Genomic DNA, 144,179 nt, shown 5'->3' on the forward strand with positions numbered 1-144,179 from the left:
TCTGTATATAGCCAACTCCATTATTAGATCATCTTTTATATTATATAAAGCAACGTCATTAAAATTTTGATTATTTCCTAAATTGCTATATATTTTTGATACAAATTGTTAGAAATATTATAGGAACATTGATTATAATTTATATGCTTTTATTTTAGATCTCATGAATAGAAAATGGTTTGAGTTTTATTTGTAACTCACCGGAGACCTCGCAAAAAATCTGTCGGGTATTGTTTGGCTTGATGTGCTGACTCGATGAAAATAGATTTATAAATAAATAAATACAACGTATTTGAGGTTTTTTTTTGTATTTTTCTATTTGAACTGTCAAATCTTAAAATCATTAAACGAAATTTCTACTGTAAGTAGTATATTAATTTATTTTAACATATATAAGTAGGTAGGTATTGTATGTATTTATAGTGTATGTATTTATGTAATATTTTATTATATATTTTAATATTTTATTTAACTATATATTTGTTTATATATTAATAGTTGTAGCACTTCAGCTGCCTGCTAACGAAATGCTTTCTTACTGTACTGGGTTGACTGGAAGAGATCTCTGTCAAAGATAAGTCCACCCTTGCTCACAACATTTATAAATAGATTATTTTATATGTAACTTACAAGTGCAATAAAGAATATATATTAAATAACATTTATTAAAAGTACGAGAGAAAGTGGGGAATGTACAAAAACCGTCTGCATGGATATGTGGTTTTCTGCTGTAAAGTAGTTTAAAGTGTGAGATATGGTAGTGAAATTACTGGGTATAAAGGCGTGATATCATAGTCCTCAGGAACAGCAACGCACGAGAGGTATCGTGATCATAACAGTGCTTTTGTGATGCCCGTGGTATTGTTTAGTCTTTATGCGACACTTTCTATCAAGTGGTCAGCTTGTTTGCCATTCTGTTATAAAAAAGTATAAATACGGTGACATTGTTGTCAACTTGTTGAAGTGTGTTTTTATTACAATACAGTATGCATGTTTCCGACCAATTCCATAAAGGAAGTAAAAGACAGATGACAGATCCATAAATAAAAAGAAAAAAAAAATGTCGTATTTATTTACATAATTATGTTACGTATTTACACACACACACACACACACACACACATATATAACTGATTTACTTATAATGTTCAGTAGTAGTTATAAATAATCAAGAATATATATAATCTAATAACAGTATATAAATTATTTTATTAGTGTTTTTTCTTTTTACAACACGGGGCAAACGAGCATGCGGCTCACCTGATGGTAAGTGACTACCGCTGCCCATGGTCACCCACAACATCAACGACATTGCAGGTGTGCTGCCGGACTTTTTAAAGGGAATATGTTCTTTTCTTGAAGGTTATGTTGTTGTATCGGTTCAGAAATACTGCTGCTGGAAGTTGATTCCAAAGAGTAGTTGTGTGTGGAAGAAAGTGCCTTGAAAAACGCCCGGTGGAGGACCGCTATTCGTCCAGATGGTTGGGATGAAATTTTAGTTTATGGCGGGTTGTATGATGGTGAAAATCAGCAGCAGGTATCAATCCGAACAATTCTTCAGAGCACTCTCCATGATAAATTCGGTAGAAGATGCACAGAGATGCAACATCTCTACGCAGTTTCAGTGGGTCGAGTCGGACAGGAGTTGCCGGAGTAAGGCAATTTATTAATGTTCTGAAATTATATTAGTTTTTAGATATGCAAAAGAATAAAATATAAATAAATTCATATATATTAATCGGCACTTTACATGGATAAAAAGAATATATATACATATACAGATATAAATGAAATATTAAATTAATGCAAAAGTTAGACTCACGCTGAAGGGTTTCCAAGACATTGACTGCGTAACTCGTTGAATGGATAAACTAATGCATCGAGTAAGCAACATGTCAACTGTTAGATCCCAAAACACCAGAATGTTTGAAAGTAAATTAAAATGAAATGTGCTCATAACCATAACCCCTAATGCTAGACAGACGTATTTGTCGACAGTTACTACTGCGGTGAATGTAACACTCAACATGCCCACATTTCGTCCAGCATATTTATTAATTGAAAGTTAATTATCTTACTAATAATTTGATATTTATTTTATTTTTTATTGCCAGTTGGAACGGAAAATAAGTTGATGGTCCACATAATGGATTATAGTAACCAACGCCTATGGACACGAATAACAATATTGACAACACAGAATGCATTATGGTCCATATGCATTAATATTTTTGAAAACTAAGATATTATGCCTCCATTACCATATAATTTAAAAATAATTTTACTGCTATATTTTACAACAACTTCTTAACGATAGAAACACAAGTAGGACAAATATATGCAGACGAGTTTTGAACAAAGTTACTTTATTTTATTTTACGATTTATTTTATATTTAGAATTAAGTTCGCCTTTGTAACATAAGATATAAAAAAATAAAATATATCTAGTAGTAAATATAATTAATGCTAATATTAACATTAAATGCTACCTGATTTTATAAGCCTAAAATTACTTAATCCATTGGTAGATGTTGTGCTTTTGTGCTTAACATTGTACCTATATAAATTTAGCAAATAGGTCATAATATTGCAAAACAAAAGAAATACTGGTGGAGACATTAACATTCTACTACTTACAACAAATCCGAACCCTTTAAAGCGGAGCCCAGAACGAAAACAATTAATATGATTTATGACAGAAATAAAAACCCTTGAAACCATTTAGCAGCATTTTTGCGTAAGCAATAGTCGACTTTCGTAATAAAATGTGATTTATAATACATTAAATTTAGGGGGGAAGAGGGTGAATTTTATTAACAAAACCATTGTTAGACTAAACGATAACTGTATCTCTTTGAAATGCATTTTTTAAATTTATGTTTCGTTTTCTAATACTTTTCACGTCAACTAAATGGGTGATATCTTAATGAAAGGCCAAGTTAGAAATATTCGAAACCAGCTCCGAAATAAAGTAAGATTAGCTGTCTATCCCAAAGGGGAAAATGTATAAAATAATAATACCTAGGTACTAATTAATTCTTCAGGTTTAAAGGCAGCAATTTATTAAGATATGGTTCGTTGAGCAGCAAAATAATAAAGTAAGTTGAAAAATAAAATTTAAAACTCAATTTCAATTGCACGTCATACAAATGTCAAATGTATTTTCTTTTTTTTATGTGTGCTCTACATAATAAAATTTTTACATACATATACAACTTATATATAACAACTTTGTATTAGGTTCTCTGTGAGATTGTTCATACGGTTTATTATCTTTTGTAACATATTTTCTGATATAATTTTGCTCGTAAGTACTATAACTTTCTTTGGACGATTAAAAGTTTTACTATTGTTATTTTCTTTAAGTCTTCATTCTTTCTTCAGTAATTGCCTTTCTCTCATATCTAAATAGTTTTCAGTTCAAGTTTTGCCGTAATATAAAATTACTGTACATAAAATATAAAATTTTATATTCTCCATGTCTATATAACGTCACTATGTCACAAACTCTCTTGTTTTTTGTGTTTATATATATACAAGAAAAATATATTCTTGTTTATTTTTATTAATATATACAGCTTTCAATAGAACCGGCGTTTCAATATTCCTAGCAATTCACAATACACTACACATAAAGAGTTTTTAGATATTACTTATATACATACAACGAGAGCATTGTCACTAATTACAGTCACCTAAATATTTTTTTTCTATAAAACTCAGAATGGCAAGCAACCCGACGGCCCACCTGATGGAAAGCCGTAACTGTAACTGTCGTTTACAGACATGAGTGATACCATGGAAAATACATAATATATTATGACCTCTATAGTATCGCTCTTGCCTTGCCATTCCTAAGGATTATCGGTGGGAAAGGAATTGTTGGTAATGGGGACGTTAAGCCCCATTGTTGGCAATATACACTGTCAAGTGACTTCAATGCGGTTCCCTCTTAAAATAGTCGTGCTTAATTCTTATTGAAAGATAAATATACTTGTGTCTCAGTGATTATATAAATCTTTATAATATCCTCCATGAGTTATCTTAATAGATCTTAGGAGTATGGTGTAGTCTCTGTATTATTATGTTCTGGTGCATTCAGCATTCAACAAGTACATATGGGCTATATTACTTCAATAAACAAAATAGTTCAGTGATTACTATTTTTTTTTGTTGCATATTAGTACAAATAAAAGGATAAACTTTATAAATGTGACTACTTGTTTTTTATTAAACATGAGTAAGGATTTTGAATATAACTTGAATTCTTGCGCTCCACAGGGCCGGCGTTAATCCAAGGGATATCTCTGGGCAAAATTTTTAATGGTGCCTTAATGGCGAGAAAAAAGGTCGTCGACTGGATTGAAAAATTCATTTAAGTAAATATTAGAGTGACGGTCTCCTTGTACATTTGATAGATATTTTGATATAAACCAATATTGACATCTGGGTCCTAGTACCTCTTAGATCACGGCGTCCTTGAATCTTGCCTGAATGCGTCCCCTCCCTAAAACAGATACTGGTGTCTCATTTTTCTTTGTTTGATAATTATAATATAACAACTTAAATACTATTAAATTTAATGCTAGATGTTTGGGAGCGTTCGTAACGTTAGCTTACCGAAGTGTACTGATGGTAAGTAACTACCGCCACCCATGAGCACCCACAACACCAGAGGCATTGCAGATGTGCTGCCGCCTTTTACAAAAAGGAATATGCTCTCTTCTTGAAGGTTACGATGTCATATCGGTTTTAATTTTAACTTTCAATCCTTTTGACTGATTATTTAAAAAGTTCTCTGTTAGCGAAAAACGTAAATCATGCAATATTATTCTTATAAAGCTATCATTGAAAATTTGGATTTTGAAGACAAAAATGTATTTGAAAAATTCAGATGCTAAATAGGTGCGTTTAATGCAATATTTATATGTAACGTATTCTATAATTAACGTATTAAGTTCGCTGTCAGATGACTTTTTTAAAAATGAAATTGACATATAATTGCAGCGTTGCTATACCTACTGCATTTTAAATACTCTTAATGGATTCCAACATCCGATAAACTTCTGTGCAAACTTTAAAGTTTGTAGATGGACTTTTTGGTTCGTCATTAATTAGTGATAAGTGGTATTATGTTCCTTTTTATGTTCGTAAGTTTTCTTCAATGGATGAAAATTAAATAGTAATTCCGTTTGCATGTATCGGTATACACTGACGAGGTACCAGTGAGAGGTTATAGATGAGGATAAAAAGGCAGGTCAGTTAACCCATCGTGACGAATTCAACGATAAATTAGTCACGATAGTTACCAGAGGGAACCGTGTGCAGCTCGACCTGCTTGAGTATATTGATAGTAATAGGGACTAACCCCCATTACTAACAATCCTTTCCCCCTTATATTTGTCAGTTAACATATATGGTACCTACGACAGCTTTTATCCTTATACAACGTTTATTAAATAGTAATATATTTTTCTCGGAGAAAATATTCCGTCTTTACATTCGAAGTCGTAACTAGCAAGATACATACAGTAAATCAAAGTAACGTCATAATTCCGGGAGCACCTCACTCACCTATTCCGGGGAACACCTGAGCCAGTATCGGATGCAAGCTCTCCCGAAAGTACGAAAATATAAATAATAATAGATAAGTTTTGGTTTCATATTTTACTTGACTTAAAGATTTCTTAATGGGTAATATCAGGGGCGCCGACTTCTAGAAAACTTCGTGGGTGCTCATGCTCTTTTGAGGGCTAAGTACATTCTCATTATATCAGCTGAAAAACGTACCTGAACATGCAAGCACAACCTAAACAACAAATAATAAGATGAGGATTATTTTAATTATATTATGATATCAAGCGTCATGGATGCTCCGTACCCACTGTTTGTCTCTCGTGGGCGCTGAAGGTCTCGAGCACCTATGGAGCCGGCGCCCCTGCATAATATAATATAATGGTAATACTGTCTGTGCTATGTCTGTCTTAACAGTATACGCAATACTGTATACTATGTACTATATAGTACCAATGAAGAATGATACGTAAGGATGAGAAGGCAGATCAGTTGGCCCACTAATGAATTCATCTAGAATTACCACTAAGTCACAACGCTTTCTTTCAATTACAGAGCTTGGACCGTTAAATAATTAAATTCGTATAAAATTTTATTTTTGTATATACATCCATATCATTTCCCAGTTTTCATTTATTAGAATAATTTTTAGGAAACATATTTTACTAATATGATCAAATTGTAACTAAACGATGTCTGTACGTGGGAAATAAAAGAAATTGATGCGAGGAGTTTCTATAGGAGTAATAGAAGTCAAAACAATGATTTTAAGTATTTTTGCCTGTCTATCTGTCTGTCTATCTGCATGTACGAGTATGTTTGTTTCGACATCACGCAAAAACCTCTGCACCAAATTGAATGTAGTTTTCAGATTCCTGAAGGTTCAACTTAAAATTTTCATAGGTGTTCCTACTTTTGGAATACATGCGTTAAAAAAACGGGCGAATAGCTAAGTACGTAATAAGAAATACGTCATTATTCCTTTTAATCTACACGATGTAGTAATTAGCAATGAAACAAAAGCACCAACGTATCAAAACAAAGTATCTGTACAAGAAAATTAAAACTCTGAGTGGGTTTTATTTCGCATGTACTAAACAAACTGATTAGTGGGATTAGCAAGCTAATATCCTTATCGTCTTAGGAGAGACCTGGGAGCTTATTATGAGCGCTTAAGCTTGACAGTTTTACAGATTAAATTGAGCTGCCCTGTAAACTGGTACTAAAATCACAAACCAGTTTGTATGCATGTGATCTAAATTTGTAATATTTTTAGGATTGATAAAATCTCACCTACTGATGCAGTTACATTTTTATAGAGATATTTTTTGGATTAATATTTTTGACATTATATTGTTTACCTACCGTCATAATAACGACATTATGACGTTCTTTCTGTGTTTTCTACTTTACAAAACACTCCTATCCTTTCTATCAGAATCCATTCCCTCCTTTTCACCCACAATACTAATAGTAGGATCTCAATAAGTTGTTAAGATTATGATAAAGTATAATATAAATACACTGTGAGTTTTACAATATTGAGTATTCGAAAATAGATGTATTTCCTTAAAAGTGATATCTGTTGTATAAACATTTTTTACAAAAAACCTTTGTAAAATAAACAAAGACAAAATTAAATTAGAGTAACAAATGTTTACGACCACAGTAATTCAATGCTCCGGGTTAAAATGTATACCTACGAATAATTATATTATTTATTACAAAATTTTCTGGCAACAAAGAGGTCGCAACATAAAGTTGTTCTAAGTAAAGAGGCGTAATTAATTTTACTTCATTAGCATGATTAATAAAATTATTTTAAATTTTCAGTACACAATTCAAACACAATTTTATTAATTGGCCATAATAATGTTGTCTATGCTGTTTAATTTGGATTATATTTCAGCAAAAGGTACATAAAGAGAATGGCGTTTGCTTTTGAATCAAAGAAGAAACATGAGCTATCGAACAAAAGAAATTGACGTTTAGAAAATTTTACTTTTATATTTTTCTTTATATTTATTATATGTGTTTTTAAAGAGATTAATTTACGACAGATTGCAAACACACTGATATTATAAAAAGAAAAGGTATGATTGTTTGTTTATAATGAATAAACGAAAAAAATATTCAACCGATTTTTAAATTCTTTCAACTACAGAAAACTATATTACTAGCTAGTAACATAGACTATATATTATTTTCGAAAATTCTATGTACTCGTGCGAAGTGGGACCAGATTACTAGTATTAGATATTTAGGTTTCCGCATTCTTTAGTATCAACTATACTTAGTGTTCATTCTAATTTAGAATCATCTGCCCACCACGAAGTCAACAAACAATTTTTATTCTGTGTTTTTTGGGGATTCTGCTTTTTAGCGGTCGTATACCAAACACAACCTAATTTATCTGTCTGGGGGGAAGGGATTATAAATAATGAGGATTTCCAGTCCCATTACTAGGAATATAATCTATTAGGTTGATCTACTAAGGTATATTGGAAACAATAGTGGTGAAGTTCAAGTATGTTCATCACGATGAACTAATTGATCTGCCTTTTCATCCTCACTTCTCGTCTCTAACTGGTGTCCCGCCAGCGTATGCCATTAGCACAGGCGGGGTTACCATTCCATTATCATCCATTAAAAATTTATTTACTTATTCTATTTTTGTCTAAGACCACAATTTATTTATTAAGTTTCCTTATATGAACCTTAACTTAATTCTTTAGTATAACAACAAGACACGCGAAGTCTGAAACAATTACAAGGTATATGTGAATATTATAGATAAAAAATAGAATAGTTTTTTTACTAGTACAGTTTTTAAGAAATTAATTAATAATCTTCAATAACAAAATAGGCAATGCGGTTCATTATTTAACCACAAATAATTGTAATATTTGACCCATAAGGGCTAAAATAGGAGATTACCAATTGCGATTAAGTTAATCTTTCTGCCATTATTCCAATTATTTGAGGTCAGCGTATTAAATTATTATATGATTAAATTACGAATTGCAATATGAATAGTAATAACTATAAGGTATCTATTTCGTATAAGATACAAAATAAGGGTTATTTTATGTTACATCTATCTACAAAAAGTCAGTGTGTGAGTTGTATACGCATCGGAATGTTTATTTTTAATTTTACAAATTTTCTTGTTTAGATATAAACAGACGTTGAACACCTTTTTATGGTAAACCGTTAAGACGTTTTAACGTCATATATTAAACACTTGTCTATCGCAGGTTTAACTTAAAAAATAATCCTGTGGTAAAACCGTTCATTTTCTAGCGTTAATCATTTATAATGTTAACCCTTAAAGGGTTACCTCATTAGTCACAATTTTTAAATTCTTTTGCTCAAACAAGCAATAGATATCGATTTACAATTATATAAAATTTACACATGCTAAAAACACAAATTCTAATAGAAGCTGTGAACTTAGTTTCTAATAGTACTAAGTTAACTTCTTACAAGTTTTCTGCTTTTCTTGTCGCTGTACAAATTTTCATTACGTTTCTTGGCTTACTTTTAAAACAAATTTATATTTCTTGAGATTCTTTTAGTTTCACTTTAATTTTTTACTAGATTATTATTACTTATTATTCCTTTTTAAAAAGTCGGCAGCTGCAATGCCTCTGGCGTTGCGGGTGCTTATGGGCTGCGGCAGTCATTTTCTATCAGGTGAGCCGTATGCTCGTTTGCCCCCTGTGGTATTAAAAAAAGATAAATATTTAAACTAGAGAAGTAACCGGCAAAAACAAATATAAAATATTTGACTAGTCTTTACTATCCAGTTCATATTTGAATACTAAGAACTATCTTCTAGTTCTTAGTATTCAATTTTTGACAAGTGTTCTTAAAAAAAAAAATCTTTATTAAATATTCCAAAAAACTTGATGGTTTGATTACATTAGAACCTATCTTTTAGTTTTTTTTTTTAGTTCAATAGGTAGTTTTTATTGTATTAGTATATCAAGTCAATTAGTCAAATATGTAACTACACAGCTAATGTCATTTAATTAAAATCATAATTCTCTAATAGTATGTTTTATCCGTAAGTTTTTCTGCACGTACGGGATATGTTCGTTCACTGACCAGAATAAAATAAGCCTATTTCCCTCTTCATCACATATGCACCAAATTTCATACTGTTTGGTTAAGCTGTTAAGGAGTTAAAACGAAATAAATTACTAAATAAAAAAAGTATTTAAAATATACTCTAACTAAATTTACGGTGCACTTATTTTTTAAACAATAAATCTTTCATTCATGTAGGTCATATTCTTACATTTTTGAACTATATAAAGACGATAGCGAGATAGGTGACCTCTTTTATCTTGCGTCTTAAAACGTTACGCGCCCCATAAATTACATTGGTTACCTACCACCACCGCGTATTAGTTACACGTACGTAATAAAGATTTTAAACATATATTAAACTTTGTTGTGTACGCCGTTAAGTCGATTTTAGAATGCACACAACTCATATTCATATTATGTGTACGTGAACTTATTCGAAATTAAGCTTCTAAATAAATTATAACGCTACTAAACTACGTTTTGTGGTATTGCTTAATGCAAAGTTACTAAAGTTAGGAAAATGTACTATTTAAAGGATAACATACTATTATATGTCGTGTGTATCCCGGCATAGAATGGGCCGCCCTTACCTTTCCCGTGGGTGTCGTAAGGGGCGACTAAGAGAGGGCGAGGGATGGGCAATAGCGTCTCTCTTAAAACATATCTAAAAGCCTAACTGCGGTTGTCAACCCGCCAGCGAAGCGTAGCAACTATTGGTAATACTCCCCTACTGGGGAAAGCTTATGTTCAGCAGTGGACGGTTAATGGCTGAAATGATGATACTATTGTATATAAAAGATAAAATATAAAAAGCCCTTATTCGGTGCTATATTACAATGAAATTACTATATTTCTTTATTATAATATATCGCATAACATATAGCAAAGGCCTTCTCCAACTCTTTCTGAGGATGACTACTCATATTGTGTACAGAAAAAAAGAAACTACCTATTATCTTCTATCCTAATTTGTGATGTATGCGAGAATAAATACGTTAAAAACTATACTGTATTGTAGTAATTGTATCCAGTTTTGTGTAGTAGTTTTAGCGTGATACTGGAACAAACAGACAGAAAATATCAAACAATCATTATTTTAGCCTCTGTTGTTCTTGTTAAGATCCTTCATATTAATTTTTCTATTTTATTATATTAGTAAGATTACCTTGTTACATGATCTAAGTTCTATTTTGAATGGGAGAACAATAATTACCTGTCAGTTCTTTACGCAATATTCGGTTGGATTCTTTACGCGATATTCATTGTATTTATATGTTTTATTGGATTAATATATGTATATACCTACTTTTATCTTCATAATCGTATTCGTGTAATGAGAATATAACTAAAATTTCTAATAGGAATATATAAGAAAACATGTGAATTAATACGTATAAAGAAAAGAAACTAGAAAAAAATAATAATGTTATTATAAACATTCATAAAATTAAATGAAAAAGAAATATACAATAATAATAATATCTAAACGCAGTGAAGTCAGTCACCATGTATTTGTATTATTTAAAGGAGAATAAGCCGTACAAAGATCTATAACCGTAGTCTGCATTAATATCCATTGTTAGCACTATTCCAAGAAACAGTAAATTCTTGTATAGTTGCCATATCATGGTCGATTGATTATTATCAACACTGCGAAAGTCTTTTGTTGGAACTATCTGAAGGCACCTAAAATAAACTTCTGTATTCTAAATTCTTATAATCCTATTGGTCTAAATAATGTTGCCAATATTATAAACGTGAAAGGATTTGAATGAAGGCTACCATAGACCTCTTAGTGTATTCTGTTATGTCCATAATACTGTTCATGTCTATAGGCGACGGTTACAACTTTCCATTAGGTGAATATACAGGGTACAGAGGCATAACAGTTTAGTCCTTAGGAATGGCAACCTATGGGGGGAGGGGAGAATCATGAGCGAAACAGTAAACTCTGTTATGTCCATGGTATTGCTCATGTCTATAGGCAACGGTTACCACTTTCCATCAGTTGGGCCGTCAGCTTGTTTGCCATTCTAAGTTGCATAAAAATAAATTATACATAAATCATACATAATTCAAATTCAAATCGTTCAGAACAGTTCGGTTCGGAAAGTGTTAAGAAAAACTTGCAAGAAACTCAATAGTTACTCTTTTAAATCTCTGTTAAAATTGTGTTATTTATTTAAATGTACTGTGTCTAAAATTAATAATTAAGACTAGATAATAAAGAAGACTTGATTAGGTTTAAAGAAATGTCTTTGACATTGTAAAAAGCCAGTTTTTTCAACATTGTACTATGATCTAAACAATTGAAGGCCTTAGATAGGTCACAAAAAACGCCAATACATTCATTTTATAATATTTTCCCAGGCAGCAAAAATGTGCCTGCATCCGTAGTTATACGCCCTTTAGAGAATTTAAGTTGACTATTATGAATCAGCTCATATTAATTAAAATAAGTAATTAACTGATTCAACATATTTTTTCAAAGAATTTAATTAGTGCGGGAAGAATGGAAATGGGCCTATAATTATGTAGGCTCATTTCTATTATAGATATCATATTGGAGATATGCTATGATGTTTAAAACGTTGGAATGAAAATAAAATTGATTAAAAAAATATATTCGTATCAGCATCAACTGTCCACTGCTGAATATAGATTTCCTCCATAAAGGGGGGTGTGCTAGCAGTTGTTGGCAACCGCAGTAAGGTTTTGGTGATGTTTCAAGAGGGACGCTGCTGCTCGTTCCACAACCGATAAGTTTTTTTTTGCATCTTATAACATCTACGGGAAAAGAATAACACTATATAGAGTTTTTTTAATGGCTTTAAATGACGTGGTTACCCCGCCTGCGCTATCGGTATATACTGGCGGGGCACCAATGAGAGGTTATAGGTAAGGCTTAAAAGGCAAGTTAGACTATCATGACGGAATCAACGATAAATTTGTTATGATAGTTTTCAGGGGAAACGTCGTGTTCAACCTGATAGAGTACATTGATAGCAACGGAGACTAACCTCCCTATTACTAACAATCCCTTCCCTCCTATTATATAGAGTTGAAAAGAAAAATATGGATATCTAACCTCAACATCAGGGGGGAAGGGATCGTTAGTAATGCGGGCTACCAGTCCCATTGCTAGCAATATACCCTGTCATGTCGACCTCCACGCTGTTCCCCCTGGAAACTATCGTGCTGAGTTCCAAGTGTATTCATCACGATGGGCTGACTGACCTGCTTTTTTTATTATTCACCTATCATCCCTCACTGGTGTCCCGCCAGCGTATACGGTTAACGCAGGCGGGGTTACTATTTCATTAATCATGCATTACAAAAAAACCTCAACATCAACAGATTGCACTATATAAACATAGAATAATAAATAGTTACTTTGTTGATTCACCGAGAAAAGTTCCTTCCGAATACGCCATGGAAGATTTCATTAATTCATTAGAAGTAATCAGCTTTTGCCAACTCGGATGTGTGTTTTAAAGTAGGACGGTCGTAAACCAGCCTGAGCTGGCAAGACGCAAGAGCTCGCGATCGTATGTGCCTACTAGACTAATTATATCTAGATAGTCTCCTTATACATTAAATCTTTGGCGAAAATAGTTTTACTTTTTTTTTAGAATTTGATATCAATAATCTTTTTAGGGTACTGTACCAAAAAAAGTACGAAGGAAGGGTTCCTATGGTGCAATTTTGTCTATCTTTTACAGCGCTATATTTCAGCAACTATTAATGCTATGGATTTTAAATACTTTTATATATATTTTTTTTATATCTATCATTATCTATTTTATTTATTTTTATACTGCATGTGCTGGTATAATGATGATGGACGAGGATTTTCGTTTGATATGATTTTCGTTCACGTGCTTACAATTAACGTGTGTGCCAATAAATATTAATTCTATGTATTTAAAAACATTCAAAAGGTATAAAATTATATTAATCTTGTAATTAGTCACTTTTATCACATAATTCATAATTTATTTATATCCATATGTCTATCCTTTTTTTAAAACTTTTCTTGTGTATAAAAAACAATAAATTAATGATTCACCGTTTTTTAACACTTGACGCTCCATCTATATGTATATAATCTATAGTATATAATCTTTCTACCTGAATAATCGTACCAAGCATACATGATTCATATGTACACCTGTTGCTGAGATAAATACCTATTTTGTTCCATCTCTAGTGATGAGAATATTATAAACTAACGAATTTAAATAATCACGACATATTGCATATGATCTTAAAACTTATTATTAATATTTTGTTTTAAATGACCCAATGAATTTTAATAAAATATATATATATAATTAGAACTATTTTGGAAGTAAACCTAAAGTTTCAAACGACAAATAATGGAATCCATCTGGAAATTTCAGAAATAAAATGCTCTTTTAATAAATAAATACCTGTGGACTTATTGCATAGCCACCACCTAGCTTCTACCACGCTTAGCCTTGCACCAAACTAAGCATCTGATTGAAATAAATACTTTTTAAAAATATATTATTATATATAGAAAACACCTATTTCTTGCATGTTGAAGAAGGGTTAGATTGAATAAACTGTGTATGTCTATTACATACGATTGGTAGTTTATAAAAAAATATTTTGGCAAAGTTAAATAACGAGGTGAAAAGAGCCATCAATTCCGTAATAGGTTTAAAACGTGCATTATCATGAGTTGAGGGTATTATGTAAAGGAGTGTTCGGGACCATTTGGACGATCGCCAAACCTAGACTCGCTAACATGCCAATCGTTCAACAGGTTCAGGCCACTGTTATAAAACAATGTTATTATATTACAGAATAATATTTAGTATAACATATATTTTACGCAATATTTAATTTTGAAGTAAGTCCAACTTGGACTTAGAAAATAAGAAATCTTTTATATATGAATAAATATTATATATATAATATCAATACACAAATTATCTGTCGTTAATAATATTATATTATATATTGTTAGTTTTGTAATAAGCACAAATAACATTTTTACTCTTTTTTTTTATTTCACTTGAAGCGCTGTTTCTAAAGCTATATATATATATATATATATATATATATATATATACATACTATTAGCAAAAAGTATTTCTTAATTATTTTGTGGTAGGATCAGCAGATCAGCAGATGCGCGTACGCACGCGCACCCACGCACATGCACACGCTCGACATACATTTAGATACACATCCTCAATCAATCAAATCTAGAGACACTAGAGTCAATTCTGAAAAGTATATTACTAGGTAAGTAGGTATCGATTAGGTATCAAGCCCAGGACCTCATTTATGCAAAGCAACATATCCACCACTGTGCCTCGGAGGGCATCATCATTTTTAGACATTGTAATTACGAAACGAATGAAATAATGAAGCAATTATTTTGACATTTACGCATACAGATAGTTTCATATACAGACCAACCCATTTATATACACTCTCACAGAATTCCAAATCGATATCGCTCGGACACCGCCTCATCCGGCTGTCACTCTGTTTTTGTAATTACGTGTCCGCTACCATAATGTGAATGATACTAATTTGTCTGTCATTGGATAATAGATACTCACAATAATAGACCTAGCTATTGAACTAAGTGGCAACTTGTAACGTAACATAATCTACGTACGTCTTTACTTTTTTGGAATGGTTCATTTCTATTGTTTTATTTCGTTTGCTTGGCAGGGTACCACGAAATTTACTTTCACGATTTATAAGCTACAGCTTTTACACGCAATTTCGCTCAAAAAATCGGAATATATTTACTGACCGGGATCAAATGTCGCCTATATCTTTCTCCATTCCATATAGTGTTTATCAAATTCATACTTTATTATATTGGTTAAGCCGTTAAAACGTTATAAATTAACAACCAGGTTTACCAGAGGGAGACTTTCTCCAAAAGTCGTTTGCTTGGGCACCTTTGTCCCTTTCGTGTTTCCACCGTGAAGCAGTTGTATGCGAACACATGTTTCGGTTTTGTTAGGGTGGGGTATGGCAGTGAATTTACAGGGTACAGAGGACTAACATCTGACTGTTTAGAAATGGCAACATACTCGTATACTAGGTGAAACAGTTGACTTTATTATGTCTATGGTACTACTCATGTCTATAAGCGATGGTTACCACTTTCCGGGTGGGACGTCAGCTTCTTTGCCATTCTAAATTACATAAAAAAGCTCACTTTCCTACGGGGGGAAAGGAGTATTAGTAATGCGGAATACCAACCCTATTGCTAGCAATATTCCCTGTCAGGTCGACCTTCACGTGGTTCCTCTTGGAAACAATCGCGCTAAATTCCAGGTGTATTCATTACGATGGGCTAACTGAATTGCCTTTTCATTCTCACCTATCATTCCTCATTGGTGCCCCGCCAGCATATACCATTAGCGAAGACAGAATTACCATTACCGTACCATCCATTAAACTCACTTTTATATTTATAATATCAGTACGGATTTTTATAAAATCTTATGTCGCCAATTTTGAACAGTTTTTGATAATTCTGTTTACAATTGATAGAGCTTATTCATGTACTGATAAACACAATTTTGTTACAATCGAAGTTAACATTTATGAAGCAAACTCTACACAATCATATGTTCTAAATTAAAATAATATAATTAGGTACCTCTGTCTGCCGTGAAGCAGTTGTATTTGCATGGAGATGCTTCGGTTTGAAAGGTTGGATATGGCAATGAAATTGAACAATAAACAGTCATTAAGGGAACAATATAATAACACCTTAATCCTCAGTAATGGCAAGGCATAACGGCAATCATGGGCGACATATTATATCCATGGCACTGTGTATTATTCTAAGTTTCATAAAAAAATACATGTTTGTTTTTTAATTTTGAGTTTTTTTTTCCTGAAAGAAAAAAGAATAATATTAATTTACTCACGATTGAAATAGTTGCTTTTTGTATTGTAAATTTCACTTGTGTATTTCAGTAATACCTTTACACGGCACACACACAAAAGGAGTAAAGTTGTCAAGCTATGTCAAGTTTTGCTACCGTTTATTGACGCTCTTTATAGCAACGCGACATTCAATTTCCGTATGCCAAGCCATTGCAAGGGCAAACTGCACTTACATGTTTGATAGCAAATTTCCTCTACGTGCATGTTATGAATAAAAAACAGTTTAATTTTTATTTTTTAAATTTATTATCATCAGTTATGTGTCTAAATCAAGATTCACAATGTAACTTAACGATTAACTTTAATTTATAATGACAATCTTGGTGGTGACAAGTGGCTTAATATATATTTTATCCATAATACAAGCTCAACTTACTTTTAAAATATATGGTGCTGTATATTATGTTTAGTAACAATTTTTTTTTAAAAACATCCAGTTCACATGAAACGGTTTGCTGGAAGAAATCTCTTATTAGAGATAAGCTCGCCTTTGAACATTATGTTTATAATGAATTACGCTTAACGTTATGTTTGTATACAATAAAGAATTAAGAATATTTTTTTATTATTGTTATTTATAATAATTTTGAATTTTGATTCACAAAAAAATATATTAATCTGGATAAAATTATGAGAATCTACATATGAGTAGACCTTATTCCTTGTTAAAAGAATTATTGGATTCTATGCAGAATTAATCAAAATATTGCATAACATACGGCCAAAACTATATTATATTCGAATTGACAACCATTTCATTTTTAAATCGGTTGCAAAATAAGTAATGTATGTATCTGAATGGTCCAATATTAGTCTGTTTACGCTATTCAAAAACCTTATGCCGGGTACAGATTGATTGTGCCTTCCAGTACATGTTCGCTACAAGCGTGGCTGCGAATCGCGCTCGAACCGCGCATTCACTACAAACCTACCTGCACTTATTTCTGTCAGTCTACCGCGAACACCACCCGCTGTCATCTCTCTCTTTAGTCTATTTGTCATCAGCTTGTTTTTCGTTACGTGTGCAAGCGCGTCTCTGAAACCGCCGCCTACATTATTATCCCGCGCACTTTGCGCGCCTCTTTGTTGTCATCTAAAAAACCGCAAAAAAAAACGAATCGCTCCGCATGCACATTCTAACATTTGTTGCGTGCACATATATATGCAGTTTGCAAGTTCGAGGCGCCCAAATTATGAAAATTTATTACAAAGTGATACATTGCAGCAATGTGGACGATAATTTTTTCAGTGCATGTTATATTGCATGTCACGTTTCATCAGTCTGTACCCAGCATTAGATGTACGCGTTGAGCAGGATTCATTCCTTTGCACACTAATCCACTTTTTAAGTACTTCAGTCGGATTTATCCAACAAATTGTCATAGTCGTATAATACTGACGGATCTGACAAATATTACATATATAGATCCGTCAGTATTCTACGACTATGACGAAATATTGTCGAGGACGATACGACTTTGTCCGCTTTAATTAATTTTCAATCTGTCTTTGTATATTTCTTTTTTTTAAAGTAATAAACACAAAAAGTAAATAAAAATTAATATAAAACAAAAGTTTACAATAATGTAAAATTATTACTTGTGCTCATTATTAATATTATTTATTTTTGGAATTGTTAAAAAAGTGTCAATTAGGTATAAAACGATATTGGTGATTTTAGTCTAGTGTAAGTAGAATAATAACTTACAAAGGCAAACGGTTCCAGTTGCTTAAAACAGACTTATAATAAGGTTTTGAAAATAGAATATCTAAAGAATACACGAAGAACTGACCTGGAAGCCTAAACAGGCTATTTCTATAAAAAAATTTCAATGTCACGACTCACTAGATAACCTTTCAGGGTTTAAATAAAACAAAGGTCGGAGAGGGTAAAGGCGATGATGAGGTCATCAGGGGGCGTAATTAAATTAGACCGAATAAAGCTTCCCTGTGATGGGGATTTAGGTACGAATAGGGTTCGTTCACAAGACCATCACATAGTTCTTGAGTATATTTGCTATCAATGTGGATGTACCAGTATGAAAAAATGAGACCGCTTTATTTTTAAGCGATTTATTAAAAAAAGGTGGTTCTTGATTTTGTTGATTTTTTTTCCATTTTTTTATAATCAATATTGTTAATTCTGCATATACAAATACATAGTACTAGTTCTTGTAAGTTAGAAGGAACTGACTTAGAAGACACAAGTTATCCTAATTTGTAAGTCAGGGCAAAAAATATGTAACAGTGCAACCCTGTATTTGTTAATAAAGGTTTTACTTACCTATATTATTTATACTAGACTTATTTTGATAATTTTAAACCTGTCGTTTACTTTCGTATTAGTTTGTTTTTAATTTTGTCAAGATTATAGTTTTTTTGCTGCACAAATAATACTTCTCAAGTATTTCTTACTTAACACGCAATTTTTCGAGTTTACTAATCAAAATTAATTGTGTCACAATTAGATTTACTATTATTTTGCATAGTGAAATGTACTTATATAGAATTTGAAGAGGCAAACAAGCTGATAGCCCACTTAGTAAAAAGTTATAATCATCGTGACAGTAAAAAGAATGTCAGAGAAAACAGGGCCATTATTATCTAATTATTTCAGAAACTTGGGGTTGGTAAAACCCACTGATTTATTGAGGAAATGTAGCGAACATCTACAAAACAAGTTATAATGTAACTTGATAACCGTCACATACATAGCCTGAACAATGTTTGGGCAATACATCAATGTCAATTTCCTAACTATAGTTGTACCTACTGGGCGATCATAAATAATATAACATAATAATCTAATATTTATATAACTTGTAGTTACAACAAACTCTTGAGTACGATAATAATAATCACTGCATCTGTCTGTCTGTATATATGTTCACGATAATCTCAAAAACAATTTGATTTAAATCAGTCAGGGCTTGCAAGCAATAGACACAGTAGTGAAAGTGTGCAATTTACTAGCATGTGAGTCATAAAATTATTTGTAAATTATATTATCGAACAAATTTGAGTTAATTTTTTTTTCTATACGAAGGACTGAAGAGAAGAAAATTATACAGAGTTTGAATTCTACAAATAATTATAGGAATTTTTTATATAACTTTAAATCCAAATATCTAAAATGTTAATACTATTTGGTTACATGGCACTCATAGTAAGATTTTTTAAAATTATCTTTCAAAACAATTTTTATGAGTGGTGACTTAACTGGATTTTAGAAATGGGTATTGCTTTTTGATGGCGTATCAAGAGAAAAGATAAACCAGATATTAAGTTGGATACATAGATATCTATTTATTGTTGCCTTCAAAAGATTACAATAGTAAATTTATTATAGATACAACAGTTACAAGAAATGACCACAGTGAGAAAAAAATTAAGAAGGAGTTTCACAAAATTATTGTTTTGTTTTTAATGCTCTTATTAAGATCCCTCAAATTTTTGTTTAATATCTCCTTTGCACATATACCGTCCAGTTATACTAGTTAGTTAAGTTGGTAAGTAATGTTTACAGTATTTAACAGTATTACTGATATCAAATAATAACCGAAAGTTGTTAATTCAATTGAAACATTTTTAAAATGGCCGATTTAAAAAATACATTTTTTTTAAACAAAACGTTGGCAAAGTTGACCATGCTTTATGCAGAACAATACGAACTTGCTAGTACTCCACAATACTAAGGTATAAATTACCAAATTAGAGTTTATTGTTGGAAATACGTAAAATCCAAATGTATCTGATCTAAGACTGTTCGATATGAACATCCCCTTGGGTTTTAACCCCAATATCCGCCCCTGTATATTACCAAAAGTACTAAAGCCGAATGTTGTGTATCCGCAGATCCTAGTTAGGTCCTCATTATATGAATCGATACAGAACTCTGTATATAAGTTTTCTATATATAATATATATGAAGGTATTTATAAAAAAAATGTATCCATGTATGTTTAATATTATTAGTAAAGATCTTCTTCAACCCTATAAAGCAATACTTAGGAGAAAACTTCTCCAATTTATATGAATATATAGTTGTATAATCGGTAATAGTATCAACTTGAAAAAAATACTGTTAATTATAAACAGGAAGATAATATCGAAGGTAATATTTTTTATTTTTTTTATAGCACAGGGGGCAAACGAGCATGCGGCTCACCTGATAATAAGTACCAACCGAAACAACTACCACCGTTCATGAGCACTCGCAACGCCAGAGGCTTTGCAGGTGTGTTGTCAGCCTTTTAAAAAGAAATATGCTCTTTTTTATGTTTATGATGTCGTATCGTTTCGGAAATACTGTTTCTGGATGTTCATTCCAAAGCGTGGTTGTGTGTGGAAGGAAATGCCTTGAAAAAACACACAGTGGATGTATGGAAATGTGAAATGTATGGAATGGAACTTTAGTTTGTGGTGAATTATACTATCGTGAAAATTAGCATCAGGTATCAATTAGAACAATTTCTCAGAAATTATTAGTAATTAAAATATATAAGAGTTATATAATTTAATTGATGCTATGGATCGATAGTATAACTAGTCTGGTCATAAATACTGTTATATAAAACCTTTGCCTTTTTCAACTTTTTAATTACGTTGAATTTGAACACGTTTATTATTTTAAAAACTTCTTTCAATTTCGCGTCATTTTTCATATTTTTTCCGTTTTGATTGAAGCCGTCGGTTATATTCCAGGCACTTCAGAAGCTTATCTAAGCTCTGTATATAAGAACCTACTCGTATGTTCGTCTATCGTACTATCAAACAGATAAAACAATACTTAATAACATTATATAGTATAAATTTTAATAATATTACAATACTTCATAAAAAAAGGCATTTTAATTTGTAACAGAACTTATGGCTGGACTAAGTATATTCAGATATCGTAATCGATTATCAGATGACTTTCAATTCAATTACGTAAACTGTTGTTTAGATGTCGGTAGACCTATTTTGGTCAATTTAATCTATAGTATTAATATTATTGATTAAATCGATAATATCGAAATGATAGTTTACGAAATTTGATTGATAATTTTATGATATTATAAGTGAACAAGAATACTATCAACTAATTGAATCAATTAGGCAGTACTGGGGGGAAGGGATTGTTAGTAATAGAGACTGAGAATCCCATTGCTAGCAATATACCCAACCAGGTCGACCTTCTCGCGGTTCCCCCTGGAAACTATCATGGTTAATTTCTGATGAATTCATCATGATGGGCTAACTGGCCTGTTTTCATTCTCATCTATCACCCTTCACTGGTGCTCCGCCAGCGTATCCCGTTAGCGCAGGCGGGGTTACCATACTATTTTCACCCATCAAAAAAAAAATTAGGCAGTACTGACCGGTATTTATCACAAATCCATATTACCATAGTATAAGTAAATAGTATGCTGCTACGTAAACAAATGTCAATTACTGAAACAAGTATTGTTTTTGTTATACCTGAAAGTTTACAACAATAAATCAAGAAATTATTTATTACTCGTATCATGATCAAAACAAATTCTCAATAATCGTACGATTGGTGACTTTGAATAAACATAATGGAGGTAAACAAAGCAATTTGAAGTCAAAGGAGGTTTTTATTTCAAAACAACTCAATAAACTTGATGTTTATTGTAACAGTCATAAAGGCAATGGCTTGAATTGAATTTTAATAATGTCGAATATTGTTGGTATTAATTACCATATTAGAATGACCTATATTACAAATGGGGGTAGAATTAAAATAGTGCAATACTCTACTTGGTCTGCAAAAATAATTATTTTAATTGCGTAATATGTTAAAAAAGGGGAATTCAAAACCTCTTCTAGATGTCATAAAAATACTGTAGTATTATTTTTATAGTCACACTTTGCAGCTGCATAAAACTTTCCAGTGAAAGCCTCCGGCGACGATCATTATGAGTTCGTCGAGCTTTCATTTAAAAAAGATTGAATGATAAACGACTCATTCATAAACGAGGAAAAGGCGAAAACATAACAGTTATGAAAAAAAGACGCAAAGAATTCAGCATTCTATCTTCATATGTAACTTTTTAATATTTATTTATTATGGGCATTGAACAATGAATGATGGGTATAAACATTTTAAACATAAAATATAAATATTTTATTCATGCATAATTTCTCTTTATATAAGCCATGTATACAATATGTGTACATTGTAACATGTAATTTTATGAGTGGATTAGCTTTACGCAGTGTCTTAGATGATATGGCCACGTAATGCAAAGAAACGAGGAAGAATTTGTTGTCACCTGCTCAAACATAAAGAAACAGAGGATGACCCCTTTTTACCTGGTGGACCAATATGACAAAGTTTATAAGAGAAAATAAATTACCCGACAGGACAGAAAATTGTACAGTCGCAAAATTAGAACAGCTAACCCCACATAAAGTGAGAATGAGTTAAGGACAAAGAAAACTAGATTTATGCAGTTTTTTGTTGAATTTATAAGCACAGAGCGATAAAATAATTTTAGAGATTATTTCCACAGATAAAATATACTTTGTTTTCATAGGCTAATGCCTAAACAGATATAAATACGTTTATATTTTTACGACAGCAACGATTTGACTGGAAAATATTAATTGATCGGGATAAATATATTATCCCAAATTTCATAACAATTGATTGAGCTACTCTAGTAGCCAAAGAGCAACAGATAAACTGATTTTCTAGTTTTAGTAGTAGTATTGGAAAAATTGTTTTTATTGAATAATTTTAGTATTGGAAGGATAATTATATAAAAACAAAAGTATCATTTGTAACAACCAAAATTATCTATTATCTGTTCTCTAACTCAACAGGGCAGAGTTAATGAATTCGTTATAAGCTAAAGTTAGCCGAGGGGTCCAAAGTTTGCGAGTGAAGGGTTGATTTATCGCAGTAATCTGGGAGGCAGACCAACAAGCATGATTCGCTGTAACCCTGTCTATTCCTATTTAATTCAATTTGAAACTATATGATAAGCCACTTCAGTAATTATTTTATTCTCATTGTTCATAGGCCAGGAGAACATTGTAAGTTTTATGGGATTCCTTAGTTATCACTAAAATTGTGGCATTTAATATGAGCAGTGATATTTATCGTAATAATCTGGGAGGTATACCAACTAGCACGATTCGCGGTAATCCTGTCTATTTGTGTTTAATTGAATTTGAATCTACATGATCAGTCACTTTTGTTCTAATTGCTCATAGGCCAGGAGATGATTATATGTTTTATGGGATTCCTTAGCTGTCATTAAAATTATCTTTGTGATATTAAACAGTTTTTTTTTAAAGTAATCTGGAATATACCAACTAGTATAATTCGCTATAATCCTGTTTATTCTTATTTAATACAATTTCAAACTATATGATTAATTACTTTAGTCATTGTTTTGCTGTCATTTCTCATAGACTAGGAGACGATTACATATTTTATGGGATTCGTTAGTTATTTCTGAAACTGTCTTTGATATGAATAGTGATTTATTGCAGGACTCCAGAACGCAGATCTACAAGATTTACCATAACCCTACCTGTTCCTACTTATATCAATTTGAAACTATTATGGTATAGTAAACTAATATTGTAATTATTGCGTTTTGTTATCGTTATTAATAAATCAGAAGATAGTTGTAAGTTTTATTTATGTACTTAGCTAATTCCATCATATCTCTCTCTTTTTACCTCTATTTAATTATTACTAATAAAAAATGTACCAAGGTATATAAAAATAATAGTAAATAATAGCAGGCCCCTGTTGCCAGGATTAACTCAAAAGCCCTGATTAAGGGGTTTTTAGAAAATTACTCTAAGAAGTTAATTCTTTTGAGTAAAAATAATATGTGTGTATTAACAATGACCCTTACTAGTCACTGCAAACTAAACACGTATATGGCGCAACTAAGCTTATTCCCAAAAAGTATTTTTAGATTTTGTCACATTGAGGAAGAAACGCCGCAGCACTTAATGTGTGGCTGTAACCCACTTATACATGAACGATATATTTCCTTTGGAAAACACATTCTATATTCTTAGGAGATAAAATACGTCGCTACATACATACATATATATATATCAATGATATACGCTATATATACATCAATGATATAAATTTTAAAAACATTTTAAAATTTATATCATATATAGGGATTAGCAGCGATCTTTAAAAAAAAAAAAGGGCGAGCACAAAAGATCATGGAAAGGTCACAGTGTCACAGGCTTGAAAAAGCCCGTTTTTCAATAATAATAATACAAAAATAACATATAATAAAAAAGTATCTCAATATATAAAGATTTTTCTAGCTTGCTTAATTCATTTCTATCTCTAAAGCTTGACAATCATCCGGGGATACGGTTAACTTCCTGTCCTAATTTAATTACAACACGTACCTCCCTTGTCTTTGTTCCACAGTCTATTCACATAAGTCAATGCGCAGACCATAAAGATGATTAAATTTCTTTTTTACTTTTATTGAACATCGGAATAATCGAGTGATATTATGGCATCTATAAATGAATTTCAATTTATTTAATTTTGAATTGTTTTCTTAAATTTCCCACTAGTTAAATTATTGGTTCTATTAACTACACCCCGCAGCTATCTCTACGTAAATTAGAATATAAAAGTGTGTATCGATTTACAATAATAGTTTCTAAAGTTTAAAATTCTTGAGTAGAGTAGGAAACTACTTAAGAGGCAAACTTGCATAGGTAAACATACTCTGGAGCGACTCCCTAGTGAATAAAGAGACACCCTCAAATATTTGCAGGGAGCCTGTGGATACAGGTGATTGACACTTCCTTGTGGCAGTATATAGTCTTATACTAAAATGTAAATATTTTTTTTTAAATTGCCATTGACTATCTCTGCACATCCTAAAGATTGACTGGTAAAGAATGCCTATAGCATTAAGTCCGCGTTTTGGACCACACTTTATTGGTCATTAAAGTTTAAACAAATAAATAGTCCCTAGATATTAGGCAGCGAATAATTAACAACTGAAATGATAATAAGAGTAATAAAAATTATAATATTTCTAAATATTATGTATACATACAAGATAAATGAAATAACCTATTAGACTGGCATTCGTGATAGATAATCTACACTTCTACACTAATATTATAAAGAGGAAAGATTTGTATTTTTGTGTGTATGTATGTTTGTAATGAATAAACTTAAAAACTACTTTGCCGATTTCAAAAATTCTTTCACCATTAGAAATCTACATTCACCCTGAGTAACATAGGCTATATTTATTGCAAGAAAAGATTAGGGATCCTTACTAAAACTTTAGTAACGTAACTCAAGGTGTAAAAAAATGCTATATCTTTCGTCGCATATGCTGCGGAAACTATTGGTGATAGAACAAAAGTATGTTCTACAATATTGAAGAAAATATCAATAACCACAAAAAACTTTGGGATACTATATGTACTATATGTCCAACTATTATCGTTATGTTACAATAACCATTTTTTAAAATGTTGTAAAAATATAAACCCGTGCGAAGCCACGTCGGGCCACTAGTTAAAATATAAATTGAGATGAACTCAAGTATCTTTAATAATAAGTCTTCGTGAATCTACTTGTAAAGGGTGAAAGTGTAGCAACATGTCCAGGGGTGAATAGCCTTTGTAGAATTATAGTTCAACAATATTATTGCTATTATTTACTATTTAACAGAGTAGTGAGATATAAAGGGAAAATTAAAAACTTCGAAGTCATATCCCTTAACAACAACACTTGAAGTACACTATGGCCATCATAGTAAATTCTGTGGTCGTTTTTCTATTACTTCCCATCCATGTGACGATTATTACTTCCTACCAGATGGATCAAGAAATTTTTACCATTCATAAAAAGGATCGTACATGCTGAGCTCTTAACCATTAAGATGTTAAGTAACACCTTTCTCTTTCAAAAGAACTTTGAGAGAAGAGTCAAAGAGCTGAGCTAACCTAACTTCATAATAAGCTCGATATCATCGGCTTTCAATAGCAAGTACTAATGAATGTAAAACTGTACCACTTTTTTAAAAGACTAATTCTTTGGTATCGATAGCTATTGGAAACCGGATACCCAGTTTTTTTAGAAATCTACTCAATGTGTGTACATAAATAATAATAATAATATGAGGGTTCTTACAAAGACCAATATATGCCAAACCAATAATTTTTAGAAATTTGTCTATAGGAAAGGTCTGATTAAAATCTGGTGTATATTTTACTTTGATACGTCAACTAGAAGTAGTCTAATTGATATACCACTTTCGAAATTGACACATACGGTAGCGAAGAACACCAGGTAGTAGCGGGCAAAAGCTAGTATTAGTTCTAATGAAATCTTCATTTAGGTACTCATGCTGAAATTGTAAGGAATATTACAATGTGTATAACGCTCCCGTGTAAATATAAGTTAAAATTAAGTTGTGAGATGGAAAAGTTAATAATGTACATATTAACGTAAATACATATGTACAAACGTAAACAAGGGCAATATAGGACAACCTCAGAGTATTGCAGGGAGTCGCTGAATGCAAATAGCGTAGGATCGTACTTTGTGGCATACAATAACGAAGACCTAAGAACACCAGTGGACAATCAGCAATGGATAAATTGTAATGTTAAATAATCAAAAGTTCGATCGGAAGAAAAAAAACAGCAGAGTGGCTATCTTATAAAATCGGTTTTTTATTTCCTTTTTCAGAAACAGTTTTTTTTTTTAAAAGAGAAAAATCATTTCCATGCTTGACTAGGTACCGATAAAGTTTGAATAGCCTGTGATATTATTATTCAAGTTGAATTCTTCAAGCATGAGTTAACCTTCAGCCACTCTATAAACACTCACGAACGCGTACAACTATCGGTGAAGCTGTAAAGGGCAGGAGCGGCCAATAACATTAAAAGGAAGAGGGTTTTGCTTTATAGGCGTATAGTGGTTTGGACACGTCCACAGCGCTTAAAAAAAACTTTAGTATTTGGAGTAAGGTTTTCCTCTCCTATATAAAATAAAAAGAAATTATTGATTATAATTTTTACAAAATAAGAATGTGACGTAAATTAAACAGAATATTCCAGTTATTGTAGGCATTTTATATATATTTAAGAGTATATGAAAAATAATCATGCTAATTACCATATTGTGAAAAAAAAAAAATGATTGATATTGAAAACATTCTTTACTTCTAGTCATCTAAATAAATTCATTATTAAAATTATTTTCTTTGTATCTTACTGCTAATCTAATTCAGATATTGTAGTTAAAGTTTAGATACCACTTACGCTAATATACGTCTAAGCATTATTAAAGAATAATTTCACAAATATATCATCCATTTTTCAGCACCTAAATAGTATATTTATTTCTTTTCAAAAAATATAGGGTTATACTATGTTTTTTACTGCTATATCCCATATTTCAAACGGAAACAAAGACATGTAAGCGCAGATGTTTTACGGTAGATATACGAATGACTTTTATATAAATTCTCTTTCTTTAACGGTATTTTACCTTTTCATAAATATCTATCTATTTTAAATATACAAAAAAGTAATAATACGTCTACATTATTGATACATGTTTCCATTTCAAAATGTTGTCTCCTTTTCTATCTATTATATTATACTAGACATGGGTGTGACAGTGTTTTCTACTCGGATCCACATTCAATTGCAACTTATTTTCTAGCGAATTCCGAAAGGAGGAGATGCTCAATTCAACTGTATTTTTTATCTGTGTGTTACTCAATATCTTTGTCAATTCTGAACCGATTCTGAGAATTATTTTTGCAACCGTCAGACTTTACTTCCGCATCGGTGCCATATTTATTTTGTTGGGATCGAAGTTGTGTTTTGTAGAATATGCCATTATATTTATTTTCTCTTATAAAATTTCAGGTGAAAATAAAAGTATTAAGTTTTGAACAGGGCTCAAAGAATTTCTAATTGAACGATAGATTCAAGAATTTTCTTATATTATTATATAGGAGGTTTCTTTTAGGTTAATTTAACCCATTGTTAATTTTCGTTCCGTTGTTGAGAGCGTGGACTGTTTTAGTAGTTATTATACATAATTGGTGTATTTGTACATGTAAGTATATTTGTTATTTATATATATTTATTCGTTTATATATGTAATTTTAGTATGTATGTATATCAATAATTAGTTTAACTTTCTGTATTCAGCGAAAAGCAATACTAGGACTCTTAATCTGACTCCGATTCATTCTGGTCAAACGTATTCTGACTCTTTTGTTGACTGGCTGCAATTAGATTATGCACGAAATTAGAAATAGCCCAAGCATTAAGTCTGAAGAATTATTACCTCTCACAACTGATTGTACTTATTATAATATTATATATATATAACATATATCTATTTATATATTTACTTATATATATTTTTTTATTTATACCTATCGGTCTTTTCAATTGTAAGATATTTTATTTATTTATTTTTAACTATAACATTTAAGTCGATTGGTACACATGTATGACTGAAACAAAACACTTTTCTCCATTTGTTCATCCATCCATCTATCCATTGTTACAAACTGTTTTTTTTGTTTTATTATATCAATAATTTTGTTTTAATAAAGAAATAATATGTACAAAATTTTATTTAAATGAGTAGTTTTTGCGTGAAACAAAACATCCATCCATTCATCCATCCATCCATCCATCGTTACAAACTTTTTTTTTTTTGCATTTATTATATCAACTAATTATTGGCTTTTATATATAATTTCCATTTACCAAAGGTTGTTTCTAAAAGTTTGCGCTAGCAATAAGACAGCCTTTTAGGAAGTACAAAGATTTATATAATAAATAATAATAGTTTTTACGAGTATAATGACATATTTCTGTAATATCTAATTAACCTGTTAGAGAAACATCAGTAGATTTTTAATTAAATCGCGTAATTTGTTCCGCCACAAGTTAAGTAACTGTACATTAATCATTTTAGCTCGAGCCATTCAGTCGGGACTTGTACAAAGTGATTCTAATTTGATTATGCTATTAGGAAATACTCGTATTCTACTAATATTATAAATGTGTATGTTTGTCAAGATGTTTTCTTTTGCTTTTTATTTGTACTTTTTGCTTCAGTCGTAGGTACCTATTTTTCTACTTTATTTTCATTTATCTGTGCTGTTATCATTTATCGTCATTAGAACTATAATTGTATATTACATGTATGTATTTTTTGTTATTTTTTTGTTTGCCTCGTGGTTGACTGGTAGAGAACGCAGTAGTCCGACATATGGACACTTACTTATGTAATTGTGCATAAAAGTTTAAATAAATAAATAAAAATAAATGTGTGAATATTTAGACGTTTGTTATCACGTTACAATCAAAACAAAAAAGAAAAGAGGAATGAATCCAGACATGATAGTTGACATGGATTTGTGGAAAAAGAAGACATTGTGCCAACACCAAATAAGTGGGAAAAGGCAAGGCAATGATGTCATTATCATGTTACAATTATTAAACGTCTTGAATCAAAATTCCATTAAAAAAAAGGTACACAGATTTCTCATAGGTACCAAATTTTTTGCTTCTACTAAAATAAAACAGTATAAATTTTATTAGTGCAGAGGACTAAAAATATATTGAAATTAAGCTTATGATGTGTCCTCAATTTCTTGTTGTTTATTCATATGTCTAAATATTATACTTTAAAACTAAAAAAATAACTAAAAAATTTCAACCCTCGCATAAAATCTTTGTACAATAAACTCAACAAGTCCATTATCCCTTGTATACATGAAGTTATTAATATTACTTTAAACACGGTGTTTCGCATTTAAAATCCAATTATAAGCGGGAATGATCAAACGGGAGGCGACATGAGGCCATAATAACTCGAGCTTCTATATCATCCCCCGAGGCTCAACTAAACAGCACCACATTTGTATTCGTTCGTTTGCATAGGACAGACTCTCTCAACGCCTCTACTATTGAAAATCGCGAGGCGAAAAATGTAATAAAACTAATATTTCTGTGTGACGATGTGAATTTTATTACCTACAGTTTATTAGTTTAAAAAAAAGAAAATACAATGATAAATAGATTAGCTATATTAAATTAAGATTTATTGGTTATTTTATGTTTTTTTTCTATGCTAAATACTACATATATTTCAATATTAATAAAAATTAGTAATAACCTGAGTTTCACATTATATTAAAAAGGATTACATTAAATAGTTGAGAGATATCGAGTGCTTTCATAAAAAAAAACATACAAAAATACATATACAGTAATATATTTATATTTATTTACTAACTGTATCACACAATTTTGCGCGCGTAAATCAATACATAAATCGTATCATATATACTAATTTGGGATGTAATCTACCCATGTACCAAATTTCATTTATTGTAAATCCGTTCACTAGCTTTTGTATGGAAGTGTCACAAACATCTGTCCATCGAGCCATCATTACAAGCTTTCGCTTTTATACTTGTATTTATTTAATAGGATTAATAGGATTTATTTACATGTATATGTTGTATGTAACTTACAATCAATATCTAGATTTTATAAATTGTACATTGTATAAAATGGTTGGCAGCATGATAACAAAAAAACCGAAAATATGTTTAAGCACTTTACACCACAATTTGTATATTTGATAAAAATACGTTATTGGGTTGGTACTATTGTATTTGAAAATTTTATTTCATCACGGTTAAAACCATATAGCATAGCACCTTACGAGTACGCTCAATGAATCTAAGAAACAAACGCCTGAGCTGGTGACCTTTAAACAGTGACGGACTTAAGGTAAGCTCAATATATTTAATATAATATTCATTTCTTCGGAGTAACATCGTACATGTCTATCATGGCGCTTTTACCTTTTAGCTCTAATTTACAAAACTTAAATATTGTTTGCTTGACATATTAAATAGATAATTAACCTTTTAAGTGTTAAAGTTAAATTTATTAACATTACTTGACATTATTTATTTAAAATTACTTGACATAATAAAAAATATTACGAAAACATAATCATTATATCAGCCGTTAACTGTCTACTGCTGAATATAAGTATCCCATAAAATTTGCCAGCATTTGCCATGCTAGACGGGCGGGTTGGCAACTGCAGTTAGGTTTGGTGATATTTAAGAATGGCGCAGCTCCCCATCTCTCAGTTATTAAGTTCCCTTAGTCATTTCTTACCACACCCACAGGAAAGGAAGGGATGGTCTATTCTGTATGTCCCGGTAAGAAAAATAAGCACAAACAAAATAAGTTCTACTAAAAATCTGAAGAAAACCTAATAACAAGACAAACAACTTCATTACTGTTCAGAAATAAGTTAAATAGTATTTGTATATTTGAAATTGAGATCACGTTTCCATTGTACTAAATATATATTTACGTTACTGCTATATATTTACCAGGAGACTTAGTACAAAAGTCGTTTGCTTGGGCACCTCTGCCCTATTCGTGTTTGAAACATAAAACAGTTATGTATGCATGGCTGTGTTTTGGTTTGAAAAGTGGAATCATGGGCGAAACAGTATACTCTGTTATGTCCATGGTACTTGCGCTTATAGGCGACGGTTACCACTTTCCATCAGGTGTGCTGTCAGCTTGTTTTCTATTCTAAGTTGTATAAAAAACATGTTGACAATTCCGAGGCTAATACTACTCAATCTGAGTAACTAATAAATAATTCGGATTGTTTTGCCATGTCAAATTGAGATTTATCCTGTAAGGATATGGAAACAAGGAAATAAATATAATAATTTTGCGATTTGTGTTACGATATTCCTGATTATATATATATATATATATATATATATATATATATATATATATATATATATATATATATATATATATATATATATATATATATATATATATATATATATATATATATTATCAATTTCTGGAATTTTGGTCTCATATTAATTTTGTAACAATAAAAACTGCTTACTGGAAAAAAATTACTTATAGAATTTCTCTAATCTCTCATCCTAAATTCAAATATAGTGTACTCGTAAGGTAAAATAATATCTTCTCGTTATCAGTGTGTATATATATATATATATATATTTGAAATATAAATATAAAGGTATATATGTAAATATATAATATATATTTGAAATCGCTTTATTGCGTAGCAAAAAGCGATTTGTTTGTAGAATAATAACTGTTTGACTATTTTAAATTTCTAAACAGAAAGATTAAAATAGTTCAACAGAACTAAAAGGTAAAAAGCTTAATGATCGATAAATGGGCTGCAACGTCTCTTTTTAAACATCACCGAACCCTAACTGTGATTGCCAACCCGCCTACCAATTATTGCAACTACTGGCAAAACATCCCTTATGGGGAAGGCTTATGTTTAACAGTGGATAGTTAACGGCTAAAATTATGATGATTCATATAGTCGAGTTAATAGGCATTGTATTATAAGTCAAGCTTCGTAGTAGGTGTCAGTGACGTCACTATGTACAAGTCGGTCGAGTGTAGAAAGCGCCGTGCCTTCGCATAACAATTTCAGTTTGTGCAGTCTAGATATTGGATAGTCTTGTACTCCTCTTGATTTATAGATCTGTGTTAGTATAATTTTGTTTGATATATAGAGGAAAAGTATAGCGATCAGGAACATTAACATACTTGTCGAATCAAATTTGAAAATTGAACGATGGAGAAGGATATGGACTACTTTTTATACCAGTTAATCAACATATCCCGATTAGGCAGACGAAGTCGCGGGTGATTATTAGTAACCAAAAGTTATAAGGCTAAAGTGGGCAAAGTAAATGTAATAATATAATAAACAAAAATCATCTTAATATAAAAACTGTAATTTTTATCTTGTTAAAACCTTAGTATACATAATTCACTTAAGTTATCGGCGCTAGCATAAGAATGAACTTGAAAACTAATTTGTTTGCCCAACGACTAGGCGAAGTTTTTAAATGAAATTTGTATTTGCGCTAAAATAATGTTTGAGTGTATTCAAACTATTATTTAGAAAGGCAAAAGAAATCATTTAGAAATTTACATTTAAAAAGTATATATTTACTTACTAAGGTTATGTTCTTAAAGCAACCAGCTAAGAAAATAGATGAAATGTTCCAGTTAGCTTTAAACATCCGTTAGTTCCTTTTTTGAAGAAGACAGTTATCTTTAGTAGTCTATTTTTGCTTACTTTAAGTGTCATTTGAACGTACGAGTGCTAGGTTCTAAGTTCTATTATGCTGGTCAGGCAGGCTAGTTTAGGATTTAGTTAGAAAACTCTTTTAGAAAGTATTCTTCTTATAATCTTAGTATTACCACAGTACAAAGACGCCTTACAATATGCTAATTGTCATCATCATCATCATTTCAGCCATTATCCGTCCACTGCTAGATATGAGCCTTTCCCATAAACTGCAATAAGGAACGGTCCCGAGCCAATGAATTTGAGGTCGTCACTACACCTAGTGGGAAGTTGTTCTACCCCGTGGTTGCCTGTATGGGGTTACCACTTAAAACCTTTTTTCCCCATCGGTTGTCGATTCTTCGAGCCATGTGACCAACCCATTATCACTTCAGCTTGCTTATCCTTGGGGCTATGCCAGTCACTTTAGTTCTTCTGCGGATACCCTCATTTTGGATTATATCACGCAAAGAAAGTAATAATAGCACTCTCCATGGTTTACTGAGCTACTTCTGCATACGTTCAACCATTTAAGACTGTTTTTCGCTATAGACTATACACATGCTATTACTATAGCTTGCTATAGTCTAATAGTATGTATAACAAAATATGGTTTACATATGTAGTCTGTACATTTGCTCTCTTAGTCGCTTCTTACGGCAGGCGGAAAAGGATTGTAAGCAATGATGTGTAACGGCGTACATAGCATTCTAGCATATTGATATACTCTATCAGATCGACCTCCTTATGGTCCTCTATGGCAACCGATATAAGTTACTTGCAGGTGAATTTGCGTAAAATTCTACTGACCGCACTTCATTCATTCTTATCATTACTTCACTAGCGTAAATCAATAGCGCAAGCAGAGTTACTATGTTTATATTTAAAAAGATATTTTAGTGCATAATTAATAAATATACTAATATATATCTTTTGAATATTATCATAAAATCTAATAATATGATATAGTGTAGAAATAGAAAGGAATATTTCAAACTGTAAGTGAAGTTTCATACATACATATGTCAAGCGCTCAGGCTGTCCCTGGAGACTACAACACAAGCGAAAGATGAATGACAAATGAAAATGCGTCGGGATGTCCGTTTGAATTTTGTTTTAGAATTACGTTCAATGAGAAAACAACGTTAGTGGTTTATTGAACTGCTCGATATATTTTATAGATTTAGATACAAACTTAAAGGAAAATTTCTGTGGCTACTTATTTATATTGTATCTAAATAATATTAGGCAAAACTACCTAAAATTATACCAGTATACTATATATATGGACAATCTCAGCATGGTAACTCGGTATGCAAAATTTCTGGTCCTTTTTAAATTTCATTCAAGTCCGTTCAGTACTTTATTTATTTTATTAATTTAATTATTCATTAGTATATATATATATGTGTACGTGGCGGACTTAATGCTAAAAGCATTCTCTCCTAGTCAACCATAGGGAAATGACAGAATACTCGAATGCGGTACTAGTAATTATTGATATACATATATACTAAAATTACATATATAAATGAATAAATATATATAAATAACAAATATATACTACATATATAATATACTATATTATACACGAACTTGAGAATAATATAAAGTATTTAGCACTTAATGTGTGAAAGAGTAATAAACATCCATTCATCCAACGTTACAGACTTTTGCCTTTATTATATTATTATGATGATCATTCTATTTTATTTTATACCATCGAGGTGGCAAACAAGCATACGGCTCACCTGATGGTAAGCAGTTACCATAACCTATGAACGTCTGCAATACCAGGGGCATTACGTGCGCGTTGCTAATTCTGAAAAAACCTCTTTACCGCTTTTTTTTAAGAACCCCATCATTTAGTCTCTTCGAAAAACCTAGACAGGGAGCTTATTCCACAACCTGATTCTAATTAGAAATTAGTCTGTTGTCACGAGAATATTTAGATAATTATGACTTATACATGCTGTGTATTCGTTATTTATAATGAAACCTTCACGTTTCTTAAATCATTAAAAAAAGAAAATTTTGCTTATTTGAAAAAGCCTAAAAAGTAAAACTTGACTTCGATCTTCTCTCATTAGACATAGAACTATTTTCGTCGAAATGTATGCATCGCCGTATATAAGTAAATACTATAAATTTAATCATTCATTCATTCTTGACAACATCATTTGACAAATATCTCCGACTATTCCATTAAGGATAATCATGAGCCTATTGTTTTTTTTTTTTTGAGATATGAGATATTGAATAAAGATATACGTTTTATTTATCCGCATTCCAAATAATTCACTTTGTTACGTTGTTGTTCCGCTCTGATATAATTGTGTTACGATGAACCAGATTTCCGCGGTTTTTTTTTTCATATATTTTGTTTACTTTCGGCCCACCCACAATATGACATAGACTTATTTTTTTTCACTGCAATATTCGTTATATGATTGACTTAATTATGAGACGACAGGGAAAATGACGAACACAGAATTCTCGAAAATTGCCACGTTGATATAAAATTCACATTTTAAATGTAAAAATGATAACTGAATGATCAAGTTTTAGATTTTTATTGTTACAAAAATGAAAAGTAAAAGCCTATGTTAGTAAATAAAATAACAATAAAAAACATACAATGAAAGATAGATATTTTATGAAAATGAGCCTACATGAACAAATTACATTTGGAACGTTTTGGCTCTTTTTTTTATTAAACATTATTTTTGGCATATTTGTACTTCAGTAACATAATAAATTTCAGGGTTTATTTTTATTCAGATCATTGGGTTCTCTATATTTCTTCTTTTAATAGTTAATAAATACACATATATGACATCTACTAGACATCTAGGTGTTTTATTAACTTAGGTAAAAATGTCTATGTAATAAAATAAGAGTCTTGATAGATAGAGAAATAAGTAGTAGTCATTTAAAAAATATGATGTTGAACGACAATCATATAATCATAAGTTATATTTTTTTATTTGTGTAGTTATATTTATTTATTTACACCCAATCTTATCCCTTGGGTGTCGTAAGAACCAACTGAGGGAGGACGAGAGATAAGTAGCAGCGTCCCTTGTAAAACATCTCTAAAGTCTGACTGCAGTTGCCAATCCGCCTGCCAAGCGTGGCAACTACTGGCAACCCCCCACCCCCTCAGGAGGAGGCTTATGCAGCAGTGAACAGTTAAATGTTGATATGATGATGATGATGATAACTGTGTAGATCTAATGATAACAAAGCGCTCTATATAAAATATTGTACAACATTATATTTATGTTCTTATCTACTTTAATTTAAACTAATTATTGATTAGTATTTTTCTTTCTCCTTTCCAATCACCACCACCAAAAAACCACAATCATAGTAACCATTTGTACTATTTCTATAGTAAAGCCGCTTCTTTATTGTGTAAGTACTTGTATGCAGATATGATATTCATACTTTCAATCTCCAAGAATCTTGGATTGGAAACAGAATATCTGGAACTTGCACCTCACATGCAATGTTCAAGTTGTCCGCTGACATGACTGCTGGCACTTTTGGCAAGTTGCAACTTACGTAGACACTTGCATGCAACCAATAAATACATATACAAGTTAGACACTACCGGCATTCGACTTGCAGCTTGCATGCACGTGTCCACTAATCAAGTTAAATGCAAATTACACGTTATATACGAGTTACTTATGTAATGGAAACACAGCTTTAGTGTAATTATTTTTGAAGACAAAATATTGAACAAACATTTTGAACACAAACATCAATCTTATTAAATTTCACAAGTATCCTTCAGTCTGCTAATGATTAACGATGCTGTGACAATCCCCTTTCTGCGGGTGTCGAGAAAATTGATTTTCTATTGACAAGGTGCAGTATCTGTAGTTAGTCACATGTATGTGTGTTGCTTTAAAAAAGACGAAATAGAAATATGTGAACTAAAAAATATTAAGTTAAAATTTTAGAATTTTATAGTAGATTCTAAAAGGAGATTCTTGATCAATTGTAAACGTTTTTAAACGATGTTCTATCAGGTGAATCGTCAGCTTGTTTGCTGTTCCATTTGCCATAAAAAATGACTTAAGCTTTATTCAAAAGCAAGTTATAAAAAAAGCAAACATATCATTTGATTTTTTTAAAATCTATGTTACGCGATATATTTTCGATAACTTTGAATCAGTTTTGGGATTTCTTTTTAGCATCGCATCGATTAGAAACGAATATTAATTTTATCACGCTTGAAAATATATTTTTTGCAGAATGAAAAATAACAGAATATTTTTCGTTTTGTTTTTATACAATTTTATAGTGTCTAAATTGAAAACATTTTTATTTGTAAAAAAAAACTTACGTATTATATAAAAATTTGACTATAAGACACTTAGATAAAGAATTAGATAATAAATATTTTTTTTTATCTAAGGTTATAAATGAGTTATGGACATAAAAGTTTATAAAAAATTAAAAATATTTTTAATAAGTATTTTATATTATGTATGTAGTAGTATGACTTTTTGATAAAGTCGAAACAACAAACACAGTAAATGTATAAAATTCCCATTATACATATACATATAAAAATTGACATCATTAAAAATTGAACGTAAGTTTTAAAAAATGCTTAATATCCTACTCAACTCAAAAATACAATCATTTATACATTTTCACGTACAGTTTGATATTGAATGCGTTTTACAGCATCATTGGGCCCCTATCTCGTCGACATTAGGTCGTCAGTCGTTAGGACGCTATTACTCGTACACTCTCGAGTATACCGCGTTGGATTCATCTTGCTTTTATGTGTCACTGAAAAAGGGTTCATTTCGTCGCTAAGATCTGTAATTTAAAGTGGAACGACACCTTAGTTGCTTGTTAACTGATCTCAAGTTTGTTATCAGGATATCGCGTGAGCGAATTTAATTTACTGTTTCTAATGATGCTTATTACGTCTCTGAAAGCTTTTTACTACATTGTTAGAGAGAATATGTTTACATATACATATTTATCTTTTTTATATTTTTTTTTTTTTTTATACCACTGAGGTGGCAAACAAGCATACGGCCCACCTGATGGTAATGATGATTTATATTATTAAAAATATGTAAATGTTGTAAATGTTATTGCTAATATTTATAATAAGTTTACTATTGTAATCTTTTGGAGGAAAGAATAAAGAGTATCCATCCACAAGTATAATCCATCTATCTATCTAAATATTATATATATGTAAAACATCAACACAAATAAACGCTATGTATTGATAAACATAAGGCATTGTATTAAACCAATATATTACTGTGATCATTCTGTCAGCTAGTATGATCAGAATGTTGAGCCCTAAAGACTGTAGATAAAAAAAGAAAAACAATGATTAAAATATATAATTTATATAAATAAATAATTTATGATTGTGTCCCACAAATTACAACTGATTTCTATTGTGGCAAAGCCAGCTATTTTGATTTAAAAACAAAATTGCTAAATCGATTTTAATAATTTTTTTATGGGGCTAATCCTTAAAGTACATATATCTTTTTAGATATAAAAATTATTTTCCAAATCGGCTTATAACTTACAGACAAAGTAACAAAAATAAAAAATAAAAAATACCGAAATGAGTATACTTCCTTTTTTTGAAGTTGGTTAAAAATTGATCATTGATCATTCATTGATCATCAGATCATTTACTATTCCACCTTGCAGAAAAAACTACATATTTTTTTATGATACGTTCCGAGGCGTGCAACTTTGTTGATCGTTGATCATATTTTATTCAAATCAAAGTGTTGGGTTATCCCAGGACGGTTTATTTTTCTCAATATACAGTTTTTCAATTGTTAGAGACCGCCGTCTGCTCATTTGGCTCTCTAACAATCATCTTGTGGGAAGCGACTACCATCGCCCATGCACACTTGCAATACGAGGGGAGTTGCTTGTGCGTTAATCCACAGATTTAAGATTCTAATGCCAAAATTAGAATTTTATGAATTTGTCTACAAGTGACATGGAGTGTCTCAGTGTAGGAATGTATAGGAATGGCGTGAGTATTTTTATTATTTATGTATCGCAGTTTTCTATATTTATTTTATTTATTAGTAAGTTTTTCGGAATCCTTTACACAATATTATATATTATTAATTTTTATTAATCAAGTTATAAATATTAAACTAAACAACTGTTTTTATACAATTATATGGACAATGTTATGTTATTATTTTTTCGATGGGCGTCAGTCGTTAATTGATCGACAAGGTAATTAGTTATATAAATTATATAATTAGATTATTAAACCAGGTACATAAATAAGGCGAGGATTTAAATAAGTGTAATAAATGATATGACGGTTTCATAAAAGAGTTTAACATATATGATGAATAACAGAGGACTATGATTTTTAATAACACATTTTTTGATGAGGGATATAACGTGGTCCCAGACAAAATTACGTTTTTATAGAACAGATATATTGACTTTATACCTTTTGCCTAATAAATAAGTATAGAAAAAGCAAAATAATATCCCATAGGTGCTAAATACTTATTACTTTGGGACATAAGATTAAAATAATTGAAAATTTAAAAAATAGTATTAAAACTTAAGTTTTGTGACGAAATTGTAGTTCTAATTACATATAGTTTTGTAATAAAAAAAAAAGTAGTTTTAATAATTGTTTTTTATACAAATAATAATAGTTCTTTTAATATGTAGGAATAACTGGTACCCTAGACAGTGTACGGTTACAAGGTTTAAAATGAATTTGTCAGCAAATTTCAAACTTCTCGACTTTTCGCAATTTATATTAATTGCGCTTTTAAGTTTCACGTATTACTCCCAATAGATATTCATTTTTAAATGTGTGAAACTTTGCAGACGAGAGCGCAATCAACCATAACTTAATTATAACTTTGTTGTTAATCAAACTTGTTACTCAACAAGTGAGCTAAGATTGCAAAATTACATCTTAAAAGTACACCTATCTATCTTTAAAGTAATAAGTACCTAACCTGAACTACAATGCCGTGTCGTTCCGGCATAGAATGAGCCACTCCTTCCTTTACTGTGGGTGTCAAAATATATAACTAAGGAAAATTAATAGTCGAGAGATAGGCGGCAACATCCCACTTAATACATTACCAAATGCTAACTGGTTTTGCCAACCCACCTGTCAAGCATGGCGACTACTGAGAAAACCCCTCTTTATAGGAGAAACCTATTTTTAGCAGTAAGCAGTTAATGCCTGATATATGTAATGAATTACATTAATAATGTATATTATATAAACAACAATATATGGTGTGATAGTTCAAATATTAATAAGATACAGGGTGAAATCGAGATTGTAAACGGTATGTTTCGGTTCGAAGGGTGGGATATGGCGTGAATTGACTGGGTACAGAGGAATCCTCAGGAATGGCAACGCATGGGGGTATCATGGGCAAAACCGTATACTCTGTTATGTCCATGGCACTGCTCATGTTTATAGGCGACAGTTACCACTTTCCATCAGGTGGACCGTTAGCTTGTTTGCCATTCTAAGTTGTATAAAAAAAATGTAAAACAAAATCTACCTAGGCTATAGAACATTATTAGGACAGAATTAACATAAATCAAAAATTAAAAAAGGACAATGAATTTTGAGTCTCTCATATAATAAATAATTTTATATCAACTAAACTTATTTTTGCTAACTAAGCATTTTTGAATCGTCCATTTTTTTACGAATCTATCGTCTAGTTCGGAATTTTTTGAATTTTTAAGAAATAATCCTATTGAATTTGCGCCACTATGAATATTCTCATGTTATAGTTTTTATAGAGTAGAATATCTATAAATTGAGGTACCTATATTTATTTAAATTTATATGAATAAATAGCTGTATCCTAGTTTTACTCAGTGCCTTAAGATAAGAAACATTATCTTGTATTTAAGCATATCAAAAGTACTTAATTTGCTTAAATACGAAATAATGATTCGTCTGTTTACCTTTCATGCAAATACGTCCAACCGTTTAAGTGTAATCTTTATAAAAAAATACAATTTATATTTGTAATATTAATACGGATTTATAATATTAATAGGCAATTTATAAGTGACAGTTTTCTGAAAATATCTGACGTGACGGAAAACTTTTTCGTTTTCTCATTCAGCTTTGGGACACTCGAAAATCAGTAAATAGACGTTTTTTGACAAAGGCATTTCATTCTCGACATCAAAGGTAACATAAAATTCTATGATGATAGTGAAGGATTTCAAATTTTTTTTCTTTTTAAACAAAATGTGGCCTTATTTACTTACTGTTAATGTAACTTTCAGAATGTGAAAGAATTTTTAAAATCGCTTAAGTATTTTTTTACTTCATCTATTACAGACAAAAAAATAAAATATTTCCTTTTTATATTAGTTTAGATGAAAGCATCTTAGTCCCACAAAAATGCAACCATATATTGGGATACCACGGGCTTCACAGGTTAGATATTTCATAATGGATATGGTATTGTTCATATTTAGAAGTGACGGTTACTATCCATTATGTAGGTGGAAAAAAAGATTGGCCAGCTAATTTGCCACTCCCAAAAAATACAAATAGTTACATTTTTGCATACAATTTAGGTCTGCTAAAAGCACGTTAAAGTAATCCTAAAAAGATTGCTTCAACTCACCTGTCACAAGTGATATGCACGCGACCTTCGCCACACGCGACGTTGTTTTTGCCTTATATTGTTAAAAAAATAAATATTAATACACATAAACGAGTTTTTTGAGAAAAAATTATAATAAAAATAAAATAAAATAAAATTATAATAAGAATATGAAAAAATCTTAGGATTTTAATCAATTACACTGTTCGTCTAATTTTTTGGCTAGATTGCGCGATCGAGTACTTTTTTAATCGCTCTGCTATACGCGTGTCTCAGTTATCTTAAGTTATATGTCAGACTAATTAGTCCAGTAGAGCGTAACTTAGAAATTTCTAAGTTTTTAAGCACTATTATATACCTGTAAATTTACTTTTCAATTGATTTCAAAAGAAGGAGGTTCTTAATTCGAAATTAACTTCAAAACTTTATTACTGTGTTTGTGTATGTGTTCAAAACTCTAAACGAACATTTTTAACGTAGGTGAAATGTGCATGATACAGCAGCATTACAATTGTAAAGCAACATCTTGCTGGTTACGAAGCAAAATCTACTTACAGACAGATAAACGTTTTAATTCTAATTTCAAATATTTTTAATCTATATTAATCCGTGTAACTGTGTCATAATTAATGTTCCCTATATTTCTGGAATAAAATTTACCTGTTTATACATAAATTTTGTTGCATCATTTCTTCTAAAAATATTGCAACATAGAATGAAGTAAAAAAATGTTGGCAACGCGAGCAGCAGGGAATTGGATATTTTCCCCTTCTCCAATAATAAAATTTATGGATATACGAATGAGGCGAAATATTATTATTGGTAGGCCGCACATCGAATTATGAGCGATAACAAGTCAGTGAGAAGAGTTTGAATTATTCATCGGTTTTGTCGATCAATACCTACTGTCTTTACAGTATCCATGGTCCTCCTGTTTTACGAACTTAGTGGGAAATAAATAGTTATGACCCATATGAGTTTTGTTGTATTCATTCACACATAATCTAAAAGGAAAAAGAGGAAAACTGGCTCACTCATATGAATGGACTGTTTTTATTTTGCTATACCCTGAACATTCTATATAAAAACACTGGACCCATGACTGTCATTATTAAATGTCAATAACAGACAAAAATTTATCTCAATAGGCTCTGTTTTAAAGCGAATTCAAAAAATTATTCCCACGTATTTTATAATAGTTAAAGCAATATCTGAAATTACAAAGCACCAGTTATTTGATATTTCTGTTATTTAAGACAGAGTAATTTGTTCTCAATTCTATATTTTTCTTGGCTATGTAACACCATTTAATTACTTATTTTGCATCGATTTTGTAATTATTTTTAAAACTGACAGGACTTAATTTAATGTTGATTGCATATTACTTTTGAAATTATTGTAGCTGGCACTTTACTAAATAAAAAACTGCCATTGAAGATGACAGTTTAAAACTTTTTAAAGTGAAAAGATCTTCATACAATTTATGGTAGCAGTAAAGGGGCAGGCATAATTTTAGTTAATAATAAACAATCTTATTTAAGCTTTTTATTTCATCATTCACATCATACGACCATGTTCATAATTATGTAGTTTAAAATGGCCAGAAGATTACAGTTTTACCAAAAGTCGCCTGTAATAATTTTATACAATCGGTTACGCAATAACTACAGGAAGATTTAACGGATTACAGACAGTAGGAACTAGGACTTTGTCATTTTCATATCTCATTTTGGTAACTCCGATTCTTAAATTATATAGATAGAGCATCGAGTTTCAAATACGGGTCAAGTTTTTGTCAGCTAATTGTCAAAGTCAGTGACTCGTTTCTTATTAATGTTCTATATACTTACGCACACAATGTATCTTGACGTATCTATATTTTATTATTTAATTAATAAAATGCCTTTTTTACACTTTAAAAAGGTGCAGAAATTATAAATCAAAATAAATATAGAAGTTATAAAGGAATCACTCATAACTATTTATCATCCAAAATTATATGAAAAAGTTGACCCGTTTTCTCGAAGTATTTGTATGCAGACACTCTATCTAAATAATCTAAGCTCCGTTTATATTAACTCTGTATTTTCTATTTTAATATTTGACTGCTTAAAATAATTCAATTTAATAAATAGGACATCTTTATATTTTACATAAATACGCCCTGAAATTAAGTACTTATGTAGGTAAATAGTTTTATTATACATGCATTATTGGGTAAAGAAATTTTAAAATTATTATCAATCATTAACATCTATTGACGATAATTATCCACTATTGATACAGATGATTAACTAATTAATAGTCTGTATATAGTAGTCAATAGTTGACCTGCTGCTTTTACAATAATCCATTAAATTACATTAAAACATATATTACAAATATAAAATCAAACATTTACACATGATACAAAATGACACAATACATTTAAAATATACCTATTTGTCATTTACCTTCAATACAAAAACAATTCAGATAATCAATGAGTAAGTACTTATATTAATTATAGTTATTACAATTTTTGCAGATGTTTCTCAATATATTGGAGTAAATTTTTTTTTAAAAGGTACTTCCCTCAAAATTTGTTACCCTAACATTTTTATTTATGATAACGTATCGTGACATATAATATGGCATTTCAGTGCGTTTTATTTTTATTTTTTTATTATTACAAGTCCATCTTGTAATAAAAAATAATTTTGCCCCTTATTTTTCTTCATCTGATTATTAGCGATATCTAGATAGTATATTACACACATTATTCCATTCACATTACCTTTCATAAGGAAGTTTTTCTCTTCTATCGATCTAATCATCGAGAGCCACATCCATTTCTTTTTGACATTTTAGTACAACACATGAATTGACAAAGTTCCGGCACTTCTGACAGTAATCTAGTTTTTGATAGTATAGAATAAACACAGATTATACCAACATTAATAACAGTAAATATATAAACAGTAGCAGCATATTTTTCATGAAAATACAACAGTTACTTATCATTTAAATTTGAATTAGAAATCATAGCGACTGTTGGCATTATTTTTAATCTCAGATTTGACCTACGCTAAATTTTACCTATTATAATAATATATAATTTCGTCTATACAAGTAGCACATAAATTAATCTATTTTAAAATATATTTCGCTTCAATATACATATTATAACTTATCACATCCTTTAGCCTAACAAATAAACTTTCTACAATAGTCAGTGTATAGAGCTGCGGGAAGACTTTCAACACCAAGTAGCAGGATTGATATAATTTTTAATTTTAAAGGAGAACAAGTCATTAAACAAATCAACAATGTACACTTTTAATACATATTTGATTAAAATATGAACAGTTTATTGATCCATTAACGGAGAATATTTCTATTTTCAGAATTTTATAGTCAGCTTTCTAAATGTTCCAAAAAGTTTATTAAAAATAAAATAAAATTAGGTTAATATTTACCAGCTTGACCAGACAGTTTATGCTCGCCTGCAAGTATTATGAAATTTTGTTCTGCTATATTTTTTATGAGAGTCGAATTGTTTTTATCGGTAACTGACGTTAGTGTATTAGTTTTAAATGCAATACATAAACTGTTCTCCTTCATTCAATCCTCCTCTTAGTAATTACGATTAAATATAATACCTCTGCTTTTACATCATAACACTAATCATATCGAAAATATTCTGCTGAAATACACAGATAATAATGAATTCCCAAAATATGTTTTCACTTTGAAATCGTCTACCAACATGAAATATTCAGATTAACTAGATTTAAATAGTTTATTGTGAAAACAAATCTACAATAATCTGCTCAGCTACTGAATACAAGATTCTTATTATTTCAATCTTAATTAGTATTAAATAGTTTTACATAAAAATCTCCATATAATATTTCAGATCCTTTCTTTATTTAAAATTCTCAATATATAACTAATGGTACATCAATTTCCAAATATTTCATGATGATTTAAAACCATTAATTATTACGTAACACAACATTTAAAGCATTAGTAAAAGAATTTGGTGAATATATTATAATTATTGTTTATCCCACAACACTATTCGATTTAAAATCTATTGGGAATTGTATCGATTAATGTTGATAACTACAGCGAAATGAAAAGGTTTCCTAATATTAGTAAACCAATTAATCAGTAATCGTCCAAATTAGATATAATTTTCTTCAAAACTTTGATCAGTCATAAAATATGTATGCTTGCATATTTGAACATTAGGTAATAGGTACATAAATCGTTATTTATTAATAATATCGAATCGAATCTCTATGAACTTATCGTAAATTATAATATCGCATCGAATATCAGAAATACATATCAGTAGTAAATGCTATAAGCCGCCATTAAACTGAATCGACCATAACTTGGAGTGGAAAATCTGCTCGTCTGCATTTTGACCTCATATTTTTTTCTCTTTACAGCCAGTACTATAGAGGATGTAGGTACGAATCCAATCACACTCCAACATAGCTATGTATAGCTTTAAGCTCGTATTATCAATAGAGTAAAAACATTTTAAAATTATTGTTATACATTCTACTAATGCTTATAGTTAAATATAGGTTTGTGAAAAATGTTTGCAAATATGTGCTATATCAAAATAAATATGTAGAAGATTAAGGTATAGTATCTATAGGTAAGACAATTTGATTGCTAAACCCTGTCAAAAAATTATATTGGATATTGCCAGCCACATTTATTGTTAATTGTGAAAATATTAAATCTGTTGTATTACACAGTGATAATTAGACACTTTATAAGAAATAAATTAAGTATCCAACCGTTATATGTGTTTAATAATTGACATATTGAAGCTCAAGAGAAAACCAGCCATGTATAAGCGTTTACGAAATTTTAAAATTATAGAATATAATAATGTAAATCCTATTTATTTTTTTACTTTAAATTATGAACACAGTAAAATTTTACTAATTCATCTAATTGGTAAAAGTTCTAGATAGTACTATAAGTGGAGCTCATATAATTCATTAATTGTTGAATAACTAAACTGAAATTTAATGCAATACATAAGTACTTATTGGATAATATAACATATAATATAAATTCTCTAGCAAACAAAACATTAAAAGGGACAACCTTTTACCTTGAAAGTGAGACGAGAAGCCTAAATATTGGGTCAAAATGATCTGTTTATTTATTGTATATGTTCTCTAAAGAGTATATAGTTTTCTATTTCTTGAAGCGCTATATAATATCTTTCGGTGCTGGAGGAAGGCAAAGAGTCCTGTTTTCAATTTATCCGATTTAATTGAAGCGAGATCTCTCGAATCAGAAACCCGCAGCTCAAAAGCCAAACTGGGTGGTAATTTTGCAGACAGGTCGATGTTCCATTTGCCTGACTCGTTTCTGAATGAGGCTTCTTTGGACTTAGCTCGTTCACCGCCACTGCGAGAAATATTAGCAATTCAGTTATATTTACTTTTAAACTCTAAAGTTTCTGAATTCAACTTCTGTCGTCACATTAATTTAAATAAAAGTGATTTGCTTATTACTTGAATTAACTTTTCAATTTTAATAATTCAACATTAAGCAAAAGTTTATGAGACTATTTTGAGATATCTTTGTAATTTATTAAGATAAATTTTATCATTGTTTTGCCACACAATTTAAATCTAGTGGTGATCATTATCATAACAGCCATTATTTTCGCACTGTTGGACGTGGATCCCTTCTCATAAGAGGAGAAAATAGCCTATTTGTACCACGTTGGCCAAGCGATATAGAATATTGTTTCAACTTTTTCTTCTCTTGACCTAATGTATTTTTCTTTGATCTCTTAGTAGTTTCTTTCAACATCCTAAAGACGAAAAGATGCCACAATATATGGTATCTTACTATTCTACAGTTCTGGATGACATTAATAATAAACTACGTTTTAAAATAATTCCAAAAATTCGAAATTACATTACCTGTGACAGTCTGTTTCTTGAGATCCGCGAATCTTTCCCCAGGACCGACCTCATCAGGTATACTGGCTGTACATGTTAGCTGAAGTTTTCCATGTGCTGGTGCACGCAATTCAGCTATAGATACCCAGAGGGATATAGGAGCTGCCGACAGAGCTCGTGGTCTCTCCTGCATCTGAGCAAAAAGTTGGATTTTGGAGACAAGTTGACTGCACACCTGATGGAAAGTATAGCCTGTCAATTTTGCAAGGAGTAACAAACGTACGTAGGAGAAAGAGCAGGAGGAGGCTTTATATGCAGTGCGTGAGATTACACGTTTTCTTTCCTTCCTGTTACCTTTCCGCGCTATATCAAAAACATCATAGACACCTACCTCGCCGTCTACACAACAGTAAACTCGCTAAGAAGTGCCACGTGCGAACTATGCAGAATCCAGTAACCGACGAGTATACATATACAACTACATAATGTAAATTCTTGTAATGAAGTATATTTTTATCTGTCACTTATGGTATAATTTTTGCTTTCGATTCTCTTTTCGGGCTCCTTTCTTATTTTAGTCTATAGACGGGGGTATTATTATATTACATGAAGAAAATGTGTATCTACGCGTTTAAGGGAAACAAAAATCATATATATATATATATAAAACTCTTTTTTTTTGAGAGATATATATATATATATTAAAAATTCTTTTGATAATATAACTGTTGCTACAATTTATTTATTGCAACATTCTAACATAAAGAAGTCAAATTATTTTTCTTTATACTAAAATAACCCAGAAAAAGATTGCTCTCAGGAATAAACTCGGCCATTCTTTTATTTGCGTTATTATAATTTATTAAACATTAAAGCCATAGCTTTTGGTTCCGTTCGTATTCCTTTAATTCTTAATAACAAAAGCAAAAAATAACAACTTGCTTTATCTTCTACTAACAAGCAAAAGAAAGCATCGTGCATCGTTTCGGATTTTGTATAATCTTTTCAATACAGTCGGAAAGAGAAGGAGATAGGTACTTCTTTAATCTGGAAATACTGACTCTGAAATGGTTTTAATTTTCTTTGATTGTTTTATATGTTATCATATAAAATATTCAAAGAAGGAAGAAGGAAGAGATTAGGAATTTACAGAAGAAGGACGATTTATGGCAGCTTTTATTATAAAATAACTGTACATATTTAGTAGGTATTTTGAAATTTAAATAGATGGATACACTTTATTATTTCCTCCAAAAGATTCAAGTAGTAAACTTATTATTCGTATAAATACAAATTATTACAAGTAATGAGAAAATAACGGGTGGCCTTATCTCTAGAAATGTTCTCTTCCAGGTAACCTTTGGATAGAGAGGAGTAATTATAAACAGTTTGATCGGGAGTACTGTAAAATAATATAAATAACCACACCACTTTAGATCAAAAGTTTTGGTAAATTTGAATCTCATATTTACGTATATCTTAATACTGAATTTCAAAGGAATAGTAATAAATAAGGAATGTCATCAATACAGGGATATATATATTAGAAATTGTTTAATTTATTTTTTACCTTAGACATCTCATCGCTTTGAGCTTCCTTGAAAGTGCACTTATTGTGTTTGCTGTTATTCACTGTAGGTGGCGTGGTTGTCTCGCTTACAAGAGCCCAGTATTTGGCGGTATAATTGAATTCCGGAGCTATGTATCGGTGTTGGTGCTTGCGATGCCTGTATCCACCGCCTCCTTTGGTCCGAGTCGAACTTGATACTCGATACGAAAAGTATCTTACAGATTCTTCATTCACCTGTTAATAGAGGTAATTGACATTACTATCTATACCTTGGATCCTTTAAACTAACGTGAAAAAGTACTTAGTGAGCTGCCATAATGTATCCCATTGTTGAGAGAACATTCTATTTTCGGATGATTGTATTCATGGACCACGTTTTCTCTGTGTTTACTGATAGAATAATATGGTCACATGCATTATTATAATAAAATAAAACTAGAGAGACTTTGTACAAAAGTCACCTGTTTGGATACCTCAACTACGTCTCTACTTTATATATATATTTTAGTCACCCAATAGTTACTGTATTTGCACAGCTGTGCTGTGTGTGTTGGTGTTTGAAGAATGGAGACAATGATATTGCTGGTTACAAATGGAAGCATAACAACTTAATTCTTAGGAATAATAACCAATAAGGATTGTCATGGATGTCAGAACGTATTTTGTGATGTTATATATTGTTCATGTTATTTTTTTTTTCAATTAAAAGTTGTATAAAAAATACCTACTTATTTGTGTTGTTAGAGATATACAAAATCTAAATAAAGCATTAAATGATACCCAATTAAGCTGCTTAATTAACTAAGAAGAGAAATAACTATGGTTCGCTACGTTACAGTATCTAAAAAATAGAAGAACCAAAAAGGCTGAAATAGCCAGAAGGTTAGAAAAAAGATTGGAAAAATAAAAATTACGACAAAAAAATTTTAATTCAAAAATAAAATAATGAATATTTTACTTTTGACGCTATGAGACATAATAAAAAAGATGTTTTCAGTATTCATCTCAGTATTCTTGTTCTTATCACGAAGCGTTAACAAAAGAACTTTTTATAAAGATATTCTTTCATTTTTCAAGAAGCCAATAAACATTTTATCGCTATCAGTCGACGTCAGATACGTAGTAATAAGTTCTGAAAGTATATATTTTATAGGAGACAGATAATGCTGCTTCTTGAGGTACCTAAATATCATTTTGTAGGGAACGAAATAATGATAAGATTTTTTTTAAATATACCAACACAAAGAAAATGACTACCGTCAAGCAGACGGTCTATATAAAACCAAATTTACATTATACTGTAAAACTAGCTTTGACGTTTGTTTTATAAAATTTACTATATTTAATTTACTAGTTAATTTCAAAACTAATCATTTTCTTGAAACTATTTGTCCATTGTGTATTGACGAACCTAGTGATATATATATATATATATATATAGTAACTGTAATAGAAAATCAGTGTTTTTACTGTTTTACATCACTCTCCAAAACGAAACAATATTCGCAACCAAACTACAAGGTGGCAGAAATAGGTGAGATAATAATACTTTACAGCTGAATTTGAAGGAAAATTTACCGTTAGTATGTTTATGTACATATAGTTAGAAAGCACCTAAATGAAATGTAGGATTAAAGGCGTACAACTGAGATTTTAATAATGAAAAACCCACATTTCGCGGTCCATATTTAAAAGCAATGTGGCAGGAGGCAAGTTTACCGCCGTCTTCCGGATTAATTAATTTCTTAAAGGCGTTTCATCATCCACTACCATAACAATTATTATTGCTAGGTACACGTCCCCCCCTTAAAGAGTAGAATAATCTTTGATGAAAATACCATCATCATCATCATCACATCAACCATTATCCGTCCACTGTTGAATATTTTAGTTACAACGAATTAGATTCGTCGGTTGACCTCTCAGTCGAAGTTGGACTTACCGAGTCGGACAAGTTGTCTCAGGTATTCATACTCGTCAACAACTTTGAGCATAGTGTTCTCAATCCTAACGGGTATAGACATAGTTAGACATGATTTCAATCTAGTCGATGTTCATCTGATGACCTACCTGTCGAGAAGTACTATTGAATATCCCATACACCTTACTATTGCCATCATCACGTAAGTCACACACGGTTGAACGACGTATTGTTCTGTTAGTCGCTTCTTGAAAATAAAAAAAGATCTGCGATATATGGATTTGGAAAACGAAGTCGTTATGCGTTAACAATCTATTCAATCCTAAAATATTTCATTTATACTTTTTGATTTATTCTGACAATTTTCATACCTTTTCATTGTCGATGTACCAGGTGAGACGCGGTGCTGGAGCCGCCGGTGCGCTGGTACAGTTGGCACGTAGTAACCCTCCCACCACCACATTTGGTTTGCCAAATGTTATAATTGGTGGATGCTTCTGTGAATCTGTGAAATTACGGGATACAGAGACATAACATCATAATTCTCAAAAATGACGATGCTGAATACCACAGTATCGTGATGCTCTTCATGTCTATGAGCGACGGTTACTACTTTCCATCAAGTGGGCTATCAGCTTATTAGCTATATTCAAATACTATAAAAAAATCTAAGAAAAAATAATCATATTACGTTCTAACGTAGAATTGATATCAACTCAAGTGTAGAACGGGAAATCACTGCGCATATTTTTTGATGTCGCTGAATAAAGCTGTATCTCTAACATTCTTATGTATGAAATTCGACAAGTTGAAGCGCAAGTGGATTTTCTACTTACATACGATGCTAACATAGTTCTTACATGATTTTTCCATTGTTATACTCAACGACGCATTTGAAAGATTAAGAGTAAATTGAAATAGGAACTATTGATTTTTTTTAATATATTTTGAAAGCTTTTCGAAGATCTAGAAAATAAAAAAATCTTCATTTTTTGTACATCACTCTGCATTACATGACTATATACCTATACTATACATGACTATACACGAGTATCTAAACATAACAATCACAAATAGGTTGACTTATAGAGAATGCTACTAGTATTAATTCCGCCTTTTGTAACATATTTTCAATAAAGTTTTTTAAAGAAATGTGGGAAGTGGGAAGATAAGGAACGATGACACATTTTAAAGCGTTACTTTAGTACGAGTAATTACATTCGTCTACCAATCTTACTCGTATCGTACCATGGTCGTAGCTGGGGGGGATATAAAGAGGCAATGCTGTACCTTAAAATTAAAGGCCCCAAGACAATTAGATACATTCGCTTTTTTGAAGTCACTTAATTATGGCTTCTGTCCTACCGTAAACTTTGGTCTAGCTACGATCCTGTATCGTGCATATCTTTCACTCATTGCCTTTATTCTCATTTCTATTCCTTTTACTTATCTTCTAGAAATATTAACTCTCATATATATAAATAAATTATAACCTCTTAATAAACCTAACAAAACACGATGTCAATCGAAAAACAAACAAGATTGTACTCCATAAGAAAACCGGATACAGTTATAGCAAAACCAGTTATTTTGTTTTAAAAACTAAACTACTAATTTTAATAACGTTTCTGTGGAATCAGCCTATATATCCTTTTAGATAAAAATCTATCAAATATACCCTTTCAGATAAAAAAATAATTTTCCAAATCGGCTTATAACTATCGGCTTACAACCGGTATGTGTAAAAAGCGGCCAGCTTTCTAGCATACTGATATCTAAATAACTGCATTGTAAATTAATAATAAATAAATAAATACAATAAATAAAAATACTGACCGACCGAATTGATAACCTCCTTCTCTTTGAAATCGGTTGAAAATATTCGAGGAAGATTGGTACTACACACAAACATACGCTATTTCAAAATGTCAACCATATTTGTGCATTACATTCTGTGATAGCTAGTATCTCAATAATAGGCATCTGTTTGTATGCAGTACAGTGTTGTGGATTTATTACATCAACTCCGCCGTACCATTTCAGCCGCATGTTCGGCATACGGAACCCTATAATTGGTTGATGTTTCATTCCCGACAGTGAATAATCGATAAATCAGTTGCTGATAGTATCTGTTAGCTACGAGCTCGCTATGGTGTCTCAAATTTAATATTGCAATAGGATTTTTAGTGAATTGATAACGATTATATTTTAGGTAATTTTGATAGAAGTTTCAGATTTTTATAGATTACTGGCTACTACTACCCATGATCGTCTGCCTGACCAGGATATGTTTACTAATATGGATAAACAGGAGATTTACCATGAAATAAACGAACGAAATAGTTATTATTACGAATTTTCGGACTAAATTTCGTGTTTATATTCATACCGAAATCGGTCCAATGAATGGAGCTTAACCAGTGGTTCATCATAAATCCTACCATAATAGTCCAAAGAAATGATATCTTAACATTTTTAGTATTTTTAAATATTATGTATCATGTAACTTTAACATTAAAATGCGTTTCGTTTAATCCTTTGTAGCCTTTATCTTTCTTCGTCACATACAATATATGTATACCAGATTTCATAGTGATTAGTTTAGCCGTTAAGACGCTATAAGGTAACAAACAAATTCACTTTTACGTTTATAATATTAGTAAGGATTATTATAGATAAAAATATATGAATATTTTAAATTTATTAAGTTTATTTTATAATTTTGTATTAGGTACGTTATTAAAAATCATGAGCCAAATATTTTTTTATCGAAGGAAACATAAAAAAATACAACACACTAAAATATAAACGACTTGTTTACATTTTCCTGTTTCACATTGTCTGCACAAAAATGTATAAAGCATAAAAAAGACTTTTTAGCTTTACGGGCTTTAAACAAAACAGAGAAGTTAATCTAGAGATCGGGAGGGTAAATGTGTAGCAAAAAAATAATATGAAATCGAATCCCATGCTGTTTATTTCGACTTGCATTCACTTTCTCCTTTTTAATATCAAAAAGCAATATCTGCGACCCAATATTATCCTGATTTACTTAGAAACAAAGTCAGTACAATTGTGTTTCCTTTATTTGTTATGACGGTCGTCTATGGAAGCCATTTTCTTGCGTGAAATGAGTTATTCATTCTAATGGAAACATTTTGTATTCTGCGTGTGTGTTCTATAATAATCATATTTCACTCACATAATATTTGTTACCAGTTATATTGATATATATCGGATATCCTAATTTGTGTTTTAAAACAGTCCTTCACTGAGTGATTTCAAGTTTGCACTTAACATATAGTATATTCGATATGAAAATTTACTTATCATTATCATAACTATTAATTGTTCACTGCTAAACATACACCTCCCCCTATTAGAGGATTTTACAAGTAGTTGCCATGTTTGACAGGCGGATTAGTAACCGCAACTAGGCTTTGGTGATATATTAAGAGGACTGCTGCTGCTCATCCCTTGACCATTAAGTTAAATTTAAATTTATTTATAAATGTCACCGATCATCTTTCAAACTTATTATAAGAGAAAGTTCTTAAGAGCATGTTAATCCTTTTAGTAAATACAATGTTCATATTATTTATATAATTACTATTGCTTCCTTTACTATCAAATACATATATATTAAACAAATGTATTATATTGTTTATGAATTTTAGAATAGCAAACAAGCTGACGGTCCACCTGTCGGAAGGTAACCGTCAAATATAGACATGAATAGCAGCACCTTGGACGTCACTCTAATAACCCATAGTGCCCTTCATGCGTTAACATTTCTGAGTAATATATTGTTAAACCATTTGGTCCCGGCATAGAATGGGCCACCTTCTTCCTTTTCTATATGTATCGCAAGAGGCGACTATGGAAATTTATTTGTCGAAAAATGGCCAGCAGCTTCTTAAAACATTACCAAAAGCCTAATTGCAGTTGCTAAGCCACCCATCAAGCGACACAACTACAGGCATTATTCCCTTTATAATAGAGGCCTATGGTCAGCAGTGGATGGTTGATGGCTGATATGATGATAATTTTAAAACCTTATTTCTTTTATATTCTTCACTTAATCGAAACTTTGTAACTTATATTTAAAATGTTTAATACAGTTATAAAAGCGTATATTAATATATTTTTTATTGCTATTATTATTCTGTCCTGGAATGTTTCACATAATATCTGGGCACACTACTTACAAACGACAGTCAGCTGGTGAGGTGGGGAGGCGGCTGTGAAGATGGGCGTCTCCAAGGACACCTCGCACCAGTACAACCCAGAAGCGGAGGGGTCTAAATTATCTATGGTTATCGAATTCTCGGTTACCAGAGACATCTGCAACAAGAAATAATAATTAAAATTGTTATTGTTTATGATAGCATTAGGATTGTGATAAAAAATATACATAAGTATATTTTAATAATTATTACCTAATTAACTAATGTTCTGGGCCGAAGAGGGAGGTAAAAAGTTAGTAGGAGAGTGGAATATATTTTGTAATGTGATTGTAAAAAAATATATCATAATGTGCAATGCAACTGTATTAATAAATAAATAGTTATGTATAATAATCAGTCTGTTTAATTTAACATCATCAAATCAGCCGTTATCTGTCCACTGCTGAAAACAGGTTTTCCCCAATAGATTGCAATAAGCAACGGTTTCGAGCTACCTGCCTTGCAGTGCATTTGAGGCAGTGAATGGAGCATTCATTGGGAAAATCGTCCTTATAGCATTTGCATATTCGGAGTGCTACTCGAAAACATTTTTTTTTTCCATCAATTATCGATTCTTCGTGTTATGTGATGGACCCATTACAACTTCCGCTCGCTTATCCTTTTAATTATATCAGTCGGTTTCGTTATAGATATTATATTATTATATATATATATATATATATATATATATAGATTATTATTATTTATTAACTTACATTAAGTTTTCCTCCAGTGAAAGTATAATTTGTGAACGGCGGTACCCTCTCTCTGACGTACTGCAGCAGTTTGGCCCCAGATCTTAGGAACTCCACCTTGTACAGCAACTGAGGTGGCACTTGGTGGAGACATCGAAGAGTTGCTGATCCTCCGCGCGCCACCCAGCTAGGTGCCGTCAGCCGTACATCGACGTCGGTAGCTTGACCATTTCCTATGACATTATAAACAAATATAGATTAATAAAACATCTTGTAAAATTACTAGTATATCACGTTGACGTGTTACGCGGTAAAGTACTAAAGACCATGTAGTTTTGATAATACGGCCTACTTTTGCTTCATATTAAAACTTTATAATAATAATTTGTATTTATTATAAATAAAATTTATTCGATTATATTCTGACATTTATGTGCGTGTAATCTATAGTCATTGTTTGCTATAGGTACGTATGTCAGCATTTTACACAAAAAATTGTTATTTAATTAATGTATGATAGATACTGTTAGTTGTATTTCAAATAAATAAAATATAAAAGAAAAACATTGTGCATGATATTTCCTCGGCATGTCCTGAACAAGCAAATCTAACTTAACAAAATAATAATTTTAATCTATTTCAATAGAACTTAACAAAAATGTAAAGAAACTAATAAAATTGGCCAGACAGTCTGTCGATGTCCAATAGCAGTACAAATAAAAATCTATTAATTGAATAAACGTTTCGATTTGATACTAATTTCGTTTGGAGAGTGTTACTGTGATAATTTCGACAAAACTTAGTTACCTTTTCATTAAGTTTTATTGAAATAAATGAGTAAGCGATTGACTATAATCCCTTTATGGGGATGAGGAAAATAAAATTTTATGTCATTGTATAAAGATGAATTTTATAAAAAAAATATTCTCGTTTTTGTCTAGCTTTAAAATATTCGTGATGATGTGGTGATAGTGTAACCACAACCTAACGACCTCTTATACACTGTGGTGATTATGATGAATGGAGAATGAAAGTGCCCGCCTTGTGTATAATATGACCTCTGAATTTCTGTCATTCCGTGAAAGAGCTGTACATATTCATGGGTTTTAGATATAAAAACCATGACTGGCTATCACAGTATTTGTTCTTAGTCAATGACATGCAAATTTCTAAAAAATTGCATGGCATTGACTACACTCATCATCATATCAGCTTTTAACTATCCACTGCCGAATGTAGGCCTTTCCCATAAGGGGGGTTTTACCAGTAGTTACCTCACTTGATGGGTTAGCAATCACCGTTAGGGTTTGGATATTATATGTATAATATAGATATTATCTATATTATACAATAGTATTAGACATATATAGGTGTATAGTATACACCTATATACTCGTATGTATAATACCTCGTTGTTGATAGCACGATATTAATTTTCTGTCGATCTTACCGATATTTTTAAAATTTATTAAAATATCGATATTTATTGCTATATTTGAATGTCTATATCACATAAAAATGTCTGAAGGGTCCTAATTTTAAATGTTTTATGGTCAAATAAAATCACAAAACTTTCCATAAACATATTTTAAAAATTTATTTCAATACAAATATTGCTATTTATTTTTAAAGATTTCTACAATTATTATAAATTTATAATAATACCCCGTTCATTAAAATAAATAAAATTCTACTACATATTGCACCGAAGATCCGAATGTACAAAGAGAAATGTATACATCTGAAAACACGACCCTCTTTTCTTTGGTAGTCGGGCAAAAAGCAATAGACAAATTGCGAAATTCCAGTAACGGTTACATTTTATCTTGCGCGTATGTCATTCTAGAGTTAATGGGGTCACATTCCAATTTAAGTTTCAAAATGTTGGTGGACATTATTTGCCGTGCGAGTCACATTACTGTCGCAAATGTTTTATTAAAACAGTAGGTATTTTTCAGAAATTTAAGGATTATACGAGTGTTAAAGGTTGACGAATAATACAATACGTTAATTACAAACATACTTAAGCGGTTAAACAGATTTTAATGGATTTTAGTAGATTGACCATTATTCTAGGTAGTATACTAAACATGGGCCTTTTTCTATTTGGGGAGCTTTGCTAGCAATTGCCATGCTTAACAGGCTAATTGGCAACCGCAGTTAAGCTTTGATGATGTTTTAGAGCGATGCTGCGGCCCATCCCTTGACCATTAAATTCTCTTAGTCGTCTTTTACGACACCCACGGGAAAGAAAGGCGTGGCACATTCTAGGTCGGAATCACACCACAAACTGCTTAATAAGTAACTACTTATGTATTACTAATCTATTTAATCTCAAGATATCGTAACGACTAAAAAATAATTACAAGAGTCAAATATCTGAAATTAGGTATCCAATCTTATAAGGAAATCTAAGTTAAGATGAATCAATTTTTGTTTAATTGCCAATTGAATTAAAATAGTTAATTTAATAAGAAATTAAACAGTTAGAGAACCTTTACCCATTTGCTTACGAAACCCTAAAACGGGAAACTCTGACATACATACAAATGGCTTCACAACATTCTAACTTCTTATTTGACTACGAAGGAAACCCTGAAAAAGTAAAAAGTGTAGTGTTTACTAGGAGCGAGGTCGGGACATTGTTTACACATTTATTACAAATCCACCGCGGGCTCCTTGTTCCATGTAGATTTAGGTACAGATTCAATTCTAAGTGAGAATGCAACGTGTATATAACGAGAACCTCTTTAACGTACGACTGGAACGTGTCTGAAGTTGTTTGCCAACTTTAATTTGAGTAAAGCAGAGACAATTCAGCGTGTACGTAGCTGTTCACATCTTTGTTATATTCAGCAGAATTACATGCTTTCGAACGTTGTTTCGTATTAAGGTAACGTCAAATAAACGTACCTATATATTTTTTTAATAAATTAAATGTATATGTGCTTGAGCACACGCTTACACATGCACATACATCTGTGCATATATATGTGTGTGTGTAATAACTAATATAATTAGAATTGAAAATTATTCCTAATCTCATTACCATATAGTAATATATGTATTGCCCCATCCTAAATACAAATTTCATCATGATCGGTTTAAAGGATAAAATACTAAGAAGTGACAAACTTAGTAATATATATATATATATATATATATATATATATATATATATATATATATATATATATATATATATATATATATATATATATATATATATATATATATATATATATATATATATATATATATATATATATATATATATATATATATATATATATATATATATATATATAATATTTCATATTCATAAGCATAATAAGATTTTATATGCACAATTTAATTTCTAACATTCTTTTATTAAACGACATTTATCACGAACAATAGCAAAATATTTAAATCAAATATCGCCAAGCACTGCATCAAACGTGCTGAATTGTGCTGTTCTGAAAGGGACGAAATTTATCGCTTTTCAAAACTGGCAATTTACTGCACGCCATCTTGATTTTCAATTTTAAACTGTAATAAAATTTTTGGTACCTACGAATCCATTTTGATTTACATTTGTATATATACTGAAACTTTACAAACATTTAAATCCTAAAGTTACTAAACATATTTGGATGTTTAATCGCTTGTTACACAATAACACTTAAACAGCTGGACTTTTCTACACAAAATACAAATATACTTTTTTTTTATACAACATAGAATGGCAAACAAGCTGATGGTCCACTGATGGAAAGTGGTAATCGTCGCCTATAGACATGAGCAGTACCATGGACATAACAGAGTATACTGTTTCGCCCATGATACCCCCTATGCGTTGCCATTCCTAAAGACTCAGGTGTTATTCCTCTGTATCCAGTAAATTCATGTCATATCCCACCCTTCAAACCGAAACACAGTCATGCAAACACAACTGCTTCACGGTTGAAACACGAATGGGACAGAGGTATCCAAGCAATCGACTTTTGTTTAAAGTCTCCCTCTGGTAAAAGACTATATTGTAGCATAAGAAATAATATATTGTATCCTAATTTAAATACGCATAACCGTGAATATCGCTTATTTAATTGTCGCTTTATACAATAATAATGGAATATACCAAATTTTGTGTTTTTATTTTATTTATTTACTTTTTATTGCACCTATTAAGAATAATACAAATTTATAAGTATATTACACTTCAAGTACAAAAGGCGATTTTATTGTTAAAGCAATCTCTTTAAAACAAACTTAGTAAAAGAGAAAAGAAAAACACAGTAGCTGTTTGGCGCAAGATTTGTATGTAATAAAAAAACGCTCATGTTAATAAAATATGCGATAATTACATGCATACTATAAAAATTACTAGAGACTAATATCGGTTGTTGTTCTTTAAGATTTAAATTTTCACATGTTAGCCCCTTTCATATCATAAAAATATTCAAACAGCTAAATTTAAAAATTACGGAAGACCTTTGGGGCATGTCTGTAAAAGTAGTTAGTTCTTTCATAGATATTGTTGCTCCATATCTAGCCACTATTTTTAATAAATGTATTGATAATGGCGTTTTTCCACATTTAAAATTTAGCAAATTAATCCCACTATTTAAATCAGGAGATAAATTTGAGCCAGGGAACTATAGACCTATATCTATTTTGCCAGTTCTAAGTAAGGTGTTTGAAAAGATAATGTTAAATCAAATGTTACATCACTTCAGGGTTAACGGACTGCTTCACAGTCAGCAATATGGTTTCACCGCCGGCAAGTCTACCACTGACGCAGGTGTTGCGCTAATGACACATATTTTCGAATCTTGGGAGAGGTCACAGGATGCACTCGGAGTTTTTTGTGACCTATCAAAGGCATTTGATTGTGTGGATCATAAAACGCTTTTGTACAAGCTCGAACATTATGGTATAAGAGATAATGATCTAAAATTAATGAGAACTTATTTAGAGGATAGGGTTCAAACTGTAGATATTGACGGTGTAAAATCTAAGGGAGCTAATATTAAGATGGGCGTTCCACAAGGGTCAATCTTAGGCCCCTTTCTCTTTTTAATCTACATAAATGACCTTCCCTTTATGGTAGAGAAAATTGCAGATATAGTGCTGTTTGCGGATGATACTTCGTTAGTGTTTAAAATTGGACGTCAAAGTAATCAATTAGACGATGTAAATTGTGCTATGTCTGCAATATTAAATTGGTTTACATGTAATAACCTATTATTAAATTCCAGCAAAACAAAGTGTATAAAATTTACACTTCCTAATGTAAGACTAATAAATACACAGTTATTGCTTAATGACGAAATAGTAAATTTTGTTAATGATACAGTTTTTTTAGGTATAACAGTGGACTCGAAATTACAATGGGGGCCCCATATTTCAAAATTGGCCAGTAGACTCAGTTCTGCTGCATATGCAATTAGAAGAATTAGGCAATTAACAGACGTGGCGACGGCTAAACTTGTATATTTTAGTTATTTCCATAGCATAATGTCTTATGGCATACTGCTGTGGGGTAAAGCAGCCGATATAAATACTATATTTGTTTTACAAAAGAGAGCCATACGTTCTATTTATGGTATGGGTTCAAGAGAGTCATTACGTCAGTGCTTTAAAGACTCAAATATCCTCACAGTTACTTCACAATACATTTATGAAAATATTATGTATACACGGAAGAACTTAGCGAGTTTTAAAAAACTCAAAGACTGTACAAGTAGAAACTTACGCAATATAAATAAGCTTATTTTACCTAAATGCCGTCTGCACAAAATCAGTAATTCATTCTATGGTAATTGCATAAGATTTTATAATAAACTGCCGGAATCTGCATTAAATCTGACAGAGAGGCAATTCAAATCTTATATTAAACAATTTTTATGTAAGAAAGCCTATTACAGGATAGACGAATTCATAGATGACAACATATCAAGTAAATAATTAGTTTATTAGCATACAACGTTATAATTTTTTTTTCTCATTGCTTTCTTGATTTAATTGATTAATTTTAGAAATATGAAAGCGTAGCGGTTTTTTGTATTAATTGCCGCATGCATTCTTATGTAAAATGTGAATACTATAACTATCAGATGGCAATTGTGAGTAGCTTTGACGTGGTCTAGTGTTTTGAGTAGTCATGCTCACTAAAATGTCCAGACTTGTGGCGGCGTGGTGGGCCGGGTCATTGGGCTCCCTAAAATATGGTCGAGCGCAGTGATGGCTGGCTCATCCGTCATACTCGTGAACGGGTGCTGCTTGTAGGGACTGGTCTGCTCTAATCACTATGACTGATTTCCTCTTATTAATTGTTTAACCAGTTGGTTATGTATTCAATTTTTTTTTTCTTTTTGAGTATTTAATTGAATTAGTGCTAATTGGTGGTTTGTATTCACACAATTAAACTTAAAAATGTAAAATAATAATAAAATTATTTAAAAGAGCATCACGCAAGTTTCTTGCTCGTTCTTCTTGTGATGAGACAGCTTTCCGAACGAGCGGTAAATTAAAAAAAATGTAATGACTTTTCAAAAGTGCTTCAATGTAAGTTTATTTGAATAAATGATTTCTATTCTATTCTATTCTATTCTATTCATAACCATACATTTTTTTTATGCAACTTAGAATGGCAAACAAACTGATGGCCCACCTGATGGAAGGTGGTAACTATCGCCTCTAGGCATGAGCAGTACCAGTACAAAACAGAGTATACTTTTTTATGATGATGTATGATACCCCCATGCGTTGCCATTCCTGAGGTGTTATTCCTCTGTACGCTGTAAATTTACTGTCATATTCCACCCTTCAAACGAAAACACAGCTATGCAAACAACTACTTCATGGTAGAAACACTAATGGAACAAAGGAAGCAAACGACTTTTGTGCAGTCTCCTCTGGTTACATACATATAAACAGTACATGTTACATAAATTATTTCATACACAAAAACAATTTATAATGATAGGTAGTGGGATTTTATTAGATTTTTGAAGGTGGTTTATGACCGATCGCAGAGTGAGTTCCATAGTCGTACGGCGTGCACAGAAAAGGATTATGAGTGAAACTAAGAGCTATGAGAAGTTATAAGGCAGCAGATTTCAGCACTGCGCAAACGTATTTTTATATAATAAAATTCTTAATGACAATTTAAAAATTAGGTAAATAAAATATTAATGAGATACTGAATGAGAGTTGGTATTTTTAATCATAGAACAGAAAATTTTAAAATAATAATTAACTATCCTAAATTGTATAACCTATGAATTAGTTAGGTAATTATAATTAGAAATTCTAATTCTATTAAACACGCTATTTATTAGCCAAATGTTGTTAAATATTTGTATAAAGAATAAAATGGTAATAAAACAAGACCAAATACCAACTCTTCAGCTTAATTAATCAATTGTTAATTACTATATCCTTAGTGCTTGTTTGAAGTAAAACTAGACTGCATCGTCCGGCATTTTATTTTCTCATACGTAGGTACATTAACGTAAACATCGACAGAATAGTTTAAAAGCTGACAGAAATATAAATTTTTTGCCCTGATCAGACCTGAACGATATTTTCACTTACTTGCAAGAAAATTTAATATAAGTTGCCTATCTATAAATTACATTAATAAAATAACTGGGCATGCAGCGTTCGAGCACCGCTATTTAAATACCGTACCCTCCACGTAAATACAGCAATAACCTAAGAAGCGGTTGACACTCTTACAATATACGACCTCTTATACCCATTGAAGATTATGGAGCTTTTTCCCTGGCCTCCCATAAGTTGCTGGGGATATAAATCTACGTTAAGTCATTGTTATTTCTGGAATGTTTTTACTGGCAATATTTATAAGAGAAAAAATAATTTAAGATCCAATTTTATTATTTATAGCACACGCAGATTGATTCTAAAAAAATAGGTTAGTTTTTTCTTGCAGAATGATGTAATAAAATGAATACTTAGTTATAGATTAAAAATAGAATTTAGTAAATTCTAGTTTCAGTTATTTTGTGCCTGAAGGAAAATGGTAATTTCAGTCGTTACAACATTAATATAAGACTAACACTAGTTTAATCACTATTGTTAACAATAAGAAATATTGTTAACAATTGAATTGACATCAAACACATAAATTTAGAATTGGCACTAATCGTGAATATTTAGAATCTTCATTATTTTATACCTCACTGGTGGCCCATTGTACATCATTAGCATAATAGAGTGTATTATTAGAAAAATGATAATAGATCATCATCCATAAAAAACCCTGTTACTAAATTCTAATTCACGTGTAAAAGACCGTACTTACATGTACGCATTGCGTTAGGTTAACTTTCAAAATTTACATTTAATAAAATTTATGGTCCGTTACAAAGCGACAATGGAAACACTACTAGAGTTGTTAAAGCATTCATGGTAACTTGTCCCGGTATCTTTACATCTTTCATCCGAAACTTAGACAAACTTGCTACCAACAACCCTATTCGAGGGTGACATAAAAGACGCCCGGAAGATACGATCCCCTGTGCACGTCAGTTGCCCAGACAATGAATGTGCTATCGTTTAAAGTGATCTGTGATTAAAAGAAAACGTTCCAGCTAAACCTATAAGATTGTGCTTAAGATCTTGAGACCATTTTAACCAGGGATTGAATCAGTGAGTGAAAGATATTAGTTTTCTAATTTTGGCATTATGTTAATGATGCAGTTTACTCCAGTCTGGCAATGATTGTACATACCTGATCAAATTTCAAATAAAATTGAACAATTTTAAATATTGTTCTGTGTAAAAATTGATTTACAAATACCCCAATACATTAATCATAAGATAAATATGTTGAGAATTTATAATGGATTCATTATTATTAACTGCAAAGTTTCAGAGATAAATTATTGTTTAAAGGAATTATTGTTTAAATTACAATTCGGAAATGTTTGTAAATAATTCACTTGCATTTTATATAGCTATAATATTAAAACCTTAAACTGTCCACTGCTGAACATAAACCTCCCTCTTGGGAGTTTTGCCGATAGTTGCCATGCTTTACAGGCGAAAAAAGAAAGGGGTGGCTTATTCTATATCGGGACCACACGGCAAATTGATTATATTGGTCGCCTGTTAATGTTGTGATAATTAAGTCTATTGTTTTCCTTTGTTTTTTTATTACAGCACATGTGACCGCACCACACATAGACAACACGTTTCATAAATGCGACCAACTAAAAAGATTGATTGGTCATACTATGCCGGCTTACTGAGTTCTTTTTCACGTTAAATTCGAAGATTCCAAAGTTATGGGATGAAAGAAACCCGTCACGGTAAAGGCAATTTCACATTATTACGGTACATTTTAAATAAAAGTTGTAACATAAATATACTTTTTGCATATCAAGTAAATAAATTACCTTTGGAGTAATATGTAAATTTATTTATCAATGTTTAATCGTTTTATTTATTTATACCATCCTATTTTAGTTGGCGAATAACTTTCCCTTATTCGTGTATGAATATTTTAATATTCCCTATATGGTAGTCAATATTTATTCGTTATCAGTTGAAGCAGGTACCTTCTTAAGATCGGATTTACGAGCGTCTTTGTAAGTTTAGTGAGATTTCGGTCCATAAATAACAATTCCTTGGAGCGTGTGCCATTTGACCCGAATATTTTGTTCAATTTGTATAAAAGCAAAACCATGTCGCCGATTCATTGTAACCTTACAATAATTTAACGCCACGCTTCAGGTCTAATTGTGTCTGCAGTGGAATATGTGTTCTGGGTTACATTGACCTAATTATTATATGAGTGACCTATTTTTAAGGCGTAACATTTATTTTTAAGGTACTTAGTTTTAAAATTTGGAATGTTTTTTGTAGAGTCCTTTTAGCTAAATAAGTTTCTTGGGATAATAAGATCTAATTTTTTAGAGATTTTCTAATGGAGGAAGTATTCAGTTTATTGATATTACGTGTGATTTTTAACACTTTTTTATGCAGATAACAATATTTTCTATTGTATTAGTCTCGTTTTAAATTTATGACAAACTACCGTTCTTTTTCTATATAATATCTGTTGTTTAAAAATATTTTTTTTTATAGGCACACGATTTTGCGATTCAAGTTAAAATGTTTTTGATATAACTACGAAACATTTCGTCACTATTCGGTGATTTTCATCACGATTGATGTGTCTGTTTTTGTCTTTTTTCTTAAGTACCTATTAAAAAGGACTTAAAAATAGTTTATGGATACTCTACATTGAAGATGGGATGTTTCTTGTGCAAATAAACACACAATATCCTAGTTAATTGTAGAATAAATTTAATATTAATGTTATGATGTAATTTACCATATGTGGCGACAAGACTGAAGATCAATCTATCAATCTTTGCAACGTTTGAAGACAACATTTGAAGAACTTTGAATTAAGTTATTAAATAAGGTAGAAATAGAGTAATCGCTGCGACTATTATGTAACTTATGTGTTAATAACTCGTTCATACATGAACATTTATAATTATTATGATAATCTATTTAAGGCAAATATAATTTTATTTTATATAAATAGTGATACATAATTTTTTTTATCTTTTTTTATATATAATAAATTAAAACATCACACAATGATTACTACTATTTCATTTTACAATATTTAAAACAATCCACAATAACAAATATATACTTTTTGTATCTACTTTATCCGAGGACTTTCAAAATTATCCTTTTTAGAATACTTCTATGAATACCTTCCGTGATAGATAGTATCCTATCAATCCAATAATACTTTCCAAAAGGCACGGGTACATCCTTCTAAGAAGGGGATATTAACTTAAGATTAAATTGCGCTGGCCAGATGTCTTGAGGTTTTATTTCGAATTTTTCTTTTTCTGCACTGGTTTATATTGTATTTTGTTCCCTTAGCTTATTACGGTATTCTGAGAATAATAAGAAGTGATGACGCATTGTATTTTTATCTCTTCAGCGCATGAACAAGTAGGATAATAATGTACTAATAAAAAATAATGTAAGTAAGAATTGTCCTTTACATTGTTTTCTATCCGTGAAATGTTTTAGGCGACTTTCTAGCAAGGTTAAAAAAAAACTTAGTACTTTAGCTTAGTAAACACCGCTTCGAAAGTTTATTATTTCTCTTAAAGTTCCTGGACATTTACGGTACATTGTTTGTAATTTTATTAATAGGTATCACCTCATATTTACAAGATGAAACCTAGTTGCTTTAATTTTGAAATTTACATTTAAAGTACAAGTATTATTAGTAATGTAAAAAAAAATATGTCACTAGATAAATAAAAAATTAAGAAGAATACAATTTATTTTCAATTCATGGTAATTTCGTACCAAAAGATACTTATAAATATATTAAATATCGTGGTTTCAATATACAAGCTGATGGCGCACCTAAAGAAAATGGTACCCATCACCTATAGATATGTACAGAACAGTGGGAATCATAAAATATACTATGTTATATAATGTATTACCATTGCCTAATGTATTGCTCTTCCAGAGGACTATGGTATTATTATAGTATTGCCGTGTGATTCCGGCATAGAATAGACCATCCCTTCCTTTCTCATGGGGGTTGTAAGAAGCGAGTAAGGGAACTTAATGATCGAGGGATGCGCGGCAGTTCAAATTCAAAGGATTAAGGTTAAAGAATTCTGCAGTGATTATAGGCCATAAGGGGTTAACGGCTGATATGGTGATGGATTTTACCTTACAAATATTTTTCCCGCGGGTGTCGTAAGAGGCGACTAAGGGACTTAATAGTTGGAGGATGGGCAGCAGTGTCCCTCTTAAAACATTACCAAAAAGCCTAACTGCGGTTTCCAACCCGCCTGCCAAGCGTGGCAACTACTAGTAAAACCCCCCAATTAGGGTAATGAGTGATATGATGATGATGGATTTATACATCCTTATCCTGCAATTTCACTTAGATTCTATAATTCATCATTATTATATTTTGCCAAATAGGTTTTCAATTATGATCCAACAAAATTGTACCCGTATTAAATGATACGTAACATTCTATTTCTATGTCACAAACGTACGATTGGGGCCATGCGATATTGCCCGCGGTCAATGGTTGCGATGCATCTGACACGATGCTATAAATTGCCGACATTTTGTCCTATTCATAGTACGATATGTTACAATAGAAGGTCAGAGGGTTCTTGTTTATTATAGGCGGAACGATTTTCTTTTTAGAACATCCAGTTTAAAGACTATGCCTATAGATAGACGAGCTTATATTTATGAACGAACGACAAAGTAATATTAATAGTTTCCACTTTTAGCGTGAAACTTGTTGAGCTTAAAATATTAATATAGATCGTTTATATTAGTATCTTATTTTGTTTTTAGGGAACTTGTGTTATTTATGTCTATAATAAATAAGTATAGTAAAATTTTCTAGTGTGATCTTAATTATGTTTCTATATTTTGTTTATTTAGCAAAGAAACAATTTGTGATACTTAGAGTAGTTAATTTAGTTTATAAATAACGTTTATGAACGAACTGTCATTAGTGTTTTTAAATCTCAAGTATAAAACTTATTTAAATATGACAAACATAATAAATTTATAAAATTTCCGTTATTATTGTATATATAAGTGTCTTGAAGTATCTTGTTGAAAATTATTTCATTCGGAAATTTTAAACAAACATATCGCGCTAATCTTCAGTTGTAGAATTTCTACTGGCATGAATTCTTTATAATTATATCTAAATATCAACTAATCAAACTAACTAATCAAATCCTGCTCATTATTCTGAAATAATATATGGATAAAAAAACAAAACAAAACCATTATATGATAAATGACGATCGTTACCACTTTTCATCAGATGAGCCGTCTGCTTGTTTGCCATTCTATGTAAGTATCATAAAAAAATATTTCAAGTATATACCTCTATAGTCTTCATAGAATTTTTTGTCCTTAAGAATAAAAAAATAATAATATCTATCACTTACCTTGTTTTATAGCAGTGAAAAGGAATAGAATCCAATAACGCCATGACAATATCCGGTACTTCGGCATCGCCCACAGTCGCGTTTTATTGCACCATAACTTCTTTACACTCACTTTCTCTTAGTTATTAGCACTTGTTATCACAATATATTATGTTTAGACATTTTATTAATAAACCATTTAATATTCACGACTGCCTTTATTGTCACATCGCCATAGAATCTGAATATGAAGTCACAAGTTCCGAATAAATAGTCGATGTACGAAATAAAATAAAAATTAAACAATAATACTCATTCAGTATTAATTATAAATAAAACACACAAATTATGAAATTAAGAAGATTAAATTACCTTTGCTGTTTAGAAATATTTTTGGCACAAAAATATTATACAAAGATTAAAGTGTTTAAAAAATATTACCTACAAAGTGAATTTATTTTGTATAATTTAATTCTTACACTTGTCTTCGTCAAAGTTGCCTTAGGAACTAATTTAAAAATGGTATTAATTATGGATATTTTTGGTATTAACATATCGTTTTATCAATATACATATTTTTCCTGATAAAAGTTTTAAATAATATCATAATGTACAGTATGTGTACTCAATATATACTCAATACAAGCTGATGTTTAAAAAATAATGTTTCTAAGAGGTCCATGTTCCATTTTACGAAATAGAAAAAAAAGGAAGGCAGGTCCCATAATTAATTAGGACTTTTTTAATTGCGCAATAGCTACATACCTATGTACATGTACTTGAAAACGCTTAAGTTTTTATACTAATAGTGGCTTTCCCTTAAATTTGGCTCTTGGTAATAGAAAAACGATAAAACCCACAGCCTCAATCATCTATCTTTTAACCGAAATCCACTTTTTGGAGTACAAACAAAAACCAGATTATCATCTACATTATTATACAGGCAAAAACTGTACAAAAAGTCACCTAGCAAATGTCCTAGGTGCCCGCTTAATGCGGACGGTCCGTTCTCTTATCGGACGACATCAGTCCCAACATGATAATAAAGGGTTTGCTTCAACCCTTCCAACGATCGTACATTTTATTCAATGTACCTCCGATATATCTTCGAGTGACGTAACTTTTCGGACGCTGTCGTACCCTCGCTCGTTCTTGCTGCTAAGATATTTATTGTTCTTATGCCTTTTAAATCGTTTTGGAAGTTCTTTAACGAAAGTTTAGTCTTTTCATGTGGTTATCACGGGTCTATTAACTTATATTGTATATACCTATATAGCAAATCTTTACTTATAAATATAGTGTATATATTCCAGTCACGCGGACAAAGTTGCAGTTAAAAATATTAATTATTATTAATAAAAGTTTTTAGAAAGCCACCTGATGAAAAATCATCCTCGCCTACAGTAATGAATATATATATATATATATATATATATATAGAATAGCTACCTGACGGAGAAAACCCAAGTGACTCAGAGATATCCGTGCAGACGGTACTTTTACAATGTTTTACTCTGGCAAAATTTTACATAAGGGACATAAAAAATCAACAAAGCCGAAAAATAAACTGCATAAAAGTTGCAAAAATTGTTGAACTTTTTATGACCAAAGTGTTTCATACTAATAGAAAAAATATGCAAAGCATTGCTTTGCCATTGGAGGATATTGTCAGTAGTTGGCATGCTTGGCAGACGAGTTAGCAGCCACAGTTAGGCTTTGTGCTGTTTCAATAGGAACGCTGCTGCTTATCCCTCAACCATTAAGTTCCCTCAGTAGACTCTTACGAAATCCACAGAAAAGGAAGGGAGTAGATAATGTGTGTGCGCGGGCGTTATAAAATAAAATTTAAATTAATTACAAGTGCAATTTTTTTTGTGCAAAAACATTAAAAAAGATATTTTCTCGAAGTATAGTAATTTCATTCTTGCCTACGTGTGTAACATATACATAAAATATCGCCAATTTTTGATGTTTATCAAAAATAAAGTTAAATTAACAACCTCCAATTTTATGACGGTGTTTAAAAATATACTACATGAGCATCAAAAATTTTATAACGAACTAAATTTCGTTTTCGCAGTATCTATATAAACTCCAATAACCTATTTGTTGGCAGTATCAACAAAGTTCGAGAACATCAGATGCCGGCAAATCGAAATCGTAGCCAGCTACTTTATGTTTCGTATGGAATATAAGATTTTACGATAAGGCTAAGAGGAAAAAAGTCTAGACTGCTTGTTTGGGTGATACGTAGAATATATTTTGTTAGCAAAGATAAACAATCTGTCGCTATTTTAGACCTCTTACGAGATAAAGAGGAAAATGTCTTTTTGATTATTAATTCATTTTATTTAATAATGACTTATATTCTAGATTACATGGGCAAAGCGGCAGTAAACAGTTAGTACAGTGAGTATACTATTAGTAAAAATTTTAGAATCGTCCCACATATGGTCTAATAGATATATTCAATTGTACAAAAACAGCCTATAGAAAAGGGGTTATTCAAATTGTAAGCAAATGACATGCTTTTGATATATTATTGAGCTTTTCTGCATATTTTTTAAACGTAACGTTACGTCACATAAACTTAATATAACTTTTCTTTTTTGAGCTGATTTAACTTGTGGTTGCTATTTAGTGTGAGTATATGTGTGTGTTTGTGTATGTATGTACGTGTATACGTATATGTATGTATGTATGTGTATATGTATGTATGTGTTGTATATGTATGCGTATATTTGTGTATTGGTGCATATGTATATATTTATTATTGAATGTATATATCTGTTGCGTATGTGTAAAAATATTATTGTGACTTCAACGTTTGCCTACCTATTTGATTTGTTTATTTTTTCTGCATTTCCTTTAACAATTGTCAACTACATAACCTACGAAATTAATTTAGAAAAACCTGTTATTGGCCATACTATTTTGTTATAAAATGTTTGTTAATTTTATTTGTAAACAGCTGTTGGTTTTTTAAAATAAATAAATAAATATAAAAACACAAATTCTAACATTCATAATATGAATATTTTGCTAACTTATAAATATAACTAACATTGTGAGATTATCAAACCACTTTTGCGCAAAATTGAAAGAATAATACAGTCAATTCCATTGAAAAGTTTGTATAAACCACAAATATTTAAGTTCGCATTCGGGCTCTGAGTTTATGTCCCCGACGATTTACGCATATTCCAGTTTTGTGCTGGAAACGAATATTTATTTGTGTCAGAATTAAATTCCGTTGAATAAACGTTAAATGATTAAACGGTCGATTGAATATTTTAAGCTCCTAAAATATATATACACCGACATGTAGTAGCTATTTTCAATGGATTACAATAATATACAGTAAGAGTATCGTACCCACATTTCACAAGATACAAAAAATAATATACTAATTTCATATTTATTTAATTTTTCATAATCTATATTTTTAATATATATGAATGAATAAATACGTCTGACGATGATGTTTCGTGATCGATATTTATTCCACGAAATCACCACAAATCTTATGTTTCAAATGAAAAAATATTGAATTTCGGCATTATGACTGATAGCTATTACTGATGAGCTCTCTGTTCCTGACGGATGACAAAATTTTATATTACAACGTTGAAAAAAGAATTAAATTGTAAATATGAACACATTTTGCTCCGCATTTTGAAGGGAATAGTCGAGAAATAACGCGATTTCTATATTTAACTACCACTCAATTATGACTCAACATAGAACATAACATTTATCCCAAGAGGGTTTAATGAACTTGTTTAAATTAATTTTATTTGCTCACAACAAATGAATTTATCCAGGTATTATTTTGTAGTGTATTCATCATAACAGCTACAGTTGATGAATGTACACGCATTTATTGCCTGTTGCTGTTACCTGTATGAATGCTTATTGGGACAGTTATTATATACCTACATCGGATTTGGAGACTTTATTTCTCAGTAAATCTACCAAAGTTTTTCATATTAAATTGGTTGATTAAAATCTTTGCTTTAATCGGAGAGATAGACAAAATATTAAATTAAAATATAATGTTTTGGCTTCCGATAGCTCAAATGTGTGATTTTTTAGGTTTATAAATCAGCAAAGTATAACCACTAAAAGACGACGCTCTTATAAAAGTACATACGTGTCTGCTTATTTTAAAATTAGGTACAAATTAACGTCTCCATTTTAATTAAAATATATATGCAAACATTTAATTAAAAAGTTTACTTAAGTAAGAAAATGTTACTTGTAACCGGGTTTGAAATCCTTTGTCACTGTCAATACATCTCTAGAACTAAGTATCAATATAAATACCTTAAGCTCTCCGTCGCAGCTGCTACCCGAACTAATTAACTTCTGCTAAGCAAAATACTTGAGACTACCGCGTAATTATTTTCTAGCTAGACTGCTCTCTTCAGATATAACAAAGTAACATATTGTTAAGTATATTTACCCGCTTTATTAGAAAAAAAGATTTTTTTTACGACTTAGTAGAGAAAAAAACTTGAGAACAGATTATTACATTTTATATTACTCCTAGATGATTAAATATAGATTTTTTTGCCATTAAGGAGAAAGTTTGGCAAAAAGAAGCTTATGCCATACTTAAGTCATAATTTTTCCCTTACTTGCTTAGAGTAATTCTCTTTTTATTGTTTCTTTTCTTTTCATTTTTCCTAATGTATTTCTATGACATTATCATTAAATCTAAACGTTTCATAATATAATTGGAATGGTGTGTATAATATTAAATAATATTTTTATCATTACCACTCGTATAAGGGGATTGCCTTTAATGCCAATAGTTTTTAGGGCACTATCAAGCTTTTTTTCTTTAACTTCTTATAAAAAAAACCCCAAACTCATCATCATCACAAGACGTTAACTGTACATACTGAACATAGGCCTCCCCTTATTAAAGTGTTTTGCTAGTAGTTGCCACATTTGGCAGGCGGTTCGGCAACCGCGTTTATGCTTTTGAAAAATTACTGTACTTTTAAAACGGTACTGTAAAAGTTTACGTAGATAAGTGACAATATTCAAACTCTCAGCATAGATAAAATAAAGCCCACCGTAACGAAGTGACCAAGAACTAACCGCGAAGATTTCCAAAGGGATGTCGACCTGATTGCTTTTATTGCAAGGAACAGGATTGCTAATTCTCATTACTAAGAAATTATAATCTCCGCCTATGCCAATTAAGCATAATAGGTTTTTTAATGGCTAGAATTGGAATGGCGTATCAACATATAATAATAGTATACAATGACAAGGCGCCAATAGGGTCGTGCCAGAATAGAAAAAAAGATGCAGTCAGGCCAGTTAGTCCACCGCGAAGAATTCAAGAGTAAGTAACCACGATAGTTTAGACCTATAGACGTTTTCTCCCTTCGGGTTCTTAAGGTTGACTGAAAGAAGTTCTTTTAAGGGATAAATACCGCCTATGTAGATTTTTGCTATAACGTAATATCTAAACTATACGTGAATATATGTATATATAAAGCATATAAATAAATAATTTCTAAGAAGACCGCCTGAAGGTCAACCTGATAAGATATAATCCCTTCCCCTTAAAGGATTAATAAACATAAAACAGAGAATCTCGGTTCATTGCCAGCGTTAAACAAATGCAAATTTAAAATGTTTGATTATTCAATATAGGAAAGGAACTTCGTGTTCGGTTTCATAACAATTTTCCTCAAGGAGTCCATTCTCATTTAATGCTCTGATTACACGGTACAATGCAAAACACAAACGGAATCTCGTGATTATTTTCCCTCATTGCTTCCTCGTTCTTTCTGTTTTTAACCATGAAATTAAGATTCTTTTTCAAAAGAGCTATAAGAAAAAGTTATCCTTCAATTTAAATATTTTTGAAATAATAGAAATATTAAATTAAAATTAGTGTTAATTTTTTTAAATACAGTCAAATGAAACCAAATCGTATTATATCTTCGACGATATAATGACTGTTTTCTTAGAATGCGAAAGCCACTTCTTCTGTGACAGTGCTTCCTTCTCGTTTGAATTTAATTAAAACCATTTTTTTTTTTTGTATTTTCGCAATCAAAACCACTAGATACTGATTGTTCTAGAATAATATCAATGATATTGTGACTGAATGAAAATGTTTGTTTTTATGAGATAAAATTTACCAAAAAATTAAACAGTTACCTAACAACATTACTTTTAATTTAACAATACCAACAGAGAAAATGACATTATAAAAACAAAATGAGACCGCCCGACACTTTTATGTCTATTTATTATGTAATGATGATATCAGCCATTAATTGTTCACTGCTGAACAATTACTGCCTTCCTCTTGAGGGGTTTTGCAATTAGTTGCCATGCTCAGCAGGCAGGTTGGCGACCACAGGTTTAATGCTTTAAGAGGAATGCTGCTACCCATCTCTCGACTATTAAATTCCCTTAGTCGCCTCTTACGACACCCACGGGAAAGGAAAGGGTGGCCTATTCTACACCGGGACCACACGGTTTTTATGATTTTATTTTATATATCATATTTAATGTATATTTTTTATAATTCCATATTCAGATTACAAGAATAAAGAACAAGGGTTGAGCATCCGTACTGATATTTAGTCAATTGTCATAACTTAAAGATTTTATTTAGTTTTTTTTTCGTATCTAATATTACTCGTATGTTTTATAAAGTGATTTTATTTTTATTAGAGCAAAGCATACTTGACTTCCTTAAGTAGTTTGATTTATTACAGAGAAAAAATATACATGTTTATTATCCGGGCACTATTTTAATTGTTTTTAGTAATTTTATTAAAAATTAGTAATTCGACCCGACATCTCTTGGATAGATAAAATTTTGGAAAATAACATATAGGTCATTTCACACGCTGTAATGTAGATTTATATAAGTGAAAGAATGTTTAAAATTATTTGTGTAGTTTTTGAATTTATTCATTACAAACAACCAAACAAAAATGAAGTCTTTCCTCTTTGTAATATCAGTATAGACTATGGAATGTACTTTGGACAATTGGCAATATGTACAGTTATATATATAATATACAAATATAATAGCTAATAAAAATATTAACTATTATATTTATATAAAAATTAAAAAAAATAATTAATTTATATAAAAAATATTAAATAGGAAAATATTAATTATAAAAAAATATTGTTTAAGTATCAATTTTTACATACATAAACATATTAAAATATTATTAAATAAGCATTATTTTTATTGCATTCGTATAAAATATAGTTGCCTTCTTGAAAAGGACTCGTACCATTTCAATGAAATTCGGCATAAAGGGATTTTAGAGGATAATAAATCCTTTTGGATATGAGACAGGGAAAACTCAATTTCAGCAACAAAACTCAATTGTCCAAATATACTACCTACTCAGCAACAAAGAAAAACAACGCTTAAAATTAAAAAAATATATATATATAAAATATAAATTTACATAAAATATAAGGTATTCTGTAATAATGTATTTTTTAAATATACAATAAAGTATATACTAATAAAAGTCAATTACCGGATGTATATTAGAGTAGCCCTTTAAAACAGCGGTACCCATTTGGATAATTCTTTTTTATTTTGTTTGAACTTTGTCTTGGTAATTAGATTACCAAAACAAAGTTTATATAAAAGAAAATGTTTGATAAATCATAGATAAAAATGATAAATTTTGATTAAAAATCTCCATATAAAAAGGCAGTAAGTGAGACTGAAGACAGTAAGGAAATATTTAAATGTCATATTATTTCTTTATGTAATGTCTGTAAAAAAGGAAATTTGGTCTTATTTTCTTCATTAATACAGACGGAGCAAAGACGATACGATCAACTAGTTGATACTGTAAAAGATTTATTTTCCTACATTAAAAAATAACTACCTATAATATATACTCAAAGCAAAACCTTTATCAAGAATCATAGTACTGGTTTTTAGATGATTCTTGCTATAAGCCGCACCACCACCACTTAGAAACACCACTTATAATAACCCACCCGTTATAAGCAGGAAAGGAGAATATATGGTACAATATCTATATATTAGCCCAATATCATATATATTAAATATCGGTTATCCAATATATATCGAAATTAATATAGATATGGTATAAAAAATTATATCCGACTATTATGTGTAATATCAAAATAGGTGATGAACCTTTCCAATATATGCACGCAGATATCGAAGTAGTGTCACTATTATCCATGCCCAGTTTTGTTGACAAAGTTTTACCTAATTTGCATTTCAAATGTCAGTTCTAAATAATTTTCTATCTTTGGCTGAGCTTGTTGATACAGAATACGATTCACGGATATGGTTACAATGTATCATAAATTGTAATGTGTGTAAAGCACTTGCAGTATTATCACTGCATTCCGTAAATCATTAAATGCTGAAAATAAACATGTATTAATGTTATTACATTAATACATGTTTATATTCAGCATTTGATGATTTTATGCGTGTTATGCGATCATATTATGTATGTTATGCGATACCGCATTACTTATAAGAAAAAAATTTTGCAACAATTTTGAAGTCGTTAAAATTATGGGGACTCTACTACATTAGCTAATATGGAATCGAAACTCGATAATCTTTTTTCCCGATCTGTTACTAGTTACGCAAACATAGTATTATATAATCTACGCCTAAACTATGGGGCTGTTCTACTGATACTTCATTATACCGTTCCTTCGGATATTTGTTACTTTAATCTTCAGATTATACACACAACAAATTCTATAAGGTAGGAAAAATCCAAGCTTTGTTAATAATATATTATTATTATATAATAAACCACATTATTATGCCCTATTGAATAACATATTCCTGTGAAATCTGATAGAGATTTCTTTTGTTTATTCTAGGAGAAAACTAGGCTATTGAATGAACTAAGAAATTAATGGAAAAAACATCAAGAACGGTGAGCCCCTTCGTATTACCTATCTGAGAAGCTTGAGCTAATACCCAGCTTGTTCTTTTGCATTATTCATTTACCTCCTTTCTCAAAGACGAATCATTATTACCTTATTTACTGAATCTCTACCTTGTTGGTATATTATCTATGAGAGAATTTATTATTACAAGTATTACTTATTATAATTAAACAACTATAAATATTTAATTCAAAGCACTTTATGTGTTTAAACGGTTTTTTTTAAAATACTATTTTAAATAATGTAAACCAAGAAGATTCTCAGTTTGCTAATTCTGAATTGAATGTCATAATGCTTTTAACAATAGATGTGATTTAATCTCGTGTTGATTTTATAATAATTTCATTCGTTATTTGATTAGATTTATTTTGTTTAATTTCGCTACCATTAGTATGTATTTGTTTGGCATCACTCGAAGATTGACCACGACAATATATACTACCAGAAGTTCCACAACTTTCTATATTAGCCATTGACCTCCGACTGTCATTTTCTTCGCGCACGTTTTGCGACACGTGTTTCATCTTTAAACGAGATATCTTCAAGAAAATTATTAGGTCGCTGCTCGAAACCTACTGTTAACCGTTTCGTAGTTTGGACGCCAATGGTTAATACTAGACTCCGGACAGACATGTGGACTATGCAAAATAACACCGAGTTTAGTATCATATTAATTTTGTGATGACGAACTTAAAATTTTTTTACAGTGCAAAAAAACTGCTCGATATTGCTTTCTAGATTCATATTATTAACGTCCACAAAACATCTGATTGTACATCGATATATATGTATTTTCAGGATACAAGATTGAATTTAAGTTGATTTTTCAACTGACTTGAGTAAAGGAGGAGTTTCTTAATTCGGTTGTCTTTTATGTTTGTAGTAATTTGTAGTTTGTAGAATAAACTTACAGATTGATTTTCATTGGTTTAAAAATTTTATCATAATCGGTTTATAACTGGTTTTACCAAGAAGGAAGGCGGTGTTTTTATTATTTTATGGAACAAAATTTTGAATTTTTACTGAATAAAATATTTTATTAATTAACATAATATACTGAGAAATTTTATGACTACTAACTAGATATCGTAAAATTATGGATGCAACCCACTATCGTGAGATTGGGACGAAAGTTGTTTATTAAACATGAATGTTTCCCTATTTCTTAAAACATTCCTTTCGGCCCGGTTCCCACAGCCCATATTAAATTCATATATGTCATTCATATGGTATTTCTACATGAATATTTTAATGGGTCGTTGAACGGTTTTATATATATCGTCCATACAACAAATCATGCGAAGACTTACTTAATCTAGTTGACCCGACTGATATTGTCTTAGAAAATTCAGTTTTTTTTTTTATATTGTTAAATAAAAATTTATGCAGAATTGCTAATTTTAAATTTAAATATACAATATATCACGGTCTTGTGCGTTTTTCTTAATCCAGGGTCCTGAAGTCGAAGTCTGGCTTAAATCTATACTTATAATAAATCTGTAGAGAGGTCAATTCTGTATATGAAATATATTTTCAAAATAACTATCAGGGGGTGATTAGTGATCGATACTGATGCCAAAAATGCAATCAGTAAAATTTTTGTCTGTCTGTCTGTATGTTCATTATAGAAACAAAAACTACTCGACGGATTTTAATGAAACTTGATACAAATATTCTTCATACTCCTGGGTAGGTTATAGTATACTTTTTATCACGCTACGATTGATAGGAGCAGAGAGTGAAGAGAAATGTTAAAAATCTCCACCCGTGCAACGCCGAGACGGGCCGCTAGTCATATATAAATTTTTAAAATTCTTGTTTAGCTTGTTACATGCGCCGTACTTTGGATGTACGAATATATGTATCTACATACAACTATCGTCCTGTAAGCTTTGATGACAGCTGTAATTTTGGACATCAGAGGAAATATCGAAATTATCTATATAAACGAAAGCTCTTTTTCAGATGAAAAAAAATGTTTCATTGATTAATTAAGAAGTGTATGGTATAATTAAAATCCTTAATAAGAAACGAAAGTGTTTTCCAAACTTTTCTTAATTAAGTTATAAGTGCCCATTTTCTTTTCTAGATTTACATTGACCCTCTAGACACCCATTTGTCCAATTTACATGCAAATTCTTCTGGTTACCCGTTGTTACACAAATCGACTCATTTTTTAATTGCTTAATAATACCTTATTAATGTATTAATGATTAAAATAATGTACGAATACTAAAAAATAATTTAGGAAGATTCGAGATGTTTCGTTATTATCACTCACATTGAAAAATGTATATATAACATTAGTACGTTATCACTACGTTTCTATTGTTTTACTGTAGACTATTTATTTATTTGCTTATTCATTAGTACATATATGTGTATGTGGCGGACTTAATGCCAAAAGCATTCTTTCCCAGTCAAACATAAGGAAGTGTCAGAATACTCGAACCACACCACCACCAAGATAGACTACGGATTTTATTTTTCATTTAAATTTGTATCATTAAGTAAATCTCTTAACTGCTTTTCTGTCGAACAATAATTTCATAAATATAGAAAATTTACTACACAAATTTTCATTTAGTGGTTAAAATAAAGAATTTTACTAAAAAAATTACTATTCTTTCTGGTAAGGAAAATATTGCTATTGCTATTTTATCGCTCGATTAACATAAAAGATGGTGATAACGCCTCCTGTCAGGATCAATGCTGACAAGTCGAATGTAACCTTCATTATAATGGCAACAGCGCTTGGTATTACGTTCGTAAGTGTATGTCATTACATTAATATTGTATGTAGATATAGATTCATGTGTACATATTTCGAATATTATCAGTTAGAGGTAGCAGGTACTATGGGGTAATATGTTCTAATATCTATAAGACATTATAATATTCAATTCTGTTTGATACTGTAAATCGTTGGCACTGATGGAATTCTTACAAAAGTCTACAAAACCGTTTTCCACACAAACCTATGGAAATGGTAATGTATATTAAATTACTTAATATGTTTAGTTTACGTCATATCTTTAGATCCTGGTTCTTCATATAATTGGTGGTGGGGTTGTCTCTTCTTCTCTTTACTTTACTCTCCTTTTGCATTACATGAATAAAGCATGTCAGGTAAATATTACTAATCATCCTGAGATAAAACGTTCTAAAATGTCGTTGCATGCGACTGTGTGAACAAAGTAGAAGTCCTAAGTGCAGCGGTAATAAATCTTTAACTAAAGCTCTATATTGAACTGCCTGGATTATAGCAATCTATATCCAGCTTTTGTGAAGGTGGTCCCATACCCGATAGCGGAATGTTAAAGGGTTGTAAAAATATAGTATAATGTAATTTTAATCACATTGTCAATGTACACATTTAGCGGTTTATTCAGGATAATTTCTCTAGACTAACTCAACGTATAAGTACATATATGTTAGGAAACAGAATCGTCGACAGTCCTGATTTTGCATAGCTTAGCACACGCTTCCGTGCATGAGAGCTGGTTAAACTATTCTCTTCCATTGCCTTTGACCTAAATCGGCGCATCGGAAAATAATCAATTTGGGTATTTTTGCCAGTCTGAATTTTGGGTTGAAAGCCGTGGGTATTGTGGACTTCTGTTCTGAGTAGATATCCATAGATAAGTTTATAAAAAATATCTTTTTTTAAATAATATTTTATATATGTTAAGTACATATATGCTGTGTGGTCCCCGCATAAAATGGGCCGCCCCTGCTTTTCCCGTGGGTGTCGTAAGAAGCAACTAAGGGAACTTTTAAATCGAGGGATGGGTCGCAGTGTCCCTCTTAAAACTTCACTAAAAGCCTAACTGCGGTCGCCAATCCGACTGCCAAGCATGGCAACTATTGACAAAATACCCCAATAGGGAAGGCCTACTTTTAGCAGTGAGTAGTTATTGGCTGATATAATAATAATAATAAAAAATAGGTGCTTAATTTTTTTCTGAGCTTAATATAGAAATACGGAAGAAAAGTAATAAAACAAACGTCGAACTCGTAAACCAAATTGAAATTTAACTTCTGACAGCTAACTGACGCGCCTGTGGCACTTTATAATAAAACTATGCTTATGTAGGAAAGGGCACATTTCCCGTCATTCTTATTTTCATGGATAAACGCAGTCATTTTTGGACCACTGTACCGATCCTGTATAGGTACTGACAGTAAGGTAAAGATTTTCAGTACATAGCAAATATATTAAATAGTATGTTTCCAATATATATAGAGCATATATGCTTTATTTATGTTGTAATCTAGACTTTCATTTTGCATAGAAAAGATATACAAGACTTAGTAGGTATAAAAACCTTTGCAAATATATGTATATAACTATATTATAAGGATATAAATACTTGCTTCGTTTACATACATATTTCTCATATAATGCAAAGTCTATTATTTATTTATTAATGAAAAACAGTCATGCTAAATATTTATTTTCTTTTAAGAATAAAATAATACAAGTCCCCGGTATTTTTTTATACAATTTAGAATGGCAAACACACTGACGACCCATCTAATAGAAAGTAGTAACCGTTGCCTATAGACATGAGCAGTACTATGGACATAATAGGGTATACTGAATATAGAGAATATATATTAGCTGAATTCTTCCACTATCGTGTTGCATATCTGTTTCGTTATATAAAATCTTTAACACGAGGCATTCATTTGCCTGCTCACTGAACTATCAAGCCAGTATGCGGGCATCCATCTCAACAAATTCGACTACTTACATCAACTCGGAAAAATAAAATTCTCTTTTACGGGAGACGGGAATGAAATTTTTAAAAATTAGCAATGCATTGATAATCTTTTTGTTACAGTAGTGCAAGATGGGAAAACTAAAGTACTTTCAAATAGAAAAATGGTGTGCTTTGAAAGAGAATTAAATTCTTTAGTGAATAACTAAATAATATTATTTATAATAAATAACAATTAATATTATGAAGGATATTACTAATATATTGTGTGTATATATGTATATATATATATGTAACTAGACGATATCAATAGGTACATAGGAGATATTTACGAAAAATAATCAGTAGATTGTCGCCTGTCTGTCTATTTGTCTAAATGTTTGCTCCAGCATCACGCAAAACTAATATACAAAATTAGATGCGATTTTCACAGTCGTATTTTTGAAGATCTAATTTGAAAACCGATATATGTCTGTGATACGTCATTTATTTAATTGGTTTTCTAGCTTTTGTAACCTTGCCATGTGGCTATCCCTTTCTTTCCTATGTTCAGCAGTTATTTATATTAGCTATTATAAATGTGTAAGTTAATTTGTTTCTTAGTTTGTTGCCTTTTTGTACCTTTAGGGCTTTACTAATTATCATGAAATTATATGTACACGTAGTACTTGAAAAAGAGAAGAATATACGTAGGCTATATTCTATAATCAATCAACACATTCCGGTTACGCGAACGAAGTCACGCGTAAAAACTAGTATTTATTTATTTAAACTTTAAAGCAAAGGACTTCAATAATAGTAACATATATATAACGTAGTACCTATTTATATTTTACACACACTTTACCACTTTACCCTGAACAACAGTGATATTTGATAATTTATGCATTGTGACTTGCTCATTATCTAACTATTAACAGCATTCATTATGCAAATTATATTGCAACTGCTTCAGTTTTATACAGGGTAGTAATGGTGCATAATAATCGTATGTAAGCGACCTCTGAAGGCGTTCATGTACTCGTATTTTCAAGTTGATATAACTATTATTGATAATTATTTATATGTAGATTTATTGGATTTACTATTTTATAATATCAATTTATAATTTAATTTTGTTTTAAATATAATAGAAAATGATCCAATTAATTATTATACTTAAAAGTATAGTTATTATGCAACGAAATAATTTAAATTTTGTTCTCCAAGAAAACTTCGACTTCAATCGTGGCAAAACCATTGAATTTGTGTTAAAAATTAAATTACTGAATCCATTTTAAAACATTTCTATGGGACTAATCTGAAAGTATGTCCTTTCAAATAAAAAATGAACTTACCAAATTGGTTTACAAATGAAAAAATTTTTAAATAAAGTAACAATCATAAAAAATTCTACGTAATTGGGGATGTTCTTCTTTTTTGTTGTCGATTGAAAATAAAAATAAAAATTTACTACAATAATATACCTATATATTATTTGTAACGGATGACTTAAAAAATACTCGATTTTAAAAATACGTTCACCTACATTATCAGCAAGTAACATAGGTTATATATATTACTTTCAAAAAATTTAAGATCCCTAAGAAAATTATAATAATGTAGTCAATCTTATCTATATTTAATAATTTAATAAATAAAAGGTTATTAAAAAGATTAAACATTATAAAACATTATAAATATAGAAGTTATAAAGGAGACACTCATAACTATTTATCACGCAAAATTGTATGAAAAAGTTTAGCCGCCTTTTTAAAACATTTATACGGAGTTTTGAATCGAATCGTTTAAATCTATTGAATGTACCAGCATAATTAAAAGTTTTATTACGAAACATTTGCTATATATAGCCTATTAATCATTATATGATTAATTAAAGGACAAACGCATCTGGCTCCCCTTCACTGAGCATCATGTCCTTTCATTTTCAATATTCTGTATAATGAGACAATATAAATCAATTACCCTGAATAGTCAATAATTATAAGCAGAGCAATTAGAGAATCATATTAATATTATTGATGTAGCACTTAGCGTTCAAAAATATTTCTTGTTTTATCTGTTTTGAAAATGAAATGGCACGTCATCTTAACACATTGGTAACTACAATTATATTCATTTTTTACAAAAACTTATAGGTATTATAAAAGCGACAGCGTGTAGTATGTTTGTGTGCGTGAAGTATGAATGTAAGGTATATCCAAAGATTGTTCTTAGGGTATATATAAATGGATTAATGTATGGACTGTATGTTAGAATTACATTATATTCCTTTATATTAAACTTTATCAACAATATACCATAAATAGCTACAACAATTATAAATGTAAAAAGTTGCAATGATAACTGGATGGATCCATTCCCTATTCAAAAACCACTGAACGGATTTTAATAAAATTTGGTACGCGGATAAATTATACCCCCCTCATGAATTACTGCTCTCATCTGTGGGCCAGAGTACCTGAATTGGTAACCAGGTACTCAGGCTCACGGCTGGTGCTTGGTTCTTTTGACTCGATTCAAAGACGGGAGAGAATTGTTACCAATCCTAAGCATACAGGCGGTATCGAGATAGTTTGTATGTTCTGCTACTTGTATAAGGTTCTATATAGGTATATATATAACTTAGTGTTCTGAGAAATTATTCTATATGTTTTTTTAATGAATTATAATGGAATGGTAACTCCGCCTGCGCTAACGGTTATGCACTGGCGTGGCACCAATGAGGGATGATAAGCAAGAATGAAAGGGCAGGTCAGTTAGTCCATTGTGATGAATACACCTGGGATTCAGCGCGATGATTTCCAGAAAGGCAACAGCGACATCAACTTGATAGGGTATATTGTTAGAATGTTACCCACAATCATCTTTTATCATATAAATATAGGATAGTTAAATATTTATGTGATTGGCCTACAATATCTGGGCTACAGAATATCAGCGTGTATCTTAAACTAAACTTTATCTATGAGACGACTAAGAAACCCATGATCATTAATCTATATTATTAACTATTAACACAGCCAAAACTACTACTATAAATCTGAAATTTGATACATGTTTTTTTTATAACGTTAACATCCATCAAGAAATAATTTTGGAAAATTTTAACTAAAAGAGGAAATACGACATGTGTACAAAGCCGTGGGTAACATATAATAATTTATATTCATCTTCTCGATTGTTTCTAAGAAAAACCAATCAATACACAACTCAAATAGATGATTAATATATGATATTAATGGACACTAGGAAGTAATTCCCCCTAAATTCCAACGGGTAAACGAGATGACATGTGTAAATTTGTAGTTTCGCATATGAACGACTATGCGGGAAATAACTATTTTATATAATTAATTATAAAGGAATAAAATATAAACAGAAACTCTTATTTATAAAAACTTCAAATCTTTCATAAACCTATTTTTCTTCTTACCAATAAGACATTTTATTTGTTTTACTATTACCATCTTATATTTATATGTTAGTTATTTAAAAACAAATTATTATTTTAGCTATTGAATTATTTTGTCTCTTTCTTCTATTCTTTTATATAAAGAGCATATTCCTTTTTAAAAGGCCGACAACACACCTGCAATGCTGTTAGTGTTGTGAGTGATCATAGGCGGCGGTAGTCACTTACCACCAGGTGAGCCGCATGCTCGTTTGCCCCCTGTGTTGTAAAAAAATTTAAATTTTCAATTTGTACAAATTTTACAAAACAGTGTAATAGTTAAAATAAATTTGTAGCTATTATTTCTAATACGTAACGCTTTGTTATACCGATTAAATATATACACATCTAACATCTATATCTAATATTATACACAGGTGTTCCTTGGGTAAATTATGTGTGCGCCGAGTACGGATTTCCCGAAATTCCCGCGGGAGCGTTAGTTAACGGGTTATAGGCGCGTAATGCTGCGGAAAGCAGTAGGTATCTATGCAAATTAAAGCGAAATAACACAGAGTAATTGTATTGTAGGCCTCTGGCTGAAACCCAGCCAAAACTACATCATAGTACATGCCACTAATTTATATTTCTCTGATATGTATAAACGCGGATAATGAACGACACACCACTGACGGTGTTTAGACAAGAGTCTCGAAAATCTTTGATCCAGCACGAATGACGCTTTGTTACATAACGGAGATGTCTTCTCACTATTATCCTCTATTATAATACATAAAAGTCTGCGTGGGCGGTATTTGCAATTGTTAATATTATTATGTTTTGAGTGGGGTGGAAAGTTATACCTACATTATTTCTGGCCGCACCCTTCTCCCACGCACATCGAAACCCTTCAATTTGGTCTGTATACAATGAAATCGATATTTGAATCTCCGAATGACGACAACGACTATGCTGTCACCGTGTTATGAGTAGTTTATAGAGAGACTGTTATCTACACCGAAATATAAATTATACATTCGGTCATAGATATTGATTTAATGTTAGATGTCGAAACTGCATTTTCTTATACGTTAATTTTTGGTCTTAAATAAATAAATAAAAGCACTTACGAGTACTTTGACTCTGGTTAAATTCGATTTCACGGTTGCTAATTACTACCGGAAACTCGTTGAAGAAAATTCAGATAACAAAAACATGGTATTTTCGAAAGAGTTCAGCATGACCGGGGTTGTATCAATAGATAGCTTATGTATAACATTAAAGCAAGAAATGTAGTAGTGACATAGTTCTCATAAAGATATTTACTCCATCTATCTTCATTAAGTCTATGCAGTTACGACATATCCCCCGTCCATGTCGGAACAATAGCGGTTCATACATTGCTCATACATTAAGTCACAATGCAATGTTAGCTATCCACATGCCATTGTATAATACTTGTTTAAATTGTCATTTCCACTACATAAACAGACAATGGTATGAGCATGTCAATTCAACAAGTTAGCTCTTTTAGTAATATCGTTCACGTGTCCTTAGCTTTTATGAATAATTATTATGAAAACTTGGATATTTTGAGTAAGTAAAATCGTTAATTAATAATAATAATCTTTATTTAAAAGAGTAAATTACAATGGTCCCCATATAATTGTATATTGCAAATGATGATCATGCGATCAACAAATGAATTATGTAAAGTAGATTATTGTATTGTATTACGTGTGACTATTTTTTTTTTAATTATTCGCTTAAACTTTTTGGTTTCCTATATATTCATAACATACCTATATTTAAAATTAGATTTAGAAAGCAAGAAAGCAGGTTTATCTATGAATCCAACGAAAACTAAAGTAATGACGAACACTGAAAGGGTCAATATAAGAATAGGACAAGAAGTTATAGAATATGTAGATGAATATATATATTTGGGGCAACTAATTTCGATAAGAGACCAGTATTCTAAAGAAATATATAGAAGAATAAGTAACACTTGGAAACGGTACTGATCTTTAAATGAAATAGTTAAAAATGAAGAAATTCCTATGGCAATAAAAAGCAAACTATATAACACATGTATTCTACCATGTCTTACATATGAATGTCAAACTTGGCCTGCTAAGAACAAAGATAACCAAAAGTTTGTAGTTTGTCAACGCAACATGGAACGAAGTATGCTAAACATCAGACTAAGAGATCGATGGACAACTTCAAAAATAAGAAAAAGAACAAAGATCAATGACGTGTTACAAAAAATAAGAAAACTTAAATGGAATTGGACTGGACATATAATGAGAACCAACAAAGCCTTCTATACCAACCTAACAACTGGAGGCACTGTTAACATAGGAATCTCAAGATTTATTGTTGTTGATCAACCCATATTTCTATAAGAAAAACTATTGACATATAGTTACATTGATAGAACATTCCCTCATAAGGATACGAATGATTTCACTCTGTATACTGCACAAGTATTCTCATCCTTTTTTAAATATAAAAATTCGATTTTATACATTCAAAATTAAGATTTTATTAAAAAGATCTTATTTTTTTTGTACTCGTATATCACATACTATTCGTAAAATAATACCTTCGAATTAAAATTCTCGCACTTTTTAATTTTTTTTTTAAATTACATATATTTTTTAGATTATCCGTAATTATATAGATTATTGTCTAATATAATATATTACCATAAATCCTATGACCGTTAATGGAGCCCCTAAGAATATTAGTAAACTTTTAGGCATAATTAGACTAAGAATAATGGAGCAATTTTTCTTCAACCTTTCACGGCCTTTAGCAATGTTGCGCTTTTAAAATATTGCTGTTTAAAATAACTTTATGAATAGAATGTAATTTTTTTAAGCCTCAAGTAAACATATTTCATTTTTTAATACTCTTAACAATATTTAAATTTGTATATTTTCTATATATCCATTTCCGAAGTTGTGAAGTCGTGAAGTTTATAATGCTAAAAACTGATGAAGGTCGTCTTTGCATTTATGTTTTATTTTTTAATGATTTACGATAATATATATTAATTTATTTTATTTTAAGCTTTATGTTTAATTTGGCATTTTGTTTTCCTATTCTATATAGTGGTGACAACATCGAAAACATCGTTAACTTGTACTTACGTGAGTAAAATTTAAAGTTGTAAAGACAGTTTAAAGACCAAGAAACTTTGTGAAATGGACAGATTTATAAAAAAAAAAAAAACCGAAATACATTTAAAAATCAAGTACAAATTTTTGTGAAGAATTCTAAACAGAAGTAATAAAAAAATATCATTATTAACTAAATACTTACAATTAAAATATTACACTTTGCTAGTATTTCGAAATTATTACAGAGTTATTTTTTTTGTTTTTTAATCTTTTCAATACAAAGCTTTCATGTTTTTTTTTACTTTGCATGCATTTATATTTTTTAATCCTTAATTTGACTATGACCTATGAACTATGATGGTCAACTAATTTAGAAAGTTTCACCACTTTTAGTGAAAGTATCCTTTGTTTCATAATATATGTAAAAGGTTTCTGATAAATAATATGAGTAGGTATATCCCATATAATAATAATTACTATGCAATAATTAAACAAACCTTCCTACATTTTATTTGATTATGTTCTGAACAAATTCCATTATAAGATAATTATTTGGTTGCTATCATGTTACATTTCAGGAATATTACAAAATTTCTAATTATTCCCTTACAAAGGCTTTACCAACGCCATTTTCAGTTGATTGAATAAGTTAACAATTTGTGTTTTACGAGTAATGTGCGTTCACATGGAGAAAATTTCAATTTAGCAGATTTACCGCTGTCAGCTACGTGTTAACGAATTACGGGAGACATTGTCTTTTATGTTAAATTTGAACAATATATTTCGGTTTCTTCATACTAGACGTTCTTCCATTCAAAGTAGGTTAACTTGACCTTGGTGGTGTAGGTTTAATATACCGTCTTACATTTCGGAAGTCACAGGTTAGATTCCTACGCATTTGTATTCATGAGTATGTCTGTTTATACAGGAATGGCTATTTTCTATGTGTATTTATATATGTTATAAAAAAATATTTAATAACTAGTTTTTAACCACGTCTTTGTATGCATTATCGAGATATGTAACAAATAATAAAGTCTTTGTGCTTCTCCATCACAAAAACTAAATGCATACCGAATTTCATCATGATTGATTGAGCCGTTAAAACGTGAAGTTGTAACAAACAAATACTTTCTTTTATATTTATAATAATGGCAATGATTATTAATATATCTATCTATCAGTTATTTAGTAACCATAGTATAAATTTTGATTAGGCTGTAAGTTGATGGCGGTAAGTTTTTTTTTTTTATAACAGGACAAATGAGCATGCGGTTCACTTGATGGTAAGTGATTACCGTCGCTCATAAGCACACGCAACATCAGAGGCATTGCAAGTCTTTTGTAAGTCATGGTCTATTAAAAAGGAAACTCTTTTCTTGAATGTTTTTTTTTATGTAACATAGAATGTTAAATAAGCTGACAGCCCACTTGATGATAAATGGTATTCGTCGCTGATAGATATGAACAATACTATGGACATTACAAAGTATACTATTTCACCCATGATACACCCTATGCCTTGCCCATCCTGAGAACTAAGGTGTTATGACATTGTACCGCGTAAATTCATTATCATATCCCATCTTTCAAACTGAAATACAAACGTGCTAATACTATTGTTTCCAGGTAGAAACACGAATGTTCAAATTAAAGTTGATGTCGTATTTATTAATATTATTTTATTCAATTGTTTTATTAAAAATTATTTTATTTTTCATACTAAATATAAATATTTTATTTGGCGTTAATTAAATCCAACAAATTACTGTAATAAGCGTCAGACAATCTCACCAGTTGCGTGGTCCAGACAACGGACATAATAGCGGTACAAATTGCCAGTGTCAAAACCCAAATATTACCCCAGCGTAGACGGGGTTGAAGCGGATTGGCCACAATGAAAATTAATTGAACATTTACGTAAATATCTCAAATAAATTACTATAGTAAATACTTTATGTAAAAAAAGTATATTTGTTTTTACAAACCATGACAAGTAAATAGTTATTTTATGCACAAAAAGTCTACAACCGTGACATCATACACCGAGGAATGAAGAGATGTCTTTTAAACATATTACATTAAAAAATTTCGGATTTATATTGCGTAATCGTGATAAAGAAAATGTATTTACAAGTACATTTTGTTTCGCAACTAGCTATTTTTTGCTCCGCACAAACACTATAACAATCGTCGCAAAATTTATAGGAGACATCATCGAATGTTTATATATAGTGTATTATACTCGTAAGTGCCCCTGGACCGTTCTTTATGGCTATCTATGGAGAAGGCCTATGTTCAGCAGTGGACAGACAAGTAGATAACGATTGATACGTTAACTATCGGTTGCAAAAAAAGGGTTCTAAAATGCGTAAAATAATAATAAAACATATAGAAGTAAAAATCCTCGTACTCTTATCATTAATCATTATGAGAGTATAACATAGAACGAAAAAGCGTTTTACACATGCTGGACTATACATTAGGGATACATAAACTTCTTAATTTTTTTAATATTTTGAAATTTTAAAGCATGAGAATTAAAGCTGTATATATTTTTATAGTAGTCACGAAAATACAGATGAATTAGGAAACTCCTCCTTTTAGAAGTCACATAAAATAAAAATTCCTCATACAAGATAGTATAGGACACATCATAACCTAATTCGGTGAAATATTATTTATGGTATATCTTGTTATTCTCATAACCAAAATATTATTGTACTAAAGAATATATCATTAATAACTTACACGGCAAGATATAAATAGAAAACTAGTCTGTCGACGACATCATTTATTTGTACGCCCACCCTTTGAGTGACTGAAATAATCTATTCTCGCAAGAAAGGGGTTGCTACTTGAGCCCGATGTTCGAGTTTCCCTTACGTTAGCATCCTTTTTTCATATAAAACTACGTATGCATAAAATTCTTTGAGAGTAGAGCTATAAGCATATTTCTATTAAATAATCTTATAACCCACAGAATCATTGTTACATTTTGTATTTTATATCTGATTACTGTTAGAAATTTCTGTAATAAATATACATATTTAAACAATAAAACAAAAAAATTGCTATAGCGATAAGACCATCTTTTGTACTTTACAAACGATCCGGCTTAGATAGAATTTTTGAAAATAATATATAGTCTATTTTAATTACTGATAATAAAGCTTTTTATAGGTGAATGAACTTTTAAAATCGGTTCATAAGTTTTTATGTCTATCCATTACAAACTAATAAACTAACAATCTTTCCCTTTTATAATATTGGTATGAATTAATGTAATATGTGTTTTGTTTTCTATTATTTTTTAACTGATCCAATAAAGAATAAATAAATAAATAGATACAATGTATTGGAATTATGTGATTTTTAATAATCTAAAGAAGTATATAAAATTAACTGAATTAAATATTGAATAGAATTCAACATTCTGAGAATCTTCGATTTTCTGTACTAAGCAATAATAATTGATTTCAATTATAACAATATTTGCAAAGGATATCAAATAAATCTATGAATATACATTGTATTCTGCTATACTAATGTAAACGTTATGTAAATATAGATGTTTATTATCTTATTTTTTTTTGGGTATGAGGTCAGCTAAGCCATTGCACGTCGACCCATTGGGATCTTTTGTGCTTCCCCTTGCCTTATATCATCATTTTATAGATCCTGTGTGTTACCTTTGCGATATCCCGCGGCCCCCTGGCTCTGGATAAGCCGTTCCCAGTAGACTCATACGCATACTTGCCAAGGAATCTCACCGCACAATCTGTACAGTATATCCGAAGATAGACCCATCTTGTATAATATGTCTTACTAGCATATGACCAGTTAAGGCACCCATTATGAGTTTTGCCTGTTGTCTACCATTATTCCATACCTCAGCCTTGTCGTTTAATAACTTTTTAAAATGCCTGGGATTCTTAGTAATCTCCATTCTATATATGTTTATTACTCAATCTAACTTAAATATTTAAAAATTTATAAGCAGATCATAGCGTACGCGTAGATTGACACATGGATAATTGTTATTCCATTTCATGTGAATGTACGACATACTTAATTTAAATACCTACTACTGTTTTAAATAAAAAATTACACACGATATAAAATCTCAAATGTACAAACGTAGTTAACACTCGTTTGCGCTACACTCGCCTGTGAAGGGTTGCGGATATAGCTGTTCACACAAAGATCTAGTGCCGTCACATGGCTGTCTGAGACGACGATGTACGGTTTTCATTTAGGCCACGTGTAAACCGTTCTTTAAATGTTAAACTGACTTATAAAAAATGTTTTCAAACTGGATAAATTTTGCTCTCACTTAAATGACTGAATCGATAAGAATATTTGATATACCGACTATTTCTAAATTAAGACAGGATATTAAAAAAAATAGTACGTAAAGTTTTGTTTTATTCATCAAATCAAATAAACTGATAGCTTTATTTGCATTTTCTAAAATTATGTGCACTGTTAAAATATAAACTAGTTATAAATGCACTGCTTCATTTTATGAGTTTCAACAGTGCCAGAAACTGCAGTTTATTAGTAAGTTCATTAGTTTCCATTATGAAGTAAACTCATAACCCATATAATTTACTAATTTCCTTGGCAAAATACTTTTTTATTGTTATTATTAGGTTATTTTTAAGGGCTAATGACAATGTGCTATTTTATGAGAAATACATCAACAGTTGCAACACTAGAAGGCTTATAGTGAGTTGCCAGCTTTTTATTAATTATAATTTATTAAGAATTTGGAGAGACTTATATTGTAGTATAACAAATTAACCTTACAGTACTTGTAAAATAAGGATTGCGTAGTTTCTGTCGACATTCGAAGCTTTAGAATTAATCCTTACTAATATTATAAATGTGAAAGGTAGTTTGTTTGTTCGTTACCAATTCACAGCTGAGCCAATCACTATAAAATTTGGTATCCACGTACTATATCGGATAGAAAAGGTAGGGTACTATAAATATATCCTAAACACGTGGACGGTCGCGGATAAAAGCTAGTCACAAACAAATTTTAGGGATGAAGAGTGAATGAAAAATATTTTTATTTTCATTTGTACCACAAAAATATATACATTGTTATTTTATTTTATTACTATTCTGATAGTAAAATAAAACTTTGTAATCTTTTTTTATGGTTTTGCAACACCATGTATAAAATGTGATCTGGTTACGTTCCATACAAAATATAAATTGATACACCGTAAAAGCATAACCACGACATACATAGCGCACACGTACGTAGGTACGACAGAGCAGAGTGTTACGTGACCGCATATTCCTTTACACTCGCTCCCAGCCGACAGTAGAAAGGGCAAATTTCATTTTAACCGCATTCCCGTTATATTTGAACACAAGTATTTCAGTGGTATTTTTTAGCCAATTCAATTTAAGAGAGAATCCGTTTTATCAATTTGTATGTGTATTAAGATTCGTTTGTCTATGTAAATACAAATTGTAAGTACCAACACAATTTTTTTAGAAGTGTAAAATAGCCTAACGTCGTAGCTTAGTGAAAACATTGTAGCGTAGTGAGAGCGTCGTAGCGTAATGAAAGCATTGTAGCATAGTACATGCATCGTTTCATAGTGAAAAGAGTCAAGAATTTATTTAATTATTTGAAGTAGACACGTTTGTAGTATACATATCTAAACTAATACATGCTAGTTTTATCGCTAAATTTTCTGTCTAAATGTAATAGCGAATGTTGTGTTTAGTTATAACTGGCGCATATATTATATTTCATTACAATCTTACCTTAACTGTTCCATTGTTGTTGAATGTGTTAATATGTATACTGCTGATTTTTCTTAATAAATATTTAATACAAACTAATATTGTTTTCATCTGTAAAGAGCTACATTTTCAGCGAGTAACATGGACTGTATTCTATATAAAAAAAAACATGAACTGGGGTAGGTCCCTAGTTACACGTATATAAAAATTAAGTTGCATTTTTATGTAGTGCGCCGATATGTATACTTATAAGTAAATAGGTCATAGAGATTTCACTGTCATTGAAGAGTGACTACTATTATTATTAACAGAAGTTCTACAACCATCCACATTAGTCAACAATCTCCGACCGTTATTCAGTCCATGCACGTATTGTTATTATTATTCTGTATCGCTGTCATGTTAAAACTGGATTTGGTGCCATAAAAATAAACTAGTAAAAGCGTAACAATGGCATGTACATCATTTGATCATGTATGTATGTAGGTGTAGTACCTATATACCGAGCGTTACGTGACCGTGTATTCTATTACATGCACACTAGCTTATAATAGAAAGGACGAGTTTTATTTTAACCGCAATTTATAACCCGTTATATTTGAACACAAGTGTTTCAGTAGCAAATTTAATCTAATTTGGCTAAACAATTTAAGGGAAATTGTATTTTTAAAATTTAATAATAATATTGTTTATAATAATTATGATATATGATCGGGTACAGCGGCAGTGACAGCGGAAACAATAAACTTGTGTAAATACCCACATATAGAGGAGTCTTATTATTTCCTGCCATTTGTTGTAGAGACAATGGGTCCGTGGGGCCCAGATGCAAAGCATTTTATCGGACGATCGCAGTCATCGAGGTTACTGGTAACCCGAGAGCTGATAGCTACTTTGCGCAAAAGATAAGTTTGGTAATCCAAAGAAGTAACACTGCCAGTATCTTGGATACACTGCCTCGATATGGTGCGTTGGGAGATTTTTTTTATAACACAGGGGGCAAACGAGCATGCGTCTCACCTGATGGTAAGTGACTACCACCGCCCATGATCACCCACAACACCAACGGCATTGCAGGTCTTTTAAAAAGGAATATGGTCTTTTCTTAAAGGTTATGTTCATGTATCGTTTCAGAAATACTGCTGCTGGAAGTTGATTTCAAAGAGTGGTTGGGCCTGGAAGAAAGTATCTTGAAAAACGCACGGTGGAAGACCGCCACTTGTCCAGATGGTTGGGATAAAATTTATAATTAGTTGTTAATTATATTATTTAAAAAAAAATAAGTTTAAATTACTGAATGATGGTTTTTGTAAATTTAATATGAGAGTAAAAGAATCTAAACTAAGAATAAAATATGACATTTAATAAAAAAAGGAAACATGAACAAATAAAGTTGAACATACCAAAATCGAGGCAAAAACATTTGCCTTTTCTTATAACATTGGTCGGCTGATACGTATTCAATTGTTTCTTGTAATTTTAAACCATTATTCAACATTTTCCTGCCGCGAAGCTTCTTTTGTTTCCAAATATTTGAAATAAACAGTTCTTTAATCTTTAGTCAATTCTTTAGCCTTTAAAAATCATTGATATTGTCGAATGATTAACCCTAAATTCCATTGCGAAAAATGAATTTGATTCTGCATATAATCTTTCTCTTTAATGGTAAATACTGTGAAACGTTAACGCGCCACGCACGCATTTGACATCATCGCCGGGATAGGATAGGAATGATGTCGGTTACTATAACCAGACATAATTACATAAAAATAGGTAAACATTTGTCATAATAAGCGACATAAGTGAAATCATTAAATCCTATTTTGTTATAAAGAATTTTATATGAAAAATAAACTTTGCCTGTAATTACTTAATTTGAAGTTCGGTTGGTCAATAAAGGCCAGGGATACCCGACTTAACTAAACCTAAGATTTACTGTTTACTAACGAAACTCTATGCAATCTACCAATTACATACTACTTGAAATCTCAAATGAAACAACATATTTCAGTATACAAATTTTTAGTATTTTATATTTTATTAAGAGAAAAAACAAAAACTGGGAATTGTTCTTAGTAACTACTTATTTATATTATAGTGTGAACGTTGCATCTGACTATCTTCCGCTAGATTAGCAAAATATTATATTTTTTGCCTTGCCACGAACCACTGGACTAATAGTCGCGATTGACCGGTTGACCACCCCTGATATAGGCGGTTGTATAATAAACGGATTCCACAGCGTATAAATATGTTGCATAATAGTGGAATTTTTACTAACGAAAAAAATACTATCAAAGTGCGAGTCGGACTCGCGCACTGAGAGTTCTTTATAAATTATAAGTGATATATATATATATATATATATATATATATATATATATATATATATATATATATATATTGTTTGTATATAATAAAAAATTCAAGGATTCCGGATTTTCCCCTTTACTTATGCTGAAAGACATTGCTTCTTACTAAATTTCATGATAATAAATTAATGGAAAGTACCCAATAGGTTTTACTTCTTGCAAATGTCATAATATACGTTATAAACGGCCGTATCTTTTAATTGCGTTAACTTAGAAATTTGATTTTATTATAACTTCAAGGAATTACAGACTTAAATCTTTAATATTAATTTTAGCTTGACACTTCCATGTTTTCCTGAGAAAAAGGATCTTGACAAACAGATAAATTGACGGACAACAAAATGATAAGGTTTCTGTTTTTCTTTAGCATAAGGAACTGTTAAACTGATATAAGGGGAATTATAATAAAAAGAACAGTAGAAGCCATAAACGATTATTTTTGAATTTTTTGTCTGTCTGTATGTTTATTCCAGCATCACACAAAAACTACTGTGCCAAGTACTTCTGAAAGCTACGCGTACGATGTAGTGTGTGCAAAGCTAGTATTACATAAAAAAATAACATAATTTATATTTTATTCCATTAATTGTATATTATTATTTAAAATGGCTACAAATTATGAACGATTCAATGTATAAATATAAATAGCCTGCTGTAGTTATTTGTGAGTCAAACTTTATATTATTCAGACATATCATTCATAAATTTCAAACAATTCAAACAAAATTCATTCCCACTACAAGTCCTGTCAAAACAAGAACCCAGTCGAAGTTATAAATAAAAAGGTTTCGTTCCATTTGATATTTAACTTAAATCACACACTGATTATAAAAATAACACTTTCGATATGAAATTATTTTGTTTATTTCAAAGCGATAATTAAATATATGATGGTCTGTCCAACAAGTTACCAAAACAATCAATTTAAGTTTCAAGTCAACTTCTGTATCACAATAAGCCTTTTAATAATAATTACTGTTAAACTTGTTATTAACTATCATATAAACTAATAAATACTAAATTAATCTTACTTTACTATACATAGTTTAATTATTAGTTACATTAATTATGAATAAACAAAAATATACATATATATCCATTATGACGAATTTAATAGAAATTAAGCACGATGATCTCCAGGGGGATCACATGGAGGTCAACTAGACAGAGTAGGTACGAGTATATAGACATACATAGCTAGCAATGGGGCAGGTAATAATTATTACAATTAATTAATTGACACTTTAATGGATCGATTAATCATCATAAAAATTAGCACATACATAATATACACGGATATACGATATATATATATATATAATATTTATTCTATATAATATATATATATATATTTATTACTATTTATTCTATTACATAGAAATTTTTAGTTTAAGCAGGTCATTCATTTTCTTGATAGTTATATGTTTATAAAATAAATTATTTAATTAAAACGCATAACTTATACATAATCTCGAATTCATAAACTTATTTCATTGACCCTGTATTACTTCAGAGTAATGGACTTAAGTCTCACGTAGGTAAAGCATGTCACCGCTAAGTATATGCGAATAACTTTGTTGAATAGTTGGTTACTTGTTAAACAAGTATAGTTTAATGTCTCTATAAAGGCAACTTAAATAACTACAAAGCTGAATCTAATCAACTTAATCGCTACTTTACTAGTGGTATCAAGAACATTAACGGGAACTTAAGACAATGGGGGTTAAAAGATTACTGACCAAGAATTAAGAAGCCCTGATCGCTATCTTCGAAATAGAAGGCCTTCTGGTCTGTGCTAGGTCAATTAAGGGGACTCTTTTAGGTGAAGTACTCGGCTATAAATCTGTCACTTGATGTTAACATTTATTTTATTATCGCTACAATACTACTAACAGCATATATGTGAATGTTTGTAAATATATTAGGGCATTTATTACTTGATCACGTTTTCGACTAAGTGGATTTGAGAATTTAATTTATAACACAAATGGAGCTTACCCTAGATTCTTTTCGATATAATTTATGTCAGAAATGTCACGGTATACAACTAGTACTTTATATTTGGATCATTCTTTGTGCACTTATTTTTAAAAAATAAATCAACTACATGGTCCTTATCCAAATATCTTTTGTTATGAACTTACATTTAAATAAAATAGGTTAAATGGTCGAGGGATGAACAACAGCGTCCCTCTTAATTTCCTTTTATTACATAGTAAAATATTGCTACAACAAATATATACTTAACATAATTGTTGATTTATTATTTCAAACAGGCTGAAATCAAATTTCAACGGAGCGTTGTACTTGTAATTTGAATTTTCTAAAGAGACATGCGCATAAAATTCCAGGTTACTATTTAAGATTAAAATTCTAATGCAATAAGAATATACGTGCGTAGTTTGTTTATTGGCCACCACTTGACATCTTGACGGCTCAATCATTTGTTACAAAATTTGAAGTGTATAAAGAATTTATTTTTATTGCTGCGTGGTCCCGGCATAAAATGGGCCACTCCTTCCTTTCCCGTGAGTATCGTAAGAGGCGACTAAGGGAACTTAATGATCGAGAGATGGACAGCAGTCTTTCCTCATAAAAAATCATCAATGGCTAACTGCGGTTGCCAACCCGACTATCAAGCGTGACAACTACTGACAAAAGCTCACTTACAAGGGAGGCCTATGTTCAACAGTAGACCTTTAATGGCTGATGTAGTAAGTTATGTACATACATTTACACGACATATTATATTGTGTTGTATAAGTACTGTGTGCCTATATTTTTGTATATATTGCACTGAACTATGTGTATAGGTACGAAAGGCACACGAGTGCTCTGTGTATATCTTGTACATGTATATTTGTTCAAACTTTGAATCTAAACTACGAGTACTTTATTATTTCAGTTTCTATTTTGTAACGGTTAAAATGTAAAAGTACTGAATATATTCACTATTTTTATCAGGAATAAAAGAAGATGTAAATAAAATTAAACCTATGCGAACATAATTAATAATCACAATATTTAAAAAATAATATGTATAAAAAGAAAAATGTTTCTTACAATGATGTTAAGGCAAGACAATCCTTTCTACATGATTTCCTGTATGCAAAAATTCAAGTTACTCAGCGAGTTATGGAGAGCGATATGCTCGGAATTTCTTTACGTGATAGAATTCGAAATGAGCATATCCGTTGAAGAATCAAAATGGCCGACATAGCCGAAAGAATAAACTAGCTGCAGTAACAATGGGCTGGTCATATAGCTTAAAGAAATGAAAATGGATGGAGAGATTCTTGAGTGGCGGCTGCGTAGGGGTAAATGCAGCGCAGGATGACCTCCCACTACATGAAGCGACGACCTCAAATGCATTGCAGAGAGTCAGTGGATGCAGAAGGCTCAGGATCGTTCGTTATGGCAGTCTATGAGGGAGCTATATGTTTTACATTTGATAGATAAACACTTATATGATGATAAAGAAAGGCAAGACAATGATTTAGAAATGTTATATAATATAATTTATATCATATAAACATCAAAAGACTAGAAATAAATTTCTACATAAAAATAACTAATATAATTAATTTTCATCATAAAAATATAAGGCAACGAATGGTATATACAATATGCGTAAATAGAAATTCCTGTAACCCCGACCCAAATACGGTTAGGTTGCCCTGTAATACAAAAACAAAGACGGTATTCCCAAAAAGCCGAGCTTCGCCGACCTTTTTTATAAAATATACCGTATTTTGAGATTACACTCAGAAATATTCTAAGGCATAACATAAGGGTAAGTATTTGATCCTTGTTTATTAATAACTGATATCAGTACCATACATATGTCAGTAATAATTGATTTTTTTTTTGTCATCTGTAATCTCATCACATTATGGAATAATTAAATTATTTTTTTTAAATAAACTATTGATATTCAATTTACCCATGCATACAATCTATCCATGCTATAGAACATATTAGAAAAGAATTTTAGGAATCAAAAATTGAAAAATTACGTAAATTATGGGTATTCATAAAATCGACAAATCTTTCCTAAACCTATTCTAGTTATTGAATTTTGTCCCATTTTTGCGTTCAATTCTTAACTTGAAAGAAAGTGATAAAACACTTCAATAGCTAAAATAGGTTTGGTACAGGTTTTAGTTTTTATGAATAAGGGGTTAAGTGTGGGAGGCATATTTTTTATCATTTATTGACCCATGTTCCTTTAGGAAAATATTTAGTTTCACTGTCAAAATACCTCCCTAAAAGGAAAGTAATGATTTCAGGTTTTACTTTGTATAAAGAATATATAAAAATAGTTTTAAGCTCACAAAACAATATCTTTTCAAAAGCTATGAAACGCGCAAGTTCGAAAAACTCTCGTATCTTTGATGAACGACTTCCTCGCAAGGTGCTCGCCAAATAAATCTAGGTCACAGGAAATTTTGCTATAACCCTATAACTTATGCAGGTGTACCATAGATTCAACCGTATATAGATATGGTTTAAAGTTCCTCTTGCGCAGGTCATGCGCAATCTGCTGCCATGCGATTCTGAACCTTGAATACGCAACCTAAACTTTTCATATAACTTTGGCATATAAACGTAAATTCCGGAATCCTAACGCTTTTTGATTACAAATTATAATCTCGTAAAAAAGTCGTAACTAAGTTATTATTATTAACAACTAATTATTACCATACATTTTATTCAATATATTACTACATATACAAAACAGTATGATAAAAGTAATAGTTAAGAACACATTTCTTGGAAGGAAATGTAAATAGATAGAAACAAAAACATAAAAGCTTTACTACAAAACAAGCGTAAAGAACACAAGAAATTGTTTGTTTATTCGGAACTACGGCCTATTTCCTACCACTCAACGGGTTGGGCGCGGCGATGCGGTTAGAAAAACACGATGCCATTTATCATGTGGTACACGATCACTGCCGGCACCTGTAGCGTTCGCTTTTTGCTACATACCGCGCGTTCGTAGCGGCAGCGGGAGCGGTAGATCGCGTAGCTGGCGTCACGGCAGCGTCTAAGGGTATACTGACGCCCCGCCCGCCCGCGCGCCGCCATCGACCGTCGCGGCGGCGGCGTCGCTCGCTCCCCGTTCTACAAGTGCGACAAAACGCCTTGTTACTCGCGAGACAATTAATAGAACAGAGCCTTTTTCGTCGATTGCCACTCGTCCGTCAAATTCGCTTTGCCCTCGAATGAAGCCGTGTTTGTTCTTAAACATTCAGTTATTTGCTCGTTTTATGCAGTCAATGCTCTGGAAAATTAAGTAAACAAAATTTTAATAGGTTTCGATGAGTATCCTCGTTGATTTCTTACAAGATTTGGGTAAATGTTGATTCGAGAATTTTCTGCATTTATGGATGAGAATTAACTAATGAGTACTTTTTTTTTATTTTCAACCACTTCTGTTCTAATTGTGCAGTTATTTAAAACAATTATTTTTAATTGGAATAAAAAAGTAAGTGGTTTTTTAGTCTGAACATATTTTTATATCTTTATATTACACGACATTTTAATTAATTGGAAACTTGTTGAAATTAATTTTATAAGAATTACTGTTACATAGATAAATTAACAAATGTAAAAAAATAATGTTGCTATTAGAGAGAAATATTAAGGTATTAAAGTTAATGCCAAACATCATATCTTTTTTTTGACATGTATCCAAAACATTCGAATCTATGCACGCTCTGAAATTAATATTAAAAAAAAATCACATCACTCACGAAATAAATTTTCATTAAATTTAACTTTGTTATCAAGAACGTTACAAAGTGATTGTGCTGCCATGTTTCGCTCTTTAGTTAAATTTAGATTCAACCAAAAATGAATACGTAAGATCTCCAATAATTAACATGTCACTCTTATAATGTAGCTATATTATTTATATCTAGAATAAGTTTACTGTTGTAATCTTTTGGAGGAAACAATAAAAAGTATCTATCTATAATTATAACTATATAATTATAATTGGATTATATAATCTATTTCAATAGAACTTAATAAGAAGATGGAAAGTTTTTGTTGATATTATAACAAAAAAACTTTTTAAAATTATATTAGTAACAAGACAAAACTATAAATTTTACTTCATAAGAGGCGAGAATTAACGCGGCCAGTTATATAAAATATTAAATATATTGTAAAAATATATTACTAAAATAGTTATTTTTTTTTATATTACTGAGGCTACCTCAGCTAGCTCAGCAAATTAACAAGCATACGGTCTACCTGATAGTAAACAGTTACCAGGGGCATTACGTGCGCATTACCGATCCTGAAGAAACCTCTTTACCCTTTTTTTAAGAAAACCCATGTTGTAGTCTTCCGTAAAAACCTTGACAAGAAGCTCATTCTATAACCTAAGTGTTCGTGGAAGGAAACATCTCTAAAACCGCGCTTTACGCGACCATTTAAGTTCTAAGATATGGAGAGGTGACATGATAGGAAATTATTTACCGTAGTATAAATAAGTAACACAATATAAACCGAATATACAAGCGCAGAAAGTGGGATAGGTGGCATAAATAATACAGGTGCCAAAGGATTGTGGTTTTTCGACGTACGTCAAACTAAATGAAATGTTGGTCAGAAATAAAGAAAATAAAAAACGCTAAAGAAAGAAAGTATGGAAGGTAACTATAAAAGGAATGTAAGGAAATGGCAGGAAAGTCATAAAAGAAAAGTTGCTAAATAATAACCAAGGTAAACAACCTGAAATTTGATATCCGGGGGAAAGCGCACTCCTCAGGGGGAGCCATATAAAACAAAAGGTGTGGGGATAAACTCCGTTGATAGCGAGCTATTCGATGGTAAAAGAGGCCGTGGGAATCATATTGAACAATCACTCTGAGCACATCCGTTGTACAAGCGGTAAGAGTGAGGCAAAATCTCTCCTAAAGTTTAGGAATTCAATACCACTTGTAAGCTTGGGATCATCAATAACTCTCGTCGCCGTATTGAGTTGAAGGGTTCAAGCTGGTATCTAGGTGCTCCCGCCCATAAGTAACAGAAATACTCAATGTAGGGCCGATTTCCATGCTGCTAAATTGGGGGATTCTCTTTACTCAATCAATCAATCCCTAAATACTTTTAAGAGAAGACTTTAAACAGCACATTCTTCCTTACTAACATATTTTATTTATTTGTATTTGTGTATATGTACAATGTGATATAATTGTAAATATGATATAATTGGTTATGTATATACTTAAATTTTTCTAGTTCTTTTTGTCACAATATCGTATATCGCTCTACCCGCTGACATTGATATATGTAAGTACAAGACTTGGCTGGTTCTCGAAAGCGACGGAGTTAGGCTCTACTGGGGTCGATCCATCATCACGGACAGAACAGTTCTTGAGAACAAACCTGATATCGTGGTGATGGATTGGGTACTCTGGGGGTTTTTGAAGGATGTCACCATATCGCATGAGAAGCATTGTGAAAGCCGAAATCGAGAGGAAGAGAAAATATCTCGATGACCTAAATATGGGGAGTTACATCCACCTAAATCATATCAATCGTTCTGTCGATGAACGGTCTTACCAGTTTGGAACATCACCTCAGACGGTTAGGATTTCAAAGCGGCGCTCTTGGATACTGCCCGTATAATACACCGGCTTCTCTCCCTGGGGAGAACTGAATTCCGGCCGATAGTGCTATTGCCGTATGTTATTTTGCCTTCTTCTTCCCTTAAGAGGGGATATGTGAATTTTGTTTAAAATAATAATAACATTGTTTAAATATTTATTAAGTTCTATTGAAATGGACTACACACATTTATTCGGTTCGGTATTTATTGGGTTCGAAATCGGCGTGTTATAAAAAGTGAGAGACGAGTTATAAATAGACAAGAAAATATAAGAAAAGAAGAAACCTTTGGCACTCTATTCGCATAGATTCTTTAATTTCATTCTTTCATTCTTTGGCATTTGATTCTATCTGCTTAATCTTCAAAAAACTTTATGTGGAGGTATATATGTATGTAACTGACAAAACAATCTGCTATTTGCAACTACTTACAAAACCTTTCATTCGATCCGACAAACTGGGTACTAATTGAATAAATATGTTTCCACTACTCGTAACAATCGGTATAAATGAAACGTAGCTATTATCACGTGTGAAAGAGAAATTTTCACATTTTACAGAAATTTCTCAGCGAACAAGACGTGGGAGACGTTTCACAACAATAAAATTTCTCATGCTGTAAACTGAAAGTAGACGAGGAGGGGGCGATTAAAATTTTGACTTTGATTAAAAAGACATAGTGGAGGATTATGGTATTCGGTCTTCTGTATAATCTGCCGTAGCGTATGTATGTGGTCTATGGCGTAAAAGCCCTTTCAGTAGCCAGCTAATCCGGGCGGCTGGAAGTCGTCAAGTTTGCGACGACGATCGGTCAGGACTCTTGAAAACAATACATGGACGCGATTCAGAAAGGATATCGCTCTATAGTTCCTCAATAGGATATTGTCACCTTTCTTGAAGAACAAGACTACTGCACTCCTACTCCAAGCCTCGGGCGTAACACCATAATGGATAACTTTTTACTAAAATTATTATAATAATAATATTAGTAAAAATTAAGAATTCTTCCTGAAAAAGATTTCCGGATGAAGTCAAAACAGTTGTCGGAGACGACAAACAGAAATTTATAAAATTCACGTTATACAACGAAGCGAACAAGAACCTTTTGATACTGGCGAGTGACACACATGAGTATTTTCATAAAAACAACAGATACATCGTAAACACATACGCGATGTCACATTCATTCTTTCATATACATAATACACATTAAATATGAGACATACTGATTGTTAAGGTTACATTAGATTGATAATATAAACAAAATTTGTAACAAATTGTATATACATTTTGAACTAAAGTATCAGTATCACTTGATCTTTTCTTTTTTTACAACACAGGGGCAAACGAGCATGCGGCTCACCTGATGCTAAGTGACTACCGACTAAACTATTAATAATTGTTTAATTACTAAGCAGCAAGTAATGACTGTTAATGCCACAATAAATTTAAAAAATCAATCATAAATTAGAATGGTTTAAATAATAATGAAAAACGGTCATCCACCGTGCATTTTTCAAGGCACTTTCTTCCACGTACACTTCTCTTTGGAATCAACTTCAGCAACATTTCCGAACCGATATGTACCGATGTATACCGATTCATCATAACCTTGAAGAAAAGAGCATATTCTTTTTTTTTATACAACTTAGAATAGCAAACAAGCTGACAGCCTACCTGATGGAAAGTGGTAACCGTCGCCTATAGACATGAGCAGTACCATGAACATAACAGAGTATACAGTTTCGCCCATGATACCCCCCATGCGTTGCCATTCCTGAGGACTCAGGTGTTATTCCTCTGTACCCAGTAAATTCACGCCATATCCCACCCTTCAAACTGAAACACAGCCATGCAAACACAACTGCTTCACGGTAAAAACACGAATGGCTTTTTAAAAGGCCGGCAGCACACCTGCAATGCCGTTGGTGTTGTGGATGATCATGTAGGCGGCGGTAGTCACTTACTATCAGGTATGCCGCATGCTCGTTTGCCCCCTAAGTTGTAAAAAAAATAATTTAAATGTATTCCATTAAAAACTGTTATCTCATGGAACATATACAATAGTACATTAAAATTAAATTGGAGTTGGCGATTATATTACGAAACGTACAGAAAAAATACCGTAGATCGGTTTTATTGATTTTGTTCTATCTGAAACGGACGAACTATCTGCTAATTGCATAAATTTATTTTCACTTCTCGTAGCAGTTGCAAGGAATGGAGCATAATGGCTTTCACTAAAGGCGGCTATTTTGTCCGCAGAGAATATGTATTTTTTTTAACTAGGATACCTTGTATAAGGAATCAGGCAACAAGTAATTGGAGGTATGGCCCAAAACAACTAGTCCTAAGTTTACAGAAGAGTTTGTTTCCTAAATTGGCTTGACCGGGAAGCGGCATGTATAACATTGTCGTCAATTTTCCAATATAACATTGTTTTTTTAAGCTTTTAAGCCTGCCGGAGGACAATTCACGGTATATATATTGGCCCGGTGCGTCAACTTATAAGATAAATTTTAATAAAATTTATCTTTGAATTTTAGAAGTAGGTTTGGAACAATAATAAAATATGCCATTTAATTAAACGACCTTAATTTCACTTCATTTCATTTATAATGAAATGCGAAATATCATACCCGTAGACTGAACAGGAACGAAATCTCAAAAGTACTTGACTTGCGATGCCAAAATTTTGCAAGTACTTATATACTGATATTCCTTATAGAGGAAATGAGAGGAAATGGCGTGTACGCGTGCGGCCAGGCTTCAGCTAGTTATTCAACTGCAAAAAAGAGGGTAATGTTTTTTGTATATATGTATGTAAGGTATATATATATATATATATATATATATATATATATATATATATATATATATATATATATATATATATATGCAGCGTCCTTATTAAAAATTAACATAACAATAAAGACTGTTTATTCTTATGACATAAAACTAATTGATATCTGTCGTCTTTATTGTGATATTGTTATATTCACTTGTTTTTAATGAATATAAACTACATACATACAGTCATCGCAAATCAGTAATTCTAGTTTACACAACGCTATTCCTGTAACAGGTGTTTCCCTGTGCTGATTGATCGGTCGTCGGCAACGTTGAAAACGTAATGAATTATTTCGTCGCGGATCAAACGAATAGCGTTTCGACTGGTTTGATATTCTAAATAAATACTTCAACAAGACGGTTATACTGATACACAAATACAGGACTATAGGATTTACAAAACCAAGTACTCTACAAGGTATTTAGTACTTCGGTACCTTCTTCACGTCCTACTCGTAGTATTAGACTACGTAATAAAGTCAAAATTGTAAATAAATTTTTTTTTTGAGTGTAATATATAATTTTTTTTCATAATTTATTCTGTTCATATATTCATAGAATTGTCTGTTAGTGTTTCATTTAAAAATATCAAAACTAATTGTGATAGAAATTTCACATTTATACTAAATAATAATATATTGGCTATCTAAAGTTTAAAAAATTACCTTCAAAGGACATTTCTTAAATCCGTAAACTTTTATGATATAGCCTTAGAAATAAATCAGTTCGAAAAAAATTGCATTTTACAGCTGGCTATATTTATTCTTCTGTATAAAATATATATGCCACTTATTGCCGTGTGATCCCCGCATAGAATGGGCCACCCCTTTCTTTCCCATGAGAGTCGTAATGGACAAATAAGGGATTATAATAATGATGGGCGGTAGCAACTCTCTTAAAACATCACCAAAGCCTAACTGCGGTTGCCAACCCTCTTTCCAAGCATGGCAATTATTATTGACAAAATCCCTCAAATGGGTAAAACTTATGTTCAACAGTGGACAGTTAACGGCTTGACATATCTGACATTATTTTATCGTAGATAATTACTTTACGCTTCAACATATCTGATGGGAAGGTATGGTTGTCTAAGGATGCCTGTCAGAAATCGCTATTTAACAATAAGACCGTCCATTGTTGCCTTTTTACCTTGTTTCTTGTAATTAAGATTTTTTCATGTACATATTGTTAACTTATGTAATCTATATAGTTTTTTGAAGAGAACAATAAAGAGTCTAAATTCATTCAATCATACCTCAGATATGGAATCGTACAAGGTGTAACGTAAATATCGCAATATATTCTGTGATATGATATCTGTATTATACGTACAAGGTAAAACAGATGTGATATCTATATGACAGATGACAGTCACTATTTATTAAGCGATATCTAAAAAGAGATTCACAATTTTACCTGTATTTTTTTTTTGTAGCTATTTTACGCGATTACATCTTCAATTCTGAATAGATTTTAATAATTAAAATTGCAATCTGTAGAGGTTCCGTTTTAGTTCCAGGATATTTTGGTATTTGAAACTGCCGTTTTTCTTTCCATAATAAAAACTGCCGTGAAGAATCTTGTTTAAAATACACGGTTCCTTCTAAATTAAAAAATGTTTTCCATTTAATAAAATATCACGTTTTTTATTTTGTTTTAGGCATGTAGGCTCACTTAAAAAATTAAAGATTTTCGATTCTAATCTAATTCAACTAACTACAGTCGATTCTCGATTAAATCAATTAGCATTAAAAGATCGATTTTGATTGATTGTAACATTTTCAAACATAACTAATAAATTATATTAAAATTAAATAAAAATGTAATAGTGTGGTAATAAAAAAAAATTAATCAAGGTGAAGTCGCACGTTCATGAATGCTATATTATGGACTTGTACTTAAATCAAGCACATCAATGAAGGATTGTGACCTTCGTTGGTTAAAAAGAAAATTGAGGTAATTTTACGTAATTTATTTATTTATTTTATTTTATTTATATGATTTTGTATATTCATTTATAATATACATATAACAAAAATGTACACCGATGGACTTATTCCTTAAATTTTACTGATTCTACTAATATAAAAAGAAATATTCATTTATTTAAATAGATTACTTTTATAATAAATTTTCACAACAGCTTTTTAATTCGGATCGTTTCGATGAATTTATGAATCAATTTATTGAACCATCGGTGGGGTTCCAAATCGATCTAAAAAATACACAAAATAATCGATTTTTCAGTTATCAAACTGCGTATTTAGAACATGATCGAAGTCGCTTTTTTTGAAAATCAATATTTACTCGTTATCACTTCTATATACCTAGCTTGTTTATGATTCAAAGTCGAAAAGTAATTCAATTTAAAGTACGTGATTAATCATAATCATAAAATTCACTCTCTGAAGTTGTGTTATTGCACCAAGTTGGAATGTCACAATTTATTATCAAATCTGACCTACATTTCTAGCGAATTTCATTAAAATCTCGGGATGACACTTTGAAAGCTTTCCTTGTCATCGACAAATACATAGTCTTTGAGACACTGTTGGCGTCGTTTTGTGAATTCGAAACTTTTCCTTGATACAAGTGAATAAATCGGTGTCGATCATTCAAATATTAATATAACTACTAGCTTTTACCCGCGAGACCGGGATATGCTTACTGACCAAGTTAAAACTTAGTCTTTGTCCTTCTCCATTCCATATGGTAAGTGCATACCAAATTTCATAGCAATAGGTATAGCAATCAAGATGCTACAACGTAACAAAAATTCAAACTCTCTTTTACATTTACAATATTGGTAAGAATTGCTTAAAAGTAATTATAATATTTCATATTTAAGTACATATTTTTTCTAATATTTAGAATGACAAATAAACTAACAGCCGTTCTGATGGAAAGAGTAAACTGTCACTTATAACCATAAATATCATCATCATATCAGTCTTTAACTGTCCACTGCTGAACATAAGCCTCTCCCATAATGAGATTTTACTTATAATTACTACACTAGATAGGCGAGTTGGTAACCGCAGTTAAACTTTGGTGATATTTTAAGAAAGATGCTGCTGCCGATTCCTTGACAATTAAGTTCCCTTCTTATTATAATACCCACGGGAAAGGAAAGAAAGAAAGGTTATGTGGTCCCGGCACAGCATGGACCATCCCGGTCCATGCTGTGCCGGGACCACACAGCGTTATACATAATAGACATTAATATAGACATCATAAAATAAACTGCAATAAATAAACGGTCATAATATCCCTTATGCATTGCTATTTCTGAGTACTTGTGAAGTGAGGTATAACTATAAGGTTTTAGTCTCCGTATTTTGTAATTTCACTTCCATATCCCATCCTTAAAACCGAAACAGGCAGTCGGAGGTGCACGGCTAATGTAGAAGGTTATAGGATTTATGGTGTGGATGTCAGAGAATATACTGAATACCCTTGATACCTCTCATACGGGAAGAGAAGTATTGCTATTAACCCTTAAATACCTGAAGTTTTGAATTTGATACCGCGGTTTGCATTGTTTCATTGTTAAATAAATTTAAATATTTTAATTACCGTAATGCCTAAAGTATCAAAATTGATACCAAATGTTTTATTTTTCAAAATAAATATATAAAAATATCGTTTTGATTTTTTTTACTATTTTTCCCTATTAGTAAACACAGTAAAGGATACACTTATATATTTTTTAATTTGATTTAAAAAATCAGGCTTTTAAGGATCAATGGGGTCATTAATCGCCATTGTTAACAATGTACCCTATCAAGTCGACCTCGTCGCAGTTCCCCTTGCAAACTATCATTATTTATTAATGAATTCGTGATTAATGAATTCGTCACAATGAAGTAACAGACCTGCTTTCATATTCATCTATCAACGCTCATTTGTACCCTACCAGTTACACGAGTAACGCAGATGGGGTTACCATTTATTATCATACATTTAAAAAAAAAAGTACCCCTCATGCGTTGCCATTCCTGAGAATTAAAGTATTACAGCTCTATACCCTGTAACTTCACTGCCATATCATGCCACCCTTCAACCAGAAGCAGAGGAAAAATATTTTTAAAGATGAAAAGATAATGTTGAGATAAACATAGAAATACACTTGCAGTGTTTTATGTGTATACGGTATGGTGGATAATAAAACCAGATACACGTTTCCTGTTACTGAAAGTATTATATCGAAGGTTTATTTATCTGTACTGTAATAAAAGAAAACATTTTATTATTATGCTGACGTTGCATTATTTTTTACTAGCCGCTATCCGCGACTGCGTCTATGTGACTAGGATAAAATTAGCTTGTCTGTCCTTCTCCATCCCAAACAGTACATTTCATGACATCAATCTAGCCATTGAGGAATCAAGAAATAACAAACAAAACAAACAAAATTTTCATATTTAATACTTTAGTGAGTATTAAGAATATAAGTATATCAACGATTTAAAAATATTTATTGAATAAGTAGTGTACAGTTCCCAAGTGGTCCCGGCATAAAATAGGATACCACTTCCTTTCTCGCGGGTGTCATAAGAGGCAGCTAAGGGAAGGCGAAAGATGTGTAGCAGTATCTCTCTTAAAACATCTCCAAAGCCTAACTGCGATTAGGCGAAAGGCTAATACGCCTGCCAAGTGTAGCAACCACTGAGAAAACCCCCGATAGGTAGAGGCTTATGTTCAGCAGTAAATAGTTAAGGCTGATATAATAATGACGAAGTAGTGTTCAATGTAATTTAATGTCAGACTCGCGCTCGCATCACTCACTCGCTCAAGATTAAGGGTCCTGAATGGTACTGAAACTAGTCGAGCTTTTTCGACAAACTTACACGTAAGTTAAACCGGTAGTTATTATATTAAAATAAAATAGTGTACAGATTTCAATCTTTTATGTTAAACTATTTGCAGTTACAAATACTCTGCGGCTTTAGTCGGGGGATTTGGTTAATAAAATTGTGACACAGCCTACCCATGTAATAATTTACATTAAATTTCACGCTGCCATTTAGGCAAAATTGAGTAACAAACATACAAACTTTTTTAATAACTTATAATATTAGTAGGATTTTTTTTAATAATAATTATAAATAAAGTCTTTAATCATAGTAGAAAAAAAATAGGTCATGTATATAACTATCGGGTATAAACTGACACGTTCTTGACCGTTTTATGTTAATTATGGTAATCGATTTGTGTTCCCAATAGACTCTTTGTTCTTCATAGTTGATAACTTTAGGGTAGATACACTTATAACCTTACAAACTACCGAACAAAACAGGTCAAGTGTCTCTTGTGGACTACGAGCCAAAAGGCACGTAGACGGACCCACATTTTATTTATTTCAAAAGTTTTTATAACTACAAACGAGTTTTGATAGTGTCATTCTCACAAAAGTTTGTTTTTATAAAAAGAACAATATCTATACTTACATCTTTGTCATAAAAATTATTGGTGTCAAAATAGCAAGGCTCAAAGAGAACTGTCTATTTATTTACGTGTAAATTATTATATATTAGCATAATTGTTTCAACAACAACTGATTTTTGTACAGTTCGTAACATTTATCAATGAAAACTATGCATACCAGTTTCTATAATGCACACATTGACTGAACATCTCAATACGATCGTAATCATATTGAATATGGGCCTACGCCTCTGCGACCTGCAACTACTTCTTGTAGTCGCCCCTTATCTCACGATATGGCTTTTGTCTGTTACCGGTATCTGTATTAATTCATCGTCATATCAGCTGTGAACTCATAATGTAATGTATTTTCTTAACTATAGACCCCAATTTTAATATATGTTAACTCTCTGATTCTCAAAGTAAGACTACTGTGATTCTAAGAAATATCGTAACACTGCACATCTGCATTCAAAACATATGTTATAAACAGTCTTCATAAAGTTGACAAGCGTCGTCCCTAATGTCCCGGATTGTTTCTATAAGATAAAAGTATCTATGCTTTTGTTACGAATCTATCTATTTATTTGTATGCCAAGTTATAAGTGTAAGTTTATGTTAAATTTGTCGCGATGGGCTGACTAATCTGATTCCATCCTCGTCCATCACCATTCACTGGTATCCCGCTAGCGCATACCGTCACAGCCAAGGTGAAATTATCATTCCATTATTATCCCAAAAAACCTCACAAACTGAAACACATGCAAGCACAACTGTTACATGGCAGTAATACGAGTGATACAGATATACCTAAGCAAATGACTCATGCAAAGCCTTCCTCTGGTAATTATGTCAGTTGCAATCCAATTTTATTGTTAAAAATGTAAGTACACATTACGAGTATATTGGAAGCCAGACTCAGGCTCGCATCACAGCTGCTGAAGACTAAGGACCTCTGATGGTTCCGAAACTATTCAAACTTTCACGACAAAATTACACGTGAGTTAAACCGGTAGTTATTACATTAAAATTTAAATTCAAACTGAGAGGATCTGCTGAAAAAAGAAGAAGACAGATATAAGCTGAAAGGTAAGCAAGCTATGTAAAATGGCAATGAGCCAGCTATATAGTTTGAAAGGAAAGGATCTCTAGCGATAACCTGGTATAAGTAAATGCAGTGTACGATATCTCCTCGCTTATTCCACGTCAACTGGAGCGATAATCTCAAATATATTGCGGGTAGTTTTAAATATATTTTAAAAATATCTAAAATTAAATATTGAAGGTAGTCAATACATGCGGGTAGCTCAGGGCTGTTCTGTATGATCAAAAGAAAAATACTTAACCCATACCAAAAATTATTTATATATTACCTGTAGAACAATTAGTACCTACATTACCAGCTAGTAACATAAGTTGTATTTTTCCCCAAAAAGCCGTCTGTAGTCAATGTTGAAGTAGCAATTAAGTAAAATTCCAGTTCATATCTAGTATCTTTCTAACAATCTAAGTACCTTTTTTTATACAATATTTGTTATAACCAATTTTTATGCCAACAGTGTAAAAAAATTGGTTAATTATAATTTTTACACATTTAAAAATTATTTAAAAAGAAAAAATATAAAATGTGTTATTAACTTTAGCTTTAATTAATAAATTAATATTGACTCCTTTATTATAAAATTTGAAATAATCCACCAAATAAGCATTGTGAAAATTACCTGAAGGGAATTGAAGAATGATAGTATCGAATAGAACGGGAACCAAAGAATAATTGCACTTACGTCAGCCACCTAATTGACGTCCATTGCTCTCCTGAGACAGATAAATGTATAACATTAAGGTATTGATTTCCTTGCTTTCAGACTATTGTTATTATCGGAAAAGTTTCGCGTTGATCTTACGGCGAGGTATAAAAAATATATACACTCTATATGCAGGTATATAGAAGGTGTTTATATATAACATGGACAATAATACGTGAAGGCTGATGCTCATTTAGGAGCGAATTAACTGATCTTTTCTCTTACACATGTCAACTACTTTTCACAAAGGTCCTCTAAAAAGCTCCGCAATATTACTAAAATGTTTGTTCTTCTTCTGTAAAAGCTTACTTTATTATATACATTTTTCAAAATTATATATTATTATTGTATTTTACTAATTGGATAGCATTAATTATAATTATTATAATTTAGCAGTTTTTGTATAAAAGAATAATAAACATCCATCCATACATCCAACCTCATATTTCATATTTATAATAATCGTAAAAAAATAAGGTTTATATAAGTAACTACATTCTATGGAAATAAAAATAATTATCATTAATTTAAGGCTAGAACTCTTGTATGTACAAGGATTAACAAGTTACTTCCACTCGTGTAAACGTTTCTTTGTTTAAATTCAGGGTTAATTTAAAATAATCTCACGTACTTGGCAACTTCGTGTGGATTTCAAAGTTAGTCAAACGCTCCAGTACAACCAATAGGCTTATTGCGTGGATACACATGTATTATTAAATATACTCACGTTGTTAATTTCAAATTATAAACTGACTAGCTTTTACCCGCGACTTCCTATGCATGAATTTTAAAAGTAGGAAAACCAATGAAGTAGACTTCAAGATGGTGTATCTAGATAAAATAATATAGTTCGCCATCGACAGGGAGTTCACCCTCATACCTTACAGCCTAAATGGTCGCGTACAACGCGGTTTCAGAGATGCTTTCTCCCACGAACACTCAGGTTATGGAATGAGCCCTACCGAGGTTTTCCCAAGAGACTAAAGCATGAGGTTCTTCAAAAGGGGGGTAAAGAGGTTTCTTCAGGGTTGGTAACGTGCGCGTAATACCTCTGGTATTGCAGGCGTTCATAGGCTACGGTAACCGCTTACCATCAGGTGGGCCGTATGCTTGTTTGCCACCTAAGTGGTATAAAAAAAAATATTAGTTTTAATTTACACATTCAGGAACATAACTGTAATAAACACATCGAATTTGGTATAGTAGTTCTTGTGTCATGCTGGAACAAACTAGTAAATAGTGCTATTAAATATGTATATGTTTATGTATATATTTGTTTAAATTACAATTCATAATATAGTACCGTACATAGTATGTCATATTAATATTTATACATATATAAATTTAAAATGATAAATTATTACAATTTATATATATTACATTATTTAGTATATTCATATATATATAATAGTGTGCCACCTACTCTTTGTGCTTTTTATCTACCCAAAGGTTGTTTCGAAAAGATTGCTTAGCGTTATCGCTACAACAGTCGCTATATAAAAGGCTGCCTTATGGCAACCTGTTGTATCATTTCCCATTAATATTTACTGTATTTATTATTTTATTACTTGGAGCGATAAAGTGTAAAATAAGTAACTAAATGGGTAGACAAATTACTATATTATTTCAGCTTCTATTTCTCTTATTATAACTTTCTACAACTCAATCTTTAAAAAAGTAATATAATAACTTAGGAGCACCTAAGTCGATGGCAAATAGAATTATTAAATTAATTCAGAATTAACAATGGAACTACATAAAATGACTGTAAAGAAACCAGACAATTACAAAAAAACTCCTTTTTTTAAAAAGTTAATTAATGAATTTATTAAATTTAAGTATGTCCCATGTTTAAAAAATTATGCCGAGTCTCACAACTTTTTCGCCGAAAAAAGTTGTAAAATCTAATGTACCATTTTGGGGTTCTAATGATTTATGTGAAGCCAAACTTGAGTCTACATCAGATCTTATGCCTTTTTACGTTGAATTATTGGCGAAAGTTGGCATCGTTGTCAGGGGCCCATAAATCGTAAAAATATATAAACCACTATAAGACTTTAAGTTGATTCAGTTGTAAAACTAACAATAAATTGATAGTTATTGAATATGCGGTTTATTACAAATATTTTATTTCAATATTGCAAAATGTTTTCATAAATTAATAACATTTGGCATGGTATTAAAGTCATGGTTAAAAGTGTAAGTACAAAACGTAATGAGTACATTCATCATCATGTCATCCATCATATTATTTCTAGTACAGAACCCTTGATCTATATGCCTGACACTTACTTGACTGATCTTATAACTTATTATTGCTATCTCGTCGCGGCTCCGTTGTACTACACCAACTTATAGACCGGAAAGTTTGTGAATTCCAATCTGGCCCTCACCAAAAACTTTGTGTATGAATTTAAATTTCCGACTCACTCTCCAGTGATGAAAAACTCTGATAACAAACCAAATAAAAATGAGTGACGGCGGTAAGTTCACCCCTATCACGTTGGATTCTAATATACTCAGCGAAGTGTGAGTATATTGAGTGAGCATAACTCAAACAGAATGGTAAAAGCCGACAAATGCCAATGCCTCCTGTATACTTATAAATGTTTAATTGCTAATCTTAGATAGAGCATCGAACCTAAAAAACGGGTCATCTTTTTACCAGCTAATTTCCAAACTAGCTGATTCGTTTTTATTTTTCATAAGTATTGTATACACTTACGCATAAAATGTATCTTGAGGTATTTTTTAATAAATAAAATGCATGTTTATGTATTAAAAAGATACAGAAATTATTACGACAAAATGAATATAGAAGTTAACTATTTATCATAAAAAATTGTGTGAAAATGTTTATCCGTTTTTCTCCAAGCATTTCTATGGAAACACTATCTATAAAATCTATGTTGCTAATGTTATTGTATTTTATATTGTTTTAGTCATATATTTGTCTTTATTATACTAATGAACTTATTTCGTAAATTACATTCGGAGCCGTCTTTTAAATTATGGATTTTAACTGTTCATCAAGAATTCATAATGTCTAACAATTGACGGGAACATTTTACAAAGAGAGAGGGAACAGTATGTAATTAGCTACAATTGTATTAGTTAGCTAGTTGCATTTACTTTGCTCTTACTTTTGTTCTCTAAATAGTAACAGAACTAGAGTACAATGTATAACCATCCTTTTCATCTGCAGGACATAGTAGCGACTAGGGAAATAAAGCATAATACGCCAACGCAAAAAGTAGAGAATTCTACTCACTACTCCTCTTTTTATGTGGATTTCATGCTTTTGTTATAAAGATTTTGATGATGGTAATGGTGGTAATGATGATGATGATATGATCATTATAAAAATGTAGCCTTTTCATATTCCTACTAATATTATGTTTTGGGTTTATTACTTGAAAAATATTTGAATGTACAATATTATTACAATCAATGGATTATTGTAAATTCTCCATAATATATGTAAAAGCTTGTCTTTTTATTGTATAAAAAGTGAATCTCGATGACACTAAAGAATCGAAAAGTAAATTAGGGTTTTCAACTACAACATTATATATTAGATTTTTTTATTTAAATACACACATTATGCGAAGCAAATAAACAATTTAATATAAAGATAATTTCCGTATAGTATGGGGATCGAATCCGCAATCTATTCGTACCGAAGAAAAGATTTCTTATTATTTAAAGTGTTCTCATTATAATATTTTTAATAACATTCTAGTAGTAGTGCAATTTGTCTTTTGCAACAGTTTGAAATTAAACGTAGCTAAAAGAAGCGTTGCAGAATTGAAGTGCTCATTACAGCATATTTTACAAAGTACAGTTTGCTCGCTGCTTTGCAACAGCGTCACAGTGAAATCTTAAATCTAAAATGTGTATATTATGAAATTACTTCGAAATAAATAATGTTATGAGTTAAACGAAATTCTTACTAATATTTATTATAAATGTAAGTGAATTTGTTTGTTTGTTACCTTTTAAAGTCTTGATGACTAAGCCAATTGTAGTGAAATTTGGTATGTTCACATACTATGTGATGGAAGTGGACTTGGGCTACTATTTTATTACTTTCCATTTACAAAATATTTTCTATTTTTGGGTCCTCTTCCGACGATTTTTTTTATTATATTTATAAATGTGAAGATTTTCGTTTGTATTCAGTTCAATTATCAATTTCCGAACACATTTTATTTTTTACTAAGACTTAGTTTTGTACCTAAAACCTCAATGCCATCGTGATGTTTTTTTAGCGGGTGCAGGGGAGAAAAGACCACACCCATGCTGATGCGGTGAAGGTCATATACAAATAAAGCGCCTTAAATGTATATAATATCTGTTTTCTAACATTTTTTGTGAAACGAGACTTAATTCTACTTTAGTCACGTCTTTTTACGTTGAAATATTGACGAAACTTGCTATTCTTATTCGAATTCGCACTAATAAGTAAACGCAACTAAAAAAACACTGTTGAGAATTGTTCGCGACATTGTAATCTCTCTGTATAGTTTATAGCGATATTTTATAGTTATTTTGTTAGCATAAGTCGTTAGTTTTTAATCATTTAAATTGTTAATTTTACATAGATTTTTTTTATGATGTATCTATAGCTTGTAAGTGGAATAAAGCATTTTATTGTGTCGAGTCCTTATTACCCACAAATAGAAATAAGGAAAAATTGTAAAACATTAGTAATAAGGATAATTACAATAAATAAATAGACGCCAAATGGTGCCGCTCTGAAGAGTCACGCGTCCCTCTCACAATCGCCCCGTCCCGCTCGCACAGACTCACCGATGTGAGTTAGTACATGTTATCGTGCGACCGGGCGGGTATAAAGATAGGCCGCCTACCGTCGAGCGGCATGCACTCCCCATCCGATAAAGGAAATAGGAGAAACTCTTCAGAACGGAACCGGGAGCTTCAAGAAAGGACTACTATCGTTTCTCTCCAGCCTGAACCAGCACCCCTACAGTCCACGCTCACCGTACGGTCAAGCTGCACCGTACAAGAATTGAAGTGCTCATTACAACGTATACCAACTGTGCAAACTACAGCTTGTTCGCTGCTCAGCTACTGCGTTACAGTGAAATCTTAAACTTGAAATCTTGTTCTAGTTTGTAGCGTTGTCTAATGCTAGCCAACTTCGAAATAGAGAAGGTTAATTCTACCTGTATTTGCTGATTGTAAACCGTTACTGATATTTTTTTTTAATTCCAATCTGTTTCTTTAATTTGTTACATTGTAAAACTGGTCACTCTAACATAAATGTCAATATTTTTATAATTTTTTGCCCCGAAAAGTATGTTACATTTCAGTAGAAGAGCTCAAAATTTTAAGTTATATTTATAGAGGTATATATAATTAATCATAATCCTACCAAGGACGTGTTTAACCAATGAAATTAACATTTTTAACGGCGTTCGGAAATCTTCGGGTATGAACGGCTGGACTCCACAGTCTTCCTCTTCGTCTGCAATATTTTTATTATCACTGACTATATTAATAATATTTCGTATATATACACAGTATTTAGTGTTTCCTTTAATAAATTATTATATTTTAAACTTTTAACAATAAAATGAGTATCATAACATCGCAAAATATATTATGTTTATGGCACCACTCAATTGAAGCACAGCTAAGCAAGCACAAGTAAGTTCGTTTATTTGTTACCTTATAGCGCGTTAACAATTTTTTTTTTTTTACTTTTTATACCACTAACGTGGCAAACAATTATACAGCGCACCTAATGGTAATAAGCGGTTACTGTAGCTTTAGAACACCTACAATACTTCGGACATTACGTGCACGTTGCTGATCCTGAAGAACTTCATTATCTCTTTTTGAAGACTCCCATGAAAAGTATTAACTTCACCAATCACTATAAACTGAGAAGGATATAGGTTACTTTATATCCTACCCAATAAACATATTCTGGTCACACAGACAAAGTCCCGAGTAAAAACTAGTGATATATAAGATTACATAACCAGAAAGTGTGGCACACTCTCTTAGGTTTCTAAGGAATAATGTAAAGTTTAAGTTAAAGTAATGTTAGTTTTAACCGACCTTTCTACACATATTTCAATGTATTTAGATCTATCATATATGGGACATAACTGTTATTAATCTAAATAACATTATGAGCCCTAGATCCTAAATAATGCGGACATTACGGTAGATTCTAAGATGCTATTCCTTATCTAAACCTATTCCTAAAATTATGTGAAATACTTTAAATTGCAAACATTACATAAATTGTGTAACCTGACCGTACTATGGCATTTTCAGAGGTAGAAAAATTATGTAATATAATGTAATTATGTAATGGCTAATCATAAAATTTACATTTTTTCATACACAATGGCGAACAAGCTGACGTGATGGAAAATGGCAACTATCCTATAATAACTATGGTCACGAACGTTGAAACCGTTATTTATACATATGGACTGCACACTAATAATGCACCTCATACGTTACTATTGAAGACTAGGATATTATACCTCTATACTCTGTAATTTTACTTTCATAACCCACTGTTCCGCAACCATGTGGTCCCGGCATAGAACGGGCCACCTCTTTGTTTCCCGTGGATGCCATAAGAGGTGACTAAATGAACTAAATGGTTGAGATGTGAACAGCAGTCTCTCTCTTGAACATCACTAAAGCCTAACTGCGCTTACCAACTCGCCTGATAAGAGTGGCAACTACTGGAAAACCCCCCTTTATGGGGGCCTATGTTCAGCATGGGACAGTTAAAGGCTGATATGATGATGATCATCATCCTATCAGCATTTAACTGTCCCATGCAGTTCAAAATAAAAAAACAGTCTACTTTCTGTATTTCCGTTTAAACAATTATCACGAATGCTTGGTGGCAGAAACACGAGTACGACAGAAATACTCGTGAAAGCCTTAGAAACGTGAGCGGGTATATAATGTGTTTTCACTGAATGTTTATGGGATACTTTTATGGAGAACATCATAAATAAGATATTATTTTTTATTATGCAGATCTTTAGAAACTTATAGATTCTACAACTATTTTATGAATCACGTAAATGGTTAACAACTAACCATATTTGTATGCCTATATATACTATATCTGTATCTATTATGTTTTATGTTCATAAATCAATACATTAAATATGACTTATTTTGCTAAACAAATAAATAATCACAGTTATTGTCCAATGTCTTTCCTGTACAAAATTCACTCTCCTTATTTATTTATTTAACTCTTTATTGCACCAGAAACATAACAATAAACAATGGCACATAAACAATTCAAGTTAAATACAGTAGCTTAAAGTACAGATTGAAATATAAACAAATACCTTAAGGATTCAATTGTTGCAAAACCTTTTTTTAAAACTTTTTTTTAACTTAATACCCACTTTTTCATACCGTTATTATAGAATTATATAACTATACTAGATAATGGAATTCTAATCTTTTTAGTATAGATAGAGACATGGTTGTTTAGGTATCTAAACGTATGTATATCATACATAATTATACTATAAAAGTAAACAGCTTTAGGTATTCTTGAAACGAGAGGCTTCCTTCCTTTAAGAGGGACGGTCTTATCATTTTTAAGAGCTTGAAACGAGCTCTCCGATGTAGGTTGGTGCCTCTTCAATATAATGTAGTTGTATATTTTGCAACTGAAATAAACATTAGTTATTTGAAGTGCTTCTATTGTTCACTGATATTTATTCCATGAAGTTTATAATTTTATTTATTTACTAGTTGTGACTGCGGTTACTTCCACGTGACCTTCATAAAAAGTTCTGTACCATATCAGGCATTAACTGTCCACGGCAGAACATAGGCCTCTCCTTATTGGGTAGGGGGGGGTTGCCAGTAGTTGCCACGCTTGACAGGCAAATTGGTAACCGCGGTTAGGCTTTGGTGGTGTTGTAAGAGGGACGCTGCTGTCCATCCCTCGATCCCTTAGTAGCCTCTTACGACATTCATAAAAAAGTGGTAATGGCCCATTCTATGCCAGAATCATACGGCAATAAGAAAAAATAACTATTAACTAATAACTATTTAAAAAAATAACTAATAAATAAACAATGTTTACATTTATAATATATAATAATAAGGATTAGATTTTAAATCTGAAAAAGTAACCTTAAATTTTATGTCCATGTCTCTTTAGGTAAATTCAATTTACAAGTACAACGCTCCGTTGAAATTTGATTTCAGCCTGTTTGACATCATAAATCAACAATTATGTTAAGTATATATTTCTTGTAGCAATATTTTACTATGTAATAAAAGGAAGAAAAAGTAAAAAATATATCCCATGATTTTTCAAGGTGGATGCTTCTCAATACAGGTAATCAATCACTATCGAGTTCGGTCGAATGAAAATCCTTATAAAAACGTTGTATTATTTCTATTTGTATAACGTTCTACGTGTCATGTTGATTATTTAATATCTAAATCATGTTTAATAAACTTTTTTTTATAACACAGGCGGCAAACGAGCATGCAGATCACCTGATACTAAGTGACTACCGCTGCTTATGAGCACGCCTAACATTGGAGAAATTGCAGGTGCCGTAGGTCTTTTAAAAATAAATATGTTCTCATCTTGAATTGTATTAATTTAAAATACTGGACTACTGAAAGTTTTTTTTTTTTTTATACGACGAAGGTGGTAAACAAGTATACAGCCCATCTCACGGTAAACGGTTACTGTAACCTATGGATGCCCGAGGATACCGAGGGTATCGCATGTACGTTGCTGACCCTAAAGAAACCTTAATATATCCTTTTTGAAAAACCCCATACTGTATAGTCCCTAGAGAAAATTTCGCCATTGGGAGATCTCGATTCATACCACAACTTGAGCGTTCGTACGAGAAAATTCCTTTGAAACTGCAGTGTACGTGACCATTTAGGTTCAATCATGTCAGGTTGAATTATCGATGGAGAGCTGTTCGATGAAAAAAAGTGACTTCTAGGCATCATTTAAACAATAACTCGGAACACAACTCATTAAACAAGCAATAGAAAACATATAGAGAGGCAAAGTCTCGCCTTAGATTTTAAGGCTTGATGCCGCCTGTGAGCGTCTCAAGCAATCGTTCACTATTCTTATTGCTCGTCTTTGACTCAGTTCAAATATATATATATATATATATATATATATATATATATATATATATATATATATATATATATATATATATATATATATATATATATATATATATATATATATATATAAGCAGGATAAAATAGTTCGCTAAACACTTCCCGTAAGATGCTACGAAACAGTTAAAGCAATTAGAGTAAGTTGTTAGTTGGCTTAAAGGTTTACACATTGAGGCAAAACGTCAAAGTGCAAACTTACACTTCACTTAAATCAAGTATTCCTAGTTTTAGATAGATATTATACTATCAACTTATGTAATAGCTAATTCATTTATATTTTTATTTAATAAATACTAACTTAAAACTGTTCTTGTGACTTCTGGATTGCAAGACAATGGGACAAAGTATAAGTACTTTGTGTTATATTGTATATTTGGTGTATTTTTTGTATTTATCTTATCTACACTAAAGAAGAAAGATTTGTATTTTTGTGTGTATGTATATTTGTAATGAATAAATTCAAAAATTACTTTGTCGATTTCAAAAATTCTTTCACCAATAGAAAGCTACGTTTATCCTGAGTAACATAGGCTATATATATTGCTAGAAAAGATTAGGGATCCTTACTAAAACTTTAGTAACGTAACTCAAGGTGTAAAAAATGCTATAAAATATCTTTCGTCGCGTGCGCTGCGGAAACTATTGGTGCATACTTTTGTTCTATAAAAAGTATGTTCTACAATATTGAAGAAAATATCAATAACTACAAAAAACTTTGCGATACTATATATCTAACTATTATCGTTATATCTCAATAACCACTTTTTGAAATGTTGTAAAAATGTCTACCCGTACGGAACCGGGACGGGCCGCTAGTATCATTATAAGCGCAAAAAATGTGTTTATTTACGACAGAAACAAGGAAAACCTCTAAAATTATTAGTGTTTCTCTACTATATTATACATGCATTATACATATAAACGTTCTTGAATCACTCTATATATTAAAAAAGACCGCATACAAATCCGTTGCGTAGTTTTAAAGATTTAAGCATACATAAGAACAGACAGACGGGAAGCGACTTTGCTTTATACTATGTAGTGGCAAGAAAACAGAGTAACAATAATTATAATAAATATTCCTATATAATTAATTAAAAGTATTAGTTACACTGAGTCCACAAAAAATATTAATAATTTTTAAAGGATCTAATAGATCTACCAAATTATCTGAGGGATAAATGACACGATTTGATATTAAGAGGCAAAATATTCAGTCAAAATGTCATTTTAATATAAACTTCTTTTATAAGAACACTATAGCGTTTAGTTTTTTGTGTACGTAACCGGAATATATCAATTAAGACATAAAGAAGTAGTAAACTCATTTGCACATATATAATATACATTAGTAAAAATAACTGGGGTATATATATAAGATCACCTTAATCTAACGGTTTCTGAAGAAGTGGCTATATAAAAGCGACAACGATCATCAATATAAATGAAACCATTATATGTAACACCGGGATGTCCCAACGGACATCTATGTCCATTTCACGAGCCTCCATTGAATCTCGGGTCGACTGTACATTGTGCCTTAATGTCATAATATATACTCACATTACGATAGCTCTAGTAATGATACAAATTATGCCTTTTATGTAAACCATACGTTATTTTAGAACAAATTTGAAAAAAACAATTTGGCACTCTAACTGCGAATTAACGAATGGTTAACATTAGGCTCCAAATACCTATCTAATAATTTGTCTTAAGATGCCTCGTTTAGAGGTGCAACACGAGTCACAAAACGTGCGTGGACGAAATGGCAGCCGAAGATTTAAAACTAATATGGAAAGTTGTAGAACTTTTAGTGGTACTAATAGTGGTTAATCTATTATTGTTGGTAATCGCACACATATTAATAATTTTTAATTGTAGCGGTATATAATTTGTGGTAGCGGAATTAAACAAAATAATTCTAATCAAATAACTAGTGATATGAACTTCCACAAGACTACACCTATTTTATTAAAATATTTAATAGAAAATTTTAAATACTAGGTAAACAATTGTTATGCAAATTATAAGTGAAAACTAAGCTAATAAATTTTGAAGAGATTAATCTCTATTAATAAGTAAAAACATAAGAAAATTTTTCATATGAAAGAAGTTTAAGTTTTTTGATATTTTCTTCATCTTCTTTAATATCATTTTCTGAAGCCTTCAGGGCTTATAACATTCATTAACATATGATGCATTTATATGCACTTATAACGCTATTTACATGAAAAATAATTATTAGATGTATTTTTAACTACTGACTTGTAGATATCATCATGCAAAATTAATTAGAAATCAAGAAAAAATGTTTGGCAGTTAAATCCAAAAGTAATTAAAAAGTAATAAGTCTCCCTCTATCGCAAATTCTGGAGAGTGCGATATTATGGTTTTGGTTACTTTCGAAGATTAGAAACTATTATAAAAGACATATATTTATTAAAAATGTACAAAAACTGAATTTACAAGTAATATTTATAAAATATGATATTGTTTTATGTCAGAAATGATTGGAAATTCCATTGTTTCTGCCTACCCTAATGGGAGACAGGCGTGACAGATATGTATGTATTGATTCATGATTGGAAATTTATCGTAATAAATTGCTTAATAATATTTATTTTTTTCGGAAACTCAATGAAATAAATAAAAAATGCAGATTTTTTGAACTCTTAACTTCTTAAATACATTTTGATACAATAATACAAGTCGATATATGTGACATTGACAAGATTATACCCATATTACTCCTCATGTACGGCAATGCAGGGTTGGCAATTCCTAAATATTAATCATACTCAGTAATTTCATCAGTAATTAAAACCCCATAGGCTAGGGCATTATTTTTTAATGTGTAGATCATACCGAGCAATACTGAAACAAGGCTGTTTGCTACATTATTTCGTTTCCACTAAATCAATCATTGTGTCGTCGACGTGATTACGTTGACGACAGTTGTTTGCTGATCGGTCATGTTTAGCACGTCATCGCGAACAATCAAAAGGAAGTTTATTTGTTACCTCTTAGAGGCTTACAAACTTCAACAGTCGTCATGAAAACATGTAGTATTTGAAATAGATGACTTGTGGTCTTGGCATAGAATAGGCCATTTCTTCCTTTCACGTATTTATCGTAAAAGGCAACTATGGGAACTTAAAGGTCGAGGAATGGGCAACAGCGTCTCTTAAAACATCACCAAAAGCCTAAATGCAATTTCTAATACGCTTGCTAAACGTGAGAACTACTGGGTAAACCTTTCTTATGTAAGAGGCTTATTTTCAGCAGGGAATAGTTAACAGCTGATATGATATGATTTGTACTTGGCATATTTATATACGTGTATTAGGGCGGGAGATGGACAGCAGCATTTCTCTTAAAACATCGCAAACAACCGCAGTTAGGCTTTTAGAAAGCCTAACTGCGGTTGCCAACCTACCTATCAAGCGTGGCAACTACTGGTAAAACTCCCTTTATCGGGAAGGTTTATATTCAGTAGTGAACAGGTAACGGCTTAAATAATAATAGCATATTTATAGTGATTTTAATATGTTTTAGACGATGTTTATGACGCATTTTATCGTTTTCTTTTTTTTTATTCCTCTTTTTAATATCAAGTTATTTTATTAAAAATAAGTTTACTTTTTTTCCTTGTATGTATATTTTATAATTATAATATGTTCCCAAAACACCGTGTACCTATCCAGTCTACCAAATACCAGTCTGCTGTCTTTTCGCTCACATTTTTGGTTCCACTGTAACTATACGTGTATTATTTCACAGCTTTTCGTCATCACTGCCACTGAATTATTTTTATTTTTACCTAATAGGTAGTTAGGTGGTAGAGAAATTCATATTAAGCTCGCCATTTGTACAAACATTTATTGTGCAATCTAATTTTACAGTTCTAGTCATATTACTCATATTATAAAAAGGAAAGATTTAATTGTTTGTTGTTTTAAAAATATAGAAAGTTACATCATCAGCGAGTAATATAGGCTATATATATATACTCACGCGTGAAGGAAAATGAGTGAGTTATCATAAATTGTTAGAAAACCCCTTAACAGTTACACTTTTTTTTTTCACAACACAGGGGCAAACGAGTCACTGACCATCAAGTGAGCCGCATGGCTCACCTGATGGTAAATGACTACCACCGCCCATGATCACCCACAACACCAACGGCATTGCAGGTGTGCTGCCGGCATTTAAAAAAGGAATATGCTCTTTTCTTGAAGGTTATGATATCGTATCGGTTTGGAAATACTGCTGCTGGAAGTTGATTCCAAAGAGTAGTTGTGCGTGGATGAAAGTGCCTTGAAAAACGCTCGGCGGAAAGCGCCACTCGTCCAGATGATTAGTATGAAACTTTAGTTTATGACGGGTTGATGAAACCCATATTATTCTTAAGAAAATACCGGTATGTATTCATTCAGGTGTATAGGTATTATAGATATTTGGGTATACATTCCACTGCCTGAGCGTTCATGGGACCCGATATAAATTATCGAGTTTTCACTTTAATGGACGACAATTTTACGATTTAGTCATTTAATTAACACCTATTAATCAACAGTGGAAATTTAATGAAATTAAACAAATGTTCTTGGCATTTATTTTTCGAATATCTTTGCACTTCAAAAATATTGACTGGAATAATATGAAGAGAATACCAATAGCATTAAACTGGTCTTTCATAGCCAATGAGATTCGTTATCAATATTATCTATACAATAATCTTAAAAGATTAGAAATACCAAATTTGGACAGTACGTACATTTCTTTTCTGATAGTACACACAGTAGAGGCTTATCCAAACTTAACACATAAGATATTGTATATACTAATTACCGCGAGCAATACCGCGAGATGCAGAAAATAATCAACCGATCTTAAAAATCTTTTTATTTGAATTCAGTATTTGTCTACCTATATTTATAAATAATTTACAGAAGTAGCCGATAGGTCAGAATTTAAAGAACAACAAATAAATTATTCATATATAATTTAACAACGAGAATTTAATGAACTTACTGTGTTTGTCGTTTCCAATAATTGTTTTGGTTTCATCCGAAATTCTTCTTTAGGGTTATTACGGTGTTTACGATTGTACATCGCAGTGTTTCGGTTAAACAGAAGTTCTGTGCTACCGTTTTGTATATAAATATATAAAAGAAAATATGTTTTAATAATAAGTTTTATATTTATTATTTTATGTTTCAATAATGTACGATTCCCATGGGTATGTCTATCAAATATTCAACAAGAAAGAGCTATTGTATATTTGTATGATAAGTTACTAGGGAGACATATCTATAATGGAAAGGTTGCGTCATTTCAATGCTCCTTTGGCCCCCAGGCAACATGTTACTCGTACCGTACGAAGTACTCTCACCCAGATCTCTTATCGGAAGATTGTTAACATCCCCAGGCTTGTTGTATATCATTATGTTTCACACAAATTGAAAATTGATTTATTAATTTTGAGAAAAAAAATAATTTCTAGAGTTATTTATAATGCTTATGACCAGAGAAAATCATCATAACTTCCCCCAAAAGGGAGTCTTTCCAATAATTAGTACCACGCTTGGCAGGTAGATGGGCTACCGCAATTACACTATGGCTATGTTCTAGAAGGAAAGCTGGTGCCCATCCCTCGACTATTAAGTTCCCTTAGTCGCCTCTAACGACACCCACGAAAAGGAGTGGTCTATTCTATGCCAGGACCACACGGTCACGGGAATATTTATAACACTAATTGCGTGAAATAAAGATGTTTATTTAAACGATACAAAGAATTATAAATAAAAATGTTAAGTAATTAAAATATAGATAGATAGATAGATAGATAGATAGATAGATAGATAGATAGATACTATTTATTGTTTCCTCCAAAAGATTACAATAGTAAACTTATTATAAATATAAATAATTACAAGAATATATTATAAGAAATATGAATATTATACCCATAAAGAGTATGTTGTTTTATATAGAACCTAGATTCTATATTCAGTATAGCTAATTTAAGAGACAATTTTTTGTAAATATGCTCGTGTCTAAGCATTGTGGGTTGTGCGTCCATATTATGCTCTAGACATTTTTTCTTCACATTGAATAGACAGGATCTATAATCTGAATATTTTCTTGTAAAAGAAGGCTTCTGAAACATCTCAGAAAATACGGAGTAGTACCATTAATTATAAATTAACCAACTTACTTGCAACAACAATATAATTCCAATAAAAAATAATAAATCGAAAATATAAACATATACATAAATATCTACTTTATTTAATATAAGATTTATAGCGTAAAATACAAATCAAAAGCTCCCGATAGATATGTCTTCGTGTAATATAATCATTTTCGATACTCCCTCCAGTATCGTAGTGTAGATACTTAGAAGACACGCGCCCCACACTTTCATATCGTGATTGTTAACATCGGCAGTTGCGTGCGAAATATACTGGTACAACGTAATTTATATCTACGTCACAGAATATTTCTTTTCGTCTACATTGAAAGCTGTTGAATTGTTATTCTACTCAATTTTTTTAACTAAGAGTAAAAAAGTAGAATAATAAAAGTATGTCATGAGGTCTCGGCATAGAATAGACCATCCCTTTTTTTCCCGTAGGTATCGTAACAGGCAACTAAGAGAGGACGAGTGATAGGCAGCAGTATTCCTCTTAAAACATCTCTAAAGTGTAACTGCGGTTGCCAATCCGCCTGCTTAGCCTGGCAACTATTGGCAAAACCCCCCAAGGAGGAGGCTTATATTCGGCAGCTGACAGTTAACGCTAATATGCTAATGACGAAAAAAGTAATATAAATATGAAGTGAACTGTGTACAGTGTTACCATACGATGCCATTTGACTATATCTAGACTCGGTGGATCTTAGTCTCCGCTACAACATGTTGCCATATAGCTCATTCCTTGTTCGTTTGTTCCTTGCTACCATTTTTTTATTCAATGGATTTTGATCTTGACCTCTGTTACGCCACGATGCCACTTCGATCTATTCCATGCGGCTGTTTGAATGTCTATTCGTATTTGACCTCTCTTACAATCAAACTCTATTTCGTACTACGTTTTGTTAAACAGTGGATCTTAGTCTCTGCTGCAATATGATGTCATTTCCCTCTATTACATGCTATTTTTCACCATTCAATCAATATACTATATGATACAGTATTTTATTAGTCAATCGATATTGGTCTCTACTAAGAAATAAAAATATTTTGATCCATCTTCTGCCCTTTTTCGTGGATATTGAGCATTTATTTTAGCGAATAACAATACTTAAGGCGTCCAATTTTTAGCGGGTTGAAAAAATCCCTCCATAAGTTCCATGTATCCATAACGAAGTCGGCAAATAAGCAAGTTGATCAACGTAACCATTACGCCAAATGAATCGTTAAATCCAACTAAATATAAAAAATAAAATAAATGTGAAAGTTTATAAAGATGTCTGTTACACAAATATGCTTTAACAACTAACAGATTTAATAAAAATCTAATACTCGAGGTTATATGATAACACGTAAGATTATTACCAGAGGGAGACTTTGTACTAAAGTCGATTGCTTGGGTACCTCTGTCCCATTCGTGTTTCAACCGTGAAGCAGGTGTGTTTGCATGGCTGTGTTTCTGTATGAAGGGTGGGATATGGCGTGAATTTACAGGGTACAGAGGAATAACATCTGAGTCCTCAGGAATGGCAACGCATGGGGGGTTTTATAGGCGAAACAGTATACTCTGTTATGTCCATGGTACTGCTTATGTCTATAGGCGACAGTTACTACTTTCCATCAGGTAGGCCGTCATCTTATTTGCCATTCTATGTTGTATAAAATAAAAACTTCATATACTGATTCTAGCGAACAAAGCTGCGAGATACAGGTAATATAATAATAAGATAAATACCACCAACATACTAATCACAAAACCTCTTAACTATAAATTATAATTAAACTTTTCTTAGTAGTTTCCCCAAATATATCAGCTAAGAAAAGTTATATTGCCATATCGTAGTCGATGTAAACATTTTTTTTTTGTTAGTACGAATATAAATGGTAGAATATTTATAAATTCAAACAGTTACAATCATTACAAAAGCATAATTACTTCGAAATCTTACTACCCACATGTTTTCCTTTATTATTTTTTTGGTTACGTGTCCCTAAAGAGAGTACCTACATAAATCAGTGATTCAAAGGTTGACATAGATTCCTTTAGGGATTAATATTATAATATATTTCTTTATATTCCAATATATCCACATTGTCTGTTTATGTCCACATGGTTTTAGACACAAACAAAAAACGATAATAACTCTGTTGACCTTTATAATATACCTACAATATTGCCCAAAGCATTTTATTCCCAACACATGTATACAGTAAATACGCGTACTTTTTCTGTCACGCCTACCTACATTTAAACTTATAGAATATATTGGTCAATAAATAATTATTAACCTTGATATTTATTCACAAAAGAAAGAGTTTCAATTCATCTACACTCCTCGCAAAATTAAGGGAACATAAAATTTTTTGAAATTTTTGGGTGATTTTCAACAGGCTGTATTTCAGTGAAAAATAATCGTACAGGAAATTTAAAACGGAACTACTGGTCGCACATCAAGCGGTTGCCGAGTTTCTTTATCTGCATAAAATTTCCAATTAAGCACAGTCAAGAGTTAGTGAAGAAAAAATTTTTTTCCACCTCTAACATTGAATTGAAAAAAGTGGAAAAAAGTGACTTTTTCTCCTTTTTTGGTTACTTGGCTGTATCTTCGCTAATATGGGCGGGAAAGCTAAGGTTTGAGGAAAATTTTACAGTCTATTGTTCCTTAAAGAACCCCCCAAATCCCTGGAGCGATCAGTTCAACGGTTTTTCCCGGACCAATTGATTGAAATTTTGGAAAAAATAAGGGAACAAGGTTTTTGTCCCTTAAACTCACCCTAATCCATTCAAAAATCAATAATTTCATTTGTTTTTCACTTTTTACTCAATTTTTTGTTTTTTAAAAATTCATTATCAAAAAAAAAATCGAAAAAAAATCAAGAAAATTTTATGCAGATAAAGAAACTCGGCGCCCGCTTGCTGTGTGACCAGTAGTTCCAGAGATATTAGCAGTTGAATGGAAAAGGATGCTTTTGCATTCAAAGTTCGATATCTCGGAGACAAATGGTCGTAATTGAGCCATCCAAAGCGATTTTTGAAGCTGAATAAACACGCTAAGAGACCTATACAATGGAGTAGCACGAAAAAATTTTTCCATGCCCATAGAGTGAAAAACAAAACCTAGAAAATTTAGAAAAAAATTATTTTCAGCTTTGTTTAAGAATTGCATGGAAACCGGAGCTCAAAAAATTTTTTCACCAAAAAATCTGAAAACTAGAGTTTTCAAGCTTTAAAACCCTTTTTTTAAATTTCCTGTACGATTATTTTTCACTGAAATACAGCCTGTTGAAAATCACCCAAAAATTTCAATAATTTTTATGTTCCCTTAATTTTTGCGAGGAGTGTATATTTTTTGTTACCATATTACACGGTTATTTTGCCAATTCTGAAACGATTTTGTTTTTTTTTTTTAATCGATAGAGTTCCCTCTTTATGTAACGTAACGTAAGCAATGTTTTTGTTTTAATTTATTACTCTATATTTGTAATCCTGTCTCTAAAATTGAACCTTCAATTCTAACTTTCTGAGTGAATACGTTAGGTACGTTACAGTCTACGGACTACTAATTGTAAAGCAGTTTTAACTGAAATCTGTTATGTAATAACTGTAATAATCTTTGTTATATAAAACTGCAATTATGAACTGCATGTCCTGATTCCTTTTTCATCCTTTCAGTATCGGATGACCAGACGGGGCAAAAACCTTCACCTTTGCATCGTAGACATACCATTTATACGCTCTGTAACCTCCTTCGTCATGCTTACAGACAACTTAAGGAGTTAAACTTCTCTGCTTATGTTTTTCCATCAAAATATAATCTGCACCATTTTAAGAAAGTGTCAATAGGCTATTTGTAAAATAGATAATTTAAGATTATGTTGCACAAAAAAAAACAACTTCATTTGTGGCAAAACCAGTACATAAGACTGTATAGATTTTGATAAAATTTCTATAGGACTTTTCTGTAAGTATATCCTTTCAGAAAAAAAATCCCAATCGGTATATAACTGATGGAGTTATGAGGTAACAGATATAAAAAAATACAACCGAACCAACCAGAGGGAGACTGTACAAAAGTCGTTTGCTTGGGTACCTCTATTCCATCCGTGTTTCAACCGTAAAGCAATTATGTTTGCATAGCTGTGTTTCGGTTTGAAGCGTGGGATATGGCGTGAATTTACAGGGTACAGAGGAATAACACCTGAGTTCTCAAGAATGGCAACGCATGGGGAGGTATCATGGGCGAAACAGTATACTCTGTTATGTCCATGATACTGCTCATGTCTTAGGCGACGGTTACCACTTTCCATCAGGTGGGCCGTCAGCTTGTTTGCCATTCTAAGTTGTATAAAAAAATCCTTCTTTTTGAACTCGGTTGAAATTACATTAGAAGTATATTACTTACATTTACATGGCCCTCCGGCTACAATTCTATTTTAGGAGAATAACTTACCTTCTACTTGGTGGGCAGTTTATTTTCTCATTTATTACAATTCCAAGTAAATAGTCAATAAAATACTAAATAGCTGCAATAATAATAAGTAAACAGTTAGTTTAACAACAAGCCAATTCAAACAGTATTACATAAAAGCTAATAGCTTTGTTGTTGTAAACTGACCCGTTCAAATATCCTAGATACGGTCCGGTCAACTGAAACTTTAGCCATTATTGCCGGCGTTCGTAAGGAAATTGAATGGGAGCAGAAAACTCCCGAAGCTATTTTCGATTGAATTCTAAATAATTCTTTCAACCAGTTTGAGTAACATGTCGAAGCTCCGAGATTTCTCTAAAAGATAATACCTACAGAAGGTAAATATTGTTGAGCGATGTTTTAATATCTGGATAGTTATGAGATTAAAAACCATAAATAATGCATATTAAACATATACTTAGCCGTTTAATCCCGGCATAGAATAGGCCACCCCTTCTTTTCCCGTGAGTGTCGTAAGAGGCGACTAAGGGAGAGTGAGGGATGGGCAGCAACGTCCCTCTTACAACGTCTCTAAAGTCTAACTGCGGTTGTCAATCTTCTTGCCAAGTGTGACAACAACTGGTAAAACCCCCTAAGGGAGAGGCTTATTGTCAGCAGTGGACAGTTGAAGTTTTATATGATGATGATGGTGATGATGAAACATATACCTTACTTACTGAATGGGATGGATATTTTGATTGACAAGGATAAAAAGTATTTCTTTTCCTTCTCAATCCCAAATTCCATACATTTGTTGTTATTATTTAAAATATTTAATACATTTACAAATTGATTTTATTAGTCCAAGCACCGTCACGTACTCTCTCTAATTAACGTAGCGGGTAATTGAGAATGCCGTCAGGCATTAAGTCCGCCTTATATACACATATTAATATTAATGTGTGCAAATAAAATAAATAAATAAATATACATTTCATAACCATTGGTGGAGCCAAGAGACAAGGTAACAAAAAACATACTCACTTTCACATTTATAATATCAGTGAAGATATTCTTTAGCACTCTTTTGTTTGCGCAACAGAGTATTTTTCCAACAGAATTGAACATTTTTCATTTTTCAATTCATTTTTGAATTAAGGACTTCTCATACTATCTTACGAGGTAAACGTAGCTAAACGTTTTATATTCATTTATTTATGAACTATTTGGGTGTGATAAAACGTCGTTTAAATATTTATGTGATAAAGAATAAAACTTAAAATAGCATCACAGCATTGCTACATACTTAAACCCTCTTAAAAACATAACTTACTATTTTGCACTATTGCTACTCACTGACTACTTCCTATGCCACTATTAGGTTAGCTAGAAAAGATCTCTTTTAGAAATTGAAATTGAAATCATTTATTTGCTGGAATAAGGTACATTTTTAGGTGTTACTATACAAGAAAAATAGTCCAATCTTATTCTGCCACACTGTAGGCGTGCAAATATAAAAACTTATTAAACAAAACATTAAAATAATTTTATCATAATAACATAAACATTTGCAATAATATTTTGTCACTTTCTGTATCTATTCATGTCAATTCATTGTAATATTAAAAATTAATCATTAAAAATATACACAACACAAAGTGAACACTTATCTAATCATTTATAAATATTTTATCATTTAAAAACTCATTTACTGAGTAATAACATTTATCCATAAATAGCTTGAAGAGCTTTTTTTTGTAATAGGATAAATTATTACAATTTCTGATACTTTCAGGCAAATGATTATATATCCGTATTGCCATGCAGTAAGCGTTAGTACTCAATACATTTAGTCGTTGTGTAGGTACATATAATTTATTTTTATGTCTGTTACTGCGGCTTATAATATCTGTTTGTTTTTTAAATAATTGTGAGTGTTTCTTAACAAAAATACACATTTCTAACAGGTAAAGAGAAGGCAAAGGCAGTATTTTATTGATCCTAAATAATGGTTTACAACTAACTCGGAAATGTGTATTAGACAGTGCCCTAATACATTTTTTTTGTGCCTTAAATACAATATCAGTGTCAACCGAATTACCCCACAGTATTATACCGTATCTTAAAAGAGATGATACATAACCATGGTATGCTAATAATGCTAATTCCTTACCAGCAGTTTTCCACAAACAATTTAATACGAACACAAATTTATTAAGTTTAGTGTTTAATTTTTCAATATGAGGTTTCCAGTTACAATATCGATCTATTGTTATACCAAGAAATTCGGTATTGTCAACAGTATTTATATAGTCATTGTTTACAGAAGCTCTAATGTCAATTGAATTACTATTATATGTCAAAAATTCTATTAATTTAGTTTTGGATAAGTTCACCTTTAAATTATTCTCATCTAGCCATTTTATCACAGTTAAAAGCATATTATTAAGTTCATTTTCAAATTTAGATTTGTCTTTATTGTCATCTTTCACTATAAGTGTAATGTCATCCGCAATTAAAATACAATTCTGATTAATGACCGTAGGCAGATCATTTATGTATAACAAAAATAACAATGGGCCTAAGACACTTCCCTGCGGTACCCCCGAAACGTTCCTGCAATATCGAGAGTGATAAGTTCTGTTGAGATTAAACTTATTAACATTAGATATTTCAACGCATTGATGACGGTTACAGAGATAGCTAGAAATCCAATCATGGGCTTTTCCTCGAATTCCGTAGCTTTGTAATTTATTTAATAATATTTTATGGGATACACAATCAAACGCTTTACTCATATCCAAAAATATGGATACTATTTTCTTACCAGCATTAAGGTTTTCAGTTACGGTTTTAATAAGATTAAAACAAGCTAATGTTGTAGATTTACCTTTTCTGAATCCAAATTGGTAATTAGATAGTAAATCGAATTTATTAACAAAACTATTTATTCTATCTGACATAACTATTTCAAATACTTTAGAAATGACAGGGACAAGAGTTATGGGTCTATAATTATTAATATCTTGTTTATCTCCTTTTTTGTATAGCGGTTTAACAATAGATTTTTTAAGACGAGTCGGAAAAATCCCTTGAGAAAATGATAAATTAATAATGTGACATAAAGGAACTGATAACTGATTTGCACATTTTTTTAATATACGAGCATTAATGCCATCGTATCCTGTTGAATTAGAGTTTTTTAATAATTTAACAGCTTTAATTATTTCATCTGGAGTAGTGGGAGATAAAAAAATTGTATAGTTATTGTTTTTTAATTTATAATTCATGTCTATTTTATTGTTCTCAACCGTCGATATACGCTTTGAATTATTAGATGAATCAGCATTTATAAAGAACTTGTTGAACGAGTCGGCGATTTTTAAGGGGTCAGTTTGTAAAAAACCGTTATGTAGTCTAATAGAATCTATTGATGCATTACCAGTCCTTGCATTTACCTTATGTTTTATTACGTCCCAAGATGCTTTACATTTATTATTTGAGTATTTAATATAATTTCTGTTATCAATATTTTGTGATGTCTGAATACATTTCTTTAATATTTGTGAATAAACTTTATAATTTTTTTTATTAACGGTTTTATTTGTTTTAGACATTCTGTACTTTAGATAAAGAGATCTTTTTTTTACTGCACAACGTTTCAAACTTTTGTTTATCCAGTTAGTTTTTTCTGATTTATTAACTCTTTTAACTATAATAACAGGAAAACACAGATCATAAAATAACGCAAAAGCATCATGAAATATTTCAAATGATTTATTTGTATCAGTTTCTGTCAATACATCATGAAATGACAGTGCCGAGATGCATTCAACAAATTTACCAATATTGTTTTCACTCATATCTCTCTTTTTTTCGAACCAATAATGTTGTTTTTTTGAGTAATCAATACTTGTTTTAACTTGAAAATTAATAGTTTGAGCTGTTTCATGATCAGATAATCCTAAATAATGAATTTCTGATTTCACATTCTCTATATTACTAGCTATTAAGTCAATACAAGACAAGTTTCTAGTTGGTTTGAGTATATGATGTTGTATATTATAGTTAATTAATAATGAAGTAAGCTCTTTTGAGTGGCAATCATTCTTTATCAAGTTAATATTCCAATCACCGCACAATATAATTTTTTTTTTACTGTATTTTTTATAAAGGTTTTCTAATAAATCATGTAATTTTTTTATAAAGAATTGAACATCTTTAGAATAAGTTGTATACTTTGGTATTCTATATAAGCATATCACTATAAGATTCAGGGAAGTAATTTCGGTAATGCAATATTCGAATTGTTGTACTATGGGTTCAGGGGTAGCGGATATATGCCTACAATTAAGTCGCTTATGTACCAATATACATGTACCACCTCTTCGCTGATATTTACGACAAAACGTTGACACTAGATAATAATCTTTTAATATAAGATTATTTTCACATCCTTTTTTTATAAAAGTTTCAGTTAAACAAATAATATCCACGGGACAATTTTTCATAGACAGCTCATTTAAAGCAATTTCAATATTATCTAATTTACTTAAGACACCCTGTATGTTTTGATGAAAAAGTGTAACATGATAACTAGAATTCAGACCCTTGGGAGCGAAAAAATATATTGTCCTTCGTCTTTGTTTTTATACCCCAACTATATTTAATACCCCAACTTCTTTAGGTAAAATTTGGAAATAAAATGGAATAGTTCCTTTTCTATATTGGGAATCTATCACTTTAGGTAATTGGACACATTCCCTTTTAGATAAACCATTATTATATATTTTAGTACACGATGAGTTAGAAAAATGTCTCAATCTATTTATAAATAAGTCATTATATTTTAAGGTGTCAATTTCAATATTAAGTTTGAATGACAAAATTTTCGTTGGACACTTTAATATACTATCTTTCAAGTAAAAATTCAAGTAAAAGTTAAAATTCAAATTAAGAAATTTACAATTGTCATAATTCTTCAATAATTGTTCTAGTTGTGTATTTAACCATCTAACATTGAGATAACAATTATTAAATACATTTAACACAAAAATCTTACACTCTCTTAACTCATACAAGGTATTGCACATATTAGAAAATAAACTATAAGGATTTTTGTCATTAGATCCAATACATAGTATAACGATGTCATTTTTTCTTATCTTTGCAGCTGAAATAAGGCTACAGTTCTTTAAAATCTCTGAACTAGTTGCATGCGGTTTTACTAAACCATATATGTTGTAGATGTCATTCCATTTACTTTTCCTATTTTTAATCATTTCCGACGCTAAACCACTAACTTGTTCATCGCCAATTATGTATATCATTGATTTATTCGTATAAGTAGCGACATCTATTGACGGCGAGGCTTGACCAAACGCGTGCTCCTTATCCAAGCAATCATTCATCTTATTGGAGTCCCTGTTACTATTTACCTCTATATGTGTCGGTGTAATTGGATTGTTTATATTTTCATTTGTGAAGTTAATTGGAGATAATCGTGTTCGAGACGTATCTATGCCTGTAGTGGTTAAAATTCTGCGTATTGGTACATTTCTAATGCCACTTGTAGATGCATTGTTTACTATATTTGGCGTTGAGTCTAAAGTTGAGGGTAAGTTATTTGATTGTACGTTCTTAGATAAGTTATGAGACTGAACTTTAGTATGGAGTTTTTTTTTCGGAGTACTCAATGCCTCAATACATAGATGTTTATAACGGCCCATCTTTGATTCCATTTCTTTAATTATTTTTTGTAATTTATAGTTTTCACTATGTAAATTTTCTATTTCGTTGTCTGACCATAGTAACTTTTCTTTTAATTGCGAAATCTCAGACTGTAATTCCTGGATTTTTAATTGTTCAAATCGCATTGATATATCTGGTAGACTAAACGCAGTGCTATTCAATTCTGATCTATTGTCTATATCTAAAGAGTTAGAAAGTGATTGAGTTCTTTGTGGTTTTCTTATCGTTATGTAGTTTTCGTCACAGTAATTCTGTATTGGGGAGGATGTATTTGAAATATAGCCATTTTCATTTAATAGTTTTGTTGGTGATATTGTCATATTCCCAATGTTTTTCTGTCGAAGCATTATTATTATTGAGTAGTTATATAATTGTCAATTGACGACGTCTATTGATGACAGCAATAGATATGTACCTTTGTTATTATAGTTGTCAAAATTTTCAAATTTGTAACGATATTCGTGGATTTATTTTAGAATTTTACGATCACACCAATAGTATTGTGATTGTAATCCTCGTTTATTTACTATTCTGAAATTACTTACAAAATGTCGCGACCAACTAGTGAACAAAAGTGATACAATTAGAAATAAGTGGGTAGACAACAAATGCAACGAATCGCACTCGATTTGAGTCACGGATTAATTTATTAATTTCCGCTATGTTATTTCACTGCAGTTAATGTAATCACTGTCACTTTAAAGATCCTGCCATTAGAATTATTATATTATGAATTTTACACGGAATCAGTTGATTTCTAAAGTAATTTTTATTTTATTACTTAGAGCGTAAACAAAACACGTCTGATACACGGATTAATTCTTTTTTTTTTTTTTTTTTTTTTTTTTTTTTTTTTTTTTTTTTTTTTTTTTTTTTTTTTTTTTTTTTTTTTTTTTTTTTTTTTTGAGATTAGTTCACCTTCGCTTTTATTCTTTCTAATTGTTATTATTACTATTTGTTTTAGTGCAATAAAGAATATTTAATACTACCGTAAATAATTTTTAGCACACAAATTCTATTAAATATTTATTACTAGGTATACCCTGCGGCTCCGCTCGTGTGAATTAGTACATAAAGTAATCCTATATAGTAATTCTATATAAATAAAATCTTTGTTCGGTTTTAATCCTTTATAAAATAGGTATATGCACGAAATTTCCCATCAAAAAATATTATTTTAGACATATCCACCGATAATGTCGTAACGGTAAGCGAGGATCGCGAAAACGGAAACTTTTGCCAATGTACCGTGAGGATTCAACACGCGATCGGCTCAGCATAAGAATGCTCTAACTATACCTGATGCCTCCAAATGTGCTTATTGAGGATTAACTACAGATAATAAAGTTACTAACTACAGATAAAGAGGAAAAAGCGATATATTTGGGTGTTTAGGGCGCCTTGGTGACGATATGAGTTTAGGAGAATGGCATTGTGTGAGATATTGGATAGAAGCTTATGAAAAATATATGTATATACAAAAAGAAATCGAAGTCGTTAACCGTATGTAAAACTAAGAATTTACTAACGGGTGATGGGTATATCTATATATCATAGTTACAATATATTAGCGTAAAAATAGATATATATTAAATATCGGTTATTCTATATACTTGATCATTTCTTGTGTTTTTCATTTTTTCGCTTTTTTTTATTTCAGTGTGATTATTTCTTATAACTATTTGTAAAGTAGTTTTAACTGAAATCTGTTATCTAATAACTGTAATAATCTTTGAATCTTTATCATCGAAATAAAGAACTCAATCGAAATCCTTTTTTGCCATCAATGTTTTGAGGAATGCAATTTATAAATATCGGAGCGGTACTGATGTTATCCATGCTTCAAATTCACTCATACTGTGTAATATGTATATTACGATTGGAATTCAGTAAAGCAAAAATTAAAAAAAAAATAGTATGAATTGATCAAAATTTGTAGTTGTTTATCAGGTGGGCCGTATGCTTGTTTCCCACCTCAGTGGCGTTAAAAAAATATATAAATGTAAAAAAAGTATTTAATTGCACTGGTAATTGACAAGATGTTAATATTTCGATTTCACCACGTAAAGTAGTACTTATTTTAAGACTGTAGCCATAAAGTACGTGGACATACTTAGATATTGTAATGATCTGTGATTTTGATTTCCCAATCTGTTAATTCAAAATTTATCTGTTATAGTTCTAATCAATCTTTTCTTTTTAAAAAATAATATTTTGCTATAATTCAAGATCCATTACGCAATATGGATCGGATTTAAATACTGTAAATTTTTTTATAGATTCAACAAGAGTGTAATCTCTTTGAAATAAAATGGTGAATTAATTGGTTGTGAAGAAAATATTTGTTTTATTTCCTTGTTTCTATGTCCTTACGGGATATATCCCAATTCGACATGGTACAACAAACAACATTGGTTTTTATGTTACAATAACAAATAGTAAACATTCCGGTCCTTATAAATTCCGTCAGAGAACATATAAAGAAATCAATACCTCTATTCGAAATATTAATATAAAAAGAAATATAATTATGATTTTATGTTAATTAAAAATATTACTTTAGATATTACTTAGAGGTAAAACATTTTATTTTATTATAATAGGTAATCAAAATCATAAAATGTTGAAAACAAACCGCAAAAGGGCGTACTTAATAGAAAATGCAGAATGGATGACGAGGTACTGAATTACAAGGTCGACAGGTAAATAAAAAATGAGTGAATGAATAAATACGACATTCTACTGAGAGAGAATGAGAAAATGAATAATTAATTAGGTATACTAATTCATTTT

General features: G+C 31.0%; 1 protein-coding gene across 3 annotated transcripts; it reads right to left on the reverse strand.

Moving 5' to 3' along the window:
- Positions 1-43,995: 43,995 nt before the first annotated feature.
- Positions 43,996-103,224, reverse strand: LOC113512628 (uncharacterized). Of its 3 annotated transcripts, none has more exons than XM_031914905.2 (8): positions 103,117-103,224; positions 69,798-70,017; positions 56,824-57,035; positions 56,090-56,225; positions 52,253-52,386; positions 49,961-50,194; positions 48,412-48,625; positions 43,996-47,887 (listed from the first exon to the last, which is right to left on the reverse strand). In XM_031914905.2, the coding sequence occupies exons 2-8, from the start codon at positions 69,862-69,864 to the stop codon at positions 47,733-47,735; spliced, it is 1,152 nt and encodes a 383-aa protein (XP_031770765.2). In that variant the 5' UTR covers positions 69,865-70,017; positions 103,117-103,224; the 3' UTR covers positions 43,996-47,732. The 3 variants fall into 3 exon arrangements, with proteins under 3 accessions (XP_031770765.2, XP_031770764.2, XP_026752334.2); XM_031914904.2 differs by having other exon boundaries at positions 103,010-103,220; XM_026896533.3 differs by having other exon boundaries at positions 48,412-48,583; positions 103,010-103,206.
- Positions 103,225-144,179: the final 40,955 nt, after the last annotated feature.

Source organism: Galleria mellonella, unplaced genomic scaffold (genome assembly GCF_026898425.1).
Source record: "Galleria mellonella isolate WM207_F2 unplaced genomic scaffold, CSIRO_AGI_GalMel_v1 utg537, whole genome shotgun sequence".
NCBI lineage: Eukaryota > Metazoa > Arthropoda > Insecta > Lepidoptera > Pyralidae > Galleria > Galleria mellonella.

Excerpts from the sequence above, each read along its gene's own strand:
- LOC113512628 (XM_031914905.2), bottom strand. The coding sequence starts at position 69,864 with ATGCCGAAGTACCGGATATTGTCATGGCGTTATTGGATTCTATTCCTT. Across the intron at positions 48,626-49,960 it reads AAAGCGATGAGATGTCTAAG|GTGTGCAGTCAACTTGTCTC; the intron begins GTAAAAAATAAA and ends ACTTTCCATCAG. Across the intron at positions 47,888-48,411 it reads CAAGAAACAGACTGTCACAG|TGGCGGTGAACGAGCTAAGT; the intron begins GTAATGTAATTT and ends TATTTCTCGCAG.